This window comes from Syngnathoides biaculeatus, chromosome 16 (genome assembly GCF_019802595.1).
Source record: "Syngnathoides biaculeatus isolate LvHL_M chromosome 16, ASM1980259v1, whole genome shotgun sequence".
In the NCBI taxonomy this organism is placed as follows: domain Eukaryota; kingdom Metazoa; phylum Chordata; class Actinopteri; order Syngnathiformes; family Syngnathidae; genus Syngnathoides; species Syngnathoides biaculeatus.
The window spans coordinates 11,100,079-11,228,645 of record NC_084655.1 but is presented as its reverse complement, the minus strand read 5'-3'; the positions used below and the strand labels follow the sequence as shown (position 1 = coordinate 11,228,645).

The 128,567-nt window shown below is 41.1% G+C and overlaps 7 protein-coding genes and 1 non-coding gene across 17 annotated transcripts; 7 read left to right on the top strand and 1 right to left on the bottom strand.

The window, feature by feature from the left end:
* Positions 1-18,223: 18,223 nt before the first annotated feature.
* LOC133514063 (microtubule-associated serine/threonine-protein kinase 1-like) lies at positions 18,224-50,399 on the top strand. Of its 2 annotated transcripts, XM_061845334.1 has the most exons (26): positions 18,224-18,270; positions 28,420-28,514; positions 29,680-29,755; positions 30,876-30,948; positions 32,733-32,893; positions 33,000-33,075; positions 33,850-34,059; positions 35,027-35,128; positions 38,484-38,616; positions 38,838-38,905; positions 39,206-39,282; positions 39,413-39,621; positions 39,787-39,925; positions 40,111-40,243; positions 40,649-40,814; positions 40,892-40,993; positions 42,327-42,449; positions 42,546-42,655; positions 42,783-42,943; positions 43,045-43,304; positions 43,945-44,127; positions 44,211-44,440; positions 45,130-45,252; positions 45,338-45,471; positions 45,570-45,757; positions 46,276-50,399. In XM_061845334.1, exons 5-26 carry the CDS (start codon positions 32,784-32,786, stop codon positions 47,901-47,903), a joined length of 4,665 nt encoding a protein of 1,554 aa, XP_061701318.1. In that variant the 5' UTR covers positions 18,224-18,270; positions 28,420-28,514; positions 29,680-29,755; positions 30,876-30,948; positions 32,733-32,783; the 3' UTR covers positions 47,904-50,399. The 2 variants fall into 2 exon arrangements, with proteins under 2 accessions (XP_061701318.1, XP_061701319.1); XM_061845335.1 differs by lacking the exons at positions 18,224-18,270; positions 28,420-28,514; positions 29,680-29,755; ... (4 more) ...; positions 35,027-35,128; positions 38,484-38,616 and adding an exon at positions 38,712-38,787 and having other exon boundaries at positions 38,886-38,905; positions 42,324-42,449.
* A 126-nt stretch (positions 50,400-50,525) lies between these two features.
* Positions 50,526-58,142, top strand: LOC133514896 (cysteine protease atg4da-like). Of its 2 annotated transcripts, XM_061846973.1 has the most exons (12): positions 50,526-50,662; positions 51,331-51,577; positions 51,668-51,751; positions 51,848-52,021; positions 54,290-54,388; positions 54,482-54,590; positions 54,697-54,761; positions 54,867-55,015; positions 55,814-55,892; positions 55,986-56,062; positions 56,338-56,457; positions 56,557-58,142. In XM_061846973.1, exons 2-12 carry the CDS (start codon positions 51,382-51,384, stop codon positions 56,737-56,739), a joined length of 1,335 nt encoding a protein of 444 aa, XP_061702957.1. In that variant the 5' UTR covers positions 50,526-50,662; positions 51,331-51,381; the 3' UTR covers positions 56,740-58,142. The 2 variants fall into 2 exon arrangements, with proteins under 2 accessions (XP_061702957.1, XP_061702956.1); XM_061846972.1 differs by having other exon boundaries at positions 54,290-54,590.
* A 1,476-nt stretch (positions 58,143-59,618) lies between these two features.
* smarca4a (SWI/SNF related, matrix associated, actin dependent regulator of chromatin, subfamily a, member 4a) lies at positions 59,619-80,091 on the top strand. 5 transcript variants are annotated; one of them, XM_061845987.1, is made up of 34 exons: positions 59,619-59,822; positions 61,209-61,472; positions 61,761-61,893; positions 64,878-65,330; positions 66,585-66,683; positions 67,078-67,333; positions 67,469-67,595; positions 67,705-67,878; positions 68,196-68,369; positions 68,480-68,647; positions 68,739-68,789; positions 70,139-70,269; positions 70,489-70,552; positions 70,642-70,748; positions 71,092-71,239; positions 71,327-71,490; positions 71,961-72,027; positions 72,118-72,228; positions 72,314-72,556; positions 72,771-72,884; positions 73,009-73,116; positions 73,216-73,302; positions 73,403-73,449; positions 73,548-73,714; positions 74,019-74,182; positions 74,859-75,125; positions 75,581-75,658; positions 75,741-75,959; positions 76,040-76,302; positions 76,836-76,944; positions 77,027-77,128; positions 77,720-77,852; positions 77,937-78,076; positions 79,287-80,091. In XM_061845987.1, the coding sequence occupies exons 2-34, from the start codon at positions 61,251-61,253 to the stop codon at positions 79,317-79,319; spliced, it is 4,923 nt and encodes a 1,640-aa protein (XP_061701971.1). In that variant the 5' UTR covers positions 59,619-59,822; positions 61,209-61,250; the 3' UTR covers positions 79,320-80,091. The 5 variants fall into 5 exon arrangements, with proteins under 5 accessions (XP_061701971.1, XP_061701974.1, XP_061701973.1 ...); XM_061845990.1 differs by having other exon boundaries at positions 59,620-59,822; positions 74,859-75,086; XM_061845989.1 differs by having other exon boundaries at positions 59,620-59,822; positions 76,839-76,944.
* Positions 80,092-84,263: 4,172 nt separating this feature from the next.
* ldlra (low density lipoprotein receptor a) lies at positions 84,264-98,379 on the top strand. The gene is made up of 19 exons (XM_061846834.1): positions 84,264-84,669; positions 84,749-84,817; positions 88,516-88,644; positions 88,726-88,848; positions 90,213-90,599; positions 90,783-90,905; positions 90,982-91,104; positions 91,216-91,335; positions 91,425-91,550; positions 91,655-91,826; positions 93,760-93,987; positions 94,083-94,201; positions 94,297-94,436; positions 94,567-94,708; positions 94,891-95,034; positions 95,139-95,378; positions 95,476-95,556; positions 95,638-95,801; positions 96,561-98,379. Exons 1-19 carry the CDS (start codon positions 84,615-84,617, stop codon positions 96,615-96,617), a joined length of 2,742 nt encoding a protein of 913 aa, XP_061702818.1. The 5' UTR covers positions 84,264-84,614; the 3' UTR covers positions 96,618-98,379.
* Positions 98,380-101,889: 3,510 nt separating this feature from the next.
* kri1 (KRI1 homolog) lies at positions 101,890-111,615 on the top strand. 3 transcript variants are annotated; one of them, XM_061847065.1, is made up of 18 exons: positions 101,890-102,083; positions 102,213-102,289; positions 102,387-102,489; positions 102,739-102,838; positions 103,123-103,180; positions 103,254-103,303; positions 103,424-103,532; positions 103,790-103,867; positions 104,735-104,847; positions 105,009-105,237; positions 105,508-105,678; positions 106,486-106,510; positions 107,427-107,515; positions 108,314-108,464; positions 108,534-108,664; positions 109,654-109,718; positions 110,586-110,681; positions 110,754-111,615. In XM_061847065.1, exons 1-18 carry the CDS (start codon positions 101,996-101,998, stop codon positions 111,205-111,207), a joined length of 2,187 nt encoding a protein of 728 aa, XP_061703049.1. In that variant the 5' UTR covers positions 101,890-101,995; the 3' UTR covers positions 111,208-111,615. The 3 variants fall into 3 exon arrangements, with proteins under 3 accessions (XP_061703049.1, XP_061703048.1, XP_061703047.1); XM_061847064.1 differs by having other exon boundaries at positions 106,486-106,561; positions 110,757-111,615; XM_061847063.1 differs by having other exon boundaries at positions 106,486-106,561.
* Positions 109,485-109,584, top strand: LOC133515160 (Z30 small nucleolar RNA). The gene has a single exon (XR_009798976.1). It is a non-coding gene; the product is annotated as a Z30 small nucleolar RNA (small nucleolar RNA).
* Positions 111,616-112,676: 1,061 nt separating the features above from the next.
* spc24 (SPC24 component of NDC80 kinetochore complex) lies at positions 112,677-116,600 on the top strand. 2 transcript variants are annotated; one of them, XM_061846174.1, is made up of 6 exons: positions 112,677-112,790; positions 114,020-114,189; positions 115,768-115,912; positions 116,029-116,133; positions 116,288-116,364; positions 116,464-116,600. In XM_061846174.1, exons 2-6 carry the CDS (start codon positions 114,030-114,032, stop codon positions 116,568-116,570), a joined length of 594 nt encoding a protein of 197 aa, XP_061702158.1. In that variant the 5' UTR covers positions 112,677-112,790; positions 114,020-114,029; the 3' UTR covers positions 116,571-116,600. The 2 variants fall into 2 exon arrangements, with proteins under 2 accessions (XP_061702158.1, XP_061702159.1); XM_061846175.1 differs by lacking the exon at positions 112,677-112,790 and adding an exon at positions 112,799-112,855.
* A 2,976-nt stretch (positions 116,601-119,576) lies between these two features.
* On the bottom strand, positions 119,577-123,697 carry s1pr5a (sphingosine-1-phosphate receptor 5a). The gene is made up of 2 exons (XM_061847080.1): positions 123,432-123,697; positions 119,577-122,816 (listed from the first exon to the last, which is right to left on the bottom strand). The coding sequence occupies exon 2, from the start codon at positions 122,551-122,553 to the stop codon at positions 121,348-121,350; it is 1,206 nt and encodes a 401-aa protein (XP_061703064.1). The 5' UTR covers positions 122,554-122,816; positions 123,432-123,697; the 3' UTR covers positions 119,577-121,347.
* Between the last annotated feature and the right edge of the window lie 4,870 nt (positions 123,698-128,567).

Sequence of the window (128,567 nt, the reverse complement as noted above, 5' to 3'; positions counted from 1 at the left end):
GTTGCAAAATCCTTCCGGCTAGCGTCAGAGTTCACGTAAACCTATTGAACAGGATGGGATTATTTTTACCACCTGAGCCCAAATACAGCGTTAGATGCCTGGGGTTGCGCTCTGGTGATCAGCAAAGCTGTGAGCTTGCCAACAATGCAGTGCAGTCTAAAGGTGTGATTCCCCTGAAAAGATACTCCATTATCCTTTCCATTTTAAGAACACACAATTCAAACATCCTTAATGTGTTATTCCTCAAATGTGACATGAATGGAAATATGTGGAAATCATACCACCTTTTTCCACCGCACGTGTGTATGGGTTTTAATCTCACCTCCACTTGGACCCGGTGTGCCATTGTAATCCCTGGTGCAGCTCTCTTTCCTGCAGTGCCCTCCTAAAGCTTTTGGCCACAGAGGAGCAGATGGAGAGCGTCTTGTGGCCTAAATACGCCGCCTATAAAACCAAAGATTGGGAAACTGATGACATGCCTTGGACCTGATTGAATTTAGCAACAAAACTGAGTCAGGGCGAACAAGAAAAGCTCAGCTAGAGCAGCTGTGGAATAAAAATCTGAGTGCAAAGGAGTGGAGCATCTCCAGAAATTTTTCACAAGAGGTTTTTACAAATATACATGTATCAAAATTGCTGATATACAGCAATTAACTGGCAAGTGATGCTAATGTATAAAAGATGTTGACAATTGTATTATCAATCTTGAATCCATTCCATATTTATGATACTAATACAACCTGAAGCTTGCATTGGTCAAAGACGTGCAACTACAGTATAGTTGTGTTAAATGTTTGTTTAACTCACAAGTTATTCATCACAATAAAAATAATTTGGTACTTTTTGGTCGTACAGCACATATACCTGGTTCTGCAAGTACCACTATGATGGCTAACATTAAAATACGGTAGCATATTACGCCCAAGAATGCCAAATACAGGTTGCATTCCTGAAAATGATTTGCGACGTTCTTGTAAGCCACACTGTTATGCATAATTTGAGCATTTACATTGTTATTTACAGGAATGAAATTATCAAAATAATGTGCCCAAAAAAATTGCATGAAAAATTGTACCCAAATAAAGTTTTTAAATCAATCGTTTCGATGATTATATGCAAATGTTTTTAATTATAAAGTTTAATGGCACTGAACTGTACATAACAAATGTACTGTTTTGAATTTCTTTGATTTTATAAGTAGAAGCAACTGTAACATTATGGCCAATTTTAACATTAATTTCCCTGATTCCTTTGCATGCCACCATGGGAAGACCTGAGTACCACTCGTGGCACACTTTGACAACCACTGATCAAGAGTGCACCACACACTCAAATCCGAACAGGAAGCTCATTCTTAATATACGATTCTTTCCTCATCATATTCAATGATCGTTCATGTTTTAAATCTAAAGACTGATTAAACATACTATATTTGAATTTGCATGAAATATAATTGCTTTCACCATGATTATGCACCGACGATTCTGTTCCCTGACGTAGACTAACATGAAAATGATCAGTCCAATCCTGTTACTGGCTAATGAGATTAGACAACGCTGAACAGTCTCAGGGGAGAAGTGCTTTACAGTTTATCTCATAGGTGTCACTGGATGAAATGGAATCAGAAAGGAGGGATCACTCTGGCCAAGCAGACTGTTTCATAACTGCGCAGGGTCAGCATCACAGAGGACTTTATTTGAGGGGGGTGAGAGCAGAGGGTTGGGTGGGGGGCAGACAAACAGTTCACCATCTGGTAATTAGAGGAGAAATAACGCTATCCTTTGTGTGGGAGCTATTCAGGGAACAGAGAGAGGGAGGACAAAGCAGGCCATCACTGCTCCCTGTGTATCCCCGCTGTCGTTCTCATTTAACAGCGTTGGATCAGGGCCGGTCTTGGACCCTACGGGTGGTCCTCAGCAAGCAAACACTACCGTCCATTTCCATTGATTCTGTTGACTCACTCACTGACTCGCAGACATTTCATATCCACCATTTGGAAGTTCTCTGATACGTTCCACTGACCTATTCTCCACAGTGGCAATCACGTGGAATTTTAAAAAGGGTGGAAGTGGAGGACATATCTGGACCTCTGTGCTATTCTGGAGAAAAATGTGTTGTGGGACTGCAACATCCCTTTATCCAATTTTGTTGCTCTTTCACGGCATATTACGTGCTGCTGTGGAGCTTGATGGACAAATGACAGATCAACTGCCCTGGTTCTGTATTCGACTCTATCCTCAGACATTTCTGTGTGGCAGATGCCCCCTGTGCTTGTTTACTTTTTTCTTTGGGTACTCCTGTTTCCTCACACATTCCAAAAACACATGTTTAATCCCTAGGTTCTCTCTACTGTATATGCGCCCTGTGATGACACCCGACCAGTTCAGTGTGTTCCCTGCCTCTGACTCAAAGTTAGCTGACATACCGGTAGGTTCCAGCCCACCCATGACCATGAACAGGAAATGCAGTCGAAAACAGACAGAAGGATGGATGAGTTGGAAAAAAAAGCAATACTTGAAAGTGTTGACTAAATTGAGAACTGGTCTCGTTAACAAATCAATAATCAACTGAACAGCCAGACTTAACCCACCTCATCCAGACTCATTATGATGATTATGATTATAATGGTGAGTGTGGTAAGGAAGTGAAGAAACGGGTCCAAGCAGGTTGGAACAGCTGGCGGAAGGTGTCTGGTGTGTTATGTGACAGAAGAGTCTCTGCTAGGATGAAGGGCAAAGTTTATAAAACAGTGCTGAGGCTGGCCATGATGTACGGATTATTGATGGTGGCACCGAAGAGACAACAGGAAGCAGAACTGGAGGTGGCAGAAATGAAGATGTTGAGGTTCTCACTCGGAGTGAGCAGGTTGGATAGGATAAGAAATGAGCTTATTAGAGGGACAGCCAAAGCTGGATGTTTTGGAGACAAGATTCGAGAGAGCAGACTTCGATGGTATGGACATGTTCGGAGGCGAGAGAGTGAGTATACTGGCAGAAGGATGCTAAAGATGGAGCTGCCAGGGAAAAGAGCGAGAGGAAGACCAAAGAGAAGGTTGATGAATGTTGTGAGGGAGGACATGAAGACTGTGGAAGTTAGAAAGGAAGATACACGAGATAGGCTGAGATGGATAAAGATGACACAATGTGGCGACCCCTAACGGGACAAGCCGAAAGGAAAAGAAGAAGATCCAGACTCATTATAGATACCAATTAGATTGGTGACAGGCAGCTCAGGAGCCATCATCAACATCAAGATATCAGAAAAGTATCAGTCATTTTTTTTTTTAAATATAGGTTATTGTATTTGTTGTATTGTATTCTTTGTTTTGTTTTTGGTTGAAATTATTACTAGTCAACACTGAAATCAAAATTAAATTGTTTTCATTGTGAAGACTGTCGATCTACTTATAATAATATCAATAACATCAATAACAATGACCCACATACTTCATAGAAAACGATACAGTAAACGTTTTGGAAAAAACAGTTTCTGGTATGACCTGAAGGAGGCTGTATACAAGAGAGCCTCACTATCTCACATGAGGAGTATTTCTTTAGGGACTAGTGGGGAGATATTTATTGTCAAGTCATGAGGTACATTTTGATATACTTCTGCCTACTCAGATTTATTTATTTATTTAATTTATTTTATGGATGTATTTATTTGTTTGTTTGCTGCATTGAAGTCCATTTTAGTGTACTTAAACAGCAAGCATCAACATACGTACACATCAAATATTAAGATCATATTGAATAGCAAGCGATAATCGATGGCTGGCGATGGTTGATTTTTCTCCAGTAAATTGTTCAAGTTCTCCTCCCAGTGGTTATATTGCACTATTGCATGCAAATAACCAGTAGAACGCTGCAAAACTGTAACAAATGATTTCAGAGCAGTTGCAATAACATTTTGTTTTGAACACTACTTGTTGCAAAGAATTATGGTATGTTTTTATGTTGTCCATCTGCTGTTCCTGCTGTCGTTCTCAAGGTGTGTAAAGTCTTGGTCAAAGAGAAGAACAGCAAAATGACCTCAGTATGAGGGTACTGGGATGTTGAAATTGTAATTTTGCGGGCACAGTGTGCATAACATCACTCAGATTTGATACAAAAGTTGATGGTTAAATGCAAAAAAAAAAAAAACGCCATCGGTTTGTGTGATGACAAGCGACCTCATGTTCCTAATAATGAGCAACGAAAGGAACGTCTGCCTCTCAATTTTCTTCACTTTCTCAACGACTCCTGTCCCTCTCCAAATCTCCTCTGGGTTGCATTCTTCATCAGGGGGATGCTAGCTGGTTCCATAATAGAAGCAAAAAGCAGTAGCTCCCCGCGCTTCTCTGTGAAGCATCTAAACAAACGGGAAGGAAAAGTCAGTGCCGATATTCTCTGACAAAACATCTTGGGGGGGAGTATTCACAGCTTCTACAACAGGCTGGTTACTTTCAGCAACAACTCTCCAACAAACTACAACAAAGCTCAATCTGTGTGACCGTCTTAATACTGTATTTCAGTATACTGTACTGTATATTGTATGAAGTCAAATAAACAAGTATGTGCCACTTATCATAAGCAAATATGGTGTCTAGCTTAAAGCTAGTATCTTCAACCATCATGGCGCACCTCTGCTTACCTTTTGATTGTGATGTAGTATTTCACTCACCCATATCCAGCCTGCAAATGAATGGTGCTTGTGGGAAGCCACCGGCAGTGTTTCCAACTAAGTTTCAGGGAATGTTGCTTTAGGCCGGTCTATTTGCTGCTAAAACTGATTACTAGACATTTTCAAATATTATGATGCCATTGCACAATTACTGTCTAGAAAAACAATGTATCAACTCCGTCGGTCAGGGGGGATGACTACTATGTGAATAACCCTTGCTGTTACGTAACAGTGGTAGTGCACCAAGGCTCACTATCAAACCCTGGATATTTCATTTTGACGATGGTAGGCTCTCCGGAGACCCGACAATTTGTTTAAAGAACTTTGAAAAAAATCATTGTCCATATTCAGTCTCCTGGTCGTCTAACACATACATCTGTGTATGGTATTGCTGTCTTTCTGATTGGAGTTTCACCACACTTTTACATCTTAAGGCGCCTCCATCGGAGATTATAGTATCTTCTGCTCAACTAAGACATCAACGTGAACAGGGTTAGCACGACAGAATGATTTTGAAAGCACCTTAAGAACCTTTGCAAAATACAGCCCTCGGTCAGAGGTCAGTGCAGGTAACACAAAGCAACAGCTGTTAGTCACGTTGGCAGCGTCGTTGTGTGTTTTTGCAGGATTCTTTGCTTCATTGTAATAGGCTTAGTTGGGTCTATCTTTGTGTTTTGAAGGTTTACTGGTCGTTCTTGCCAAGTCTGCTTTGAGGCTGCATCCAATTACCATTCATACAAAAGACTAAAACACTAGTACACACATACGCACACACAGACACACACACATTTATCCCCCTCAGGCTCCCAGGCTCCTCTTCACTCGGAACATTTTGGCTTTTGTTCTGTGTGTCTCTTTATTGACTGTTTTCTCCCCCTGCTGCTTTGGCAAAGAAAAAATGAGTAAGACAACAAAAGCTGTCATTTTTATTTTGTATCCTCTCTGCTGCGTATCAATCTGTTCCTTCGCAAATCGACTGATGCCATTCATAGGAGGGAACAAAATACATTCATGCTTGAAAGACCCTGCTTAAAAACACTTTTAAAAACAAAGAAGCGTCAAAGCCTATTCAGGTAAAAAAAAAATAATAATAATAATGAAAAGTTGTGCGTTGTTTGCTTAAATTATTTTGATCGCCATTCAAATTCATCTGTTGACATAAAATAACTGACCTTTACTCCCCATGCGTTGTGACGTTGGCAAAACAAAAATATCACCTACATGCAGAAAAATGGATGCCGCTGTTTTCAATTGACATTTACCTTTGCCTTCAACATCACTATTATTTGGGGACCCACACGACAACAACACCAATCGAGGTGCTTATGTATTGGATGACTAAGCAACGGCTGAGAAAGTTCATTAGCTCGCTAGCTTGTTATCTAGCGGATGTGAAAACCATTTATCCTTCCATAAAGTGTCTCTGTTCTGAGAGCTATGTATTTATTGTAGGTAGAAGCAGCTAGTGGGGCTCACAGAGTGGCGTTGGGGCTGTCCAATAGGTTTTTGCCAGCTCTGTGTGCCACCCATGGGTCACTGCAACGGAGAAACCGTAGCCCAAATAAAAAAATAACACTTCAGGAAGATACATTTTTCGGTTTGTAGGCATAGCTTAGCTGCAAGATATTATAGCAGAAATGGGCCAAACGTTTATTACAAAGTAACTCTGAGTCACACCAAATAGTTACAGACGGCGATTGGCATGTATATAGTTGGGGAGGGCCCACTAGATACAGTCGATTTATAAGCCAGGTTCCATCATCTGGCCCCTTTTTTAGCCCCGCCCCAAAAATAGAGATGGTGAAGAACTGTCAGTCCATGGTAGACGAGCTCGGGTCCACAGAAGTTGGTGGCATTTCTGGGTGTTGTTGATAAATGTTTTTTCTCTGCATAGTAGAGTTTTAAATTGCATTTATGGGTGTAGCGCAGAACTGTATTTACTGACTTTGGTTTTCTGAAGTGTTTCTGAGCTCATGTAATGATATCCTTTACACACTAATGTCAGTTTTTGATGCAGTGCTGCCCGAGGGATCCGAAGGTCATGGACTTTTAATGTGGGTTTATGTCCTTGCCGCTTACATGTCGTGATTCCTCCTGATTCTCTGAACCATCCGATGATATTAGGCACCGTAGATGATGAAATCCCTAAATTCCTTGCAATTGTACAATGAGGAATGTTGTCCTTAAACTGATCAACAATTTTCTCACGCACTTGTACACAAAGAGGTGAACTTCACTCCATCCTTGCTTGTGAATGACTGTGCAATTCAGGGAAGCTCTTTTTATACCCACTCATGGTACCCACTTGTTCTCAACCAGCCTGTTCTCCTGTTGGATGTTCCAAACAAGTGTTTGATGAGCATTCCTCAACTTTCTCAGTCTTTTTGCCACATGTCCAGGCTTTTTGGAACGTGTTGCAGCCATAAAATTCCATGATAAGGATTATTTGCTATAAACAATACAGTTGATCAGTTTGTACATGAAATACCATGTCTTTGTAGTGTATTTGATTAAATACTGGTCGAACACGATTTTGAGATCACCGTATTCCATTTTTTTTTGTTGTTTAACACAATGTCCCAATTTCATTGTAATGTGGGTTGTCTATAAAAACACGTAAACGAGTTTACGTTCCCTTTAATATCAGCCTCACTTAACCTTAAATGCTCAGGTGTGTGTCAGTGAGTTGTGTCGATCAATCTGTGTGCATTTGTGTGTTTGCGCTCTGCTCAGAGTGCATTGCAATCCTCTTATGATGTCCCTTCTCCATGTAGGGAGGCAGGCAGGCTGTCATGCAGTTTACTGAGCAGGATTTAGGGACATCCTGCTGGGTCCGGCCTAAGGGCTGCCAGCAGGAGAGGCGCCCCCTGATTCGGAACGAGATGCTGCGGAAATCAGCATTACGCACAATATCCTCTGTGTGCTGTCCTACTCTCAAACAAAGAGGGAAAGAGGCACTACAAAAGCGTGACATAAGATCACTTGATGCAGCAGGAGATGCAAACTAATAAATACAAATGATTTCTCCGACATCCTCCCAGTGAAATTATGATGTCAGATATTGATTAGTACAGGAAACATCCCAAAGAATGACACTACGTTTTTTTTCTAGCAACACAGTTCTGTTGTAATACAATCGTCAACCACAAGAGGGTCACAGTGGCTTATCAGTGAATGGGTGCACACGCCCACACACACTATTCAACTTTCTTGCAATGACATCAGGCCTCTTGTTTGCAAATTGTGTTTCCTGGTCATGGGAAACGAGGCAAACACTCACACACGCACGCACACACACACACACACACACACACACACACACACACCCACAGCTCATGTTGTCGAGAGATCATTCAGAGAGCTTATCTGCGTTGGTGAATGTGCAGTGTCAACTTGCTGACTGGAGTGGTGATGAGTCTGCAAAACCATTATAAACAAAATAAAACTAACACTTCATAGGCTTTGAAAGGAAAATAAATTTGCAGAGTTAGCTAGAAATCTGAATCGTATTTGAGGATAGTATTACAAAAAATGGCAAATGGAATGGAAATCACATCGTAGACACCATAGTTTCCTTGGAGTGAAACCAAAAATGAGGTAACTGATGAATCCATGATAAATGAGCGCTATATGCAATGATAATGACATTTGTCATGATATTTATTTCAGTGATATTGACTGGTTGTGATTGGCTGGTGACCAGTCCAGGGTGTACCCGGCCTCTCGCCCAATGTGATATGGGATGAGCTCCAGCTCAGCGGCGACCTAAAATAGTACAAGCGCTATGAAAAATGGATGTACGGGTGTTGAATGGACTTGGTGTGTGGCAATAATAAGAAAAGTATCAACAAAAGTGAGCAGTTGTCACCCTCGGAACTCCAAAGGATTACCCCATCGCTATGTAAGAGGATATGACAGCGCCATCGTCTCTTATGTGTTTATAAAATGCTTAGCACAAGCAATAAATTTCTCATCTATTATGAAGCCATTGTGAAACTCACTTAAAAGCAACCTCTTGGGGCCAACGTCCACCTGCACTTGGCTTTATACACCTCTGGTGCCGCAGCTCTAATCTGGGGCCTCATTTTTCCACTATTTGTGTCCACTGGAGTGTGGCCCGAGCAGGCGTTTTGTTGGTTTTGATGGAGCTGAGCGGCAACAAGGGTTTGTGTGGTGCTGCGTGGTGGGTCGACAGTACAGTGAAGGTGTGTGCGTTGGGGTTTACACAGGCCGCAAAACAAAGCCGCAACATCAACCCAGAGATGGTTTGGCTCCTGCGCTGCCAACCAGATGGCCTTCATAGCTCCATTTAATCTGACACACAACAGCCTGCTCACTGGAGCTTTTTTCCTGACTACGTCAAATTGATGGTTCATTTAATCACACTTAATCAAACCTTTCACAAAGGCCGAGTTAGCTTTTTTTTTTTTTGAGTCACCCATGTTTTTAATCATACATTTATTGTATATGTACAGTACAATATCATCTTGGATCGACTCTTCTGGAAGGGACTTCTGCAAAAGTCTGCATGATGAGTCCTTGAGCATTTGTATAAAGACCTCGTTATTGTATCGTGATTGTGGTAGAGGTACACATGCCTGACTTTTGTGTGGGCATCGTTGGATTGATTCCCGCTCAGTGATTGTGTTGATATGTGCCCTGCGACAGACTGGCGACCAGTTCAGGGTGTGCAGTATTCTTCCTTTTGCCCAATGCTAGCTCGATAGGCTTCAGCACTCACATGACTCTTATGAGGACAAGCGGCTTGGAAAATGGATGGATGGTCTTTGTCCGCAACATTGATTAATTTGGGTTGGTTTTGTATTTGACCTATGAAAATAAAGGATTTTTAATTTTTTTTTTACATTGGTGGAAAGTTTGTAGCACATTACAATTTTCTTCAATGAGCCTTTATGTCAGTTTCCAGTGGGGTTATTTCACAGTTGGGCGCGGCCTCCCTGGCGTAGTTCCGCACCTGTGGTTCATGTTCGAACACCCTCCATTGTTGCTTAAGTGAAACAATTCTGCAAGGAAGAGTGGGCCGAAATTTCACCTCGGAGATGTTAAATACTTTTAGTATCTATCTATCTATCTATCTATCTATCTATCTATCTATCTATCTATCTATCTATCTATCTATCTCTATCTATCTATCTATCTATCTATCTATCTATCTATCTATCTATCTATCTATCTATCTATCTATCTATCTATCTATCTATCTATCTATCTATCTATCTATCTATCGATCGATCGATCGATCCTTTTTGTCACTGTCTATGGTGCTGAACTTCGTTCCTTGAACCAGTTTATGCGAAGCGTGGTGTGGCCCAAATGTGAAGCAAAACGGGGACATGTGACCATACATCATCGCGCACGTTGCGCGTAGCTCCAATGACGTGAGGAGCGCGTGGAGGAGGGGGAGGAAGAAGAGGAGGGGCAACAGGGAATCCCAGAAAGGAGTCACACAAATATCGCGTTGCTGCTGCCGCAGCTTCCCCAGTTTTATTGAAAGTGAAAATGAACGACTGGGTGGGACATTGTTTTTTTGTTAAATGGAGAATAGAGTTACGGGCTTTGGGATGAGTAAGCGGCACCCGGCTGGGCTTCTACGGGACGTCACATAAGCATTTGGCCGAGCTGCGCTCTGGAAGTCGCAATTCTCGCGTGGAAAGAAGCTCGCGTTTCTTGTGGATGCTGTCGTGTTGTGACACAGCAGGACAAGGCAGGACCGGGTTAGCGCTCCTAAGCACTGTACCCAGACGGACAAGCAAACCTCTGGCGGCTCGTCAAGGATGCTCGGACAGCAACTGCACGACTGTCAACAGTGAGGTTTCTCTCAATGGCTTCTCCTTTTCCGTGCCATTAATTTAGAGCAGACACAATGGGGGCGCTTGACATTTGTGTCATTTCGTGCTCCTCCTCGACGTGACAGCGGACCCTTTCAGCTCAGGACTTGCCTCTGTTGCAGTCCCGTTCGGTCCAAACGCAGAACAGAGCGAGCTGATAGTTTTATTGTCATTGCACTTTAGTAAGACATGGATGACTCGGGCATAATACGACGCCGGAGGCTGCAGGTGAGCTCATACTGGACATCGCCTCTCTCTGCCATGTGACCCCCCCTCCTCTCAAATGTATTGGCTACAGTATATCCCATTTCTCAGCATCGTTTTTATATTTAAATAATGCAGTTCTAGTGACTTGGTAGCCTACTGTTGTTTCCGTGTGCTTGAGTCGGATCTCAACTTTTATCTACAGCCACAGTTTATTCTGTATGAGAATTCATTTTTCCCTTTTCTACAGTCCATTTTATCAGATATAAAAACAACAGTAACTAAAACATCATAAAGTAATTTGAATCCTAATCAATATCTGAGCCTTATGTCAATAAAAATGATAAATAATATGGATAAAAATATATAAAAATGTGTATATTGTATGAGCGATATAATTATAATTCTTACAATGCATTTTCTTTACGTTATACTGTAACAACCGCAATTGAGAAAAATATAACATTTAAGAATATTAAGAAATGTTTTATTCTCATGTGATGTATAATTGTAAATAATATATAATCATACACAATCACCGTAAATGATTGGGTGCATTAAAAGCAACCGGAAAAATACAGAACCCAAAAGTAAAATCCCACATTGGACAATCCTCACAACTATGGAATGAAACAAAAGAAAAAAGTAAATTAAAATATACATTTTTGGGTGTATTTTTAAATGATGTATGCGACATCATTCATTTCATATTAATAGACCACAGAGGACCCATTTGGTTTAACTGATGGTCCCAATGGTGGAGGGGCGGGGGCAAATGGGGGTGTTTAAGGTACTTCATCCCACCATTGTTGCTGTGGTGTTCACCTCCTTTCCTTCAGTAGCATCATTTATGTGCTCAGAAGAGCTCATGTAGGCCAAATCGCGGTTTTGACAAAATGCAGCTAATGACTTGAGCCCCGTGCGAGCTAATTCAAACCGCTGTGCCCATCCAATATGAAACGTCCTGCTTCATTATGGCTCTGCACCCCCACCCCGACCCCCAACCCCAATCTCTGCATGATTCAGTCAAGTGGACTGAGCAGAGATGAGCAGCCTTACGGGCGGATTCCGGCCTCTTGCGCGCATGCGATGTGTGCATCTCTGTGGACATTTCTTTCTTTTTATATATTTTAGCCACGTGCCAACTACAGTTTACCATTGCTAGCAAAAGGCTTGAAATTATACTTTGAAACTGGTTTGTGGCAGATTGACCCCTGTTACAACAGCAAAAGGGATGGAAAGAGGAGAAAGGTATCAGGGAAGGATTAATAGTGAAGTGTGCTGACGGTTTCATGTGTCATTAGCCCTCCGACTCAGCACCTCACGATATTGCCGTGATGTATGAACAGAGCTGAGGGGAAATTTCTCATCGTTGCTTGGTGACTCGATGATTGTCTGGTTAATTTCTGCATGTTCAGTATGCAAAAAGAGAGTGTAGTGTTGGGTTTTAGGTCTTCTGCGGCCTGTGTAGACACGGTGTGTGTCAGACTGTGTTGAGATCTGATTGGCTGCCTTGTTATTGGGCGACACATCCCACCCCATACATTTAGTGGTGAGGGGTCACACCCATGATGCATCGCCTTCAAATAACTAACAGATTTAGGATCTTGCCTCAATCTGCCCGGCGCACTAATTGACATTGCAGTGAGACTTAATTAAATTTGAAACGCGTGTGGGAGGGTAAAAACTGGAGATGTGCTGTCAGTTTCCATTAACGCATTTCTGGGGGTGGTAGCCTCTAAGAATTACACTGTGGGTGTTTTATGACCTTTTTTTCCCGCATCACTTATTTTAATGCAGTAAGTAGTCGGACAGATGCAGCAGAAAGGGTCACAGAAAACTCACAAAACAGATTCCATAAAATTTTGTGGCGGAATGGACCTTTCCAACTGGTGATCTTCAGCTGCGCCCCCCTTAGCTACAGTTGCCATGCCCCACAATCTTCCAAAATGGCGAGTGAACATAACAGGTTTGAACTGGATCTTCTATCGCGTATTCCAGATAATATTGGGGTATGTTTTTTGCCAAATGCGTCGGACTTTTCCAAGAGAGTTCTACGAGAGGTCTCAACCATTTGACGCAAGGATATGAACACAGAATTAAGATTTTGGACGGAGCAAGACGCAATGTCAGAGTAACAGCGAAACGTTGGCGATCGATGCAAAAATGTTTAACACCTCACAAACTTCATATTGAAATCCAACAGGATAAGATAGTGGAATTGTACTGCGCGTGTAAAGCAGGGTGAGTACTTTTTACTTGGAAAGATCACGAGTAATATCACTGTAGTCTTTATAAGTGAGTGGGTGTATTCATTTGACTTGGCCTGTAATAGAACCCAGTGCTCTGTCTTAAAGGTCTAATGTGATACAAATGGGCAAATGGACATTTCTCTTGCATGACATTGCACATTTATGTATCACGAATCTGACTCGTCGGCATAAAACATTACACACTTCATTCAGCAGGTTAGTGATCCACTAACAAAGTGAAAGTTGTTCTCCTGCAATGTATAAAGTGTTGATAATAATTCAATCAAACTCAGAGAAGATACTTCTCCCTCACTTACCTTCGAACATACAGCCTTGCGTTTGCTATTGTCCACACTAAGTTATACGCGCGCTCTTTCGTGAGCCTTAATTCATCATAGACACTTCCTCAACTGTGTTTTAGGCTTTGGAAAATGAATCAACCGGGGACCCTGTAACCTAGCAGGATATCTTTAATCAGAATTGCAGATTCCCCAAGCGCATACGAGGACCATTTTCTTTGTAACATTAACTTTTCCAAGCGCACACGACCGATAACAAGCATTGCTTGTGGGACATGACGACAAGAGGGGCAGGTCTAGCCAAGGGTTAAGACAATGCGGCTATCTGATTGGCTATTATTGTACGAGTAATTGACAGGTCGGAAAGGTCCATGGCACACAGGCGAATGAAAAACTCCTTTTGTTGTAGGAGTTGTATCCATCCAAATGGATGGATACATGGACGGAATGTACTACTACAAATGACAGCAAAACTTGAACCACATTTATGTTATTAAATTAAAACCGCTGTGACAGTGTTAATAAATAACATAGCCGTTAAAGTCAGTTTATTTGATATGACTCACGCACCGTACTATATCTCTGTGTATAGTAGAAGCGATGTTGTGAGCTTAAACCGTCCTTTTGATTGTAACTCATGTTGAGCCCCTGCCTACTTAATTTCATTTAGAGAGGTTTGTGTTCTACATTATAAAAGGGAGCGGTGATGTCGAGTTCTCGCTTCTCACAGTGTTTATCTTGCAAATTTCTGTAGAAAGCAATATTGCTATGATAGAAACAATGCTGACAACATAACTGCTGACCAAGACATTCAATGTAAAGTAAAAGGGTAGGATCAAGTATGATCTCATCTAAGGTGACATAAAGGAGAAATCTGTCTTCCTCATCCTTCTCCCTGATGCCAGGGACCCTTTCTTATGGACCACACCCATCTTTTCTTCCCCCCATTACAACTGTCTGTAGGCAGAGCGCTAATAAAGTGTGTGACATATCACCGTCTATTCTCCCACAGTGTGTGCAGTGTGTTTATGAAAATGACTGTCACATTATGTAAATTTTTTGCTCGGGGTTTTCGAATGACACATCAAGACTGCCGACTCACATTTTGACAACGTGCCCTAACAGTGGCAACAATTGTGCGAGCGCCAGGGTTTACTGACAAATGAGGTCGTTCGTCGTCGACGTCAACATGCTTTGACAGAAACGGGCCATCTGCAGGTGACGTACTTCAGATCCCGCATGCAAAACATCATGTTGTAAAACTACATTTACAAGCAATGAGCACGCAGACATTTGCAAAGCAGCAACCATGGACGGGGGGAAAAATAGGTCACACAAAATAACATTTGGATTTCTTGGCTTAAATGAAAGTTTCCTAAATTTAGACTGGGACCCGAAACTGGTCAGGGTTCTGGACTGGTTGCCTTATTGAAGGCTTTGAAAAAAACAAATGTGGTCTTCTGACAAAATGACCAAAAGTGATCTTTGGTTTGGATCAGCAAATGAGTTGCCTCTTTCTGACTGACCTTTTTGCAAATTGAAGTTGATTTGAAGTTGATTTTAGAAGTAAAATTAAGGACGGGCTTGTAAAGGGAATCCAAGATGACAGTACCAGGCCTTGCAGTGTGGAAATGATGGAGAATTAATTGAATAGAATTTTTAGAAGGCTAATTAAGGCCATGTTTGCATGAAGATTTGATTTTCAAGCGCAGATCCCTTTTAGCCTCACTCCCTGGTTTTGACTTAATTATGAAACTATGTCTGCTTGAAGTGTGACAGTCAACGAACTAGTGAAAGCAATCCGACGAGAAAAGGGAGGACTTATGATTGGTTTTCCAAGGCTCAGGTGGCGCAAGCATCTATTGGAAAAGCACTTTTATCATGCCTCATTTCTTCATTTCATTTCCCATCACAGCCAATTAGTGGGTTAGTGAATGTAATTGTTCAGTCACAACAACAGATGGTAAAGAAGAACAAAAAAAGAACATCATTGAGAGTCATGCTGATCTTTGCTTGCTGTGCTTGCTTTGACATTTTCATCTGATGTGGTTTTGCAATGATTATGCCAATCCGCGGGTACAGAGTGGCACAATAATCATAAGTGTGCCCCGTCTGGCAGCAGGCTTTTTATTTCTCTTGCCAAAAAGACTCTGAAAGACGTTCTACAAAGGTGACCACAATGAGTGTGGGCTGACCTAATTTCCCCGTCAAGTTCCTGAAGTGGAAACCCACAGCCAGTAGACAGCTGTACATTTGTTTATTGTGCCAACTTGTTATTGCCGAGACATGCCCAAGGAATCAAGAGTCCCTCAGAGGTTTGACTTTCAGCAGCTAAATATTTATTGTCAGCTCCCTTTTTTGCACATTCCATAACAGTGGTGGCAAACTCATTTTGGTTGGGGGCCACAATGTAGTTATGGTTTCCCTCAGAGGGTCGTTATGACTGTGAAACGACGAAAATCTTGAATTGCCTCATCACCTTTCCACATGAAAATTATGGACTAATTTTGGAACCAGAAAATGATTTTTCAGCTGTTGTGGATGTTTGGTAACACAAAATGCTTGCAATATCTCAACGTTTTCATTTGTAATATGCCGATTTGAAATTTTGGTACAGATTTGAACAAAAATCATGGAAGTTGACATGGATGATTTGCGTTTGCAGGCCACATAAAGTCATGTGGCGGGCCAACTCTGGTCGGGGCTTGAGTTTGACACTGTGAGTAAAAATGTTGACGAGGTCCTGCGTGTTTTATCATGATTTCTTTTCTTATAATACATAATAATCCATAGCAATGCCTATTTGAGTGACCGTTTGAAATCCTCTGATTTGTTGATCAGTGTTCGTGATCCCTTGAAATACGAGATTAATTTGTTCTGTGACCACACAAGCAACTTTTAACCACTGGTGTCATAAATTGTCTCCCCCACCATAAAAAGTGTCATGTGGTTTTAATAAGAACAATGACACTATAATATTAAAAAAAATACAGTAATTCCATAATTACAGTTTAAAAGTTTAAAATACAGTTTAAGACACATTTTTTGCTTCAATTGGTCCTGCTCCTTCAGGTGTGTGCAGACATACATGGGGAGTTTCATTATTTACTTGTCTTAAGCCACAGTAATACCTGATGTTCTTTGCTGATGCGACAGAATATAAGACTGAATATTGTTATATTATCTGGCATGTGCTGCTCCACCATTTGTGTTCAAATATCTATTGCTTAAATGTTAATAGTGCTAGTGCCGGGACACCGATGCTATTCGCTAGCCTGTGTATGTATGGCATTTTAGCATTTTTTTTCTAAACTGACTTTTCCAAGTAAACACTACACAATCTCTTGGTTGAATGTTTAGTTTGACAGTTAACTTCTAGTGTTAAAAAAAAAAAACACTCAACAACGTTAAACCTCCTTTTTGAAGGATTGTTTACTATCTGCCAAGCTGCTTATCGTCGAGTTGAGTTGCCTTCAATATGTGTGACACTATGTTCATTGTCGCAAAGTCTGTGTCTCTTGGAAGTCGTGTTCTCTTTGGCTTTGTTGGTTCAGGGTCAATTAGCCTGATCAATGAAAGCCAAAGCGAAGAGGGATCAGTGTCTCTAATATTCAGTCGACCTTGTGAAGAGGGATTTGTTAACATGTTCTGTGAAGCCTCAGGGATGTCCTTGCTTAAGGAAAGTAAACTCATGGTTGTGCTTTCATCAAATTGAGGAACCTTTTATTTATTGTAATCAGCTTTTTGCCTCAGCCGGTCTTTGTTAGTTATCATTAAGCCAAAAATTACACAGTCTGCAGTCACCAGGTAATCCATACCCGGCTAACACCACCTTAACAACATTACTCTCCACGTGATAGGAGAAGGTGAGAGACAATGCGTTAATGACACTTAACACTTATACACTGTATGCTGTGCATTGATTCCAATCTGAAACCCTCATGCATACATAGAAAACACACATTGAGAGTCAGAGTACATTCAAGGCTAAGAGAAAAAGACCTCAAGCACTGTATCTCACAATTTCGCCCTCTCCCCAAGCACTCAACCCTTGTTTACTTGTTTGCGCTTTCCCTTGGTCTTTGTTCCGAGCCAGGTTTTGTTGGCATGACGCTGCTCTTATTGTTTACTTACAGTGTTCCCTGTCCATATGGACACAGGAGGGGGAGGATGGAGAAAGGGGGGAAACGTGGCTCATATTTATGACTATACATAAAAAAAAAAAACAAATGTTGGCGTACACGTGATGTTGACTTGTGTGATCATCGACCTTGTAAGGAGAGAGAAAACATTTCATAAACATTCTCATTATGGATACAAAACTGAATATTCATATCTTAGAAACAAATTTGAAAGGGAATAAAAGGCCAGTAGATTTTCTTCAAAAGGTTTTCCCCCCATTATTTGAAAGCAAACATAATCACAAAAAACATTTTGAAATTGTATAATATAAATATATGTATACAGGAAATAACCTGACCTGGTAACAAAAAAAATGTATTTTTTTCTGTTATTGTTTTAAACAAAAGCAACATATTTTTGGGTATGAGTTTAAATAAATGTGACCAATTATGTTTCTTCCTTTCAGTTTTCTACCATGCATGTGATCATTAAATCATCCCCATTTTTTTAGGGTTTCATACAATTGTTTTTTAAATTCACTTATCCAAAGTTTGTATACAAATACATATCAGCCAACCAAAACATTGTTCAATGAAATGCATTTACCACTGAAGCAATTTTTGATACGTTGAACAATGTGTCGTCGTTTCTCCTCAAAAACAGCCTCTCGTAATTTTAGTAAAGAAGTAAATCATTTCTCCTATTCTGGTGTTCTCTAGTATTGATGTTGTCTTATCGTTTGCCGCTGAAAAATGTGAGCAGTGTTTGTACAGAAACTACCTGCACACATATTGTGGCTTTTTCTCTACCTGATCTCTTTTTATTGTCTTTGTGCTTTTTTTCCCCCCAGAAGGATTTGCCCCTGCCTCGCAAGAGCAGCAGGTGAGTGTTCTCATCATTTCTCACTTTGGATTGCTCTCGTTTCCTCCATCTTGGTGTTTCCTCGAGGAAGCTTAGTGGTGTTTGTGCGGGTGTGGAATTACACCGGGGAGTGTGTATGCTGTCCGTGGTGCTGAAAGCCACTACTGTACATCCTTTTTCATTTGCTCAGTCTCACACCTTATATCTCCTTTCTGCTCTGACAATAAGCAGTTTTGGTTCAAATCAATTGTCCAAATATATTTTGACACTTTGTAAGTGGAGGTCAATGATAGTGGTTTAAATAGTTGATGTCTATGCTCACGATGAAATAGTGAGCGCGTAGTCCGTATTTCCCTCAAAGTCATTTGGGCTAGGCTGTGGCTTCCCCACATACAGAACCAAGTGAGCCATATAGAAATTGAATTCACTCAAAGGGCTCTACAGTACTGTGTATTCGTAGACGCCGCGCTGCGATGCAGAATAAAAACTGCCACATCTTGATTTTCCTAAAAGCACAAGGCCAATGTGTGCCAATTTGCCAGACCTCTTCTGCGTCGAGCTGGATGTGCCGGCACAGCAAAGGTGTGCCCACTGAGCTGTACTTGGTGGTGGACAGTCCGTATAAACGTAGGCCCACTGGGACCACAGATGAGTTTTGACAAAGGTGATCTAATGCCATTTTGGTTCATTTGATTTAGTGAAAGGCGGCAGGGTGGCTCAGCTGGAAAGTGTTGGATTCTCAGGTCTGAGGTCCTGGGTTCAATCCCGGACCTGCCTGTGTGGAGTTTGCATGTTCTCCCCGTGCCTTCATGGGTTTTCTCCGGGCACTCCAATTTCCTCCCACATCCCAAAAACATGCAACATTAATTGGACACTCTAAATTGCCCCTAGGTGTGATTGTGAGTGCGGCTGTTTCTCTCAATGTGTCCTGCGATTGGCTGCCAACCAGTTGAGGGTGTACCCCGCCTCCTGCCCATTGAAAGCTGGGATAGGTTCCAGCAGTCCCACGATCCCCGTGAGGATAAGAAAATGGATGGATGCATGGATGATTTAATGAACGATTGTTGGTGGTTGATATTGATACGTGAGGTATAGTTTTAATCTATTTCTGAGCCTCATCGTGTATAACCTTTCTCTTCGGTTTCAGCCCGCAGCCTCCACTTGGTCTTCTCTTGTCCCTTCTGGTCATCTCCTCTCCTCTTCCCAAGAGTCTCAAACCCGAATTGAGCTCTCTGTCATCCATCGAATGCATGCCTTTCTCTTTCCGACACTAATGAAAATTTTCCTTCACCACCTGAGGAATCTTTCACTTAAATCCAGGTTGGGCTTCGAACGTCATTCTATCTCCCCTGCATGTTCGGATATGAACACCCTCCAATACATTATAGATGAGTTCATTGGCTTCACTTTCAGTCTCCCTCTAGCATCCATTCATGGGTACACCCTGCAGACCCATTCAGAGAATGTAGACTTGTTACCAGCTTCTACAAAATCCTTAAATCTGTTCAACATGTTACCTAATAGTCCTCATAAGCTCAGATCTCCATTTGCTCTCTTCTTCATTCATTCATAGTTTCCACTGCCTAAGGTCAAATCTTTTACCTCATCTTTAAGTGCACACGCTAAGAGCAGAAGAAAAGACAAGCATCATGCTGCAATTTTTGCAACCATATTTTAGAAAAATGACCCACAATCCCTCGTTTCCTATGTCGGCTTGGGTTTCCGCAAACACGCATGCACGCACACCCCAGTGCACTTTAAGATAAGGTCGGAGCTCTGCGGTGCACTGGGGAGACCTGCCGCTTTCTGACAGCCCGCGTCACCGTCAGCAGCGCCGACATGTTCCGACGTGCTAAAAGGAGTAAGAGCCAAAGACAGGAAGCTGATGCCGCTCTCCTTAGGTAGGCTATCAACAGTGACCTTTTATAGCACCCTTTTAAAGTGGCCTTAAAAGCCATAATTAAGTGGCCGTTTACGGAAACACTGTAAATAGCAGTCGAGATTATCGGGTACTCCTGTAAAAAGTGATGCAGACAATGAATTGTCAATCAGATTCTTTTCATTGCATGCCTGCTGAGATTCATTTGATGAGCAGAATTGCTTGCTTTAATAATAACAAGTAAGATACAAGGTGATAATGAGTTCCCCCCGTGGGAGAAATTGGAGATTGAGCAGTTGCTTTGTTGTGGCCTCCAAGCTGCAGAGTTTTGTGTGATTTGTGCTACTGACTGTATTTAAGGGGCCCGTATGTTTACACGGTTTGCCGGTTGATCACAATGTAACAGGTAGAAATTTTTTAATGTCGCGTAAGACATGCATTTCAACAAAACACTGTACACACCATCCTTTTTGTGAACTGTGCATGTATGAAAATAGACACATGCATACTAAAATGAGCATGATATTAGACATTTAAAAACAACACCACATCATGAAGCAAATGATTGCTGATTTTTTTTAAATTGTATTCTGGCACCCGTACACTATGAAATATATCTTTGCCCAAATAAAAAAAAAAAAGAAAATGAGGGCCATAGATTTCATACTGACTTAAGTATCTTTACAAACTGAAATAACATATAGTAATTATTTGGAATTTATATACAATATCATAACTTACCTTTTTCTTATATGTTGTAAAACAAAAAATGATAGATTCCGCAATAATAATAAAGTTTGGTTCTATCCTACACAATTCCAAATATTTATCTTCTTAAAGACTGATGCATTTTTATAAAACAAGTAGATGCTTACACAACTTATGCATTTTAATGCATCATACTTTATTTTACAAAACATCTAATCTAAATCCCTTCATCTTTATAGCGATGTGTATCGACTTGTATTGTTTTATGATAACTGACATTTCAGGCTGGCTTCATTAAATAAACATTTAACAAGATCACACGAGTGATTTATTTCAGTTCTATTAAGACGTGGTAGCTACAGTAAAGTCCTCCAGCAAAAATCAATACACCGTGCACCTATCATTCTGCCTCTTAAATTCAATACTCTGAAAACTATTTCCAGTACTGTATCAGTATCTCAACAAGTTGAAAATATGATCGCATAATAAAACACTTCATTTTTTTCATTAGGGAGAGGCACTATTGGAAATTGGATGTCATGTTGAGCGTTTTTGATTTGCACCTTAGTGATGAGGGAATAAAGCAGCTCCTATTACAGAACACCAGTATAATCCCACACCTGAGCGCCAACACAAAGTACTTTTAATATCCGACCAACTCTATTCACGGACCTCGAGAGGGCTTCTTTTAAATACGGATTTTATAGTCTGCTGAGAGCTAATAATCTGAACACGAGTAGATGTTGGGAAAAGAGTTAACAGTTCAACAGCCCTGCACTTGCTCTGTAGTGCAGTTCTCGCATATGACTAAGATATGCACGCAAAATGGAAGATGAGAATGAAAGAGAAGTCTCAGGAAGATGAATGCACATGCAGAGTGGGAAAAGTGGGGGGTTATGCAAGAGGTGAAGGATAGAAAGGCTGAGATAGAGTGAAGGGCCCTTGGGTGATATCTGTGTCGGCTCTCCCATTAGGACTCAGCTCGCTGAGGTTGCATGAACATACAAGACACGCATCCATGCTGGCTTTTACGCGCTCACTCACTCTTTCATCCTTTATTATTTGCTCCTGCTACTTTTGTTTTGGCCTTAAACCCTTCTTTTTTTGAATCTACATTTGTGCAAAGCACAACCAGGAGCGAAAAGGTCCTGTGATGATTAATGCACATGTTAAACACAAAATAGTAAAGTAGATTTACTTTATAGACTGTACAGCACTGCACATTTATATGACAGCTCCAAATGTATCTCCTTTCCCCTATTTTGTGTCTTCTTTGGGGTCGTGAGTTAGTTAGAGATCTCTCCCACCTGATTTCAAAGCAGAACTTTGAAATTTTAAAGTCATTTATTATTAAAATAGTAATATACGTGTGTTATTCATTCCCATAGCATATCCATATTGAGTCAGATATTGGGGTATGGAAAAGGAGTGCCTCCGAAAATGCACATTTATGTCCCCGCTCTTTCACCCTTGAGGTTTTGCCAATCTCCTTGAACATTCTCATCTCAAAAGGTCTTGTCTTAGGTGACTTCAGCGAATTACTTAATATCGCCTCCATTTTTTTAATTGGCTCAACTACCAAAATCCTAAACTGAGAACTGGTTACATAAAATGACTCTCTCATATCTGGATAGCACTGATTGACAATTCTCCCAGTTTCGAGGTGCTAGAATGTAACGCCCCTACCTTGGTCCTATCTCATGCATTGGAGAGGAGCTACTACAGTACATGTGAACCCTTGGATGTGTCATGAGCCAGGCTGGACCACGGCCAAGAGGGGCGTGGCCATTGCCCTGGCCGGTGACACCTGATACCGCTCACAGCTGTTTCACATTGGGACTGTAACTAGATGGTGTATTTGAGTTGGAGTTTTGGTCACTGGCATTCGCAGCTTCGTTGTGCCCTGAGTTAGTGAGTTGCATTCACTGACAGTAGGAATCTCCACCACTGAAAATAGTGTAATGTTGAGCTATCCTCGTCACAGTTTTTCTGTGCCACTTTAGTTTTGTCCTGTCTTGGTTTATCTTCCATAGTTAAGTCTTAGTTCATAGTTTGTCTCCTAGTCATCAGACCTCGCTTAACATTTTTGGGTCCTGCCTTTGCTTAGCATTTCTGTACCTCTGCCTTCTCGGACTGCTTACACCGTGTATGACCAGCTTTTAATAAAATTACGCCTAACATAATGTCCTCGTCTTGGAGTCCTGCATTTGGGTCCAGCCCCGCACCGGAGGTTCATAACAAAATGAGAGTCAATATATACAGTGTGTATATACGTTTTTTGTCTGTCGATCATTAATTCATTTAGGGTTGATGGTGGGGAATATTTGTGTGTGCAGCCATGTCTTCTGAAGCCAGACAGCTTCCTTGTAATGACGGAATAACACTTCACTCATCCACTTATGGGCAAACCATTGTCAGGCATCTACCCGGAGACCTCTGGAGAATCTCTTTTGCAAAGTGCTGCTTTTCCCTCAAGAGGATCGCAGAATTCCTTGCAAACAAGTTGCATCCTCTATCGGGGGCTCCTCGATTTCTGTGCACTCTTCTCATCTTTTTTTTCTCTCATAATAATTGAACCAGCATTCCATTTGATCCTTTCTCTTGCACGTTTCTCTCTCTCTCTCTCTCTCTCTCTCTCTTCTCTCTCTCTCTCTCTCTCTCTCTCTCTCCTCTCTCTCTCTCTCTCTCTCTCTCTCTCTTTCTCTGAACTTGTCTCATAGGACAGAACGCCTTTGAGGAAACATGTTTTCCGACAGCACAAAATGTTCCATGTTTGATAGATAGAGCCCCTGTCACCTGCCATGTTTGGCTCCAGATTGAGCAAAAGATTTGAGTGGTTTACAATCCATACAATATATTAAAAGTGATTTATCAGTGGCTGAGCCAAGACAGGGGCGGTAGGGCTCACCGCTCATCACATTACCTTTAAGAATATCCATTATCTATCTATCTATCTATCTATCTATCTATCTATCTATCTATATCTATCTATCTATCTATCTATCTATCTATCTATCTATCTATCTATCTATCTATCTATCTATCTATCTATCTATCTATCTATCTATCTATCTATCTATCTATCTATCTATCTATCTCTATCTATCTATCTATCTATCTATCTATCTATCTATCTATCTATCTATCTATCTATCTATCTATCTATCTATCTATCTGTAGATAAGCAGGATAAATATGATCTGAAATAATCTACCGCGGGGTGCAATAATCTTTTCCTAAAGAAATCAAATTGATTTTAAACAGGTCCTTGTGTTCTGAGTGAAATTGGAATCCTTTCACTGATGTTCAGATTCTCTGACTGAGCCAAGTGGGAGTGATAGAGGTCACTGTAAAGGTCATTGTGACTGACCTTTCTCCTGGTCATCTTGTCAGCAGCTCGGTCGATGATTTTGACATTCAAAACGGAGATCAGAGCAGAGATCAGATGGAGTTTCAGGAGGACGGTTCCGCTTCCAAGCTTTGACACTCCAGTCCTTTTTCTGCTCCATATTCCCCAACGCATATACAGTCCAGTACTGCAATGGAATAGAATATTAAACACGATGGACTTTTGCTGCTACTACCACACATTTCCAATTGTTATATTGACATTCACAAGACAATACATTCAATACATAGTCTTGTGAGATCCACTACAACAGCAATTTTGTTAAGCTTCACACTGTCAGAACATTTTTATTGTTGCACCCGTTTTCTTATCGTTGTACTAATTAAAAACAACAAAAAAAGTTAAAATCAGAGGTCAAATCACATTGAGTGAAATATCCATTTATCTTTTTCCTTTTAATTGTTATTTTTTTTGTTGGTTGCCCTTATTAGGATTGCTGTTGCTATGGTGACTTTGGGAGAGAGACAGCATACACCCAGGAGTGGTCGCCAGTTGGTCACAGTGCACATATAGACAATACCTCTTTACACTCACAACTATGGGCAATTTAGTCTTAGCTTTTTTTTGCATGCATACGTTAAGAACAAAACAAGTAAAGTAACAACAACTAAAAACAATTTTAAATTAAAAAAAAATTAGATCACTGGGTGATCTAACTTTTGTGAATTTTCCACAAACATTGCTTGATGTAGGATTTTTTTTTTTTTTTCGGTGAGGTTTGTTCCCCTCATTCAGCAAGGTGTATATTCCTTCATATGATAGCAAGCAGGTCACAAGCTGTCCTAGTGGACGGCACATCTGTAGTTGAGAAGTCCTGGGTTTAAATTTGGCCCAGGTTTTTTGCATGTTTTACATATTCATACTATGCTTTTTGTGACTTAGTCCCATATCAAAATAATGCACATGAGGTTATTGAAGCCTCTTATTTGTTTTCTACGCTCATGTTGTGAAGGTGACTGTGACTAATTGTTTGTTTTGCCCTGTGATTAGCTGGTGTGCCCCATGCCGACCTAAAAGCCCAGACGGGATAGGCTTAGCTCACCCGTGACGCTAATGAGAATAAGCGGTATATTAAATGGATATATGATAGCAAGCATCATGTGCGGTCTGGTGTAAATATGTTGTTTGTATTGAATCCATATTAATTTAGTGGTCATGTTTTACTGCCCACCCCTCCCCTTTTGCTGCAAGGAATCATGCAGAGGATGAAGGCAGGCGCCTTCATCCTGGCTTTCTAAGAGCACAGGCGGCTTTCTTTTCCCCACAAACCCAGCGCGCAATTATGGAGGGAGTTCTTCCGTGTATTCTGTTTTGTTTGTGCAGTGCGGATATACAGGACTTCCCACCATGTGTACGTGTGAGGGAAAAATCTAGGTCACGTTTACCTTGCACTTGAGCACCAACGGGAGTGCTCGCCGTCGCCTCTGATTATTTTCCTTGTTTTACTTAAAATTGCCCTCTACTTCTTTTTCTGAATTCAAAGCCCCTCCATTTCCCCCCGGAGCTATACTGTACTTCCCCTAATGCCACTGGACTATGAATGATTATCCCCAACCTTTATATACTGCACTTTCTATTTCTTCACCATCACGCATCTTTCGTGCTTGCCTGTGTTGTCCAGCCTCATTTCACTAAGTGCCTCGCTCCCTCCCGTCCTTACTTCAACTTGAATGACCACCAAAGGACTCAGAGCATCACTTTGAAATCCGCATCAGGAACAGTAACCAACAGTAACGGGCAGTTTGTTTTGCTCTATTGACTTGCCTGAGGTAAATACAGTGGCTAGATGCTGCTTTGTGTCCGTATGTGTCCACAGGTGTCCAATCATGTTTTCAATGAATTTATCACAGTATTGAGAATCCATTACAAATAGTCCAGCTGCTTTCTTTTGTTATTTTCTCTTTTTTTTCCTACTCTACAGAAGCACTAACTAATGAAACTCTTTGGTGCTATATACAGTCTGGTGCATCACTGCCTTGATAGGTTGACTCAGCTTCACTTTAATATCCTTCCATCCATTCTCTTTTGCCGCTTATCCTCACAAGGGTCAGGTGCTGGAGCCTATATCAGCTGTCAATAGGCAGGAGGCAGGGTACACCCTGAACTGGTTGTCAGCCAATCGCAGGGCATATAGAGACAAACAGCCCCACTCACAACCATACCTCGGGGCAATTTAGAGTGTCCAATTAATGTTGCATGTTTTTGGGATGTGGGAGGAAACCTGAAAATTACAGTGTGTGTGTGTGTGTGTGTTTTCTTTCGGCTTGTCCCTTTCGGAGTCGCCACAGCGTGTCATCTCAGATGAACGCACATATGTTTGGCACAATTTTTACGCCGGATGCCCTTCCTGAGTAAAGAGTACAATATACTGTAACTGAACCAGTTCAGAAATCACAAATGGCAGATACAGAGAGTAGAACTTTGATAGGACAGACTCCCAGGGGCTCATCCAATATAGTCGATTGTCTGTTACATTTAAGCACCCAAATTTATTATTTGTAAATTTATAGTTTTTCCATGGCCTAAAACATCCAGTACAGTACAAAGTTATTGGAAATAATGAAAGTTTTGTATTGTAGGCAAACTTACCATGCCAGTGTGCTTGCTAATGGTGACATTGTTGACCCACAGTACTCATCATAGGCAAGTCGCTTTCATGACTTGTCGGGAATTCGTGTGCTTCGTAGTTGAAAATCTGCTGCCAAGTGTGAATGGCTTGACACACAAAATATAAAATCTGCTACTGTACCAAAAAGACTTGTTTTGTACTGCTCAGAGTTAACGCTGCAGCCACACTGCGCTCGCTACCAGGACTCTCTGTACAATAGACAATAGAGAGAACCATCAACACATGCCTGCCACATCAATGTCCCACATTTAATATGGCCGCCACATAGGCATGGGTGCCACATTTTCTGGTATTGGGTCGAGCATTTTGTATATCAGAAATGCGTCATTCCCGTTCTCTGACAGCGAGAGCGGCGAATTCTGGAACTAAAAGATTTTGTCAACGGCAGTTTAAGAGACAAACTTTTAAACATTTAAGTGACTTTCATGTTCAAGAGCCTGGGAAGTTAATTCATATAATTGTTTCCAAATGCATAATACTCGTTCGAATTAGCTGAAAACACGTGCAAAGACTGAACCTTAATTCAGTAAATAGTGTTATATAGCGTAAATAGTAACGCTCATCATTCCACCATGTTGCAGACATATTGTCATGGCTCAAACACGTTGGAATGAAAGATAGGTAATAAATTAAGTCTCAATCATTTTTTTTACCGGGTCATAGGTTCACATATTCTGCAGATACACCCAAAACTTTTGAGAGCACAGAGAATGCCTTTATTTTTCAAAAGTTTTTTAAAGCCTCATTTTCCTGTGGATACGTGTATTTGTTGATATTTTTTTTCATTTATTATTAAAATTTGGCAGGGTTGTTAACAACACTCTTCTCTGTGGTCTCTCAAACTTACAGGATATAATTATTTGCATTTTTTTTCCAGGAACTTTATGTTCAAACTACAGTTTTAGAATACATGGTCAATACCCGTCAAGGTTTTTACTGATCTGAGGAATCAGTGTATCTTGCATTGGTTGATTGATTGATGTCAAGGTAGTATTTTACAATAGAAATAAAGTATAACCAGAGTCATACAGTAAATATGACTGGTGAGAATATGTTGGGAGGGGGCTTGAAATAGATTTGGTGTGGTTCTTTTGCAACCATACAATTAATAAATTGAAAGAAATTTCAGACACTCGAACCAGGGCTTAAATATAGATGTTTTGTTTATGACATAATAATACACCAAAAGGAAGAATACATATTGTATCTCTATTGTGGCCCATCAATGCAAAGTAAAATTTTTATAGATTTTATGGATTTTCTTTACCCCAAATCACATGATTATGTGAGTATAAAGTTTTTGAATATCATCAAACTCACAAAACCCGTCACAGTTTGTCCCTCCCATTCCTTCTTTTAAAAATGTTGTTTCTTGCTTCAGGGATGGCACACAGAGATAAATGACTCAGCTACACTTTCACTCGTATCTCTTCCAAATTATGCGCTGCTGGGTGCAGATACGAATTAGGATACATAGACACGCAACAATGTGAAGGTATGCTAACACACTGGATGTACACAGTAAATTTCTCTCTTTATCTGTAGCTGTCGAACAAGCAACAGGAAAAGTCTCATCTTGACCACCACCTCCCCCACTCTGCCTCGCCCACACTCCCCCCTCCCTCTCCCTGGACACCTTGGTAAGTACAATAGCATGAGCATGCCACATTTTAGGTAGGGTCAATATTAATATTTCTTTTGTCTCTGTTTTTTTTTTTTTTAATAATTTCCAACAGCTTGCACTACAAGCTCTATCATTTTATTTAACAAAGTTCCAATCCCATGTGGCGGCACGGTAGTCAATTATTTAGCACATCTGCCTCACACTATCTTTAAGTTCTCTAACCAATCAGCCAAAAGCAAAAGTCATTACAAAATGTTGACAAGACGTGCTAATGTATTTTCACAAATAAGTAAGTAGTAAAAAGTGGAGTCACACACTTTCAAACAACAATTAGTTATACAGTGGTGTACATGGGTCTTACAGTACATATTGTTTTGCAATTCCAGGCCACCGCACTTATGCCATCATTCGGTTTGTTGTCTTAGAATTGTTGTAATCACTTTAGTCTGTTTTTTTAAGAGCACAATCACAAAAGACAAAAAGTGGAAAACTGTCCTTCCTTTGCTATCTCTGACACGATATGTACAGAAGAATAGATTTTATTGCATGCTGCAAAGGTAAATATTCTCTTTAAAAAAAAAAAAACAGCAATGTCTCACTAACAGAGGTATGTGTCCTAAGTTGCTAAGATGCTGTATAAAGGTAACTAAAACAATAAAGCTTAGTGGCACTCTAAAATAATTCACTATGCCGTACAGTTTAGTGGCACCTTATTGTCTTAATTTGATTATATCTTCACATAACCACAAAATATGTATGCGTCCTACTATTTAGAGTGCATTAACTGACAAAAAAGAACAGGTCGTGAATTTAATGCTGCATCATCAAAACACAAACCAAATCCAAATTGTTTTGGATGTTAAAATGCACATGATTTTTTTCTACTGTGATCAACAATAAAGGTTCGATGTCTCCAAGAAAGAAAGTAATTCAACTTCATCTTTTTTCAGTAGGATTTAGTTGGATTAAATAGGAAATCGATAATAGCCTGTGTTTCCCTTACTTACTGAACATTCTTCTTAGTTTTGCTCCACTTCGTCTGAAAAGTTCTCATTCACTGGCATCAAGATACAAAGTATAAGCCTACTTTAGAGATATACTAATCTATGTCTGCAGGGTATACAATACATACTCATCTTTCCTATCTGTCTTGTGTTTCATCGCCCTGGTTGTCCCTGCAGGAAGCAGTCCACTGGACAGCCCGAGAAACTTCTCCCCGAGCACCCCTGCTCACTTCTCCTTTGCCTCCTCCAGAAGGTCACTATATACTGTATATACTCATGTACACAAGTGTAACGCTGAGTGGGGACAGAGGGCAGGCAACAGCAACAACAAGTGCGCAGGGGATGGATGATCCAGGAGGTGTTGTTGTGTGAGGTCTCACACGTGCTGGGAAGCAGGCAGCCTCTCGCTGTATTCGTAGTTTATGGCAGCCGAGCTAGCTGACTCATGCGTGATCGGGCCAAGGCATCACATTCACAGTCATGCTGTGTTTACTGACTCTGCACTGTGCCGGTGCAAGTGGACAGGTGGTTTGGTTTAAGTGTGGAATTTTTTTTTTTTTATGTACATTTTTACCACTTCAGAGTCTGTACACACACCACCACACACAACCAGGAGTGGCGTTAAAAGTGTGTTTGTTTTCCAGCAGCCATTCGGGATGACAAATCTGTTCCGCCACCATGGCCTCCGTCTTTCTTTCTGATGGATTTACATTTAACACAAAGAACATATTCCGTTTCGGTGCGAAAGAACATTTCGATACACAAAGCAAACCAACCTCTTTGTGATGAATGATTGAGTGTAGATAATTTTGGGGTGTATAATATTCACTCTGATAAGATTCCCTACCCCAACATCTTACTGTAAATACACAAGAAAAGCAAGCATAGCACATGAATGACAATTAAAGCCGCCGCCGATTTAACATAACAAAGACTCAGAAGAGTGTTTGGGCGTATACAATAGATGACGCTCTTGACAGGCTCATGAATAGCAGCAGGGGGTGTTGGATGATTCGTTGCGGTGAGACGTGACGGCGTGTGAGCGAAGCAGTTGACTCAACTTGGCTCAGCCGCTCTGAGGCTTTGATCCATTCTCGGGATGAGATGAATGTTGTAATTTCACAGAACACGGAACGTGTACATTTATATGTATGTACAGTTAGAGACTTTTATGGTTTGTGATATGTTATTTACCCCAGTAAACCCCACTGTTTTTAAATCTTCAACAACTAGACGGAGTGTTAAAAAGCTGCGCAGTGAATGAAGGACCGTGTCAAACAGTGTAGTTTAAGATGGATCTTAGCTCACAAGTGAAATTATCTGCTTGAGCGTGCGTAGCGGCTTTAAGTGTTTCGCATTTGTGTTTTCAACAGAGCTGATGGACGGCGTTGGTCTTTAGCGTCTTTGCCCTCGTCTGGTTACGGCACAAACACTCCAAGCTCAACGGTAGGTAACTGACTGAAAGGAGTCATCCTCCTTTACCAGCAAAAGAGGCGCAATGACTAACTCAATACTTTAAAAGACCGCCGGCCATTTTCACCCTGCTCATTTTGTTCAAGGTTAACACTAAGAGCTGGGTTAATAATAGGTTCAGCTGTTCTAGTAGGCTTTTGCTGACCTTCTTGTAGCCACATTTTACAGGATTAAATACACGTCATCGTGTATGACTGGGCCATGACTTAGGTTGTCAAAACGAATGCCTTATCTTACAAAAACAAAACGCATGTTTGAAATCTCTCAAACATTTAATGGAAAATGTGTTATGATTGCGATGAAGCCAAGGTTGAACATTTCGGCCATATGTCCAAAAGGTATATTTGGCGCTAACACAAGACTGCTCTTTGCCAAAGAGCACCAGACCTACAGTGCAGCGTGGTGGCGACACCATCATGTTTTGGCACTGTTGACCTTCAGATGGAACTGGGGCCCTCAGGGGAATTATGAGCAATTACGCATATGTCAGGAAAAGCCTCCATCCATTTTCTTAGCTGCTTATCCTCACAAGGGCCAGCTCTCAAGCAGGGAGCAGGGTACACCCTGAACTGGTTTCCAGCCAATCACAGGGCACATCAAGACAAACTTGTAATCAGACCTAGGGGCAATTTAGAGCATCCGATGAATGCATGTTTTTGGGATGTGGGAGGAAAGCGGAGTGCCCAGAGTAAACCCACACAGGGATGGGGAGAACATGGAAACTCCTCACAGGCGTGGCCAGGATTTGAACCCCGGTCCTCAGAACTGTGAGGCTAACTCTTTCCAGCTCCTCCACCGTGCTATGATGGAAGATGTTTTCATATACTGTAATAATGTTGATGTCATTTTTTTTCTATAACAAAAAAATGGCATTTAAACAAGTGCATGTATTGGCTTCATAGCCACCAAAACCCAATAATTCTAATTTAAAGCAGCACTAGTAAAATTTATACACCTCCAAAGTAACCATCTGCTCATTTTTAATATTAATACATTACTCCCTGAGAAACTTAGGCACTTGTTGAAAATCTCACAATGTTGTCTCAAGTGGATCAGCACTTTTACTAAGACTATTTAGCTCTACTGTAGTTACGATACTAGGCCTCACTGTGTTTTGGTACATGTCTTATTGCATAAGTTTGCATCTCAGACTCAGGAAGCCGCTCGACATCTGACTGTGATTGGAGGAAAAAGGGGGTGGGGGGTTATTAGCGCCAGACTGGTGGAGCAAGTGGGACGTGATAAGTCTCGTATGGCTCTTGTCCTGGACAACTGTACTTAACAAATCCAGGTGCAATGAAGTACTATATAGCGTTGCATTTTGCATAATGTGCAGATAAGTTATATTTTTCCAGAAAATGTTTTCTCTTTAGATAACATTAGTGCACATCCCTTATAATTTTGGTAATCTGATTGCTTAAACTACGAGCAGTTACTCCTGTGACCCTGAACAGGATGAGTAGTATAGAAATAGTTGGATAGATACACATATGATCATACCAGTAAATCATTGAGCTGGCAAGTGCAAGGGGTCAAAGTGTCACTGTTTTACTTGAAGTGTGTGCATGTATTCAAACAGTCTTTTGTTATGTTTGTTGTCAAACATCCTCTTGGTTGTTTTTTCTTTTTTTCTTGAGCGACTCAATTCTTGTTTCCCTTCCTCTTTGACATTCAACATTTGCCTCCACTTCCGTTCCCCATCACCATGTGCTTCCTGTTCCTCCTCCGCCCTGGGCTCTCCCCTCCTCTTCCCCCAGTCGTCCAGCTCTTCTCAGGAGCGGCTGCACCAGCTGCCCTTCCAGCCCACCATGGATGAGCTCCACTTCTTATCCAAGCACTTTGGCAGCACGGAGAGCATCACAGACGATGACGGCGGACGCTCCTCTCCGCATATGCGACCGCGCTCCCGCAGTCTCAGGTCAGCAGCTCCTCACGTGACGAAAAACAAATTTGTCCAGGATTGCCCTTGCAGAATTTCTTTCTGTGCTGTTTAATTACTTTTTTTTCTTTATAACACTTTTCAGCCCAGGACGCTCCTCTTCCTGCTATGACAACGAGATAGTCATGATGAACCATGTGTACAAGGAGCGCTTTCCAAAGGTGAGACCTGCATTGAAAAGAGCGTGACAAAATACATGTGGAAGTCAAGCAGGACTACAGGCAAAAATCTCAAATAGACCCAAATACAGTTTAAAAAAAAAATTATTTACAAACATTAGGAGCACACAGGCCACAGGGAAAAGATAAAGTTTGAACAGAAATTAAAGTGCGATGTGTATACCGGTGACACGTGGGAAAACAGACAGGTCACAGCTGATTGGTGGAAAACATGAGGGGCGGGGAAGACAAAAGTGAAACTTGTAGTGAAACGATCAAAACAGGGAAATGAAAGGCAACCAAAAGCAATGTCCCTCATTTATTTTTTCATTAAAATGTAGAGTATGTCCCAATAATTTTGTCCACGTGGATTTATATTTCATTTAAATCCACAGTGAGACATTATTTACCTGTATAGATAACAGGGTTGTGTTAAACTCCCAAATCAGGTCATGTTTTCTCGAGTGCAACCACTGCCAAAAACTTTTGCCTCATTCTTCACCTCATTTGCTTTTAATGTCTTGGCAGGATGAAGCTGATATCAACAAGAAAAAAGCTGAAAGCCCCACCCCCCGCAATCGCCCAAACAAATGAAAAAAAAGAGTCTCTTGCGCAATTGTAGTTAAAGTTTTGAGACAAATCAATTACAATTGTATGGAGTAAACACTCCAAACGGAAATCACTTTACTACCCTTGAGAGTGAGCCAATTTGTGTTTGGCGACTCAGTGCTCCCCTCCCCATTCTTGTGATCAACCCCCGACCTTTCTTTCCACTAGGCCACTGCTCAGATGGAAGGGAGGCTTGCAGAGTTCATCCAAGCTTACTCTCCGGAAAACGTTCTCCCGCTGGCCGACGGCGTTCTCAGCTTCATCCACCACCAGATCGCCGAGCTCTCCAGGGACTGCCTGACCAAATCCTGTGAGGGACTCATCACTTCTGTATACTTCTTCGAGCTGCAGGAAAACCTGGAGAAGCTCCTCCATGACGTAGGTGGAATTAAAGAATGACATAGAAGGTGTCTGACTGATCCAATTACCTACTTGTTTCACAATTTGGATGAGAAATGCAAACAACGTGCAGGCTTAAATGCGTACATTCACACGTATAAACAACATAACGTGCATGGTGTGGGTATATTGGATCAACACAGTACTGTACCCCAAGAAAATCAATAACAACACAGGAGAACAGGCAAAGTCAGGCATGAACAGGCCAAAGCCGAGATGTTAACCCACACCCTCAGAATTGTGAGGCAGATGTGCAAACAACTCATTCCCCGTGCTATTGTTAAGTGCATTATTTGGGATAAATCTGTTTGCGTTTTCGCTTTTGAGCTGTAAATGAGAAACGTGAATCTCCAGCAGACCGCCCTCCATAGTTAGTCTGTCTTTGAAAAGCTTCTGAATGTACACGTGCATGTAGTATTTCTGGTTTGTAAGAATACAAAATGTAAAAACGGAGCGTAAATCCAATTTTGAGGGCATCTACTGTTGGTCTTTCTTCCAAATCTGCCGTTCTCTCGATGATTTGGCTCTTTTAAGAAATTTCAATTCATTCTCTTTTATGAAGGTTTGTCTCTCTGTGATCCAGCGGGACTCAGTCCAAAACCAGCTGGGATAACTGGTTTTAACTGGGCATTAAAGGTTTGAATCCTGCAGGATGGCAAACTTTAAAGACAAGTTGTTAGAGAGATGCGAGTCTGGTACCCTCGAGAAAGTCACTAAAATTTTTAATGTGCTGCATCATTCATCCAGAACTGCATTTCTCCCTTGCCTCCATATCCATTTTATACGTTTCTGTGCAATGGAGTTGTGAGTGCATAATGCGTGCAATAAAAATGTTAAAATTGTCTCCTGAGAACCTGACGTATTCTCTCTGTGAATGTATCTTGAAGTTTTCTCACACATTCATATCTTGGTTTCGTCCATTTTTGTCTGTCGTTTGAACTGGCAGGCCTTTGAGCGTTCAGAGAGCTCGGAGGTGGCTTTCGTCACCGAGCTTGTGAAGAAGCTTCTCATCATCATTTCCCGACCGGCCAGGCTCTTGGAGTGCCTGGTAAGATAACTCACACTTGTATGTTTCTATGTGTATGCAATGAGTTTGTCTCCGCAAGAATGATGTTATAGCTATTGAATATATAGAATTGTCTCAATGGCTGAGGAAAGTTGGGAAATCGTCGGGAAAATGCGAAGGGAAAGGTTTCAGAGCAAAAACATAAAAAAAAAAAAAAAAAAAAAAAACTTTAGAAGTGTGTATGTATGGATGAATATTGTCATCTAATTGCCTGATCCCCAACCTTGGAACGAATAAACACTTTTCCCGAACTACCTTTGCTTCTCCGGAGTCCTGCATTTGGGTCCTCCTCTGTCACGACCCATAAACCGGGGTAATCACTGCCGATGAGGCGCAGGTGTGCGCCTCCTAATCAGAGCAGCTGTGCGGGGCCAGGGCTGGACTGGCCAGACCATGACACATGTATTAGCAGACCAAGGTCAAACGTTTTTTTGTATTTATGTTTTACCATGTTTTTAATCCTTGTTCACCCTTTCCATTCATTCTTCTTCTACTGCTTATCTGAGGTCGGGTCACCAGGGCATGCCCAGACTTTCTTCTCCCCAACTACTTCATCCAGCTTTTCCGGGTGGATCCCGAGGTGTTCCCAGACCAACAAAGAGACGTAGTCTCTCCAGCATGTCCTGGGTCGCCCTCGGGGTCCCTTTCCGGTGGGACATGCCCGGAACACCTCCCATGGAGGCGTCCAGATCAGATGCCCCAGCCACCTCATCTGGCTCCTCTCAATGCGGAGGAGCAGGGGCTCTAATCTGAGCCCCTCCCGGATGACTGATCTTCTCAGCCTATCTCTGGCCTGGACACCCTGCGGAGGAAACTCATTTCGGCCATTTCTATCTGGGATCTTGTTCTTTTGGTCAGGACCCACACCTCATAACCATAGGTGGGGGTAGGAATGTAGATCGATCAGTAAATTGAGAACTTCGCCTTTTGCCTAAGCAACTTCTTCACCAAAACGGACCGATAAAAAGCCCGCATTACTGCAGACGCTGCGCCAATCTGTCTGTTGCTCTCCGGTTCCAGTCCTCCCACGCTCATGTACAACATCCCAAGAGGTTGGAATTCCTTCACTTGGCGAAGGATCTCATTCCCCACCAGGAGAGTGCACTCCACCCTTTTCCGACTGAAGACCATGGTCTCAGATTTGGAGGTGTTAATTCTCATCTCAGCCGCTTCATACTCTGCTGCGACCCCCATAACCAACCCCTTCTATGTCTTGACTGCACCTAGAAATTCTGTCCATAAAAGTTATGAACAGAATCGGTGACAAAGGGCAGCCTTGGTGGAGTCCAACTCTCAGCGGAATAGAGTTCGACTTATTGCTGGCAATGCAGACCAAACTCTGACACCGGTCGTATAGGAACCAAACAGCCAATATCAGTGGACCTTGAGGACCCTACCAAGTGTGCAGAGCTGGTCCACTGCTCCACAGCCAGGATTAAAACCAAATTGCTCCTCCTGAATATAAGATTCGACTTCCCAATGGATCCTGCTCTCCAGCACCTCTGAATAGACCTTACCAGGAAGCCTGAGGAGTGTGATCCCCCAATATTTGCATTTAGATTAAAATTTGCTTTGGCATAGTGTGACGAACGCTTGGCAGCTGCCCTCCGCTACTCACTCCCTTCCCGTCTGAGTCAGACAAAGCGTGAGCGCGGTGCCATTTAGAGATGGGAGATGCATTTTTGAGCGTGTCTGGGGATTCTGGTGCAAAGTCTATCAATCTCCCAATCTGGATGAGTCATACAGATTTTCACTGACAGGCAACACCATGCAAAGGAGTTATTCATCTCTTACTTTCCCCCATTTTATGGATGCCTCTGCTTTTGGATTATATAAAATTCAATATTGCGTTGCCCATTAGGGGATTGTTGTAAATAACTATCAGCAGCCAATGTTGTTTCTCTGCTTCATGTACATTGTAGAGTTTACAACCATACAATGCAGTACGTACTCTCATCAAGCATCTTATTTTGTAATACAGTCCAATGTAGTATGGAAATGAGCAATATTTGATGGAACTAATGAATCACTTCCTCCCAAAAAATCTATTATGCAGAAATTGCATTTTATTATCAGAGGAATATAATTCATCCATCTATCCATTTTCTTTGCTGCTTATCCTCACGAGGGTCGCAGGGAGTGCTGGAGCCTATCCCAGCTGTCAACGGGCAGGAGGCGGGGTACACCCTGTTCTGGTTGCCAGCCAATCACAGGGCACATAGAGACAAACAGGCACACTCACAATCACACCTAGGGGCAATTTAGAGTGTCCAATAAATGTTGCATGTTTTTTGCGGATTTGGGAGTAAACCGTAGTGCACAGAAAAAACCCACACAAGCACGGGGAGAACATACAAACTCCACACAGGCGGGGTCAGGATCGAACCCGAGTCCTCAGAACTGTGAGGCCAACGCTTTATCAGGTGATCCACCGACTTGACATGACTTTTAAAGGCAAACTAACAGGTCTTTGAGGGTCAGAATTCTAGCTGATAGACAGGTGTTCAAATACTTATTTGCAGCTGTATCAGACAAATAAATCATTAAAAAAAATCATACATTGTGATTTCTGGATTTTTCTTTTTAGATTATCTCTCTCACAGTGGACATGCACCTATGAGGACAATTTCAGACCTCCATGATTTCTAAGTGGGAGAACTTTCAATGCACCAGCGTGTTCAAATACTTATTTTCTTCACCATATATATAATTAATATAGTGTTTCAGACTTTATGCACAAGGTACCACCTAAAAAAAATACTCCAAGTACTGCCCAAGTCACGCTATTCTGATCAACATTAAAATAAAGTGGAATCGTAGGTCTAACTGATATTATTCCTTAAAGGTATATTTAATATCGTTTTTAAAAAAACACAGCAATATTATGAACAGTTTGAAAATTACCACTGCACTTGAATATATGTACTAAATAATTATTCAATTTAAATTTATTCCATATGAATGTAAAAAAAAATGCATCCACATAAATGTTTTCAAAAACAGTTTTTATATAGGGGATGCAAATATACTGAATTTAAAAGGCGCCCACTGAATTTAAAAGGTGCCCTTACTGTTTTAATAGATTTGAGAGAAATACAATTAGTCCACGATGTACCTGTTCTTCTAACATAAACTATATCCTTGCCTGTGACTGAGCATATATTTAACGTATCTTGAACGTATATTTCTGAGCTCTTGTGTAATCTTTTATTTTGCAGTATAAAACCCTGCAAAGCATAAACTCACCTTAACTGAGGTGCCATCAATCCATCCATGTGATTTTGTTTTGATGTAATGGCCCAATGGGCAATTCATGGAGGTACATTTTACTCCCCAGGAATTCAACCCTGAGGAGTTCTACCATCTGCTGGAGGCAGCAGAGGATGTTGCCAAGGAGGGTCACCTGATGAAAACTGACATCCCTCGTTATATTGTCAGCCAGCTGGGACTCACCAGGGACCCGATTGAAGGTCAGGGGGGCAAGACACAAACGACACTAATGGCAAAAGTATTGGGTCACCTAAACATTACACCTCCAGCTTTGTTGATCTTCCAGGCTAAATCAATGACCATCAACATAGAGTTGTTTTTCCTCTGCGTGGCCCAATACTATTGTGAATCCAAGTACGAGGCCACATATTGTACGTATTTCACAACAATTTATTCTGTTTTCATGGATGTACTTTATCAGAGATGGTCAACCTTGATAATTATGACAATGAAGGACCTCAAACACCAGAAACAGATGACTCAGCAGAGGTGAGCTATTTTGTTGTATTTCTACATCTAGTGACAACATTTAAGTGAATGTACTTTTTTTACACGTAGTTCTTGTGTGAAGACTACTCTTTATAGACAATAAATATAACAACTCGCATTTAATTCTATAAAGGACAATACTGTATACTCAAGCTCCAGTATTTCTTCCCAACCTTGGTCATGTCTTTCATATTCATATGAAATCTGTATTTACATCATTTTATTCGAAGGATGACCAAGGATGATATTTGATAGTTACATTGCTAGGCAGATATTGGATTAATATTTTGTTATTCAAAGGGTAAGATTAGAGCGATGAAGCCACCAGGTGAAGCTGACTTCCAGACCATCAAGCTCATTAGCCATGGAGCTTATGGGTAAGCAGAGCTGCCACTTCACTAATGACGACGCACTACATTAGACAAGTAATGGGAAGTAACTGAAAATAAACTTCCATATGAATTGCTGTGTTGGTGTTTTTTTTTTTTTTCTTTTCCGTTTGATCAGCGCTGTGTATCTGGTCCGACACCTGGAGACACGTCAGCGTTTTGCCATGAAGAAAATTAACAAACAAAACCTGATCCTACGGAACCAGATCCAACAGGCCTTTGTCGAGAGAGACATCCTCACATTTGCCGAGAACCCTTTCGTGGTCTCCATGTTCTGCTCCTTTGAGACCCGTCGGCACTTGTGCATGCTCATGGAGTATGTGGAAGGTGAGAATCTGTATGCATTTAAGTTTAGGGAGCGTACAGTATTATTATTATTTTTTTAAAACCTCCTGAATCATTTAAATCTAGAGCCACATTAAAATGAAAAATACCAAAACCCTCATTTTGTCATCATTGGACAACCTCACAAGTTCTAAATTTCACCATCAGGAGGAGATTGTGCAACACTGCTGAAGAATATTGGGGCTCTGCCAGTGGAAATGGCCCGGATGTACTTTGCCGAAACAGTCCTTGCGCTTGAATACTTACACAACTACGGCATTGTTCACCGTGATCTCAAACCTGACAAGTCAGTCTTTCCTAAAATATTCACTAACTGTTAAAAAAATAATAATTATGGTGCAGTGTTTACTTGGTTTGTCATTGAAAGTAATGTTCTAAATGAATCACATACCACTTTACCATTTTTTTTATTCAATTTTGAATTTAGTGTCATTTATCTAAACAAGCTTGTTGTTCTTTGTTTCTACTTAGCCTTCTAATAACATCTATGGGCCACATCAAACTTACAGACTTTGGCCTGTCTAAGATGGGTCTCATGAGTCTGACCACCAACCTTTATGAGGGACATATTGAGAAAGACACGCGTGAGTTCTTGGATAAGCAGGTAGGTGAGCACTTGCAGAGTCTTACAGAATTGAAATGTGAACCCTGTTTTTTTTTTTTTCAGGCTCACCAGTGCTGTTTATTTATCACTCCCAGTTAAAGTTTAGTGTACAATTGATACCTAAAACAAAAGCGGACTAAATGTATATTTGTTGTGGGGAAAATGACTTCTAATGGAGTTTAGTTGTGGACCTTCTCTGCCTCTTCTTTTCTTGTACTTCTTCTATTATGCCGCTTGTTTTCAAATAATGATTACAAATTAATTTGCATGCATCTATCTGTGCTCATGTCAAGATTAATAGTGTGCACGTGGCGTTTTCAAAATTGGATTTTCAGCTCTTTCTTGATGCTCCCACAGGGACATGTTTAGTCGAACAAAAGATCTCAGACCTGCTTTTCCCCGTAGGTGTGTGGAACCCCAGAGTATATTGCTCCCGAGGTAATTCTTCGTCAAGGTTACGGAAAGCCGGTGGACTGGTGGGCCATGGGAATCATCTTGTATGAGTTTTTGGTGGGCTGTGTGCCTTTCTTTGGAGACACTCCAGAGGAGCTGTTTGGCCAGGTCATAACAGGTGAGACACCAAAACAGCATTTTACACAAAAATACATTTTAAATCGTCTCTTTTGCGATCTTATGTGTCCTCCGTAGATGACATTGTGTGGCCTGAAGGAGATGAGGCACTCCCTGTTGATGCCCAACACCTCATCTCCTCTCTTTTACAGACAAATCCACTTGTTCGACTGGGAACAGGTCAGCAATTTAGACACTTTCACGTTTTTGCATACTTTTAAACTTTCAAACCACTTACAGTGCTGAGCGCATCTCTGAGTTCTGAGTTCGGATATCGGCCCACCCTTGGCTCGAATGAACACAAGCCGTATAGAAATTTGAAGGCTAATAAACATCCATCCATCCATTTTCTTAGCTGCTTATCCTCACAAGGTTGTGGGGGTGCTGGAGTCTATCCCATCTGTCAGCGGATAGGAGAAGGGGTACACCCTGAACTGGCTGCCAGCCAATCGTAGGGCACAAGGAGACGAACTACATTCGCGCTCACAATCACACCTAGGGGCAATTTAGAGTGTCCAATGAATGCATGTTTTGGGGATGTGGGAGGAAACCGGAGTCCCCGGGGAAAACCCACACAGGCACGGGGGGGGGACATGCAAACTACATACAGGCGGGGCCGGATTGAACCCTGGTTCTCAGAACTGTGAGGCCAACGCGTTATAGCTGCATCACCGTGCCGCCGGCTCATAAAAAGGAAAAAAAAAGATTTAATGCTTCTAAGAGAGATCAACTCTTCAACCCTTTGTGACATGCTCATAAAAATTTAGCCATTACAAGTCTTGTTAAGCTTTATTTCAAATTTTACTCACCATTTATCATGATGGTGCCTTATCAAATAGCAGTTTAATAAATGGGAATGGCTCATGGTAAATCAGGCACAATTAACAAATATTTCAGTGAGAACTTTCTTCAAATTATTCTAAGGAGGATTTAGGAAGAATTCTGAACATTAACAATAATAATGAGAATAATATGTATTATACCACTGTAGAATCACAGATGTTGCATTACATGAGTATTTTGCCCTTCCCCGACACACTTAAATGTAATTATTCTTGATCTAGTGCTGTTTGTAAATGAAGCTCAATTTTCCTTCAACTTTCAAGTGCTTTTGTGTGAATGATTTTCAGTAAATATAGAAAATCAATTGCCAAGAAAGGCAAGCAAAAAAAAGAAGAAAAAGACTCAGTTTCAAATTTATTAGGGTATTGAATTGGTCACCTCTGTACTTTGTTTTTCATTAAATGCCCTAAGAATAAAATGACCTGTACGAGCGAGGATATTTAGAGATCACTCTCAACTTTAGCTGATCCCAGATACCTATTTTGAGATCATTTCTATTGAATATCATATAAATGTAAACGTTATTATTGAATCGATGGCTGAACTTCACCAGTTCCATTTGCCAATGTATCTTTTCTGTCTTTCCAGCTGGAGTTATTATTCACTGTCCTTCAATCCCTGTTTTTCATATGTACGCCCACCCCATCCCTCCCCAATCTTTGCCCAGTAGGGGGTGCTTTTGAAGTTAAGCAGCACTCCTTCTTCACAGAGGTGAACTGGAACAGCTTGCTGAGACAAAAGGCCGAGTTCATCCCTCACCTGGAGTCAGAGGAGGACACCAGTTATTTTGACAGTAAGACTCCTGCTGTGTATTCAGCGTATCGCCCAAAATTAGCACACTTTGCTTTCTGACGATTATAATAATTATTGCCTAATCTCCCGACGATAGCCCGGTCTGAGCGCTACCATCACGTGCATTCATATGATGAGGATGATACCAATGATGACGAACCTGTGGAGTTACATCGCTTTTCTTCGTGTTCACCCCGCTTTAGCAAGGTCAGACCTGCGTGGAGTATGGGTTCAAATCCTTCTTTAGCTGTGACTGATGGACTCCCATATATGCAACTTTCATCTTTTTACGTGAGAATTCATATATTATAACTAACATGAACTGTAAATGTAGGTGTACAGCAGTATGGAACATCTGTCGCAGCTGGAGCAGAAATCCCCAAGTGTAACTTTAAGGGAGCACAAAGTTCCTAAAGAGGATCGGATGGGTAAGAGAGAAAGCCTGGGGAGTTTTACACTCAGGGACAAGAGCTGGAGGACTGGATCACCTGAAATGTGAGTCTTAATTTTTTAAAGCAAACAAGTTGTCTTAAAAATCTTTTTTGTAAAAAAAAACAAAACAATCAATTCTATTCCTTTTTTTTTGTTTTTTGAAGGAAGCGTTTGTCCTGCTCAGAGTCGTCCTTCACCGAGAGCGACTACAGTCCTCCATCCGGAGCCCGGAGGCGGTTCTCTGCCCTCATGGACACGCACCGTTTGGCCTCACCTTTGGAGTTCGATTCGGAGCAGTCCCTAACGAGGGGCCAACCACACGTCAAGGCCAGGGGCACCTCCCTGGAAGGAGCTATGAGTGCCATTTCTTCACAAGGCGATCTCAGGACTTTCCTTAAAGAAAGCAACGGGTTCACAACTGGCAGTAAGAACAACAGACCACAATTAAATAACTCTAAATCTTTATGTAATGCTCTAATGCACACCCAGGCAAAGTATGGCCTGTGGGCCGCATCAGGCCAATCCATAGATTATGACTGGCCCTCACAGCTTTTACAGTATGAAGTCAAAATAAAACACAAAGTATGCTCAGCTTTTGTTTGATGTGCTTGTGTGGTGGCAGTGACTGACTTCTCTGAATCTTCCAGCAAACATTTTTTTCCCAAAAATGGGAATGCTGTCAATGACAACCCCAGTCCTCATGTCAGGAACATTGTTATTTTCTTAGACCTATGTTATTCTATACAAATTATGAACACTGTATGCATGTTTTTTTGTGAATGTTCGTTTAATAGTGTTATCACAGTAATGCAAGTGATAATAATAAGTAATACATTTTTTCAATGTGTACTTCCTAATTAGAACCAAATAGCTCCACATGCAGCTATTTATTTGAAGTATACAGTTTACTGCTTTAAAAGTATACAATTTACTGGATTAAAAATACATTTAATTTCTATTCAACACAACTGAGTTTAGCATGTCCTCAACAACCAGTGCAGTTTCTCACATGGCCTATTTGAAAAATGATTTGCCCTCCCCTGTGCCAATGTTATGTTTACCAGCCAGTGCAAGTGTTCTGGGGCTTCCAGAGCTCCAAGGCCCCAGAGGGGCCACCAGTGACTTAGTGCTGCGGAGAGTTCGGCATCAGCAGCTCTCGGCTGAGGGAGAAAAACGGAACTCTCGACCTGGCAATAAAGTGATCAAATCTGCTTCTGCTACTGCTTTATCTGTCATCATTCCCACAGGTAAGAAATTGTCAAAACACACCTTCAAAAATGAATCGATGAATCAAGTATATTTTGGGTGTTACGTCATTCCCCTCTTTCAGTGGAGCAACATGGTGCCTCCCCCCTGGCGAGCCCCATGTCTCCTCGCTCCCTTTCGTCCAATCCCTCCTCTCGGGATTCCTCTCCCAGTCGAGACTACTGTCCTGTGGTAAACGTCCTGCATTCCCCAATCACCATCCACCGCTCTGGGAAGAAGTATGGCTTTACTCTCCGAGCAATTCGAGTCTACATAGGAGACAGCGATGTCTACAGTGTACACCATATGATCTGGGTGAGTGAACATCAGTGAGACTAGTTGCTGATAGACTCAACCTAGGGCGTATTCTGCTTCTTGATAAATCAGCCAGGACAAACTTCCGCTCTGTCACCTGGAAAAGGGCACATTATAAATATACAAGTTGCTATATTTCATAAGTAGTCTTGCAAACCATATATATTCCGTAAACCCTTTCACCACGACATCATGCGTACTTCCGGGTGGTAACAGCTCCAGCAATTTCTGATTGGACTGCTCGTAAACAAACCCTTAAAATGTCAGTTGACCAATGGCCATTGAGAAAATAGGATGCATTGCTTCAATCTTTATTTTAGCCTTCAGTGGTGTGGATGTGTGAAGTGTTTGTGGAAAAGAAGATGTGTGAGGTAAATTGCCCCCAAGGGAAACAATTGCTGCTCATAATTTACTTCAAGTGTTATCGGCATGTCAAAAGTTGCAACCCCAGTCACAACAAAATTTTGTGTCATCCTTTTCAGATGTACTAATTGGTGGTTAATCACTTTTTGCCACCTAGAATTACTTTTGTGGCTTATATTTACACACAATTTGTAAAGGTCTATCCTGTTTGTCTCATCAGAGGCGAAGTACACCCTTAGAATGGTCGCCAGCCAATTGCAGACAAGTCATCTTTTTCGACAAAAGCGTTTGTTTCCTTTTACAAGTCAACTCATTTTCATTTTCAGCATGTGGAGGATGGAGGCCCCGCCCATGAGGCAGGACTTAGTGCAGGTGACCTCATCACTCATGTAAATGGAGAGTCAGTTCACGGTCTAGTCCATACAGAAGTGGTGGAGCTCATCCTGAAGGTTAGATGGCGTTACCTAACTATACGACTCCAATGAATAATTTACTCACTAATCTAAATTAACATGAGTGATGTTTAATCTTCAGAGTGGAAACAAGGTGACCGTTACAACGACTCCCTTTGAGAACACCTCTATAAAATTGGGACCTGCACGCAAGACCAGCTATAAATGCAAAATGGCACGACGCAGCAAAAGACCAGGAGCCAAAGAGGGGCAAGAGTGAGTTCATGCATCATGCAATTATGAGCATGCAATGATAAACACTTTAGTTTATCATCAGTCAACTCATTGCTGTATCGCATCTGGTTACATTGCAGTAAGAAGCGTAGCTCCCTGTTCAGAAAAATCACCAAGCAGTCCAATTTGCTCCACACCAGTCGGAGCCTCTCCTCTTTGAACCGGTCTCTATCATCTGGAGACAGTTTGCCCGGATCTCCTACCCACGGCTTCTGTGCCCGCTCCCCGACTCAGACATATCGTTCCACTCTGGAATCCCCATACATGGGTTAGTATGGGTAATCATGACCATGAGTTACCATCACTCATCTTTCTGTGTGGATGCAAGCAATGACTGTACAAGAATACATAAAAGAGGGCAAAAGACATTGCCATAATGCTAAATTGAGGTATATTCCACTAAAAGGTGCTAAAGTAGATTTGAAAAATAGGGTTTTGTGCGAAAGGATGCTCAAATTTCCCAGGGTCCCCTGTTAGGCATTTTAACTAAGTATCTGTTGATTGTGTTTCCCTAGTTAACGAATACTAAACCGCCAAAGGCAATTTAAAAAAAACTGTACATCAATTGAGTCTAAAAATACTAGAGGATGCCTACGATGCTTATACAGTATTAATATTTATGTTTCTTACCTTATGCAATCATTTTGAATGATTAATCATTACCATGATCCGTGTCTTTTAATACATTAATATCTTTATTAATAACATATGATCAATTGATAATATCCATCAATCCATCCATTTGTGGATCTAAACGGCCCCTAAGTTGTGATCTTCTTTCTCCAGGCACTTCCTCACAGAGCAGCTCCCCGGCATCCAGCACTCCCAACTCCCCAGCCGCATCGCACCACATGAGGCCCAGCTCTCTGCATGGCCTGTCGCCCAAACTTCACCGCCAGTACCGTTCTGCTCGCTGCAAATCTGCTGGCAACATCCCCTTATCGCCTTTAGCCCACACCCCCTCCCCTACCACATCTTCCCCGCCGCCTCTGAGCGGCCACACTATCGGCAGCTCCAACACCACGCAGACGTTCCCCGTCAAGCTACACTCGTCACCGCCGGTTGCCCGTCCTCGGCCCAAGAGTGCAGAGCCACCCAGATCCCCCCTCCTGCAGCGGGTTCAGTCGGCAGAGAAGCTTGGCGCGCCGATTCTGCCTTCTTCCTCATCATCATCCTCGTCGCCTTCTCCTCTGACGGGAGGGGTGTGCCTCCGCAAGCACAATTTGGAGGTGACTCATGGGGACTACAGGAGAGAGTCCTTCCACTGTGAGCACAGCCTGCAGAGTCTGCTTGAGATGGAGGGAGAGAATGGACCTGCTCCACCTTCTCCTTCGTCCTCGTCCTCTCCTTCTCCACCTTTATCGGGGGAAACCAATAGTCTGCAACATGTTCGAAGGCTGGGAAGGCAGGAATCACCGCTGAGCCGTGACACAATGGTACCGGTAACAGAGACAGATATTCAAACCATGGCATCAGATCTCATTGGGTCCAATGGTGAGACCAAACCAACAAAAAGTGCATCCTACGTTGACCCAAATAAAACATTATCCACTGCTCGGGTTCTACAGAGTTCATCTGCAATTGAGACAACCCCTCCTCCAGTAACAGCCGCGTCCACCACACAGACCAAACCGAAACATGGGGTCAAACCTTTAAATGCAAGCATTGCAACTTCTGAGGCTGTGTTCTCTAAGAGCAAACCTTGTGAGAAAATCTCCCCTCCGGGGACAACAAAGTGCCTCCCACCACACGAGAAGAAGCAGAAGGATGCGCACACAGAAAGTGTCTCTTCAACCAAAACTGCCGAAGACAAAACCAAATACATAGCGGGTACAGAGAAAGGTGGCTGTCGCAAAGGATCGAATACAGAGTTGACTAAACCTCGTAAAAGTACGGAGGCCATTGGGAAGGAATGTAATGGTGGTGATAAAAAAACAGAGACGACGAAGTTTATAGGTCCTGCACCCCCAGTTCCCACCTCAGAGCAGGTTCACAGTGCATCAAATGTACCAGTTGTTGGCAGTTTCAAAATGGAGAGGCTGTCAAAGAGCTACCGGGGAGTGAAAGAGGAAAGGGCACACTTGGAGGTGTTGGAAGAAAACCCCATGTCTCCTTCTTCCAATGCATCCTCACCGTGTTCGAGCAAGCCACGCGTCATGTCACCCGGGGACAAGGCCAGCTTTGTCACGCAGCTCACAAGCGTCGCCAAGACGGTACTTGGGCCTATGAAAGGGGGGTCACAAGATGGGTCCAGGGGCAAAGACACCTCTAAGTCAAGTGAGGAGAAACGAGGCAGCTCAGCGGGAAAAGCGGAGGCTTCCTGTGCAGCTGGGCGCCGTGGGGCTCAAACATCTGCCGGTAGCACTCTCCAATTGGATAAAGGAAACACTCGGAGCTCAAAGCATCATTCATGATGAAGAAGACCCTCCAATGCATTGCCTTTTACTGTAGAAGCATCCAAACATATCAAATAAATTAACACGTTTTTAACAAACATAAATGCCTGAACAGAAATAATCTGCATCCGAGACTTTGGACTAAATGGGGATACAAAATAAGATACATCAACTACTATTTAAAAATGTGTGCGCAGTGTAGCAAATTATAGGCCTGTGGATGTCTTTGTCACAACGTGGTTTAGATGTATTTAAAAAAAATGCATGCTGTACGCAAAAACTCAAAGAAATTTAGAAAGTAGATGAAAAATTACAACAAAATAAATAAATAAATACTGAGGACCTTAAGGTAGTAAACACTGTGAACAACTTTGCAACCATCTAAACATGCAAACCACATTCCATTTACTTAGTTTGGTTAAGTTTATTTCGCAAAATGATATAATTAAGTTGTGTATCATAAAACAACAGAGGGAAAAAATTGACTCAGGCACTCGAGTCTGGACCAAAATACTTGTTGTCAAAAGGAGCTGGCTGGTGTTCCAATTGGTTCAAGGGCTGTTATTCCAGGTGGATAAAATATGAGCTGAACTTGCACAGGGACGCTATGCAATGTGCTAATAATGCCACTTTAGGTGACTAGAATTACTACGTTTACATTGTGTTGTCAACCAGTAAAGGTTAAAAAACAAAAACAAAAAAAAGTAGTTGCAATAAGCAAAGCAAATGTATTTTGCTTTCAAAGTTGTCCCTTTTGCTGTGTGCAATTGCTCCTGTATGTGAATTCATTGTGTGTTGTAGCGTTATTGAGGACTAAACGGTCATAAACTCACACTTTAAAAGTTGGTTGAATATACATGTCTTTTCTACATATGCTGATACGATCCATTTTATATTTCATAATTTATTGTGGAAGAATGTTGTGGTGTTTTCATTTGTTTTGTTTACAGTTGAAGGACATTTGTGTTTGCTATCATGTCTATGAAAAAATAATGCATGTAAAACGTTCTGGACATTATTCATTTCACAAAAAAAAAAAAGACATTTTAGCAATCAATATATCAAAAGAGTCTCCTATGCAAGGAGTAAGGATAAATACTCAAACTGAATGTCCAACCAGCATTTCTGATCAGCATTAATACTGCAATTTGAAAAGTGAAAAAATGATAATGTGCTGTAAATGCATGCTTTGCCGCAATGCAGAGTGAAAATCAAGCATTACTGTGTGTCAGGTCGGAAAGGTCTTGGAGGAAAATGGAACGGTTCTGTCAAAAGGCCATTGTGCACCTTTGATTTTCATTATTTGGCCGCAGTCTGTCGACAGATGCTGTGAGCTGAGGGAAGGTGGGGGTGGGGGAGATTTGGAACATCCCAAACGTTCTGTAACACTTGAGGTACAATTTGAATCCTATTTAGAAATGCTGTATAACTGTGTAAGTCAAGTCAAGTCTGGACATGGACACTCAAAAGTAATTTCAGATTAAGTCCTCTAAATAATAACAGTACAGGTCACTTGGCAGATGGGACTCCAGTTACGGCTGTATGTGAATTAATTTTCATTTGATTGTTTTATATTGATGTGCTAGGAACTTTAGTGCAGGTTAGCGATAAATATATCAGGTTAAGAACGTAAGTCTGTCGTAAAAAGTAAATTTAGCACCCCGTGCCATTGATCGGAGTGTTTGTTTATCCATCCTGGCCTCTTGGATTTCAAACGTGCAATGTTACCTTTGCATTTAATTGTATCAAGATACGATAGGGCTTGAGTATGTTCATTTGTAAAGCGGCTTGTCCTTCCTCCCTGTGCATTTTCAATCTTCTGTTAGTGCGTTTCGCAAAACACCTCCTAAACCTACCTTACACTGCCATCTTGTGGATGACAAGCCACAAAGGCTCATAGGAATACAGTACAGTATAGGTTTAGTGAGAAATGTCTATTTGTGTGCATAATTCTGATGTCAGTGAACGTTTATATGATTTTAAAGACCACCCACATATTACCACTTTTTGTTTCATCCAAGATGCGGCCTAGGGCTTCAGCGTGGAATCACTTGTTTTTGCATTAAACAAAAATGTTTTGTGTGTAAAGAGTTGCACCTTATTATTTTTTTGTCAGATATTGTCTTGTGTTTACCAACTGTTATTGTAATATTATTGCTACTGCATTTCAATGTATTCATATAGTTAAATATACAGATTTACGTTCCAAATGTATGCACCCGCCAGTTGGAAACGGTTGCATTACATAACTCGCCGTACAAACACGCGCATACACGATTTAAAATGGGCGTAATTTCGTGTTTCGATTTCAGTAAACATAACGTTTGTGTTTGAGATGGAGATCGACACTCATGAAATTCCATTCTATGGAAGAAAAAAAAACACATTTGGCCCACCAGCCACTCGGTTCTTTGGGGTACAGTAATTCATGTTTTCATGTATGACAAAGAGGATGTGTGATATAAGTTCCTGTGCTGCAATTTGGGAGGAGGAATAAACAAAATAAAACAATAAAACCAGTGAAAATGACCATTCGTTTGTTTTCTTTCAGAGAAATCCAACATGGTCTCTGTAGAAGAGGTTTGGTGTCACTCGTCAGTCATTGGCTCACTGTCAGCCAATCACACCACAGCACGCCTCTTCCGTAACATAAACAAGGAAATAGAAGTTCATGGCTTCCATTACGGAGTATTGGCAGCAATATTGTTGGTCCGCTCAGAAATTCACAGACAGGTTTGACTCATAAATGTTTCCAGAAAGATAATACCTGAATGAAGGTAAACACAATATCATCTTTACAATCGATGTACTGTATTTTATTTCTCAATCTGAAGTGCGATTTTTAGTGCTGAGGAATGAAAACAAAGTTGGGAAACAAGAACCCTTAAGTACCTTTAAGTATTTCACTACCAGTCGCACGTTCCAAGTAGGTTGGGTATTTTTTTGGTAGTAATAGGAATCTTGCTGTTATATGTTGCCATTTCACTTTGTCACATAATAGAGATGGTATAACAGACTAATTATGTAAACATTATGTACTTAACGACATGGAGATATTGCACTTTTGTTATTTAATTTCCTTATGAGTATGCTAATGTTTGTGTATTCATAAGAGTGATAATGTAAACAGCTTTTTCTGTACTGACATGGACTTTACCATGTGACTGTAATTTAAACAATGGCCTTTAAAATCCTTGATGCTGTGGGTAGAATATTCAAAACCACCAGCAGCTCTTTTGGTGCAACAAGCATAAATATCAGAAATTCCTCGAGTCACAGGATGCAATCACATGGTTTCCCTCTCCCTTGACGACAAGAGCTATGTGTTAATTTTGCAGCAGTTAATTCAGATTGTCAGATTATGACTACTATAGTGTTGCAAAAAGATGTATTGGGTCAATTACAATAGTGCTTTGTTATGTTTGTTCTTCATCTGAATATGCAGCTGCTATGGCGATAAAGAGTGTTCCCTTGTGGCCAGTCTTGATCAAATCTGATGGTTATGAACTCCACTGCCTCGTCAACTTGCTGTGACAGCCAGTCTCCTGTAGATGAATATATGGACGACTGGCTCTTCCTCCCTTTTACCTCAGTTGCAACTTCTTGCCATGAAGATGAGAGCAGGAAAGACACGGAGGAAGGCGGCAAACTCAAATCCAAGCTAGTCTCAGTATGGAATAGTGTCAAATACGGTTAGTTTTACCTGTCAGACTTCATAACATGTTTGTTTGTTGCTGTGTGGTTATGTTTAGTCTCTTGAAGTCTTGTTTTTCAATTATTAGGCTGGTCCTTCAAGCAGAAATCAAATTTGAGCAAGACCGCTCCTGTGATTATGTTTGGAAAGTCATATCAGCTCACCGATCAAGGTGAGGTTGCTTCTGCAATTTCATGTGGACAATTTAGGCACGATGCCTCGTTGCTTTGTAAGATTATCTAGTTTGTGTTTTTAATTCTAATGTCAGGGGAGAACGAAGCTTTCCACCGCTCTTTTGCAACTCTTGTGTGGTTGACATACAGACGAGGTTTCCCTCAGTTGACGGGCTGCTCTCTGACCACTGATAGTGGCTGGGGATGTCTTCTCCGCACAGGACAGATGTTGTTAGCGCGAGGCCTGCTTTTACACCTGATGCCGCAAGGTGACACAACACGTACTCATTGCAATGTTACCTTCACATGTTTCACATTGAATCGGGGACAAGCCATAGAGAGATTCAAAAGGCTTCAAGAGACTTCATAGAAGAGCTTGCATTCTATTTAGTTGCTTACAAGACCTTAGCTACATTTCTAAAAAGAAGTCAAATTGTGTACAATTGTTAGCTAAACCATGGGTCTTAAACTCATTTTTGTGGTGGGCCTTATTTGACTTACGGTTCACCTCGGGAGGGCCGTTATGACTGTGAGACCATAAAAATCTTTAACCTCCTCATCAAATTTACATATGAAATTTAGGAGCTCGTTTTGGAATCAGAAATCGAGAGTAATGGGTTTTTCAACTACTGTTGTTTGGTAACACAAAAATGCTTGTAATCTCTCAGCGTTATCATTTATGATATGACAATTTGAAATTTTGGTACAGTTTTTAACAAAAATCATGAAAGTTAATACCTATTATTTGCCTTCGCGGACCACATAAAATCATGCGGTGGGCCGGACCTGGCCCCCGGGCCTTGAGTTTGACACCTGTGTTCTCAACTTTCTCAGCATAACATGACATTGACAATCCACAATGATGGCTGTAAAGAATACTGAATGAGGTTTTCTGGCCATACTAACTAAATGCCTTGGAAAAAACGTGTATTAAGTGTAATATTAATATTTCATGTAAACTCACAGCTAGACTATATTTTAAATGTAAAGGTTACATTTTGTCAAAATAAGCAATATCAAATCATCATCAATGAAAACAATGAGTACTTTAATTTTGTTGGATTTTTAAAGTGGAACGACATCTTTCAATCAGCACTGAAGTCCTACAAGTTTTAATTCCACCACAAATGTTAATTAAACTGTTGCCTGTATGGTTACTAAAGTTTTTATGATTGTGAACCTGAAACTTCTATCAATGCATCCACTTTCTATACTGTACTCACTTTATGTCCACTGCTCATGATTGAACATTGTATGTTAATATAAGTATGTAAGAAAAGTTCCAGGATTGGTTTTACAGGAAATATATTTAAGTCCAAAGTACACATTTTCCCCTGCAAAGTAATCCTCATGGAGTATAACGCAGTTCCAGACTTTCTACCAAGCCTTCATTGACTCCTTAAAGGATTCCTCTAGGATAATCCACACCTCCTCTAATCCTAGTCTTTTAAAACAGATCCACATGATGACCCGCGTGAGCTTGCAAAAGTTGGAGAAACTCACACTTTGCTTGGTCAGGTGAGTAAAGAGGTTGCTCCAGCACAGCGATGATCCTCTTGGCCAGGAACGTTTGAATGCTCAGGGCATATTGAGCCGGTGTGTTGTCATGGTGAAACAGCCACGAGTTCTCCTGATACTCGCCTCTTTTTTCACACTCAACAAAACAAAAGCGGCAGGAGCTCTTTGTAGACGTGCTGCTCAATTGCCTGACCATGTGGCAAGAATTCGGAATCGACGATGCCCCTCATCGCAATGACTGCGATCAACATTACTTTGACTTTGATCTTGCTTTCTTCAGCCTTGGTGATGTGGGGCTCTTCCACTAAAGGTCGTGATGTTTGGTCTCCAGCTAAAACAGTGGATATATACATAAAAACACGGCGAGAAAAAAAAAGTTCATTGGCTGCACCGAATTGGGTCAGTTATATTTTCCAAGGAGATTACAGTATACTGAGGGGGAAAACTTGTACATGGTGTGAATTATAGCTTTTGTCATGCCAGTCCTGGTCCTTTTCTGGGACACCTACATATATACTGTATATATATGTGTGTCTGTGTGCATGTGGGTGCGCGTGTGTGTGTATATACAGTAATCCCTCCCTATTTCGCGGATCACCTATCGTGGATTCAGTCCATCGCAGATTTCCAGACCCCCCCCCAAAAAAGACGGATTGCTACGTACTAATCCGCCATCCCTGGTGTGACGACATAGAAAAATGAAGCAAAAAAATAAAAAGAAATGCCAGTATACATTAGTACAGTACTGTACTGTATATTATGGGGGAACGCAATGCGCCATTCGCAGCCCGATGACATGGACCAATGAACCAAAAAAAATTTAAATAAATAAGACGCCACCATACATTAGTACAGTACTATAGTGGGAAGCCGCATTGATAGGGTAGAAGGACCAATGATGCAAAAAAAAAAAAAAAAAAACCTACTTCGCGGCTTTTTACTTTTCGTAGGTGGGTTTGGTACCAATAAGATGAAAAACGAGGGATTACCGTATATAAATATTTTTTCATCTTTTCCAGGCATAACATGTCCTGTGAGCCATCACATGTTCAATGATGATATGGACCTTCGAGAGTTCCGTCCCGAAGCCAGACCAGTGTCTATACAGAATTCCAAAGGTCCTAATAAATGTTGTCGGAAGCTGAGTTTGGGTTCCCTCTTGGACAGATGGATGGAGTCCACACACAGAAAGGTTGTATCATGGTTTGCAGATCACCCTTCAGCTCCTTTTGGGATACATCAGCTAGTAGAGTTCGGGAAACGCTTCGGGAAGAAAGCAGGGGACTGGTACGGCCCCTCAATCGTGGCACATATTCTGCGGTTAGTAATTACTCAGTTTGTACCCTATCCACGGTTTATCAATCCTATCTAACATACAGTATATGGTGACATCACTCAGAAAATTCTCGATTCAATTTTGTTTTAGGAAAGCTGCAGAGGCATCAACTGACCTTTCCGATCTTGTCATCTATGTTGCACAAGATTGCACCAGTTAGTACTTTGGTTCTTTTCCAGAAATGGGTTTCTACAGATTGACCAACTTCTACTTTGAAAGTAGAACTTTCACCACGGTGGCATGTTTTTGTTCCTGACCAGTCTACATGGAAGATGTGAAAGAGTTGTGTGGACGATGTCTTTCTGGGGTCTCCACTTCATCTATCCAGCCCTGGAAGGCCATCATCCTCCTGGTGCCTGTACGACTTGGAGGACAAGAGCTCAATCCTGCCTATATCAGATGTATCAAGGTTGTCTGATTTAAATTTATTTAGGTCTTCGGGAACATAAATAGCAAGTACAGAATATGGGGGGGTCCTTGGTTTAGGTTTCCGTTCCCATGGGAGTGACATAATGCAAATTTGTAAGTCAAATTGCACCATAGTCAAACACTAACCTACACTACTGACAGATTAGTAATCTGTATATCATAATATAGTATAGTTACGGTAAATAGATGATTAAAAAAACACTTCTTGGGAATGAAATGGCAGCACTTGTGTTACGTGACCACATATTCCTACGTCACTACCCAAAGTACGGTAGTTTGTAACCTCAAAATGTCTTATGCCCGGAACGATATAAACCATGGAACACATTTAATTGTTTTTTTGTTTTTCTCAGTGGGTTCCCGTAGAGCAGTAATATTTATATACCGTTTAAAAAATGTTGAAGTAAATTGTCTCCTGGAAATTTGTTGTAACTGGTAAAACATAGTCTTGGTATACCTGCTGAAGCTACTTACCTCGCAACCTGACCCGAAAAAGCAGTAGATGATGGATGGATGGATGGATGGATGGATGGATGGATGGATGGATGGATGGATGGATGGTAAAACATAGCAAGTGTGAATATATTCGTGCTGAATGGTAATGATCCCAAATGGTAAAGAGCCTAAATGTATTTTTGACTTTTTGATGAGAAGACAATACAGCACGAGATTGCAATGCAAGTGCCGATTCAACTGTAGTTTCTGTCCGGAGTATTGAGTAGTTACTTAATGAATGTATTTATAAGCAACAGAACTTTTTCCCACTTTTTCATCTTAGAAACTCTTGAAGTTAAAATGCTGCATTGGTATCATCGGGGGAAAACCAAAGCACTCACTCTACTTTGTTGGTTTCCAGGGTATGTCCAGTTTCATGTATTGTCTTTCCAATATTTAGTTGAGTCGTATGTAAATTTTATACTTTTTCCTACTCTGGCTTTACTTTGTTGAAGATGAACATCTGTTGTACTTGGACCCCCATTACTGTCAGCCCACAGTGGATACAACAAAGGACAACTTTCCTTTAGAGGTATTCGTAAACAGTGTTCCACTTCATCTTTCTGCTTGTCTTTGGCCACCACCTTTAGTGCACTCAGTAGAGTGCAGACCTTTACCATGTCCAAACATGTTAACAAAACAGGATTTGGGTCATGGGATACAGGTTGTTTGACTAATATAATACCATGTAAAAATGACCCCTGTGAAAAATACCATAACAGGTGGTGGGCCAAGACTTTTTCGCAGTACTGTATGAAAAAAACAAACAGTTGATTTTTTTTTTAATTATTATTTTAATCCCTACAGTCATTTCACTGTAAATATCCGAGAAAAATGCTCTTCTCTCGCATGGATCCCAGCTGTACCATTGGATTTTATGCAAAAGGCCAAAACGACTTTGAAATGCTACGCAGAGTCGTCGATGAGGTCGGTGGATATGTGGAAAATTTCACATCTGACTAAATAATGTTGTGGCATTTATATTATCATGAAGCGGGGGATTTTTATTGCTCTCTTCACCCTCAGGCTGTCTCAACATCTGCAGAGACATACCCCATGTTTATATTTGTGGAAGGTCATAGTCGAGGGGAGGAGGAGGAGGAGGAGGAAAGCAAAAGACGCACCAGCAACATCACTTATGTCCAGAGGAAGAGGGATTTGCAGAGGACTAACACTAGTAACAGCATGGACGAGTTTGTTCTACTGTGAGCAAACATTAGATGTAGTTTGCTGCGGTGTTCAGTGATCATCAAATAGACAATCTCACACACTGATTTAAATATCCGGTGTGCTCGTCTACACATGCTACAGTTTGCATGCCTACCACACTTCACATTGAACTATAGTACTATTTTGTGAAAATATTGACATTTGGCAGCACGGTGGAGCAACTGGATAGAGTGTTGGCCTCACAGTTCTAAGGTCTGGAGTTCAAATGGAGTTTGCATGTTCTCCCTGTGCCTGCGTGGGTTTCCGGTTTCCACCTACATCCCAGAAACATTCAACAATAATCGGGCACTCTAAATTTCCCCTAGGTTTTATTGTGAGCGCGACTGTTGTTTGTCTCCACGTGCCCTGCAATTGGCTGGCAACCAGTTCAGGGTGTACCTCACTTCTTGACTGTTGATAGCTGGGATAAGCTCCAGCACTGCTGCGACACTCGTGTGGATAGGTGGCTTAGAAAACAGATGGATGGATATTGTCATTTCCAAATTTATACTTGATGCAAGTGTAATTCAATAAAAGAATAGCAACAAAAAATGTTCAATGCAGCTTACTGGTAAGTGTCTGTATTTTTTTTAGATTAGTAGCACACAAAAAGGTCAATCTCACTGGGGATACGCTTGTAGTGCAGGCCGGCATTACACTACTCGTGATCTTTCGGGGCTATCTGGGCGGGCACCGTGTTGGCGACCTCGGCAGTAGAAAAATGGGTGGATGGCTTTTGAACTGAGTGGTCATTGGACCAATGGCATGACACATCGGTTTTTTGTCTATTTTTAATATTTCACAGACTTATTGCTCATATGGAAATTATTTTGCTCGTATTGTATTTTTCAAAACATTAAATGAGTACTGTTTTAGCAACAAAAAAAAATCTGGAAGTGTTCCTGCAACAAATGCTGTCTTTTCACTGCCTCTTTGACAGCATGTGACTAAAGATGAGATGGTCCAGTCTCATGGATACGAAATGTTGCTAAAGATGTAGTTGATGAAGTGTCCTCAGTTGTTTTAAATGACCTCAGAAACGAACATGTACATTTGGTGTTCTGCATATATGTTTATGAACAAATGATTTTAAAAGAATCTGGTTTTTGTTGCACACATAAGAATGATTAAGAATATACTTGAACATCGCTGTCTCCTTGCATATACAGTATTTACTTCTTTTCATTTCTGATTTTTGTGAAGGAAGATTGAGCAAGTTTGAAAAATAGCAGTCAATAAGTGTTGCCGTGGTCCTTGTTCATATTGGAATCTGTTTTGTGTGTGTGGGCGTGGTGGGGGGTTGCAAATGGAAGACCCATTGTTCATGGAAAACTCATTCTTGGTAAGGAGATCTTGAGAAGAATCACTTTGTTCTTTGTGGTGATGACAGTCTGTGACAAATAATGCCAAATAAACTAATGGAAAACATTTTACCTGTATGTTTTTTTTCTTCGTATACACATACACATCCAATCAATAGTCAGTAGGTCAGTAGGAGAACAGAGAAAAACTATATTTTGGCCTTTGACAAAAATAGATTTGACATAAGTGAATTAGAGCATAGATGGGAACATTTGTTAATGTGCAGTAATTCACACTTCTCTCCGCAGTTCACTCTACAGAGTTTGAAAAAAATCATTTAATAATAGGGACTGGAAAGTATGGATCTCTCTTCTCAAATGGACACGATAAAAAAAAAAAGTTAGAAAAATGAATAAGCAAAAGTAACGAAGTACTTCCCACCATGGTAAAGTGTTATTTTGTTTTGTTTTATTGCCTTCATTACCTCTTCTTCTTCTTCATTACGTAGCGGATTTTTATGTCAAATCTGACGACAAAGTGAATTATAATAAGCAGATGATTTCTTCAATGGCAAAGAACTAACACATGCGTTTTAGTGGGTTTTATCCACTGATGTAAAAAAAAAAAAAAAAAAAAAGACTGGATGGGTCATTGGCCACCAAAACTGAAGTCGTCATCCGCCATCTTGATACTCCCAAAACAACCATGCCGACCTGTGCAGTAACAGCGATTAACTGCGTTAATCACCAGTTTCGTGGCTGTGAAAAAACATCCCACAGGAAAGTTAGAAAGATTTACTTTGACACTGTTAAAGTTTCTTTGTAAAGGGGCTTTTTTTTATTTTCTTATTAGCTTAATTCACTTGAACAAAGTTTTGTTTACGGTTGTTGTTGTTGTTGTTGACTGTTCACTCTCTGCTTCACCTTTATACTTCGACAGTTTTTCCCAAAAAAGCGATGTAAATATTTTCTCAAACTTCATCAGTGGATAAGCAAGAAAACACATTTTCTGTGAACTTTTTCATGAATTTCATAATACAGAACCCTGCATATTGAATATAATTTTCAAACGGGAGGAAACAAGTTGAAATTGTCTGTCTGATATAGGACATCACAGAGACAACAAATGAACAATGCGTTTAGCATATATTTTCCCACTGCGAGTCCTTATTTCCCAAAATATGTCGAACTGATTGACTTCAAATTTAATGTTTTTAATGACAAAAAAATATTGTTTTTTTGCGATGTTATGATGATAGTGATTCACAGCATATTTTGGGAAAAGTTCACGTCACGGAAATCGGGTCTTTCCTTTGCACTTAGCCTTTTTTGTCTTACGAAGTCGAATTAAAAATCCTTCATGATACTACATGCCAAACTTTGAGGAAAAACCCCGCCATAATCCAACCTGTAAACCATATCCTCCACAATATAACTGGCTTCATCCAATCGACATACCGCTCGATGTGTATGCGCTATCCAGTCTTTTTTTTTTTTTTTTTTTTCGATCAGTGTGGTTTTATCCGAGGATGATGCTGAAGCTACCATCCCCCCATTCCGGCTTCCATTCGGGCATGCGTCGCCGCACTCGCGGGGCCTCCAGGCAGTGAGAGGCGGTGGAAAGGGGGCGCTGTCGAGCCGTCCAGGCAGTTACGCTTTACTCAGGGAGGAGGAGGGGTGAGGAAAATCGACTGGGTTGGTCGCTCTTTGTTTTCTGGCAGGGAAGAAAACCAAGAGACTCGGTGACCGGCAAGATTTTAAACACCGCTGTTCACTGTTCGTGTAAGTCAAATTCGATGTTGTTGGCGGATTGAGGGATTGGCATTTGTGAACGACAACACCGTTCCAGGATGGCTTGGTGCTTGTACGTTGGGTAATGTTTCGGAGAAGACGGACAGCACAACAGTTAACCGGCGGTGGCGCGACTGCGAGCAATGAATGAAAATGATATTTGGAAATGTGTTGCGAGCGCAGTAGAGTCGAGGGTACGGGAGGCGCATTGGATCAATCGACGAAAGCGACGAAGGATGCGCCGCACTTCGGATCGCCGCCGCTTTTAAACAAACAACTCGTCCGAATGGAGTTGTTTGTCTAATTGGCCTCCAGAGCATGGCCGGCTAAGCTAACTCGGCTAACCCCGCTAGCAGTTTAGCTCCCGTCATAAGATAACTTTTGTTCGCTCACTATTTTGTTTTGTTTTTACCTCGCATACCTAAGTGTGGACGGCGTTTTTAGAAAGCACGATTCTATGTGACGTTAACGGCGATATTATTTAAATAGTTAACGACAAGTATAGCGTTATAGAGTAACAGTTATAACAACCGACACAAAGTAACGTTGACAATGAAACAAGCTAGGCCCAGCTGACGTTAGCTTGGCTAAAAATATTAATAATAGTTTGATCACTTTCTACTCTTTTACGAATGTTTACCTATAGACACTCTTCTACTGGGTAGTTAAAAGTGTCTATATTGATCATGTCTAACTTTATGAGAAGTATACTCTTGAGTTGCAATGAAACCGATTGATGCCTGTACTGCTCTCGTAGATGTATCAAATAATTACAACGTTTTCTTTAAATATGCAAATGTATAATTAATTTTGGAGTATGAGGTGTACGCAATGTATACATTATTCCAGTGTTTATTTTTTATGATTTGGTTGCCTCCGTGGCACAGCTGAAAGAGTTGCCCTCGCATTTCTGAGGTCCCGGGTTCAATCCCGGACCCGCCTGTATGGAGTTTGCATGTTCTCCCCGTGCCTGCGTGGGTTTCCTCCGGGCACTCCGGTTTCCTCCCACATCCCAAAAACATGCAACATTAATTGGACACTAAATTTCCCCGAGGTGTGATTGTGAGTATGGCTGTTTGTCTCAATGTGCCCTGCGATTGGCTGACAACCAGTTCAGGGTGTACCCTGCCGCCTGTCTGTTGACAGCTGGGATAGGCTCCAGCACTCCCCGCGACCCTTGTGAGAATAAGCGGCTAAGAAAATGGATGGATGGTTGCCTCCTGACCAACAGTGTCTGCAGGTGACACTTTAGTTTACCATTTGACATATGTGTGTATACATGTGTATACAAAAGTTCATATTGGAGATATGTCTCCTTATAGTTTCTATTAACTTTGTTAAAATTATTGGTAATGTAATTTTTTTTTTTTTAAATAGGGGTACTTCTTGCAGTCTCACATCCCCACTCTCCCCTGAGAGATGTCCACTCCTGACCCCCCCATGGGAGGGACACCCCGACCCGGTCCTTCCCCTGGCCCAGGTCTATCTCCAGGTGGTATGATGGGCCCAAGTCCAGGTCCTTCACCTGGCTCTGCCCATAGTATGATGGGGCCCAGTCCAGGACCTCCTGGATCTGGACACTCACACCCTCCACAGGGACCCTCAGGATATCCTCAGGAAAACATGCACCAGATGCACAAAGTACATAAAACTTTTTCCATTTTAACTTATTTTATTTAATTAGAATATTCCGTCTGTGTTGAAAAATGGTGACTTGGAAAGCATAGTATGCTAAAAAAAAACAACTTTGCTCCTTCGCTATCATCTGTTATTGGTCACCCATTTGTAATCATGATTGTTGAATAAATTGAGTTGCAGTTTAAACCAAGTTTATAATATTTGTAGTAGCTTTTTTTATTGCTTTAGAATCCAGTTCAAAATATAATATTCAAATTCAATTGGTTTAATAATTGTGTACCTTTAATTCAGCCAATGGATGCCATGCATGAGAAGGGCATGCCTGATGACCCTCGCTACAATCAAATGAAAGTCATGGGCATGAGACCAGGTGGACACAGTGGGATGGGGCCACCTCCTAGCCCCATGGACCAGCATTCACAAGGTATTGCATCACAAGGCCACAAAAGTGTCCATGGATTCAGATGACTTTTGACCACCTTCACTATGATGGATTTTCAGAGCTCAGGAATTTAGACTGAATTGTCATGACTATAATACAGTTTGGCGCCACAGTGGATCAGCTTGGCGCCACGGTGGATCAGCTGGTAAAGTGTTGGCCTCCCAGTTTTGAGGTCCCGGGGTCAATCCCGGACCTGCCTGTGTGGAGTTTACATATTCTACCCCATGCCTGTGTGGGTTTCCTCTGGGCACTCTGGTTTCCTCCCACATCACAAAAACATGCAACATGAATTGGACACTCTAAATTGCCCCTAGGTGCGATTGTGAGTGCAACTGTTTGTGTCTATGTGCCCTGCGATTGGCTGGCAACCAGTTCAGGGTGTACCCCGCCTCCTGCCTGTTGACAGCAGGGATAGGCTCCTGCACTCCCCACGACCCTCGTGAGGATAAGTGGCAAAGAAAATGGATGGGTGGATAATACAGTTTGGAGGGACTTTCTCACTTTATGATCTAGCTGAGTTAAGTAACAGGGGGTTAAAAAAATAAGTGTTGCAGGATTTTATTTATTTGGAAAAAACTAACGGGAAGCAGTTTGGAGTCTTTTAGCAGTGATTAAAATTGGTTACATTCAAGAGATGGGGGGAAAAAAAACACTGTTATTCAGCTTTCTTGACAGAAAATCCTTTAAGGAAAACAAACTTGGTTCATTGTTTGCAACTTGATAGATTCTTGTTCTCACAAAGGAAATCCTGTTATCCTGTAGTCTTAATTATACAGTTTATGTAACTGTAACAAGTGAGCGGCATCTAGGCTTGTAAATGTTATCTTGCTGGAACTAAAGTCAGAGATTCGTTACTCACACCTTTTAGCAAATTGCCATGTCATGATGACAATAAATCTCTGGATGGCTAATGCACTAAACAAAATGTAAGTACTGTAATCCGAACCGCTACATTAGTGAGGATGATCTGATTTTTGGTTGTTAAAACACGTGGACATTGCACATAAAATCCTCTCCAAAATTATTGAAACCTTAAGGTCAATCCTTTGTTTTTGTTGGATACTGAAGACATTTGGGTTTCAGATCAAAAGATGAACATCAGACAAAAGTTCAGAATTCCAGCTTTTGTTTTTAATGCCATTTAGATCTAGATGTTTTAAACAACCCAGGATAAAGCACCTTTTGTTTGAAGCCACCCACTTTCAAGTCAGCAAAAGTATTGGAATAGACTATTTTAAATTACCCAAGTGAATGTTTAATATTTGGTGCCATAACCCTTTGTTCCAACAACTGCAAAAACCTGCGACCCATTGATTTCACCAGACTGTTGCATTCTTCATTTGAAATGCTTTTTTAGGCCTTTACTGCAGCCTCTTTCAGTTCTTGTTTCTCCTCTTCAGGAGCTATCTACCGGGTTAAGGTATTGTGATCAACTTGGCCATTCCATTTTCCCCCCTGAAATCCTTTGTTGTTTCGAACTGTGTTTTGGGTTATTGTCTTATTGGATGATGAAGCTTCTTCCAATTAGTTTGGTTGAGTTTTTCTGTAAATCTCCTGGCAAAATGGCTTTGTAGATTTAATAATTTATTTTGCTGCTAACATCATGAGTTACATAATCAATTAAGACTAATGAGCTCGTTCCAGAAGCAGCCATGGAAGCTTAAGCCATTACATTGCCTCTACCATGGATCACAGATAAGTTTGTGTGTTTTGGATCATAAGCAGATCGATTCTTTCAACATACTTTGGCCTTTCCATCACTTTGGTTAATCCTTGTCTCATCAGTCCATAGAACTTTGTTGAAAAACTTTTGTGGCTCACCTCTGTACTTTGCAAAATCTGCCCTTTCGATTCTTTTTCCTAATGAGTGGTTTGCGTCTTTTGGCATGCCGTGTATATTTCTTCTCTTGAAGTCGTCTTTGAACAATGGATTGTGATAATTTCACCCCTGCCATGTGGAGATTGGCAGTGATGTCGCTGACTCTTGTCTTTGGGTGTTTGTTCACAACTCTCACAATGTTACTGTCAACTGCTGTTGATATGCTTGGCCGACCTGTTCGACGTCTGTTGCTCAGTACGCCAGTAGTTCCTTTTTCCAAACAATTCAAATTGTTGTATTGGCTATGCCTCATGTTTCTGCAATTGGGCTGATCAATCTTACCTCACTTCTCATCTTCAAAATGGTTTGCTTTTCTCCCATAGACGAATTCTGAATTTTTGTCTCTCATTTTTTAATATGGAACCAAAATGTTTTCTGTTTACAACAAAAACAAAGGACTTGACCTTGCCATTCCAATACATTTCGAGGGGACTATATAATATTAGGACTTGCACCCCCTGTTTCTAATTTGACCAAATTGTGAATTTACATTTGGTCGAAAGGGAGATAAAATGGTGAAGCATTTCATTTTATTTTCCCTGAGCAAATGCACATATTCATAATAGACAAGCCAGTCATCCAAGCATAGTTAACACAAAGGCGAGTGAGGGAGAGAGAGACACTAAGAACACAACTAGCCGGTTTTTCCTCTTGTGTTGTAAATTTGGCAGCATGAGCAGGCATCTTACATAAAGACAATGAGAAGTGCAACTTTCATTTTCATACAACAAAAATGATTGTTGAAGAAGAGTAAGGGTGACGAACTAAAGTAACTGGAAAACATTGTTCCATCTACAGGATCATAAATGTGTGAATATACTTTGATAGGCATATATAAGATAAAAAAAAGTTCTTGAGACCGAAGTCTTACAAACTTCTGTCTTGAAATATTATTTAGCCAAACAAAGGAAATGCATCACTTTTTAGTCCTGCCCACTTCTTCATTTATACAATTTTAACAATTCCGTTAAACCTTTTCATTCGGCCGGGTGTTCTGTCTTGTTATCCAGCTCCTGAACATATTCAATTCCGTTTCTAAAAAAAAAAGGTGCTTAAATTAATTAATCCCTGCATTCTTGCTCGGCAGGTTATCCCTCTCCGTTGGGAGGCTCGGAGCATGCACCAAGCCCAGTCCCAGCTAATGGTCCTCCGTCTGGTTCCATGATGCCTGGTGGTCCATCTGGTCCAGGGGGTGGTCCAATGGAAGGTACCGGTGACCCGAATCAGGGAATAGGACAACCCAACCGTGGGGGTCCTCCTGGTCCAGGTGGACCAAGTGGCGGTGTAGGTGGACCTGGTGGGTCAGCAGGACCCACGCCTTTCAACCAGAACCAGTTGCATCAGCTCAGGGCTCAGATTATGGCCTACAAAATGCTCGCACGCAGTCAGCCCTTACCAGACCACTTGCAGATGGCCGTGCAAGGAAAGAGGCCCATGCCTGGGATGCAGCAACAGCCCATGCCCAACATGCCCCCTTCTGCAGGACCTGTGGGTGGACCAGGGTCAGGACCAGCTCAGGCCAATTACAATAGACCTCATGGTGAGCAAAGGAAGGATGCTTAGAAACATTTGTTTTTTTTTTATCTCGATGAGCTAAGCTTTCCCAGTTTTAACATTTTAAATGTTTGAGTAGTCTGGCAGAGGAAATTTGCGCTACCACAAGGTCTCCAGTTACCCTTGTTAAAACTAGACTTCACACCGATCTCATAGGTAGTGGCTGATAATTATCATTTTCTGCTGATCAGCTTTAATGTCATAATTTGCCAATATCTTTGATCGACTCCACAAACGACACTCGCTGCACGGTGCCATCATGTATGTAATAGTCAAATCCAAAAGCTAGTTAATTTTTACCTTGTCACCTGTCTTTTGATCTACTACTGTAAATATTTGGGCACCATTGAAGTTATTTAAAAAAAAAAAAAAAAAAATTCCGGTGGCGTGAGACAGACAACGAGTAATAACCAGATCAGACGACAAGACAGATTTGCACTTTCATGACTGCACTATGTCAGACGACTGCTATATTACAATCCCATCACATCCCATTTTTTTCCGATCACTAGGCCTCATCCTGTCAAAGCAAACGTGACCAAATACACTCGTTAACACGGCAAAGATAACAATGGATCGTGCCTTGTGTTTATAAGAACAGAGGGGGGAGGGGGACGTGTTGGTCACCACTGCTCGGGAGAGAATGTTCGTTTAAGGCTTACTTGAGGTATGTTCACAGTTTTAATATGATACGTCTTGCAAGCGGGCAACGAAATGTTATGTAGCCTAGCAAGTCAGTGCTGGCACTAATTGTTGTAAGGGAACATGCAGGTGTATTGTCAAATCATGCTGTAATGTTTTGAATTGTGTGAAATTGAATTACATTAATTTAATTACAGTAAGTTAACAACCGTTAATTCTGTTGTGTTGTAATGTTGGTTTGACCTCACTCATTAGAACATATGACCTAACTACAGCGGTGATTTCCTACCTTTATGGAGCCAAGGCACATGTTTTACAATTGAAAAATCTCACGTCAGACCAGCAAACAAAAATGTTGCAAAAAGTGGATACATTAATTACTGTACGTACTTGCCTGCCATCTCATAGAGACCATTCATTGGTTCTGTCTGTCATTATGCTTTACTGGCATAAATTGATGAAGAAAGATGCACTATTTATTGTTATTATAATTTGGGATCGGTAATGGGTTATCGTTTTTTTTTTTCCCCCAAACTCAGTTGATCACCCCCAAAAATCCTGATTATGTAAAGTCTATCTAAAACAGATGTGCTTTCAGGCATGGTTGGTCCAAACATGCCACCCCCTGGACCGGCAGGAGTTCCCCTAGGCATGCAAGGCCAGCCTGCCAATGGACCTCCTAAATCATGGCCTGAAGGTATGTATAGGTTCATCTCATCACTGTCCTGCACATGATGTATGTATAATGTGGACACAAAAATATTGCTAGTTTGTAATGACTGGCACACATGCAAGTTTTTGATGAAATTATCCATTTTGGGGGTGTTTTTTTTTGTGTTATTCAATTAGTCTTCTGCATGTACCACAGCCAAGCTTATGCAGTTCCGTACACTGATAAAGTGTTCAGTGCTTTGTGGAAGTGCTCCAAGTGAAGATGGAATCAGTGCTTTAATTGTGGGCTCAGTTTTTTTCCATTTGTGGAGGAAAAAAAGTTTATCGCACTGATTAGTAAAAGCACCCTGTACTTACTTCAGGCAGTAGTGTTTTAACATTGCCTTTGATAAAAATCCAATCTGATCCCTCTCTCGCAGGACCAATGGTGAATGCTGCAGCACCATCCAATCCTCCTCAGAAGCTGATTCCTCCTCAGTCAACAGGCAGACCTTCTCCTGCTCCTCCCTCTGTGCCACCTGCTGCCTCACCAGTAATGCCCCCTCAGACACAGTCTCCGGGTCAGCCTGCACAGCCACCTCCCATGATGCTTCACCAGAAACAGAATCGTATAACCCCTATCCAAAAACCCAGAGGGCTGGACCCAGTGGAGATCCTCCAGGAAAGGGAGTTCAGGTAAGAAGAATTAGTTATTTTCAAACTGTTTATTTGAATTATTATTTCAGATTCACTATTCTGTTTGCATTTCGAAATGTAATAATTGCTCTTAGTATAATTTTCAAAACGGCGTCCATTCTCCGTGTCTTGCAGGCTACAAGCCCGTATTGCTCACCGTATTCAGGAACTGGAGAATCTACCTGGCTCCCTTGCAGGTGACCTACGTACCAAAGCGACCATAGAGCTCAAAGCCCTGAGGCTGCTTAACTTCCAGAGACAGGTACAAACTACTTTTGTTACACCATATGTGACTGCTAACTTACTTAATCTTCCATTTGTTTTGCATTTAACAGTTTTTGCTTTTTTTATTTATTTTTGTAATCTTTCAGCTACGCCAAGAGGTGGTGGTCTGCATGCGTCGGGACACCGCTCTAGAAACTGCTCTTAATGCCAAGGCCTACAAACGAAGCAAGCGTCAGTCTCTACGTGAGGCCCGTATCACAGAGAAGCTTGAAAAACAACAGAAGATTGAACAAGAACGCAAACGAAGACAGAAACACCAGGTATGCAGTGTGAGGTGGCCTAAGCAGCTGTTAGAAACTAGCTTTTTTTATTTATTATTATTATTTTTTTTTCTTTTTTTCATTTATAGTCTGAGGATTTTTCTGTGTATGTAGGATTTGCTTAATGGAACCACATGATCCAGAATCATGAAAATTATTACTGATTTAATGACTCTCTTCAGGAAGTATTCATCACTGATGTCAGGTCTCTTTGTGCCTTGTTCTGAAATATTTTAATGAATTGGAGACTTGACAGATTAAAACTTTAAAGGTTTAGGGTGAAAATATTAGCTTCTGGTTTTGTTTATCCTTCATAGGAATACCTCAACAGCATACTGCAGCACGCCAAGGACTTTAAGGAGTACCATCGCTCCATCACTGCCAAGATTCAGAAGGCCACCAAAGCAATCGCTACCTACCATGCAAACACTGAGCGTGAGCAGAAGAAAGAAAATGAGCGCATTGAAAAAGAGAGAATGCGGAGGCTGATGGTGAGATGTTGCTCAAATCTTTCTTGCACCTATAAGTACACATTTATCAAATTTCATAAATGAGTGCATCCAGTAGGACCATCACAGTGTATGTTTTTCTTTTATTCCAGGCCGAAGACGAGGAGGGCTATCGTAAACTTATTGACCAGAAAAAGGATAAGCGTCTGGCCTACCTCTTACAGCAGACAGATGAATATGTGGCCAACCTCACTGAGCTGGTGCGAGCCCACAAAGCTGCACAAGCTCTCAAAGAGAAGAAAAAGAAGAAGAAAAAGAAGGTAACTATATATTTAGCATAAATTACAGCAAGTCTTCAATTTTTGGGTTTTTCAAGTCTTAGTCATTGTCTTGTGTCTTTAATCGTTTCAGAAGCCAGAGGCCGCCGAGGGTGGTACTGCTGCTCTTGGACCTGATGGAGAGGTGAGATTGGATGTTTAAGATTAAAATATGTCATTGAAATGCCAATAAGCCCTGGTTTATGTGTTCTTACTTTGAAACGGGATGACCTAGAGAAAGCCTATGACAGAGTACCAAGAGAGGAACTGTGGTACTGCATTCACAAGTCTGGTGTTGTATGTATAATATGTTAGACTAGTACAGGACATTTATGAGGGTAGCAGAACAGCGGTGAGATGTGCCGTTGGTGTGTCAGAAGAATTTAAGGTGGAGGTGGGACTGCATCAGGGTTCCGCCCTGAGCTCCTTCCTGTTTGTGGTAGTAATGGATCGGATGACAGACGAGGTTAGACTGGATTCCCCTTGCACCATGATGTTCGCAGATGATATTGTGATCTGCATTGAAAGCATGGAACAGGCGGAGGAACAGTTAGAAAGATGGAGGTACACGCTTGAAAGGAGAGGAATGAAGATTAGCCGAAGTAAAACAGAATATATGTTTATATGTGTAGTATATGTTGTGTGGAGGAGGAATAGTGAAGCTCCAGGGAGAAGAGATAGCGAAGGTGGACGAATTCAAATACTTGGGGTCAACAATACAGAGCAATGGAAAGTATGGTAAGGAAGTGAAGAAACTGGTCCAAGCGGGGTGGAGCAGTTGGCGGAAGGTGTCTGGTTTGTGAAAGAAGAGTATCTGGCAGGATGAAGGGCAAAGTTTATAAAACTGGTGAGGTCTGCCACGATGTACGGATTAGAGGCGGTGGCACTGAAGAAACAACAGGTAGCAGAAATGAAGATGTTGAGGTTCTCGCTTGGAGTGAGCAGGTTGGATAGGATTAGGAATGAACTCATTAGAGGGACAGCCAAAGTTGGATGTTTTGGAGACAAGGTTCGAGAGAGCAGACTTCGATGGTTTGGACATGTTCAGAGGCGAGAGAGGGAGTACACAGGTCGAAGGGTGCTGAGGATGGAGCTGCCAGGGAAAAGAGCGAGAGGAAGACCAAAGAAAAGGTTGATGGATGTTGTAAGGGAGGACATGAGGACAGTGGGTGTTAGTGACGAGGATGCACGAGATACGCTTAGATGGAAAAAGATGACATGCTGTGGCGACCCCTAACGGGACAAGCCAAGAGAAAAAGGAGACTTTGAAATGGGATGTGCTTAGATTTGTGTCATTCCCTTTTCTTCCGTGTGCCTCCTTGATGTCAAGGAGTGCACGGTTCAACAAACTAAATAATTAGACAGACAATAGACAATTCATATTCGCTTGTGCCTAAGGGCGTGTGTTATAATATCATGTAATAAGATTGATTGAGTTTAATTCATAATCTACATTTGTAGAATTAATTTGACAATTTATTTCTGGTCTCCCAGCCTTTGGATGAGACCAGTCAAATGAGTGACCTCCCAGTGAAGGTCATCCATGTGGACAGCGGAAAAATCCTGACTGGGGTTGATGCACCTAAGGCGGGTCAGCTGGAAACTTGGCTTGAAATGAACCCAGGGTCGGTACAATGCCTCATGTGTCTCTCACTTATACTATACTTTATATACACTTATATTGTACTTTATAATATACACCATTGTAGTCTACATGTGTATAATGCTTTGCTCCATAAACACTCATCTATTTACCGTATGGATGAATATCCTGTTTTCAACCATCGAGTCTCCTTGGGCAGAATTAAAAACTTACATTTTTTTAATAATTTGGCTTTTTAAAGCTATGAAGTGGCGCCACGTTCAGACAGTGAAGACAGTGGCTCAGAAGAGGAGGAGGAAGATGAGGTATGCTGATCAAGTTTAATCTTCATAACCAGAGAAGAAAGGTGAATTTTATGGTTTTCCCTGACCTTTTCACTCCATTGTTTGTGAAGGACGAGGATGAGAAACCTCATGCTTCAGCTCAGAACGAAGAGAAAAAGAAGATCCCTGACCCAGACAGTGAAGACGTTTCTGAAGTGGATGTCCGGCACATCATTGAGTAAGACACCATCATTATCCTTGGAATTTTCCACCATACTGAAGACCATAACATTTGTCGCAGTCCATCTTTATCTTTCTGTGGTGGATGCCCAACTAGAGATAATTATTGGAGTCCAAAACTAAATCAAATGCTTTTGAAAAGCCCAAGAGCATTTCCTGTTTTTGTATTACTGTACTTTTATAAAGGCCACAATTGCCTACGCTGTAATTTTTCCCACTCATACTACCCATGGAAGTATGTCTTTTTTGTTACTTTCAAATATTGATTTTTAAGCACGGTTTTGTTTTTGAGGCTTTTTTTTTTCTAACCGTGTGACTCACATTCTTTTTATTTGCCACAGGCATGCCAAACAGGATGTGGATGATGAGTATGGAAGTGCATCTTTCAACCGAGGCCTGCAGTCTTACTACGCCGTTGCTCATGCAGTCACCGAGAAAGTGGACAGACAGTCTACACTGTTGGTCAATGGCCAGCTCAAACAATACCAGGTACACAAGTTGGGGGGGGGGATAGCTAATTTTTCACTTAAAGTTAGCAGAGTAGAAAAATGATCCTAATTTTCCCTTTCAATCTAGATCAAAGGGCTAGAGTGGCTGGTATCACTTTACAACAACAACTTAAACGGCATCCTGGCTGATGAGATGGGTCTGGGGAAAACTATCCAGACCATTGCCCTGATCACCTACCTCATGGAATACAAGCGCATCAATGGGCCCTTCCTCATCATTGTACCGCTCTCGTAAGTCTAGAAATTGTCATTTTTGATCATTGCAACAATATGTGTTGGTTCACGCAGGCAGAGTTGTTGGTACCCTTGCATTAAAGAATGAGAGGAAAAACGTTTAAAACATTTTTCTCAAGTCCTATAAGGTGGTGATTACAGTTTCAACCAAAAAATTCTTCTTTTTTTTTGATTGGCTAACTTCTCCTTAAAGAGCACTGTTATTTTTGTCAAGGCTGGGCTTATAGCTTCTTTTTATTGAATAACTTTGTCAGACCACAAAAAAAGCCTGGATCTCATGTTATTATAGTTTTTTTTGTTTTTTTTTTTTAGTGTGATTTATTTATTTCAGTGACTTGAGTTTTTTTGTTTTTTCAATTTCAATTTTGCTTTTTATGTGACAGCTTGGCTTTGCATGTTTTTTTTTAAATCTATTTTTACACACTAATCCAATCCAAACCAATCTTTATCCAAATTTCCCATCATAGAACTCTTTCAAACTGGGTGTATGAGTTTGATAAGTGGGCACCATCTGTTGTGAAGGTCTCCTACAAGGTCAGTTTTTCAGGTTTTATCAAGCTCCATTGTGAACATCACCTCTTCAGTAGTTAATAATAATTTGGGGTGATTGTGTTCAATTTTCAGGGCTCCCCAGCTGCCCGCCGTGCATTTGTTCCCATCTTGCGTAGTGGCAAGTTCAATGTGCTACTCACCACATATGAGTACATCATTAAAGACAAGCAGGTGTTAGCAAAGGTACGTACGTATCCACATTCGAGCCAAAACTGTGAACTTGGAATCCGTGCTTCACTTATTACACTTCTATAATTTCCGCCAAAAGCTTCGCTGGAAGTATATGATTGTGGACGAGGGCCATCGTATGAAGAACCATCACTGTAAGCTGACCCAGGTGTTGAACACTCACTACCTGGCCCCACGTCGGCTGCTGCTCACGGGCACTCCTCTGCAGAACAAGCTCCCCGAGCTCTGGGCCCTGCTCAACTTCCTCCTGCCCACCATTTTCAAAAGTTGCAGCACATTTGAACAATGGTTCAATGCCCCGTTCGCCATGACTGGAGAGAAAGTGAGCATCAGTCATAAGATTGTAGTTTTCCAAAAATTGGTCCCGTTTAAGATCACTGCAAGTTTACATACTCAATATGGTGTAAACACAAGTGTGTCAACATAGGTTTAATACAGTATTACTTTACTTTACACATAAATCCCCACTGAATCATTATATAGTTCTTTTGAATGTTGTTTCATCCTCCCTTCCTTATATTTCCCCCTCCCTGCAGGTTGACCTCAATGAAGAAGAGACCATTCTCATTATTCGGCGTCTACATAAGGTGCTGCGGCCCTTCTTACTACGCCGGCTCAAAAAGGAGGTTGAGGCGCAACTTCCTGAGAAGGTTTGGAATTTCCCACGTGATAGCCTGTCAGATGAGTGAATAAAAAATACCACACTGATTGATTATCTTTATTATCATAAAAGGATCGCTCTGTGCCTCACTGTCCTTTTCTGTCTTCTTCTAGGTGGAGTATGTGATCAAATGTGACATGTCAGCCCTTCAAAGAGTTTTGTATAGACACATGCAAGCAAAGGGCGTCTTGCTCACAGATGGGTCTGAAAAAGATAAGAAGGTAAAAAAAAGAGAGTTTAGGAGTTTTAAATATATTGGTAGAGCATTAATATATGACAATGTTTGGGGAGAAAAAGTTAATTTCATTGTTTTCCACTAGGGTAAAGGTGGCACAAAGACACTGATGAACACAATCATGCAGCTGAGAAAGATTTGTAATCACCCCTACATGTTCCAACACATTGAGGTACATATACATATTTTTTGTTGAATGGGATATTAAGAATAATTTACGTTAATACATGTGATGAGCAAAGAATTCAGAAAGTTTGCATATGTTTTTACAGGAGTCTTTCTCTGAGCATCTGGGTTATTCTGGCGGAATCGTGACTGGGTATGGATAGCATAAACTCTGTTTATACGGCATGCCTGCATTGTGTGGCCTGAGAAATGTCCTTGCTCATTCTTCATTCTAATCTTCTGTCTGTCCAGTCCTGATTTGTACCGCTCCTCTGGGAAATTTGAGCTGCTGGATCGTATCCTGCCGAAGCTGAGGGCCACCAACCACAAAGTGCTCCTCTTCTGTCAGATGACCTCACTCATGACCATCATGGAAGACTACTTTGCTTATCGCAACTTTAAATACCTACGTCTAGATGGTGAGAAACTCCCCCCCACCCCAAACAGTTCACAAATGCATATATGGTAATTCTGTTGACAATGAAAGTGCACATATTGATCATCACTTTTTATATTCAGATGGAAATCTGATTGTCATAGCCTAAAATTTTTCTCATAGAGAGAGAACCAACACGAGCACAGAGAGCATGCAGCTCCTCACAGGTTCTGAACCAAATCCAGAATCTTTCAACTGTGCTAGCCCACATTTCCTATTATGAAATGAAAAAAAAAAAACCCACGTCATAAACAGTATATCAATACATTTGAATTCCCTTCTCACAGGAACTACAAAGGCGGAGGACCGCGGGATGCTGTTGAAAACTTTCAATGACCCAGCCTCTGAGTACTTTGTGTTTTTGCTCAGCACCCGAGCTGGAGGCTTGGGTCTCAACCTGCAGTCTGCTGACACCGTTGTGATCTTTGACAGCGACTGGAATCCCCATCAGGTAATGTAGTATCAGATTAGGTGAGTTGAACGATCTTGACGTTTGAATGAAGAATTATTATTATTCTGAAGTTGCTCTACAAAATACATGGTGCTGTGTCCTGTTTTTTTATTTTTTTAATATTTGTCATATTACATAGGCAGCGGGACAACTACCTGAAACACACCACCAAGCCACCATGTGGCCATAAAAAAAACAAAAACTAAATAACAAAATGAAGGTTTTGGAGTGGTCAAGTCAAAGTCCAGACTTAAATCTGAAGTCTGGAGTTAAATATAAAAGACATGCAGTTATATTACCTTAAACAAGCAGTTCATGCAAAAAAAAAAAAAATCCTCTAATATGACAAAACAAAACAATTCTGCAAAGAAATGTGGTCCAAAATTTCACCACAACAATGCGAAAGACTCTTCTACGGTTGTCGCAGACCATTAAGTTCAGTTATTGCTGCCAAAGGTCGTCATAAGTCATTAGATTGAGAGGGGAACTATGTTTTTCCTCATTGGGCCAGATAGGTTTGGATTTTTTTTTTTTTTGCCCCTAAGAAATATTTTTATATTTACTTGGGTGTGTGTGTGAGATTAAAATGAATTTGATGAACTGCCACATTTAAGTGCTATAAATATTTAGGAGGAAGGAGGCTTATACTTTTTCTAATTTTCCATTTATCTTACAGGATCTGCAAGCTCAGGACAGGGCCCACCGTATCGGTCAGCAGAATGAGGTTCGAGTCCTTCGGCTCTGCACTGTCAACAGTGTGGAGGAAAAGATTCTGGCAGCAGCCAAATACAAGCTGAACGTGGACCAGAAGGTCATCCAGGCGGGCATGTTTGACCAGAAGTCATCAGGCTGTGAGCGCCGGGCCTTCTTACAGGCCATTCTGGAGCACGAGGAACAGGATGAGGTCGGGGCTCGTGGAGGCTGCCGCACTGGGGGGGCGTGGGTGGGTGTGATCTGAACATTCCCACATTGCCCACCCACCCACATCTGCCTGTGCGCTGTTCCCACATCTTCATTCTCTGATTTTTCTTCCCCCTATTTCTCATCTTTCTTTCCTCAGGAATTCGTCAATCCAGAACCTTCCTTTCCTCTTTTAGATTTATGCATCCATGCATCTCATTGATGGTTAATATAATACTTGATCTTCTACACTTTTTCCTCCTCTTTCTGCTGTCCCTGCTTATTTTTTTCTCGTCTTATTTGGTGGTTAATTTTAACATTAATCGCTGCAAAGCTCTTACATGCAGTTGTCCGTGCTTACGCAGTATAACACCAGGCACTGAAGGATTTCTGCTCTGCTTTGCTGAAGTTACTCTCTTTTTGAAAGCAACAGCTCTCAGGTAGCCGAATAGCCTGCCCGTTGCTTTGTCTCAATCCCACTTTTGAATCTCTCTGCAGGAGGAAGACGAAGTGCCTGATGATGAGACAGTCAATCAGATGATTGCCAGAAGTGAAGAAGAGTTTGAACAATTCATGGTTAATCTCAACCCACTTTCAATCATGAGGTGCCATTTAATAATCCGAATCCACTAACCTGCGGTAACATTGTCATTTTCAGCGAATGGATCTCGACAGACGCCGCGAGGATGCCCGCAACCCTAAGAGAAAACCTCGTCTGATGGAGGAGGATGACCTGCCCGGCTGGATTTTGAAAGATGACGCTGAGGTTGAGAGGCTTACATGCGAAGAGGAGGAGGAGAAGATGTTTGGCAGAGGATCCCGCCAGCGTAAGGAGGTGGACTACAGTGACTCACTCACTGAGAAACAGTGGTTGAAGGTCTGTCACAATGTGCAGCTAGTTCAAAATACAGATGTACTTCTGTTATTGGTAAACTTTATAATATGTCTGTTCGATAGGCCATTGAAGAGGGTAATTTGGAAGACATCGAGGAGGAAGTGCGGCACAAAAAGACAACCAGAAAACGCAAGCGAGACCGCGACCATGATTGTGGTCCCGCCACACCCAGCTCCAGCAGTGGGCGAGGACGCGATAAGGACGAGGAGGTGAAGAAAGCAAAGAAGCGTGGTCGGCCACCTGCTGAGAAACTCTCTCCCAACCCTCCCTCCCTCACCAAGAAAATGAAAAAGATAGTCGATGCTGTCATCAAATACAAGGACGGGTGAGCTAAATTGTTGGTTTGGCAAACAGTTATTATGAGAACAATTTTTTGTCTTGAGTTTTCTACATTTACACTTCATTCCCGGCAGACTCATTTAAGGTCACAGTGGATTAAATGGGATGTTTGTGAGTCAACACTGGGTACGGGATAGGCTGTGATTGCTGTGGATGTCCAGTCTAATATTTAAACGGCCACAACATTCACCACAGCAGTTTAAGTGCAGATGAGAAACTCAAGTCGTCCATATTACAATGGGGTGCACGACTAAGGCTGGGTAACCCTTGCAAAAAATGATTGACAATTCATTTTTTTCATAATATTGGATTTCGACTATAATCATTCCCCTGCAGCCCATCACTGATATGTAATAGACTGAATTCCTAATGCCTAAATATAGAGTTTAAAAAAAATGGGCTAAATCCCACATGGCACTACTTTTGGGCAACCAATGCTGCCATGTCCACCTGGAACATAGTGTACATGTAACTTTAGTTCTCTGCGTTATTTGGGTTACATCTGTGTTATCGCCTCAGTAGTAATGGACGACAACTGAGTGAGGTCTTCATCCAGCTGCCTTCCCGCAAGGAGCTGCCAGAGTACTATGAACTTATCCGCAAACCAGTAGACTTCAGAAAGATCAAGGTATGTATGACATTTTTACTTTTAAAAAAATATCTATTTTTTTCCATGCCAATCCATACCTGACATCCGTTCCATCTATCAGGAGAGGATCCGCAGTCATAAATACCGCAGCCTGAATGACCTTGAGAAGGATGTGATGCTGCTATGTCAGAATGCTCAGACTTTCAACCTCGAAGGATCCCTGGTTGGTGTCAACTTCCAATTGTTTTTTACAAATGCGAGGTGCCTTGACTTGTGAGTCCCTTAACGTACGAGCTCTCCAAGTTACGAGCCATCTCTTCGCAGAATTAGTTGTTTATAGATGCCTAAATTTGATCATTACTTAAATTTTTTTTTTTTTGGGGGGGGGAGGAGGGGATTTAGAATTATAAAAAAAGTCCTCCTGCACAATAACTTACTTGCATGTAAACTTTGCGTTTATTTGGTTTAAAAATTGTAATAAAATTGAAACATTAAACAATAACATATTTGTGCAAATAAAGTTTACACAAGTTGGAGAAAAAAGTGCAGCTGTTGTCTATACAACAGGCAATCTTTCCCCTCCCCTCCCAATCTGACCAGGAAGCGAATCAATTCTGTGATTTTGCTGAATCGATAGACTTGTAGGAGAAAGTATAGCAATCCACTGACTCAATATTTTTACCCACGCCTAATGTACCAGTAAATTAAGTTACAAGATTGGTCAAAGACATCAAACTCTCAAGTCAAGGTATCCTTGTATATTTTCCAATCCACATCCCTGGGCTAACTTTTTCCGCTTTCTGTAAACCGCCAGATCTACGAAGACTCTATTGTGCTCCAATCTGTCTTCACCAGTGTGAGACAGAAGATCGAGAAGGAGGAGGACAGTGAAGGAGAGGAGAGCGAAGAAGATGAGGAAGAGCTTGACGAAGGTTCTGAGTCTGAATGTGAGTCCCAGAAATTGCAGTTAGATTGTACCAAATCATGCTTCCAAATGTTCAGAGGTAATGACGAGATGTGATCCCTCCCAGCCCGTTCTGTGAAGGTAAAGATTAAACTGAGCCGGAAAGAAAAGGGAGAGCGTGGCGGAAAAGGACAGCGAAGGAGGGGCCGAGGCGTCCGGCCTAAACCTGTAGTGAGCGATGACGACAGTGAGGACGAACAGGAAGAGGTGAGACCTCTTCATCTTACTACTCCAAAGGTTGCCCTTTCACCTCACTTAACCAGTGCTTAGAAAAATGGTGCACTCAATAAGTATTTTAAAATTTACAGTTGTTTGGATGTTTACATACACTCATTATGGGCTTGCATTTAATTGACTTTAATTATTTTATTAAATGATTAACACTGTACATTTGCATAAAGTGTACATGAATGAACAATTGGAAATTTTTTAAAAATGTTCTTTAATCAGCGGCATGATCGCACAACTTGTTTGACCTTTGACCTCACAGTTCTGGAGTTCATATTCTGATCTAGCCTGTGTGGAGTTTGCGTGTTCTCCCTGTGCATGGGTGGGTTTTTTCCAGGCACTCCCAATTTCCTCCCACATCCCAAAAACATGCAACATTAATTGGAAACTCTAAATTGCCCAGAGGTGTGGCTGTGAGTGCAACTGTTGTCCTGGCAACTAGTTCAGGGTGTACCCCACCTCATGCCTGAAATTGCATTGATGGATGTTCTTACATCCACACTAAACTCGAAAATGCATACATGTGTGTATATATAAGCATTATTAACTCTTTATGAGGGATCACGATTGAATGAAACTGGATAGACCAGTACTCAAAACATTAGGGAGGTACAAGGAATTTAGTGAACATCAAATCCAACAATTGTGCACACTAAGTACTAGTTATCAACATCTATCACTGTAAACGTTCGCTTCAAATGAAGGGAAATTGGTTAGAATGTTCAGGTCTAACACAGAAACCACCAAGGATCAAGACTGCCATGAAATTAAACAACAGTCTTGCTTACAACTGTGAAAGCAATTTCATACCTTCAAGAAAAATATGCTGCTGTCTACAAAGAACAATTCCTTCTGGGTAAATAAAAGCCTAGGGTAATACTATGCTATTTGGCCATATTTGTCAAGAATTTTGTTTTTCGAAGGAGTCACGGTAAATCTTTAAAAGTAGGACTACATTTTTAATCATTCAAATTCTCCTTAAATCGTCGAGATGACTGAAACGTACACATAGTTTGGATGGCTTGACCTTGTTTTGAGTTGTGAGGTATAGTCGTGCTTGAACAGGAAAGGGGCTTCTTCACATGTTCCCACAGTATACAGTATTGTCGTGAAGCATTTGTGCTGTTGTAAATGTTTTTAAAAGCATTTTATGAGGCTTATCAGTCGAGTAAACATTTGTTTGTTTCAGGAGCATTCGGCCAGTGGCAGCGAAGAGGACTGAATCTGAACCACTCCTAAATGGACCAACAGCCCACTGTGCTACTTGACTGGAACTTCGCTATTTTTCTTTAGCTACAGCAGGGAGACATTCAGTGGGAACACGTAGTTTTACCTAGATATGTTTTTTAGTGAGACTGATGCAATCTCATTAAAGTGTATCAAGATTGAAAAGCAAAAACGTAAATATGAATTTATGATATGAACTATCCACTTCCATATTTAAACATGTTTTCTTATGATACGTAGTGTCTGTCTGCCTTTTTTCCCTCCCTCTCCTCAAACGGACGGTATTGACTCAATGACTGATTTTGGGCCATATAGATAGTTTTTTTGTTTGTTTGTTTTTTTTTTTTTTTTGTTTTGTTTTTTTAGTTGCGTTAGTGACAGCTGGGATAGGCTCCAGCACTCCCCGTGACCCTCGTGAGGATAAGCGGCAAAGAAAATGGGTGGATGGATGGTTGCCTCCTGACGAACAGTGTCTGCAGGTGACACTTTAGTTTACCATTTGAGATGTGTGTGTATAGTTTTGTCACTCTTTTGAGAAGTGAACCAAGACGCACTGTTTCCTGAAATCCCTTTTTTGAATGCATGTTGTACGTATGTGGAAATGCACCTGGATGTGTCTTTATTATCTCTGTAATTTAAGACTACAAGCGGGATCATGGTAGGGCCCACCTGCAGCCCCTCCCTCTCAGGTTGTGTATGTAAACAGGGAGGGAGGGATGGGGACCATTTTCTCGGGTCTATGTCACTGGATTCCAAAAACTACAATAAATGCATCTCATAATAAAGTTCCAGGCTGGTTTGTATTATTTTTTTCCCCCTTTTTCTGACCACTAGATGTCTTACTAATCACATTTAGCATGCATGCACATTTCAGAATGTGGCTTTTGTTTGACTCAAGATAGCTCTTGGACATAACTTCAAACTATGTAAATGTCTTAGTACTGCTGTTACCATTGCGTTTTTCAATTGCAGCATTTGAACATGATTTTTGTCTTATTAAATCCTTTTGCCATTTCAACCATCTCCATCATTTAGCAGTCTATTTTTAAAAAAGTATACTGTAATTACACTGTTTTAAATCATGCATACATTTTACCGTGAGAGAATAATTGAGATGTTTTTGAGCAATGATAATTTTTTTTATATAAATCTACTGTTCCAAATTATTTACTGCAGTTTCTAGACGTTGTAGGTATTGGAAAACTAAAAATAGTCATCTGTTGAATTTTCCGCATTAGGAGGTCATTTGCTGACATCAAAAGGTACTGCAATAAAAGACCACCCTAACAGGTCCAAAGCATGTTTTTTACACGGGATCCCTTTTTTGACAGCAGCTTCACAAAAAAATCAATTGAAAGTTTTTTGTTTTTTTTATGTATTGAATTTATGGTAGCAATCTCATGCTGTCAACCTGTGCAATCCTGCTGCTTCATTGGCTGTTATGGGCATAGAAGGAAACAAAGTCATGGTCTGGCCCCTATCCTCAACTGACCTCAACCCTATTGAGAATGTTTGGAGCGCCCTCAAACAAAAGATTGTTGAGGGTGGGAGGCAATTCACATCGAAACAGCTGCTATGGGATCCTATTCTGACATCCTCAAAAATTTAAGCTAACAAAGATGGTGGATTTCTGCAACTCCTTTCAAATAGTGGTTCTTATGTGAAAAACTAACTTGACCCAGTAAGATTTTTGTTTTGACTACCTTAACATTTTAATAAATATGGCCTCTTGGTGCTTCAAATTGTACTAATGACTATTTTCAAATGTCTTCAAACTATATGCATCATCATGGGGAGTTTTTTTTTTTAAACATTCCATTCATGCTTTAACAGTTGATGATTTGGAACTGATGACTGTCATTTGTGAAACTATTTACGAAAATCCAAGAACAATACAGTATTTGGTTGTGCTTTTTGAATTAAGTAGCATGGTGATCATTTTCAACTCACATAACTCAAATTTTATTATTGAGGGCAAATAAAATGCAGCCAGAACAAAATGCAGTACATAAGCTTGCACTTAAAACATAAAACTAAATAATAAAAATGTTATTTCCCATTTAAAATATACAGTGGACCGCTGTGAATAACAAAAGAATGTATGTTCCTAACTGCCATGATTGTTTTTAAATAAAAAAAAAAAGCCCGCCTCCAACAAAAAACAAACTTCAAATAAGCAGGGGATCAAGGGAAAAATATTGTAAATAGGCATGGGCTCCACAAATAATGGGGGTTTTCCCCCCATCCCAAAAATAGTTTTTTGTTTTTAATGGTTGCATCTAATATAGTAAATCTATTCAAACAAATTGAGTGAGGTGACAATGAGGTCGCATGAAATATTTCCAACATTAGGCAGCTGGTTGGTTGTACTTCTGTCATCTTCCTTCACCACCAGTGGCAGATTGCAGGTAAAGACACATCATGTTCCAGGAACGAAAGGCTCTTACGGGATGATTTGTCCAACAATCTTCAGCAGAAGTCGTTCTATGAGTTATTTGTACAGCTGTAGTTTTCATTACATCAGCGGTGAACTTTGACATTGATTCTTTGCCTTGCAGCTTCTTTGTTGACATTTCCCGCTAGAACGCTTATCTTTTTCAAGTTCAAGGCGATGAGCCCAAACTATAAAAGCAGGTTACTCACTTAAGGCGGTTAAACCAATCTACGACTGCACTCCCAATACATCAGCGAGCTGCGACATGACGCTACCTTTTGCGAATAAGTAAATATTAAGATCAACGGTTGATAACCGTTAAAGAAAATGTCTTATTTAATTTCACATTTACAAATATAACCCTGTACGGTAGAACGAAAGTATTTCCACCTCAAAATATATATATTTTTTCCCTTTTCTAGCCAAGAGGTAAGTGGCGGGTCAACAAAACAGTGGCTGCTGTTTGATCCCAACTGTGAGTTGTGAGCTTTTCCAACGTTGTTTTCAAAGTTGAACAACAGCAACTGTCATTTGTCCCAAGCCTCTTGCACATGAAATTTACTGTTTAATACTTAATAACATGTCAGCGCTTGACCATGCATTTGACTTAGATCGGGATTCAACTTCTGAAAACAGTCTCTGATTTCATATTGACATCCTTCTTTGACAAGATAATATCAAACCACAAAAAGTATTCAGTGAAGCAACAAAAATCAGGGAAGAAAAACGGTCTAAACTGCTTCAACGGGATCTTGATTCAACCTTTAGGTTGAGGACGGAGGCAGGTAGCGCATTTTCTGACGTGTTTAAGCAGGCTGTATGAAAGTGGCTTCGTAACCTGAGAGCAAAAAATACCGGAAGAACCAGAAAACGTTGATATGAGATGAGGAAGAGATAAAGAGTGGAGCCAAGGGTTTCCCACAGTGGGGTGTGTTAAATTCTTGCCTTTCTCAGAAAATGTGTTGTGAGGAGAAGATCTGCATCCTCTTTTTTTGCATCACGCTTTTGTTCTTCTTCCCTGGTCAGATGTGGGTTCAAGCAATGTTGATACACTTTCATGAAGTGAAAAATATTCTGTTAAATAGTCTTGATCTAGAAACCTCAAATTCCCTATCATCATTGTATTGTGAGTAGATCAGAAAAAAAAAAAAAAAAAAGGACACTGTGCATTGATTACTGTTGCTGTAGCATAGATGGACACCAAGGCTTGTATCCCATTATCTCTCTCTCAATATATTGTATCTTCCTTTGAGAATGTCAAAATGTTTATTGTTACCACTCAGGTCATGTTGCGCTTCTGTAATGCATGTTATTATCATATAACTGGCATTATTATTTCAGTATGGCGGTTAGTAGACAGTAGTAATAATCAGTGTTCTTATCAAATAGATAAAAGCCAGTACAGTTGTGTCTGGTTGCACCCCCCCCCCCCAAAAAAAAATGTGTGTTATGTTCATTAAAGATGCTAAATTAGTGACAATAGATGAGAATGTGAGTAGAACTGAATATGGATGGAAAATGGATGTATAGTGTAACAAAACTATTGAAAACCCAATCTCTGCCATCCAGATTTTACATTTCTAAAGCCGTCAATGGCAGCGAATGTATTTTTAACGAATGAGTCAAAATAATTCTTTTGATTTGAGGTGACTGTTCTGAAGTTTTGTCTGCTGGGTGCACTTTATCTCTCTTCCTGTACTCTTTTTGTCCTTTAAGCCTCCGGAAGTTATTGACTTTCAAGCTGTCATTAGACAACTAGAAGAAGAAATTATGAACCCTTTTCTCATTTAACCCAAACCCAAACTCTGCCTCTGCTGTATTTGAGAGGTGACATTGTGTTTTGGATTCGCCATACTTTTCCCAACTTAACTTTTAACCTTTCTGGTCAATAGTAACATGAACCTTCTCTTTTTGCACGGCAGTAGTAGATGTGGTGAATCTATGTGGTCACATCGATGCTCCTGCTCGTAAACCTTGACAGTGGTACGTTCGTGAGCTGCTAAATGTTGTTAAGAGGGGAGGCTCTTCACTAAGGAATTTTGCAAATATCCAGCTGTCTTTTGTGGTCTTCCACATTGAGCACTCCACTGCATTCCTACTTTCAAAAACAATTGGATTCTGCATTTGCACTCATGGCTCCGATGGATTGTAACTGTAACTGTAACTGTAACTTTTCTTCATTGAAAAACGTTTCTCTTTCTCTGTTTGCATCAAACCTGGTCAATTCCCCCCCCCCCCCCAGAACCTTATACCCCAACGTGATTGGTAGGTTCATCAGCTCCCCACCTAACACTGTAAATTACAATTTTAATTACATTTTTCATGCTACCCCTCCACCTTTTTTCTTTGTGGCCTACGTTAAATGTTATTTTTTGATATACGTGTTGTGGGTTGCATTAATGATTTTTCTTTTAAATGGGCGGGGGGGGGGGGGGGGTTGGGGTCAAATGGCCTCTGGCTGTAATTTGGGCACTACGGATTGGGTGTTGCGGAAGTATTTTTAAAATGTCAACTTGTGCAAAATATGACTGAGCAATATTTGTTTTAAATGTTTTATACTACAATAGAGGCCCCTGTTCACCACCCATGTCAAGGATGTGTTGCGCAAGGGTCCAAACTCAACGTTCTGGGGAGAAAAAAACCCTCCAATGTTTCACGTGCCACGTGCACATGTCAGCCTTCTCGGAATGGGTTAAATGGAATCATAGTAAAAATTCATCTCCAAGCCAGGGAGCTCCGCCTCCAGATTGTTGAGTCTGCTGTGGCTCGCAAGTCACCCCATTTCAAATCCCGCCTTCCTAACCACAGCCCCCCCTGGACCCCACCAGTCCCACCCACCCGGTGAACCACATTGAAATGGATCTCGTGCTGTTGCCTGCCAAACATAGCAGAGTGAAGGATCATCTCTTGGGTCAGACCCATCACCTTACTCTATATTAATATATTATAATAATAGTGTCTCATAACGTAGACTTTTGTGCATCCTATAGTGTGCGTGGAAGCCATGGAGCCACTCGTTGCGTTGTTGGCATTTCTAATCTACTCTCAAGTTCAGACAAGTAAGTCCAAATTCATTGTTCTTATAGTTTCTCTTCTTTGAAACTCGAATATCCCCTCTATAACATGATTCATAATGTAAAAAAAAATATGATATTGTTTGGGTTGAAATTGCCTACTCTTCTCTATGGGATGCAAAATGTTGAGGTGGGGGCTTGAGGGGTTAGCTTGGTCTACCAGAATGTAGGTCAAATCTTCTCAACTCTTTCTCATCCACATGATGAAAGTATTCCCAGCCCCCCACGTTCCCTTGATTTATTATCATCGACGCATAAAAATCATTTTCTTTTCAGACACCTCTCAATCGGCCCATTTTATTGTCCATTTACCACACAATAAGATCGCGCAGCCAATCAGTTTGTATGAATGGATCAGGGCAGCTGGTCATTCGTAAAGTGCAACCGGACCCCACGTTATGCAACATTATGATGCTTTGATTGCTTTTGCTCCAACCATTTTTTTTTTACCTTAAAACTGCGCATAACAATGGAATCCCCACGTCTACACTCCAATACAAATCCCGTTTGAGTTTTGGTCACACATTGTCAGACTGGTTTCCAGCCAGTATGCTGGTTTGGAGAAAAAGTGAGTTGTAAACAGAGTCAAAATAGCAGCCTTTTCAAAGAAACTCTCCAAAGAAACTAAAATTAGATATGGCTTTGTTCCTTTTATTTCATAGCCACAGCTGAGCCCGTACGTGTTAGTCTTAATCTGTAAAAGTTCCTAGGTGTTATTAATACTTTTTCCACAAGTGATCAAATATTAAATAAACACAGCAAATATTCGAGATAGGACAGGCCAGCAAAATTTGGCAGAACATTCATTTTCACAATATTTGTTTATTCCAGGTCAATAAGGCCATGTTGTCCTTAAGGCCTGACCTTTAAGCTCAATAGATAAATAATGTGCAATCGTGTTAGGAAGTAAAAAAAAAAGTAAAAATACTTTGTTGCTCTCTATTTTTTTCAGATATCTGTCATTTTTACTTTTTATGTTTCCCCATACATTTAAACACAATACTTTTGAAAATGTTATCACAATAGGCGTTTTGTTTGTTTTTCCTTGTAACCACGTACTGTAAAAAAGAGGTAAATAGAAAGATGTTAAATCAACAGCATTTGGGATCTTCATTTTGTTACTGATTGCGATCTTAAGTGTTTGTAATGCAGATAAGAAACCAGGGTTAGCAGTGAATCAGAATCAGCTTCAATGGCCAAGTATGTAACAACACACAAGGAATTTGTCTCCGGTGATGTGATGCGACCAATTTGGAGAAGCAAGCGATTTGCCACCCACGGCCTTATGTATTTATTTGATTTTTACAGCTACAGTACATGATAACGATTCATGATAAACATGTTACAATTTGCACCTAAAAAAAAAAACAGCACTTCTGGGTGCTTGTTTTTTTTCTTTCTCTCTCTATTTTGCCAAGTTATGAAAAATGGTATTGTATATAATGAACAGTAAAAATGATTTTTCTTTTTAGTTTGAGCTAAATCACTGCATCTAGGTGTAGCGGAGTCATTTTTACACACGTATCAGTACTACTTACATGGTGTGAGTAATTTTGCCACCTCTGATGTGCGATGGCTTTGAGACTAACAAAAAATCTTGAACTCTTGGACATTTATCAATAATGGATTGTTTGTTTTCCATTTTACCTCCTCAATGATAGTATTCTATCATGTGAACCCAACACAAGCATGGCTTCCAGACATAAAATTTCTTCACAGATAATAGACTTTATGCTTAAGTGCCGAGTTGGGGCAAACCTCGCACAGAACTCAGTGACAGAGTTTTCCACAAGTGCAAAAACTTGGCCAAAGCCACCAGATGTTTATCTTTTGATTTACAGCTCTGAAGCATATACATAGCGAGAAAGAGTCACGTTCTTTCCAGTCGTGTTTCCATTTAATGTGGCACGAACCTAAACATGTTTAAATAGTTGACTATATAGTAATAGTAACGTGAATGTGTTCATTTCCTCCCTTTATGCATAGTAATAATATTGCTGTTTAGGTTTTAAATAAGTGTTGCGGCGTTTGCTGTAAGCGTCTTCCTTTGGCCCGTGTGAGAAACAGGCAGCTTTTTTGGATTTCAAGCCCTAAAGGCTTCCAATGTCACGGTATATGCATACCATGTACCATTCCACTTCAGTGGCTCCCTTATAGATGGAGGTCAGTGGGGCAACCTTTTTCTTCATCAGACGACTCGTTTGGCACAGATGATCTCATGCTACGACATTCTTTTGTGGTTTTGATCTGCTAAATCGGGTGATTGTGGAACCCATGTTTGCACAGAGACACGTCATTTGACTTGGTGGTGTTCAAACTAATATTGACTGACTGTGCCACTCTGGCAGCTCTAGCTCAAAATGGAGACAGCTTCTACTGCTTTGTGACTGGTCTCAGAGTTGCTTTACTCTGTATTCAACACAATATTTTTTCCCAATAAGCTAACTATTCATCGATCCTTTTTCTCTACCTTTTGTCCTCATAAGGGTCTTGAGTTAGCTGGATACTATCCAAGCTAACTTTAAGCAAAAAGGAGGAAACTCACAGAACTGGTTGAAAGTCAATTACAGGCCACAAATAGAGTGTAAAAACGACCATTCACATCCATAGTCTCAACTATGGGAAATTTAGAGTGTCAATTAACCTACCATGTACAGTGAAGAAAATAAGTATTTGAACACCCTGCTAGATTGCAAGTTCTCCCACTTAAAAATCATGGAGGGGTCTGAAATTTTCATCGGAGGTGCATGTCCACTGTGTGAGAGATAATCTAAAAAGAGAAATCCTGAAATTAAAATGTTTGATTTTTTTAACAATTTATTTGTGTGATACACCTGCAAATAAGTATTTGAACACCTGAGAAAACCAATGTTAATATTTGGTACAGTAGCCTTTGTTTGCAATTGCAGAGGTCACATTTCCTGTAGTTGTTCACCAGGTTTGCACACAATGCAAGAGGGATTTTGGCCCACTCCTCCACACAGATCTTCTCTAGATCAGCCGGTTTTAGGGCTGTCACTGAGAAACATGGAGTTTCAGCTCCCTCCAAAGATTTTTTTATTGGGTTTAGGTCTGGAGAGTGGCTAGGCCACGGCAGAACCTTGATATGCTTCTTACGGAGCCACTCATTGGTTTTCCTGGCTGCGTGCTTTGGGTCATTGTCATGTTGAAAGACTCAGCCACGACCCATCTTCAATGCTCTGACTGAGGGAAAGAAGTTGTTCCCCAAAATCTGACAATACATGGCCGCGGTTATCCTCTCCTTAATACAGTGCAGTCGTCCTGTCCCATGTGCAGAAAAACACCCCCAAAGCATGATGCTACCACCCTCATGCTTCACAGTAGGGATGGTGTTCTTGGGATGGAACTCATCATTCGTCTTCCTCCAAACACGGTTAGTGGAATTATGACCAAAAAGTTCCATTTTGGTCTCATCTGACCACAAAACTTTCACCCATGACTCATCTGTATCATCCAAATGGTCATTGGCAAACTTAAGACGGGTCTTGACATGTGCTGGTTTAAGCAGGGGAACCTGGTTCGCTGTATATCTTTTTAATGTGTGAGGAGACCGGAGTACACGGAAATAAGCTTGTTTTTTTTTTCTTTTTTTTTGCACAAACAATTGACGTGTCATCGATGAATTAGCTCAAAATTATCATTTGGAAGCTCTCTCTGTGCAGCAGGCGCAGAGACAATATGCGGAAGCAAGCAGTTTGCATGTGGAAATGGAAGATGCATCACAGTCAGGTGGGTGTGTGACGGCACAGATGACTGTGGAGATGGCACAGACGAGCTTCCTAATACTTGCTGTAAGTATGAGAATATATGTGCACCCTACAAATCCTCAGTGTCAAGTTTCTATTTACTATTGGTTTTTGTGTCTCGTTCAGTGAGCAAAACATGCAGTCCATCGGACTTTAGTTGTGGCGACCACCTTCACCAGTGTATACCAAACACTTGGCGCTGTGATGGGAAAGCAGAATGTGAGAATGGAGCAGATGAAGAGAACTGTGGTAAGGAATATACAAAATACAGACATACAATCTTCCTAGTAGAGTAGAAGCTCCTTTAGTTACAAGGGGGAAATGTGACAGTTGTGTCTGCGATCTGGCTACCACATCAATGGACCTGAGTTCAAATCTATGTTCAGGGAACTACTCCTCTACTCAGAAGTGGACAGATTACGGCAATCCTTCTGAGCCATGCAAAGATGGAAGCACCCCTGTGCAGTAGACTTCAAAGAGGGCTGAAGTACTAGTACAGTTGGGTCTAGAGGACACATGAGGGGCTCATCTCAACCCTATGTAACACTTTTGGATGAATTAGAGCGAGCACTGAGAGCCAGGGCTTCTCATCCAAGATCAGTGTCTAATCTTACAAATGCGTTTTTGGAAAAATGGTCCAAGTGTCCCATAAATACACTCCTAAATGAGGTTGGGCATTACGAATCGAGAACTGATTGTAACCGGGACCAACATTCTGGTTCGTTTGTTCAAATTTAAAAATTTTGGTTCACACTTTTGATGCCGACAGACCGCTAACCTTGAAGAAGAAAGCTGTGAAAACCAATGAATCAGCATGCTCACAAAGATGTGGTTGAGTCCAATAGCGGCAGCGTAAAATGTTTGTCTTAACTTTGTTAAAATTGGGCGAGTGAAACAATAAAATACGTGCATGCCAACATTGAGGCAGCTAACAACTTTCAGTAAACGGTGGGTTGCACTCTTGCACTGATACTTTTTAGTGTTTATGTTAGTCTTCAATAGAAGGTGGATATATTTATTTGCTAGTGACATATACGCTGCAGAAATTTGAAGGGTATGAGCTCAGGCCCCTCAACAGAAAAACATCTGGAGCTCAGGAATGCACAATCGATTTCAATTCATATTTCACGTGTACTGAGGTACCTCTGAGACAATATTGCATCCCTGAAAGAAATACTTTTTAGGCAAAATATTTACCCTTTAAATTCATCTCTGCATCCAGGCAAGTGAACAAATACTTTTGGCAATATGGTGGAAAATATAAAAAAAGGACAGTGGCTAAGGAAATGACTAATCGCACCTATCATCCAATGTAGATCTTGGGGAGTAATAAGGTGGAAAAAAACTGGGCCAGCAGTGACAGGGAGGATCATGGACCAGGTTAATCATGACAGCAACAGATTCAGAGAAGCTAGGAGGTCCAAATCCATGGCCTTATTGAAGAAAATTGTTTGAAGTTGTTAGCTACAAGACCCATGTGGGGCAAATGAAATGAAAGTACTTTTGCTACGTTTGGTTCTGCCTATTTAATCTATCCATACCTATGTGTCTTATTGGCTTGATGTTGATCTCTTTTGATCTCTGGCTTCTTCTCTCTGTACCCTCTCACTTAGGACAAAAAAACTGCACAGCCACTGAGTTCCGTTGCACAAATGGGCAGTGTGTGTCTCCTTCATTTGTGTGCGATGAAGATGCAGACTGCGATGATGGCAGCGACGAGGCCTCCTGCCCATCAGTTACGTGTAGTGCTGTTGCGTTTCAGTGCAATAACACTGTTTGCATTCCACGTCTGTGGGCCTGCGACGGAGATGCTGACTGCGCAGACGGTTCAGACGAGTGGACCCAGAACTGTGGTACGGCAACACCACCCAACACCCCTTCGGCAGCTCATCGCTGCTCACCTCTGGAATTCCACTGTGCTAGTGGGGAGTGCATTCATGGAAACTGGAGGTGTGATGGAGAAGCTGACTGCCTCGATCGATCCGATGAAGCCGACTGCGGTATGTGTGATCCCTTTCTCAGTGTATTTATTCGATTGCAAATGGACTGTTCTGGTCATGCAACAAGGCTTAGTTAGCTAAAGCCTCTGGCTAACCCGTGGTTAGTCCGTCCCAACTAAGCCTTGTTGGATGAACTGATAGCATCCATAGCATCTAAATGTCTTTCTGATTGCATCCTTCTAGTACGTCCAACCTGCCGTCCTGATGAGTTTCAATGTGATGACGGCACTTGCATTCATGGAAGCCACCAATGTAACATTCGGTATGACTGCAGGGACATGAGCGATGAAAGAGGCTGTGTCAATGGTATGAACCTGCTGACAAGCTGGAGCTATGTACTTTGACTACCCATTTCTTGATATTGTTTTATTTGTCTGTGCAGTCACTCAATGTGACGGAGAGACCAGATTTAAGTGTCGCAGTGGGGAATGTATTAGCATGGATAAAGTGTGTGACAACAACCGTGATTGCCGAGATTGGTCAGATGAGCCTGTGAGGGAATGTGGTGAGTTTATATCTACATACATTTATAGCTGTCATAATATTTTGCCCTGGCAGTGTCTACCTGTTATGTCCTGAGGGGAAAAAAACAATCGCAAAGCTTTTCTCTCTTCAGGTCTCAATGAATGTCTCCTCGACAATGGTGGCTGCTCTCATGTCTGCATCAACCTGATAATTGGTTTTGAGTGCCGCTGTCCCATGGGATATTATTTTGTTAACAAAAATCATTGTGAAGGTAAAAAGGAAAGCCCCCCCCCCACACTGTCTAATGTCTAACACCTCAACAAACTACAAGAATTTTATGTTTTCCTCATCTTTCATCAGATGTTGACGAATGTATCATCCCAGAAACCTGCAGTCAGATCTGCGTTAACCAACCAGGCAGCTACAAATGCGAGTGTGGAGAAGGTTACCAAGTTGACCCATCAACCAAAGACTGCAAGGCCATTGGTAAAAATCAGCTCTCCGTGTTCTTTCTCTGAATATTGAGTATACCATAACTAGAGAGTATTTTCAGGTTATGAGTAACCAAAGTGTCCATTATAATGTTTTAGGTACAAGTCCCTATCTTTTTTTCACCAATCGTCATGAAGTCAGAAAAATGGCCTTAGTCAAAACTGAGTACACTCAGGTCATCACCCAACTAAAGAGCGCTGTGGCTCTGGACATGAACATGGCCACAAAAGACATCTACTGGTCAGACATCTCCCAGAAAAAGATCTACAGGTGAGAGAGAGTTTATTGTTTTGTGGCATAATTGACCTGTTGTTTAGGAGAAAGGTTAAAGTAGTCCTAATTGTTCGACCTATGGCCACCATGCACACAATATGGGTCCCTTCTGCCATGGGCTTACCACTTGTGGTACGACCCATAGGCGTCAGCTCCGTTATTAGTTGGATGGTACCTGAAGGCAGGGATCATTTTTTGTGCGACCGGGACGCTTGAGGTGGCACGGTGGCTCAGCTGGAATGCGTTGACCTCACAGTTCTGAGGTCCCGGGTTCGATCCCAGACCTGCCTGTGTGGAGTTTGCATGTTCTCCCCCTGCCTGTATGGTTTTTCTCCAGACACTTCGGCTTCCTCCCACATCCCAAAAACATGCAACATTAATTGGACACTCTAAATTGCACCGAGGTGTGATTCTGAGTGCGGCTGTTTGTCTCAATGTGCCCAAACATATTGTGGAGGGTCTGCTAGCAGAGTCACCAGTAGTCAGAGGCAGTTTCAAAGTCCCACGTCTTGCAGAATCACATGCCAGGAGAGGAGGGAGACATTGAGTCCAAGTGGGCTATGTTCTGTTTCTCTATTATTAACTTTGTCGAATGGAGCTGTGCCCATAAGGTGCTTGGTCTTTGTTGTGGCAGAAATCCCGAGACCTGTTGGTAGACATTGAAGGTGAGGTACACTCTCAAGCTTTAGAAGGTGTCCCATCGGGCCTTTTTCTGCACAGGGGATTCAGGAAAGAACTGATGGATATTGGCAGGTCAAGCCAAATTCTGGCCAATAAATTACATCAACTTCCCACAGCAACAAATAGCAGAGTAAAAATATCTCGGTTCAGGTTGGGCATAGAGAATTGAGAACCGAATGGAAATGGGACTTATATTGGGAGTCTCCCAGAATCATTCAAATTAAAAATTTTCAGTTCCCAGTTTTGATGGCTACAGTCCGCCGAAAGAAGGGAGTAGCGAAAATCAATGAAAAACATGCACTAAGATTGCTTCTTCCCAACAGCGACGGTAAACAAGTGTGTGTTAACTGTTCAAATTCACGACCAGTAAGATTTTAACGTGCAAAGGAGGCTTCCGCGATTTGTGGAAGTCTGACGCGCTCCCTTCTGGTACGCGGCTCTGCCTACACCTCATGGTGTAAAAGTGACGTTACATCACAATCATTTGGAACAAAATTCACATGAATGTTGTCTCATCATAACACAAACACATCCCTTTTGCCCCATTGGTGTGTAGTTAAATAAATCATTTTATAGTATTTGGCTCCATTAATTACTCTATATCTTGCCTTACCTTCGTTTTCAAATGTCATTGTCGTGTGAATTTTCTCTTCATTTCATTTTCAAATGGTGACTTCTGGTCTGTACCCTTCAACATAAAAGGATATAAACTTAAAACTGGAAGTCAAATTAAAACTTGTACGTATGATGATGGTGATAAAACATCCATCCATCATCTGAGCTGCTTATCCTGACGAGGGTCATGGGAGTGCTGGAGTCTTTCCCAGCTATCTTTGGCCAGGAGGCAGGCTACACTTTCAACTAGTTGAAAGTAGTTAGTTCAACTAGGCACATAGAGACAAACAACAGCTATGCTTGCTATGCTGCGCGCTGCTCAGAAAATGGGTGTTCATAATTTGGATAACCTATCTTTAAACTATGCACACTTTTTGACCCTGGCTCATAAAAGAATTGGAATTGGGAATCATTTGGCACCAGAATCTATATGAGGAACCGGAATCGTGACCGTAATCACTCAGATTAAAACAATGCCCAACCATAATCATAGTACTTGTAAAACAAATCAAAACAATGCTGTTGATGCACACAGAGTATGTTAGCTATCTCTTAGATTAAAATCTCTGTATATATTGCCGTGATTGATAAAACAGTTTTCAATATAAAAACTTTTTTTTTTTAATTTTTCCAGAGTTCAAATGGATTCAGCACAGAACTCCACTCATCACACTATAATGATTTCTGATGACATTGTGGCACCTGAGGGTATTGCCTTTGACTGGATCCATAACAAGCTGTATTGGACTGACAGCATTCGCAAGACCATCTCTGTGGTAACTGCTGATGGCGATCGTCGTAAGACTCTCTTCTCCCAGGGCTTATCTAAACCCCGAGCAATCGTGGTTGACCCCTACAACAAGTAAGCCGCCCTCCTATACCGCCTTGACTTTCGTCAGTAGATTTTCATTTCAGTGTTGTGATTGCAATAATTTATACACATATTTGTCTGACCAGCTTCATTTTTTGGACTGACTGGGGGAATCCTCCTAAAATTGAAAAAAGTGGTCTGAATGGAGGTGACCGCACAGCTTTGGTCACTGACAACATTATGTGGCCCAATGGAATCACACTTGGTATACTCTAACCTTCTAGTCTCTCTGTATTTCCTCCTCTCTATTTGAAGCATGACTGAAAGACCTCTTTCCGCTCAACCACCCCCTTCCCCTAGACCTGTTAAACCAGCGGCTCTACTGGGTGGACTCAAAGTTACACACACTCTCCAGTATCGGCGTCCAGGGTGGGGACCGACACACCCTCATTATTGATGAAAACCACCTGAACCACCCGTTGGGACTTACATTGTTTGAGGTACTTATTTACAGCCAGATACAAACTGTTTGCAAAAAATCAACAACAACAAAAACTGTGTTAAGCAATGACCTGCCTTGTTGTGCGCATAGTCTTTCCATAAATATCTTATCTTCTTTGTGCACTTAAGGAAAGAGTATTCTGGACAGACGTCGGTAACAATGCCATCCTCAGTGCTAATAGGTTGACTGGCGCAGACATCACAGCAGTGGTACAGCACCTGTCATCTCCAGAAGATGTTATTGTGTACCATAACCTTAAACAGCCTACTGGTATGTGGAAACCTTTGAACGATTGATTAGTTGATTGAACCCTATGGATGGGTGGGATTTCATCATCAAATTTTGCACATGAGATCAGACTCTTTTTTTTTTTTTTAAAAAAAAAAGCATTGACAGTCTCCTCTAAAATATGGATCTCATTTTAATCATTTCACCACTCCCTATTTTTGCAGGGAGAGACTGGTGTGGCGTGTCCAATGGTGGCTGTGAATTTATGTGCCTCGGAGCACCACAAGTGGGCAGCCATCCCCCTAAATATACCTGCGTCTGTGCTGATAACATGATGCTCGCAAGTGATATGAGGAGATGTGTACCGGGTATGTCAATTGCCAAAGATCTGACCTAAATTCACTGCACGTTTGCTTAATATATTCCACCCACTCCCTGCCTCCTATTAATATTATTATTTCTATTCCATAAGTGGTGTCAACTCCTGAAGCTCCCGTGCATCCTCAGATTGTGACAACCAACCCACCTGCGCCAGCCACAAACCCACCCAAGTTCCGAACCTCCATTGCTCCCATCACAACCACAAGACCTATGGTCAAGCCAGTGCCAAGCACCACGAGGCCTCTGGTCAGAACCTCCGCACCTGAACTTAGCCATACTTCAGGATGGCCTGCAATACCCAAAACCTCTCAGACCATCATTCAAACTCCAGGTGTAAATGAAAAGAAAAGCTAACTGGTGGATGCAGGATCAGTGGTAGGAAATGGATGAATGGTTATTTGACTTATGATGTCATTTTTTTTCTTCAGACATTCACCATGTGTATGGTACAGAGATACCTAGGACATCTTCCAGTTCACCAACTGGCTTGTACATTGTCTTACCTGTGGGTGAGTAACTTTTGGTCATGGAAACCAACATTGAAAAGTTAATCCACTGTACCAAACTTCACGCTGGTTATCTTTATGTAGTAATCGTTTGTATCCTGGCTTTTGGTGGTGTGCTGCTATGGAAGAACTACAAGCTAAAGAACACAAACAGGATCCACTTTGATAACCCCGTCTATCAAAAAACCACAGAGGACCAAGTGCACATTTGGAGGAACCATAGCGCTGACGGCTATTCCTACCCAAAAGTAGGTCAACAGGGCTGTTTTAGCCACTTGACAGAAATATTTAAGTCTTCATTGCAGGTTTATGTGAACGGTTGTCATTTTTGAAACAGTTTAAAGATTGTCATTGTGTGAACATGATGCATTTTCATCGTCAAAAGAAGGTTCTCTGAAGTTGAAGTGCTACCAAGTATTGTTGCTTCCAATTAAGATATGACTACCACAAAGCACTTGCTGGCCAACCACTGGTCCAGCAGGTTGTCATCAGGCTTTTGGAACTTTTGTGCATAAACTACAAGTGACTAAAAATAAGCACACATGCTAATGTTACCCTGGTACTAATTTTAGCTCTTGATGGTGTTGTATTCTACTCCACAGTCTCTACTTAGCTATAGTTGTCAGTTATCTTGCAAATCAAAACGTGACTCCTGACTCTGGCCATCATGCAGCCACATGGCGAGAATTTAAATACAAGAGATCCTCTTTCTCATTCCTCATTGTTCTTTGATATCTGGCACAAGTCCCACTTCTATCGCGGCATGGTTTCTGCAGCCTGCCTATGATGGATGCAAAATAATGAGCCGAGCCAGTACTGTGCAACGGAAAGACAACTTTCAAAAGCCAACTGTACAGAAAAGCATTCGCTATCAGTCTATATCTATTTGTATTGAGACAAGTTTATGAATTCATCCACCCATTTTCCAAGCCGGTTATCCGCACAAGGGTCGCTTTGTTTATTGCTTGCCAATTATGTCTGATATGCTTTTTCATTTTTCTTATCAGAGATCGGTTGTGAGTCTGGATGAAGAGGCAGACAACCCCACGTTTACTGAAACCTAACTTGGGATGGAATTCAAAGGCATTATCAGACGACTATATCCGTGTACAGCACCAAAACCTCTGGGAATTCAGGTTCTATTCATTTTGGTCACTTCAGTGTTTTTTTTTTTCTTTTTTCCCTAATTAGAGAGTTCATATTTCAATTGAACTAAATGTTTCTAACTGGGCTCTCCCAGTGCCCTAACTCGATTGTTATTGAGTTCGTGTGGCCGACGCTGCTGATATATTGTCATACATTATTATACTATTGTGTCAGCATTTGTCATGCAAAAGTAATTGTAATTTTTCTATTTTTGGCTAGACTCCTAGACCCCCCCCCCCCCCCAAAAGAAAGAGTCTGAGACTATTAGCTTACCATCCCTTTATGTAGCTTAGCCACCTTGGTTAGGCTAGAAGCTCCATATAAGATTTCTAGGTATAAAATTGCAGTGATTTTCTTGAACGTGAAATGTTTATAATGCAGTATATGCGTCGAAACAACTGACTGCAAATTGAAATAGTTTTCAAATGGCAATTTGAGACGATTACACACCTTGAGATAGATTATTGTCCCGAACACAGCCCGTTTATGAACTCCATGACAGGCTAAAAGATGTGACGTTATCTTAAGTTTAAATATAGATTAAGGCCTCACGCTTCATGCCACAAAATTAATGCAAATTTTGCACTTAGTGATCCAAGTTGCTGCTGTACTTGAAGTGTACCAAAATCGCCGATCTTTAAGTGTATTGTTTTTTTGCTTGATAGACTGCTTTATATGCAGAGTAATCCTCTCCCAGAATATTTTTTTCTTGAATCAGAAACAAGATTCTAGACTTTGAAACAGTTTTTATTGAGTTTTTCCCGGTGAGTGCTCATTGTTGAAGAAATGTGAGAACGCTAGTTCTGCCTGCTTTTCCCCAAAAATCTGAGTATTATTTTTTGATGTGTAATTAGTAAGCAATCACCTCAGTATTGATGAAAAATAATCACTTTCTGGAGAGTAAGGACTTCAACTAATCCTGCATACTAGTTTGTGCCTTCAATGGTACGCTATTTACACCTCCTGTAGCAACTTTCCCGTTTATCCAAGCTTTGGACCCGCACTGGCCAATAGAGAGCAGCACGGTGTTTGGGCACTGGCCGGGAATTGAACCTGCCCCTTCTGCATGACTGGCAGGGTAAAGTCGTCAGCCACATGTTGCTCCTTTCTTCTAATCTTTTTACTGGAGAGACTAACTTAAATTTCTCCCCGATGTGAAGCGGACCAATGCATTCTTCAGAATAGCTTTAATGCAACCATGTGAGACCAATGGGGCTGAGCACATTGCACTGTACTGCAACACAAGTATAGTATTTTTATAGCCTCCCTTCGGAGGAGAACTTATCAGAGTGCTCCTGACAAAAGAAACACGTGTGCCTCATCACGATAGTTTTTTAGCTCCTGTGCTCTCTCTTGTGAGCAAATGCTGCATTTTATTGTTGCTCAAAAGTCCGCTTTTGTGTTATTGCTGAAAAGGATTTGTATAAAATCACTGCATATTTACAGTGACTTGTTACACCCAACACAGATGCTGTTGTGATGGCCACTCTTTGGTGGAAGGTAGAGAATCGTAAATGCTCGTGATGATCTACATGCACAGAGCTTTTTATTTTTCTTTAATTTTATTTTTTTTACATTGAGCCACTAGCATTGCAGGATGTGTGTGTAAATAGGGTGATCGAAAATGTAAATATTTGTTCTGTTTTCGGGAAATATAAATAAATAGTTTTATTTATTATAGATGTTCTACGAGTCCTTTGTTTGTCTTTAGCATGTGTATTGTATGAAGGTTTCGGCCCTTTGTACCTACCATATTGATTAGATTTACTTTGCTAAATAAATATACAGTGTTACCCGTTGACTCTCGGTTTGTACGAGAACCATTAGACACTGTCTTACTACAGTATTTGCTAATTGCATAGAATATGCTCCAACCAAAACTGTAAAAGTTATTTCTAGTTCAATAACTTGATGGAGGGACTGAAACCAGCAGCATACGCAGTTGCGACCACAGTATTAAGCATGCAATAAAATGTGATTTTAAAACATCGCTGAATAAATTAATTGCAATTACATCAATGAAATTTCATTTCTTTGACTGCTCATTTCATTTTATTGATACAGTACAGTAATTACAGTACCGTGGTTCTGAAACAATGCTAATGCTATGCATCCAGTGGGCAAGTAGAATTGAGTTTTTGCTCAAGAATGCAAGCTAGCAATGTTAGCTTCTAGGTTGACTAGACAAGCACAAATCTAGCGCTAAAATAAAAAATAAAAACTGATACTGGTCTGAGTGACACACCATTATGGCTGAAAACATTCCAAAATAGGTCTCATTTGTTTTATCATTGTCATTGAAACTAGTTGATGATTTCATTTCTACTGAGTTATGCAGCTCAGTTTTGTTTCCGCTTCTGCTGTAGCTAAAACTATTTTAATAAGGTTCTATGTGTGTTAACAGACAGAAATCTTGAAATTTACTACTATTTACAACATCTCTGTGGAAGAGATAAATGCGTTAATTGCAAGGTAGACAAAATCTGTTTGCTATGCTTGATATGGGAATCGTTCATGTAGAAGGAGGGACAGGATAAAAATAGACATTGTAGGGCTTGCTCCTAACCCTAACCCTAACCCTAACCCTAGTTTTTAAAAAATATTTAGAAATACATTCTACAACAGGTAAGGTGCAGTTTGTCTCAGAACAAAAAAATTATGTTTTTGTATGTCTTGCATGGATTATTTCAAAAGTCATGGTGGAACCAGAAAATATTTTCCAATTCTGTAATGACCTGCCTGTATTTCCAATTAAAAAGTACATTTTACATTTGGTCAGTATTGAGTGGGATCTGTTTTCAGGAATCTCCTTGAAAATTCACAACATGGAAAGCTTATTTGAAAGGCATATTTGTTGGTTTTATGTGTTTATTTGTCTTGGTCTTCGACATTTCACGTGGAGCGCTAGATGGAGCCTTCTGCTACGTGTGAGACAGTTTTGATACACAGCATGTGCAGCAACACATTCCACAGTTCAACAGTTGTGGTGTGCCAACAATGTCTGAAAACGTGATGCATTTTTTTTTAACGCTGTCTTGTCAGGGAGGGCTAGCAGAATGTCTTTAGAAAGAATAACTTTTTCTTAGAAAGTCTAGCCGTCACGCTGCAAGGCAGAACGCAAGGGCTTTGAGGGGGAGGGGGGTTCTTGAAAATACTCCCAGATTGTGAGATCACAAATTAAGTAAAATAACAGTGCAAGGTTTGGGTTTTTTTGTTCCAACTGCACAATCTGCTGATAACCAAGCAGTGTTTTTAATACCCTAATATCTTCATTCATCCATGTTATTTCAGTCACAGGGCATTAAATCGATCGCAAGTCTGCTTCAAACATGCGACAGATGTAGAAGTGCCAACTGGACCCTCTGCGTGCTCTGGCGCGGTCTACGGCTTGGTGGCCAGGGAACCCTTCCGTTTGCCCCATGGACCTGCCTCTTCCTCTGCCCTCCACCCTTTGCACACTGCAGCGGCCATCACTCATCTTAAACCGCATACTGTATTTAACATTAAACTGCTGTCTAACAGACTTTTAGGTTACTTGCACGCTAAAAAAGGTCCTTTTTGGCATTTTGAAGTAGCTACCTCAGCCACAACAAGAACAATCATTTCAATAAGAACGGCAGCTCACACCTCAGTGAGTCCTCTCTACTGTGTGATCATGTGCAAAGTTCAAGGCCGGGCATTAATGGAAGCATGGAGCTGATAACCTGAGTGAGGTTTGAGGTTAGGGGGAGACTGTGACACTTTTCGACGACAACAAGCCCACCATGCCCGTAGGTTTCCTTCAGTGTTACAGGCAATTTTAAAGTCTTGAAATTTCGACATTAGCCGTACCGCAGCTTGACTAAACTCCAACTAAAACAGACTCTCAGTGTGAAGCTAAAATGTATTTTTCTTGCTGTGACAGCAGAGATCTGTTCCTTTTCAAACAAATGTTTCATCTGATCACTCAACATTATTAATAATTTATTGGGCTGCACAAGACCATGTGCCACTGCCCTATTATTCCAGTACTATGGCAATAAAGAAATAACTTAATTGAGACTGCACCATGCTGTCCTATATATAATTACAGTATTGCATTTTTTTTAAAATTACATGTCACTTACATGAATTGTGGATCAATGTTTTAACGTTCAAGTATGAAGACAACTCAAAACTAAACACCTTTTCATGGCAGAGGTGACTTAATGGCAGGGAAAGGATACATTTGTAAAGCAATAGTGTCATCTTGTCGCAAGTTATAGACATTGCGAGAATAAATGACACATCCATATATGGAACGGGTGGTATTTGCACAAGTCCCTAGTCTTGAGAACATTAAAATTGAGATAAAATAAAATTATGGGTGCAGTCTTTTTTTTCCAATTTGCACACCTTATTCAAGTAATTACCAATTTATTAAAAGAAAAGCACATGTCTGTATTCTGTAGGCAAATTCACAGAAATAAATAGTAATGGTTATGGTTTTGAATCTAAGCTCAGAAGCTCCAGTGTGGAGTTTGCATGTTCTCCAGTTTTTGTGTGTGTGATTTTACAGATACTCCAGATTCCTTACACTTAAAAAAAAATGCATGTTATCTTACATAAAGTGTCATTTTCCCATAAGTGTCTGCTCGTGTGAATGGTTGGTTATGTGCCCTGGAGCTGACTTTTGACCAATTTAGGGTGGACCCCAGCCCGCCCTTTGCTCATTCAGTTGGGATTGGGGTCTAGTTCACCCGCAACGCTAATGGGGACGGGAAAAGGAATTGGGTGGAAATTTTGTTGCTGAGCTTTATCAGGGACAGAGTTTATTTTCTTCGTATGTTTTGTCATTTATTTTGTGTTTAGACTTTGCTTAATCACAGGTCATTCACCTACAGTCATCTGTGGACGATCAATATTTTGCGAAATAGCGCCAAGATAACACTTGTATCTTATGCCAGGATGGCATTTTAGTAATAGTTCATTTATATACTGTAGAATCTTTAAACACATGTCTACTAAGTATTTTGACAACGGGAGTAGAACACAGTATGTACTGTAAAAAACTGTACAATACTAAATGGTATGATAACAGACAAATTTTCCCATACCGTGTTGTTTTTTTGCGAGAGCAATACTGTACAACAATTAAATGTACAGTAAATAATTTCATTGTTGAAAAGAGCACTGGAGAGTGTGAGCGCCCCCTCTACAGGACAACTACGATACGTACACCGGAAAACACGTGCTTCCACTCTACGCATGCGCTAGTGTACTGCGATGCTAATTTTTGTAGCTTCGAGATTGTAAACACGTTTTAAAACTACACCGTATGATGTCTGGGAAAACAGATTTTAAAATCAACACCCAATTCGCAAAGAAGTATGATAAATACCGACAGAAGGAAGAGCTGCAGAGGCGTAAGTGTGTTAATGTTAGCTAACGCAGACTAAAACATACGTGTCCCGTGCTAACGTGGAAGCAAGTATTATTGTATTGTATTGGTGGGAGTTACGTTATCTTTGACTTTTATTTTGTGTGTTGTGCAGTCAAGGATCGATATGGAGACCGCGATATTGACGATGAATCGGAATCATCTGAGTCCAGTTCGGATGACAGCGAAGTGGTGAGCGTCGCTGTCCATATGTCAACAAGACTTTAAAGATCATTTTAAAATGTAAAAACATTCTAATCAATTCCTTGTGTTGTGTTCGACCATCTAGGAGTTGGATCCAGAGGTTGAACGGGACTTTTACAGGACATTGTCACTACTAAAGAAGAAAGATCCGAAGATCTATCAGAAAGATGCGAAATTCTACTCAGAAGGTGTTTCAACAGCAGGCACACCTTTTTTTTTGTTGAATGCGAGTGAGATTCTTCTACTTCGTCAATAGTTGTGTATACTATGAACGCAGTCAAGCATGACAAACAATAGTTCTATTGTTCCTCAAAATCAAGTGCAGCTCGTTGCTGTCAACTTCCGATAGCCAGTTAATGGCTGATACATGACCCAGGCCTATTATCAATTCTCTTTTCCCTTGGCTAAACGATATATATATATTTTTTTTTTGTCAGGTGCAGACAACACTGATGTGAAGCCATCAACCTCAAAGTCAAGAGAGAAGCCCATGTATCTGAAGGACTATGAGCGTAAAGTCATACTCGAGAAGGAAGGGTGAGTGACCTCCTAAATGTGATATTCATCATTTGATCTGAAACCCAAAATGTCTTCACGATACAACATAGACAAAGGAATAGACCTTGCTGTGCCAATAATTATGGGGAGGACTGTATTTGTGCAACTAACTGTTATATAAAAAAAAATTTGACAGATGAAAGTGTTACAGTAACTGTGAATGTGTTGGATGAGCTTTTAAGGGTTTTACAATGTGAGTGATGCATATAGTAGTGCCCTTTTGTCCCCCCTTCTTTGATGGCAACATGCATTTGAATCCTCAGAAAATATGATGATGAGGATAGTGACAGTGATGATGAAGAGGCAGCAAAAAGACGAGAAGTAGGTGTTTTCACGAGCTAAGATTGCTGCCAAGTACTTTGGGTGTGTTTTTAATTTTTGTTTTCCTTTCTAGAGAGCATCTTCCCCCAGCTACCTGCAGGAGCAGAAGCAATTGAAAGAAAGGTACTAACACTTTTTGATGTTACACTTGTCGAAATCTGTGTTTTAAAAAGAAACTCTCATGTGATAAATGCTAAAAGCACGACAGCTAACATGAACCCTGTTCGCATTGATTTCTTTCAGTTTCCGGAAGTTCATCCAAGACAGCGATGATGAAAATGATGGCAGCGAAGGCAGTGGGGAAGGAGTGTCCCAGTTGCTAACTAGGAGGATCAAAACACAGGAAGAACAGGTTAGAAATTAGATTATACCTGAAGCGGTACTTTTATGCCTGTCTCGGGGTGTCCGGGACATATCGTAAAACTCGGGTTGCCAGTACCCAAAAGTCAAGCGGCCACCGAGACATTTAAGTATAAGCAAGAAAACACAGCATGCAGTGACACCAGAGCAGACAGACTTAAAAAAACAAAACTCTCATGACCCCTGTTGTGACACTATCTACATTTGAACACAATTTCCATGAACATTTCTACGTTCGTGAATTTGTAGGACAAAGAGGAGGCAGACTATGTTGAATGGCTCAAAGGGCAGGTGGATCTTGATGGACCGGAGGAGGTGAAGGACATGGTGAGTAAATTCATTTTGATGATTCAGAAAAATAATGTCCAGATGTGCACAGCTATATAGATTTATATATGAAATAAAACATTAAAAAAAGCAAAAGAAGCGATAAACATCTAATGAGTTCTCAGGGTTGATCTCATCCAAGAAAAAAAAAATTAAAGGTTAAAACGTTTTTAGTTTTTTTTTTCCTCACAAATTTTTGCAAAAATATTGGAATCCACGGATGATCACATTTGAACATACTGTCATTAAAAACAAAAACAAAACATCAACATCTGCTCTCCGGGAGATAAACTGGGTACTCTCATGTGAAGACAAAGAAGAGAACCCCCACCCCACCAAAAAAACAAAACTCACCTACATATTAATGCTTTTTCTATACACACCTGCTGAAAGGTTTTGGACCTAAAACTCAGCTTGCATGTGAACAAACAATGGGGGGAAAAACAGATTTGTAATTGGAATTTATTTTGTTAATTTGTGTGGTTGGGATGCTAGTTCACCTCTGTTCCTGATGAGGTCAAACTCTATAGGAAATGGAGTCATTGTTTTCATTTTCCATTCAAAATAAAGTATTGTGAATGTATTCATTCATGATTACTTTTTTTCGTCCATTCTGTGATCTCACAAAAAACTAAGAAGAAATGGATGAACATCAAACAAAACCTCTTAAAATAAACGCTAGCCTGAGGAAGGGCATCCGGCGTAAAAGTGTGCCAAACAAATATGCATTCATCTGAGACGACACGCTGTGGCGAACCCTAACGGGACAAGCCGAAAGGAAAAAAGAAGTTAATGTGCATTAATGCCCTGCCCTTGTTTTTTTTTTTTTAAACTGTTGTGATCATGAACGTGTTTATGTTGTGACAGAAATACCTACGAGACTACTGGAATGACCCGAAACTGGATGAGGACGAATGTTTCCTTCGAGACTATGTTCTAAACAAACGCTACAAAGATGATGATGATGACAATGATGAGAGGTACCGAGTATTTTTTTTCTGGCTCACTTGTCTGATTTCAGTGTAGGCAGCATTGCCGCAATTCCCGCTTGGTGACGGTATGAATGTTTGTGAGAATGGTAATCTGTCTTTATGGCTTCCCATTGAACTGTGAAGTGAAACTAAATACTTATTGTTTGAAGGATCCCAACATATGAGGAGTTGGTGCAGGACGATGTGGAGGATTCCGAAGAGGAAGGCGAGACCTTCTTGCAGCGGCAGCAGGCCTTTGAGAGAAGCTACAACTTCCGTTTTGAGGAGCCCGATGCTCATCAAATCAAGACATACCCTCGTAGCATTGCCACTTCTGTGCGCTCCAAAGACGATCGCAGAAAAAGAAAAAGGGAGGAAGTGAAAGAAAGGAAGGCGATGGTATGTAAAAAGCGTCATCGTCAACATTTCTTTTAAGGTTGGACGAAACTGTGAAACTTCTGAGATCAAGAAGATACACAAAATACCTGCATCGCTCTTGAAGATGTGGGGTTCAGCAATAAATATTCTGAATTAAAGTATTCTATGTTTTGTGACTTCAAACGATGACACATCTTTGAATTTTGGGTGTGTTAATGGTGGGACATATTGCGATCATCTTAAGTTGTCAAAATGTCAGCATCCTTTTCCGTCCCTCCTCAACTTTCATAGGAGAAACAGAATAAACGGGAGCAGCTGAAGCAACTGAAGAACTTAAAGCGAAATGAAATCATGGAGAAGTTGAAGCAGCTTCAGGAGCTTACTGGCAATGACGAGCTCGCTTTTAGTCAAGCTGATCTAGAAGGAGATTTCGATCCACAACATCATGACCAGCTCATGCAGGTCGGTGCACATTCACGCAAAAAGGCACATACATTTTGGATCATTTTCTGAGTCTTTCCACTTGTTTACCCTATTCACAGTCATCTTGTATTTTTTTTATATTATAAAAAAAAAATGTCACAAATGTGCACCATTCTTTGGAAGAGGGACTTGTTGTTCTTTTTTTTTTTTAATAAGACAGGTATGCCAAAACCGTTTTTCTAACAAATTTAATATTGCATTGTTGCACAAATGAGTTCACAACTGAAAATGTAGCAAAGTTACAGAAGCAGTTAAGCCACAGACTAATTATCAATATTCTAAATATTGATTAAAAAAAATAAAGCTTAGTTTTAAAAGGGGTCTACTACAACTACTACTATTATTTATGGTTAGCACTTTACGTGGGAGGTGTACTATATTAGCAAAATCTCAGTATTGTTTGATGAATCCCTTTCTGATTGTGTAGATGAAGACAGATTATTATCATTGCAAAGACTGTTATGCATCTTGGTTGTCTTTTAATTGCTCATTGAATGCTAAAATTTCTATAGGACAAGTACTGGTGCACTTCAAGACCGAGCTGAAAAGAACGTTATTCAGAAGGATGATCTTTATTTTTGGTGGGGGCGGGGATTAGGGATGAGTCAGCCCCCCATGCATGTGCATCGCATTTGTCTAATTGGAGATCATAATAACATCATAAGCAGCTGCGTGTGTCCTACGAGAAAGTGTTTGGTCTAAATGTCACTTTATTACAATATTCATCTTTAGCTTGGATATTTTATCGCTGCATTCTAAGTTTATGAACTTGCTCTCCATTTGCAGAAATTTTTTGGGGACAAATACTACGGTGAGCAAGAAGAGGAGAAGCCTCAGTTTGAGGATGATGATGACCATGAGGGTAAACTGTTCATTTCTATTAGGTTTTTTAAATCATTCCTCTCTAATTCATTCAAACACTTTTGTAGCAATTTATTTAGTTACTAAAGTCAGCCCCACACAGACATACCTGAACACCACACACGCCCAAAAAATGGTCGCATTACGCAGTGAGTTGTGTTCTACATCTAGTTCTCATTAGTTGGTGACCATCTACAACTAATTTGACAACTTCAAAACTTTTTTTTTTCATTTTTTTTTTTTTTTAAATTAATGTTAGTAAACTTTATGGCAGATCAAAATATCACATGACTACAATGACGTTTGCAGATACTATGTGATATTCAACTCATTGCTCCCATGGTGTTCCTGTTGTTATATAAACGTCTTGACTTTAAAAAAAAAACAAAACGTTATTTCATATGTTACTATGAATTAAAAGAAACGTAGCGTTTTTATGCCACAAAAATGGATGCACAAAAGTTGGTGGTCAATGACAGGGATGTCATTGCTAGCAGCCTTTCAAATATCTCCGGCTGAATCCTGGAGAAATTGGCAAAAGATGTATAATCATGATGAAACCTAGTGACAAGGTTGTAAAAATGCGCCTTTATCGTTGTGAAACTTATTTGGGGCTCAAGCCTAACACCGGCTGTAGCAATCTGCTTTTTCCTCGACAATATTTGTGATTCAGTAGCACATAAGTGGCACATCAAAAACATGTTCCCGGATAACAATGCTAGCAGTTGCAATATTTTTGGTGGTAGGTGTACCAGAGTCAATTGCCAACTAATTTTGTTTTGTGATTGTCAGTCACATTATTGCCCTGCCCCTTTGCTTCATGTGTCTTTATATTAAGATGTTTTTGTGTTTTTTGGATGAAACAGAGCACTGGAACTGGGACACATGGACGGGAGAAGAGCAAGAACAAACGTATGATGCCGGAGAGCTGCACTGCGATGACCAGGATTTCAATGTAAGTGAATCCTTTGTAACTTGCTCCCTCACGTCACCTCCGCACGGTCACGTTTGTCTGCCATCTGCATTATGCCTCACTCACAAACCACCTTGTGTTTTGGACATGTGTAGGTCAATTTAGTAGCTCGCAGTGGTGGTTGCATGGTTGCTGTGAAAGGAAGAAAGTTTGAGTGGCTTCTCATATAGCATGGCTGACTTGCACTCAGGATTGCAGGAAAAAAATGTGCATCAGTGAGTGTAGAGTAGGTGTGAAATGGATTTGCATTGCATTTTTTTTCTACACTAGGGACAGGGGTTGTAGTTGTGACGTATGTAACTGTTGCACACAAACTTTCTCAATTGATTACTTTGCTGGGATCATTTTTCCCACTTTGACTAATGTAACTGCCCCCGCATACCACTCCATGTAGAAATGTTCGTGTGGAGGTAGTGTAATGTGTACAAGAAAAGCAGGCCTATTATTGCTGACATGTTAAGGTATGTTAGCTAACTTAATAAAGGCTGCCCGTACGACCAGGAATGTTCATATATATATATATATATAATATACACACACAGTAGGAGTTTTCACTTGACTACTCACTACTACAGTGCTGATTCCACTAGTACGGTTTACTATAGCTAAGACAATGCCAGAATCTCAATTAACATAATGAAGAATGGTGACCACTGAAGAGCACCCACAGAAGCACATTTGGTGGGTGGTGGGTGAGGTTTTAGTGAGAAGTCCACTAGCGGAACATTTTTGATGAGCTTGACAGATATTCCTGAGACATCGTCACATGTATTGAAACAGATGGATGCAGACTATGACCCCAGCCAGCACACAGTTTCTAAAAAGGAGAGGAAGAAAATGAAGAAGGCGGATCTACCTCAAATGGGCAAGAAGAAAAAGAAGTCTCACTTTGCAGAAGTGGTCACGAAAAAAAAGCCTGTCTTTGATCCGCGTAAGTGTCAGACCTTCCACATACTCTGCTTGAATGGTGCGTTCATCTGATGAATATATTTTGTTTCAGAGGAGAAGAGTTTTGAGCAGTACCTTGACGAGTACTACAAACTGGACTATGAGGATATCATTGATGACCTCCCATGCAGGTTTCGTTACAGGCAGGTCTTGGCCAATGACTTTGGTCTGACCACTGATGAGGTACTTATCAGTCTACTAGAAATGCAGTCGGGTGCTGACCTCACAATCCTAAGTGGCCCAATTGAGGGATTGCATCTAAAACCAGATGTCATCACTCACAAACTGTCCCAAAAGACATGTGATGTTGACAAATGTGCCTTTTATGTATTTCTTTTTTTTAAGTATAATTGGGCTATTATTCACCACCCTTCACAGCTGTTCATTTTCAACCACAGTCCTTGATTTACCACTCATTTTAACATCGAATTCCACATGTTAATCAGACTTTAGAATATAGTGAGAAAAATATGAATCAACAAAGTTGTCTCTTGATTGCCTGAGAGTCGGTCCCGCTTTTGAGGAGTCTACATAGGCCCGGTACATTGAAGGTTGAATGTGGCCACATCTCTATAATCAGTCTGTACCCACTTATGCTTGTTTGTTGTTGTTGTTTTTTTTTTTTTTTTTTTTTTTTTTTTTCCCCCATGCAGGATTTGTGCCTGATTTGCTGAGAATTTAAACTGCCATTGTTGGGAATGCAAACAAAATGTCACAACTTCAATATATGACCCATTCCCCACTCCAAATCAAGATTTAGCTGTATTATGCAAAGTGACAATGGGCAAAACTTTGTAGGGGAAATGCCAACTTTTTTTTTATTTTTTTATTTTTTTTGTTTTAATTCCTGCATGTCCTTAAATGACAGGTTAATTGGAACTGTGAAGTAGGTTTGCCCCCCCCCCCCCCCCACTCAAGTTGAAGGCACATTTGATGTCCATACAGCAACTGTTATCTTTTGTACATACTTAGTGAATATGAACTTTACAGTTGGAAAGATGTGCTGCAATGATGAGCCAATTAGATGACCTGGTATTGCCTCCTTCAGGAGAGAGTTCTCTGACCAGGGAATGATTTTAAACTTTAATCTTCTCTCTGAGCAGACCACACGGCATCTAACTAAATCACAAAGGCTTCAGTCAGACTTGATGATGGGCTCTTTAATTCCACAGATCTTGTCTGCGGATGATAAGGATCTAAATCGATGGTGCTCTCTGAAGAAGACCTGCATGTTCAGGTACTGTGTTAATAGTGGCGGGTTATGTATTTCTATTTGGGTCTTCCGTGAACCTGACTTAATCAGCTATCACATCACTATTATAGAAAACCTCAATGCTATTTAAAGAAAATGTAATATAGCTGTATGCAACTGCCATGTACCGTATTTTCCGCACTATAAGGCGCACCTTAAATGAATGGCCTATTTTAAGACTTTCTCCCCAGATATAAGTCGCATAGAATAGACGCTACAGTAGAGGCTGGGGTTACGTGACGCATCCATTAGATGGAGTTGCACTAAAGGCTCAATATTGATCCATATATAAGGCGCACCGGATTATAAACTGCACTGTCAGCTTTTGAGAAAATTAAAGGCTTTTAGGTGTGCCGTATAGTGCAGAAAATATGGTATATAATCTGGAGCTCTTCATCAATATTGACAAACATGATTAAAATACATCAAACCCATTGGTCATACTGATTATTTTATAGATTCATTTATTTATTTATTTTCAGATCGCTATAAATGTTTTTTACAAGTCAAGGTTGGCTGTAATAGGTTTTGGCTTGACCAGGCAGTTTTGCTAGTATCTGACTTCATGAAGGGCTAGCTTGCTGGAGTTTGCAATCAGGTCGATCCAATAACAATCCCTTATTAATGTAAAACTTCCACATGCACAATTCACGCGACCAAACCCAGAAAAAGGAACGGCAGACTTCCTGTTACACTAACGAGCAGGACTACAGTTAATGATTACTTAGAAGATACCTTCATCAAACAATTCATGTACTTCCTGGCTGGTCTTTACAGGCAAAATTTAAATGCGCGTTTGAGAAATATCTTTGCACTTATGTTGATTGCCTTTCTTTTGTTTTGATTTTTCAGATCCGACCACATAGAGATGAACGATTTAAAGAACTACAAATTAAAATCACAGAATGAAAAGAAGAAAAGAGAAATACTGTCATCTGTCTATTCTGAGTGAGTTGAGCACTGTCCTTTTCCCGTCCACGTGGCTGAAACATTTCTTAGTCTTTTTCTGATTTGAACCAGCAGAAAATATAAAGTGGCGCCTGCCAAGACTAAGATGGGGAAGAAGCGACGTGATCGTGTGAAAAATGCCAAGAGGCACAACAGAGAAGCTGAGGATGGTGACAGCTCCTCTGTGATGGAGACATCGGACAAGCCTGCACAAGCTCTTCGAGAGTTTGGGTCTGATGATGAACCAGAGGAGTTTCTCAAGAAAAAGATGAAACAAGAAGAGGACTGCCAGACATTTCCTGCTGATGAAGCGGTTCAGGTTGAAGACAACGTTAAGACAAAAAGATTGAAGAAGCTCAAGCACCCGGGTGGACATCGCAAAACAGGAACAGTCGGATTGGAAATTGGAGGCCAAGAGTTTAGCAGAGAGAGACTGAAGGCGTATGGGTTGAATCCCAAGAGACTGTTCTTCAAACAGCTCGCAAGGCAAAAACGGAAGGAGAAACTGAAAAAAATCACTGCTTAACAGAGTTTAGACTGAAACATTATGTTTTTATGGTCCAAATGTGTCAATATTGAACTTAGCGCCATTTAATTTTATACAGTGAACCAACAGGGAAATGTGATATTTACAATGCAGAGATTGTTTTATCTTTTGAAAATGTTTTCAATTGGAAAATAAATCTCTTTGGGGAAGATAATTTGGAGCATTTTGCTAAGCAATTTCATTTTGATGGATGAGCAACTGAGTGGGAATAGTTTGTCATTAAAAACATAACTTCCAAATGTTTGAAAGTGCCATGTTCATCTGTTCAATTGCATGCCAGTATAGAAAATAATGGAAGCCATCACACCTGTAAAGAAGACGACAGGCTCTGTGTACCAGAGATGTGTGTTTTGGTCTGAAAGGTGCAAATAAAGACATTGTGCTGAAGCTGCCAAGAACTGCACTGACATGGGCTGAAAGGCCACTCACTGAGAATGAAGCCATTACTCGTAAAGAAATGTAAAAGACAAAGAGTTTGCAAAAACACACTAAGACAAAGATCTTAACTTCTGGGGAGATGTCCTGTGGCCTCATGAAACTAATATGGAGTAATTTGGCCAGTGACGTTACAGCTGGAGTTTCCTTGGGGGAACAAAAACTGTCAAAAATTCTCCCACTCTTGTGGCATTTAAATTATTTTGGTGGACCAGAAACAAGAGCGGTTTTGTCTAATTTGACTTCAGACTGCGAGACAAATGAGATGTGTTTTTAGCCCAGTCTTCCTTGGCAAATTATTTGAATTCAGCAAAAACGGGGTTTTTGAGCATGCACAACCCTTTTAGGGTCGTACCACTCCGTTTTGATCTGAATCAAGTCCGGATTTTGCTAGTCAACTGCAAAACTTTCATTTAGTTTTTCAAACCATCCAGAAGTCAACTTGCTAATGTGCTTAGGCTCATTGTCCAGTGCCAGAAGCCAAGTGAAAGTTTATTCTAAGTAATTTTTGTGTGAATTGAAATGCATTATTTTTTTCTAATTCTGGTTTATTCGGATGAACGTGCACCAGGTTTGGTATTTAAAAATCATTAGTCATAGTTATCTCTTTCAGACCTATATGTTGATCTGTAATCTTTGATTTTTGAGGACAATTAGGATAAGCGGTACAGAAAATGGATGGATGGATGGATCATTTTAAGCATTTTACTAGTCACTGGGATATTTTATCCACTCTTCTCGGTCCAGCTGCTGCATTTGATGCTTATGCTTATGTAGAAAAAAAGATATATTTCGGTTGAATGAATGATCTTCTGTACTGTTACATGGGAAATGTCACAATTGAGTGTTGTTTTTTTTTTTTATTAATTTGCTACAAAATAAGTCATCATGAGGACACCAGACGAGAAAACATATGTAATCTGGTTGTATTTCTAATTTTTAGGCGTGTGTAAATTAATGGGATTTTTGTTGGGGGATAAAATATAACCTGCCTTCCCACGCCTGTGCAACAGAGGGCGATAAGAACACCAGTCCGTTCAAGTCACCCACTCTTGCACAGCAAAGAAGACACTAAATCTCCCGGGCCCCGTAGTCCATATTTGAATCAAGAAAAGAAACACACCCCGGTAGGTTCTAAAGTACAAACTTTGCTCATCTTTCCTGTACACAAAAAGCTATATTGTTTTACTCGGTAAATGTTCACCCAGTAATGTTGCTTTAGTGTTTGTGTGTCGTAACCGTGTCCCATCATGGCGATGAAAACAAATGTTTTAAAATGTGCCGCCTCCGCCCGGTATTTCGTCTGTTTTGGAAGTTGTAGCAATGGGCGTTTGTGTGCCTCAACTGCCGTCATTTGTAGAGGCTAATTTGAAAAGCATTTCACTGCCTTGAGTGTCACACTGGCAGGTCACTTGAGTATGCGTGAGTTGGAACCGAGAGCAACTCTTCACAATCAAATAAGAGCTGCTCTCGGTTAAACCGTTCCCCTTCAAAGAACAAATCTTTTTAACAGACGTACTGAATCCATTTATGAAGTTATCTGTTATTTAAAACTTGGTCAAGTCAAGAGAAGTCAATTTTGGCTAAAGAGTTGTGGGTACAGATATGTTTTCAAATGCAAAGAGTAAATATTGTTAGAAAATTGAATACACCTCTAAGTACAGATACTTGAAAAACTTACTCAAGTACAGTTAGTAAAATATTTGTACTTAGTTACTTCTCACCACTAATAACTTGTAGACTTTACCTGATCAGGAGTTGCGGATCACTGATCGAGTTAAAAAAAAAAAAAAAACAAACATAAACAAACAGAACTCTCAACAATCACCGATCTCATCACAAGATGGCGCAGTGTGTCTATTTAAACGGTTTGTTCATTTATTTTACATTCTTCTTTACTGCATGTGAGTATCTTAAAGTATTCTTTCTGTAGTACAGTAATTGAATTGACAAGTTAAAGCCCAGCAAACATAAAAGACAGAATGCGAGGAAAAAAATGCACCATTTTATTGCAGCAGGCTGGCCAAATTTGTCTTGTAGTCTGGTTATGACATTGTGTTGTCTGTCCCACACTGCCATATCTTTTTTTTAATAACTTTATTCAAATATGACAGAGTACTACATCAAAAGACATGCAAAAAGGGTCAAAAGAAACTAGGTTTTGAATTAAAATATACTGTGCACAATGGCGACAAGGCGTAAATGTCTTGCGGAGCCAATAAATGACATCATTGAATGGCTCGGCGAATTATGACAGTAAAGCCAATCCAGTATAAAATGATAATAATGGGCCGATACCGATCAGGCCAATTAGATCTGTTTAAAGTCTAATAATTTGTGTTTTCTCTCTGTTCAGTATCATCAAGATGTCAGGGGATCAAGCTGAAGACTTTCAGGAGACTTTGGATACCCTGGTGGGCATCAGCAGGGCTCAACTTGATCATCTGAATCTCGTGGAGGACAAACAAAAGGCCTTTTTTGATCAAATGATGGAGACCAGGCAGACTGTGACGCACATTTTAAAAGGCATGGATACATACGTCATGACTTGTGTAACGACTCTATTATATTTTCAAGCCTGCGTCTAATTGACCTTGAATTCCAAGTTCCGACTTGGTCCTTCATACAACCCACCCTCAGTGTTCAGCTACCAAATATCTGCTGTTATGTAGTCACCGTGCAAGTTTATTCTCGAGACAATACTGTGGACAATTCTTATCTCATCATTACAATATTCAGTGATGAAAATCCTCCGGATTTTCCCGGAATTCTGGATTTTTTAATTTTCATCAAAATTGCTCCAGAAAATTGAGGAAAAATTGCCTAAAATTAATCCGGATATTAGTTGACAACATTGAACGAACATGCGTTTGAGTTTGTTGTTTTGCTTTCACGAGTGTAGCCGTGTTGAGGCACTAGTAACAGAAATGCCCCTCCCCTTGTCGCTTATTTTGTGTGGTCTTGACATTAATTTATGTGTTTATTTCATAAACGTTAATTAAACAAGCCTACTCCAAAACAACCGGTATTTATCCGGAAACAGGAAATGCAAGATAACCGTACTGAGCAAGTACGAAAGCGCATGTTCAGAACTGCTTCACATAATGCGAGGGCATTTATGTCGAAAGTCATTAACATCATGAGCCATGTCAAAGGAAATTCAGTTACACCAGGGGTGCTCATTGCGTCGATCGTGAGGAGGCAGTGTGACGGTGTAAAAAAAAACAAAAAAAAAAAAAACAGACTATCATCCACCTCGTCGCTTGATTCAGGTGTGGCCAATACCTCGAGCGCATGCACATAGAGGCCCGTTGTAGCAAGCCGGCCTCCTATTTACGGCAATCCCGTGGTGCGTGCCCCCCACAACAATACGTCACGATTGCTGACAGGAATGTTTGTTCCAATGTATCGCGAGCTTGTTGCCACGAACGCCGATTATGTTGAACTAAACTTTCAGCATTTTCAAAACATTGCGCGGAGAGACCGTTCGTGTTTATTCCTAGATAGGCCAGTGCATTTTACTTTTCTTCAGATAAAGTTTGTCAGATTTATTGGTGAAAAATTTTAAAGACCGTTTTATATCATGTTCTACGAATATCAGTTGAAACTGGAAATTATCATTTCTGAGTTTGAAATTTTACTTTTCTATTTTAGTTATGTATTTCTTTATTTAATTTTTAATTCACAGTTATATTAACCCAGTAAGTTATTTTAAGGGCATCCCTAATCACACCTGCAACTTTATCTGCGAGCATGACTGACCACACCCGTACATTTTTCAAATGTGAGTGACTGTGTGTAAGGAAGTAAGTTTCTTTCGGCTTGTCCCGTTTCTTTTTGGGTCAGGACTTAGAAATGTTACTTCCATTTTTGTCTGAATTTGGTCCACAGATATCGCCATAATGCACCACAGCCATCCATTTTTTCAAAAATTTCTAACCCTAACCCTAACCCTCTTTTTCTTTATCTTTTTCTTTTCTTTTCTTTTTTTTTTTTTTCTTTTCTTTTTTTGTGTGCCCCCAGACCCCCTAGTAGTGCTCATATTTGTATTTTCAGGAATTTTCAACAAAGTCCACTTTCATCTCTAAATACTGCAACTCTCAGATTTGATTCAGGAAGAGGAGAGTATGGGCCAGATGCTTGCTGACAAGGAAGAGGAGAGGAAGCTGCGGGTGAAAGAAATGCAGAGCCTGGATGAGGAACTGAGCCAGGTCACTGCCAAGAGTCACATGATGGATGCAGAATTAGAGTATCCTTTACACGCGGCCAATTTTTACTACATAAGAAGATTTAGAGGCTCCCATCTCTGGCTATAAAAGCTGCGACGGAACATTTCTTTGTTGGCGTCCTTAACCACTTCCTCAGGGCTCTGCAGAGGGAGTTGGAACAACTGAGGAGCTCGGACAACGAGCTCGCAGCTCTTGAGAATGAGATTGAGGACGACACCTCTGAGGTCATCCCGTCCGCGATGTGAGTGTCCATGTCTGTGCTTGTGGAGCCTGTCATCACTTCAATTACCATTTACGTTCTCCAGAATGCTTTTTTTTCCCTTTCGTCCATTAGTTTTTACTTTGGAACTTAAGGAATCCGTTTCAATAGATTTTTTTAATTCTTTGCTCAACAGACACGTTGCAAAGCTGTACTCCCTAGTAACCAAGATCAAGTGGGACTATGATACAGAGCCTCACATCCTTAAAGGAGGTACTGAATGTCTTGTGGGGGGATTTTTTTGGAAGGGAGGGGAGGGGAGTGAAGTGTGGGTCTGAGGCTGTTGTTATAACCACGTTTCTCTGCTTGCAGTGCATTATGGGTCAGATGTAGCATCTCCAATCCACATCAACACTTCTGTGACATCTCGTAGGGACATAGCTGACAAGTTATGGAACTTTGTGAGCAGTGATTGGTAAATAAATGCATTTCTGCAACTTTTCAGATCAGTGAGGAATGTTTGTCTTTCGCAATCAACACCACTACCAGAAAAAAAAAATTTTTTTAAAGGTGAAATCCAGTGCCTTGCATGTACACTGTATCCAGTAGGTCATGTAATATGTACCCTATTTTGACAATGTGATGTTAAATCCTCTCTCATTTAATAGTGTTTTCAGAAGATTTTTATCGACAATTACGAATTTTTAGGGGGCGCTGCCATTTTCGCCAGTCACATGACCTTCGTGCGCGGATGTGACTTGTACCGTGCCGCAACAAAGGCTCGATTACATGGGACACCATTTATGCCTAGCTCTGATTTTTCAAATTTATCCTCATCTGATGAAGAAATTGCAATATCGGTTGATCGGGAAGATGGAGGAATACGAGTTAGCATGCCGGAGTCTCGTTCCTTATCGGAATTAACCAGGACCCGGCGTGGCGGCTACGGTTTGGCGTGCTGCGCGATTGAGCTTTCCACCAGCAGCCCGGTCCCAAGCCCGCCCGGGAAGGAGGACGTGCGCATGTGGGTTTCAAGTGGGAGGTGTCAGAAAAGTTACCACAGGGATAGCTGGCTTGTTACGGCCGAGCGTTCATAGCAATGTCGGTTTTTGATCCTTCGACGTCTGCTCTTCCTCCACAATGCGGAGGAAAAAGGTGTGAGTGACACGTGTTATGCGGGGGACAGACACCCCCAAGCCGGCTTCCTCCATCTTCCCGATCAACCGATACTGCTATTTCTTCATCAGACGAGGATAGACCCGAGAGATCAGCGCTGGGCATAAATGGTGTCCCATGTAAACGAGCCTTGGTTGCTGCACGGTACAGGTCACATCCACGCACGTAGGTCATGTGACTCGCGGAAATGGCAGCCCCCTGAAAATTTGTAATTGTAGATAAGTCTTTTCAAAACACTGTTAAATGAGAGAGGATTTAACATCACATTGTCAAAATAGGGTACATATTACATGACCGATTGGATACATTGTTCACGCAAAGCACTGGATTTCCCATTTAAAACCCTCTGTTGACCCATGTTGCATTTTTGCACATGGTACATTAGGGCCCCTTTTCCAGTTTACCGACTTAGAATTTGCCATTATTGACCATTGTTGTACAATTTCAGATAACCTGGAACCCTGCTTGGTTAACAAAGGGTTTTAAAAACTTCATCATGCAAGGCCAATGTGAGCCATTAGGTGTCGCTCTGTCTGTGGAATGTGCAAGATGTTTTGTTCATTATTATTGTGTTTGTCATTGCTTACTTTCTGTTGTACAGACCTTATTCTGCAATTAAATCTTTTAAAAGAAATAAATATTGTTGTAATGTATTCATATTCTATTCTCCAGCCTGGAGACTGCTGTTTAAAACATTTATTTTTCAGTTTTATTGCTCTCCCACTTGAAGAAAAGATATCAATGCTATTCTAGAATTAATTGGGAAAGTTTTTGATTAGATTGAATTATAGCAAAGTTAGTAATTTAATTATGATTTTAATAATTCATGTACTTCAATCAGTAATTTATAGTTGTTTGCTATTAACTGGATCAATTCACTGACTAATCCAAAGCATTTGTGAGGAAAGATGATCATTTTAATAGTGAAAATCTGAGACCCATTTTTTTTACTAGTTTGACAAGTGCAGGCTATGAAATGGCGTCCACCTTCAAACTTCGCATTCATCCAAAGCACGGGTGTCAAACTCAAGGCCCGGGGGCCAGATCCGGCCCACCACATGATGTTATGTGGCCCACAAAGTCAAATCTAGACTTTCCATTTCCATGACTCTTGTAAAAATCTGTACCAAAATTTCAAATTGGCAAATATAATAAATGATCAAGTAGAGATATTACAAGGAGTTTTATGTTACCAAACATGAATAGTTGAAAAACACGTTACCCATGATTTCTGATTCGGATTCTGGTTCATAAATTGATTATGTAAAACATGATGAGACGATTGAACATTTTTATTGTTTCACAGTCAAAACGGCCCTCTGAAGGAAACCCGAACTACAACGTGGCCCATGAGAAAAAGGAGTTTGACACCCCTGATCCAAAGAATTCCATACAAAGTGAGCTGGTGGCCCATTTTTAGGAATAAGGGTGATGTGCAGAGCTGTCGGAACTACTGTTTACAGGAATAAAGTGGATGAGCCACACAATGAAGTTAGGGGGAAAATGTAGCCTCTGAAAAACGAAATCCCCGTGGACTGTGATTTCTGCAAATGACATAGTAATCTGGAGTGAAAGCAGGAAGCAGGTGGAGGAATGAAGACTAGCAAAAGTTAAACAAAATACTGTACGAGTGACCAGGATGGCGAGGGAAGCATGAGGCTGCGGGGAGGAGGAAGAGTGAGGGTGGAGGACTTTAAATACTTGGTGTTAACAGGGTTAGGGTTAGTGCTGCGGGGAAGTGTTGAAACAGGTGGAGGAAGGTGCCCAGTGTGTTATGCGACAGAAGCGTTAAAGGGCAAAGTTTATAAAACAGTGGTGAGCCCGGCCATGATGTACGGATTAGAGATGGTGGCACTGAAGAGACAACAGGAAGCAGGGCTGGAGGCAGAGGAAATGAAGATGTTGAGGTTCTCTGTTGAAATGAGCAGGTTGGATAAAGTTAGAAATGAGCTCATCGGAGGGTTGGCCAAGCCTAGATGTTTTGGAGACAAAGTCACAGAGGGCAGACTTTGATGGTTTGGACACATCCACAGGAGATAGAATCAGTATATTGGTAGAAGGGTGCTAAGGATGGAGCTGTCATGCAAAAGAATGAGAGGAAGACCAAAGAAAAGATGATGTGGTGAGGGAAGACTTTAGAAGAATTTACATTAATGTTAGTCCATAATGTGCCACTACAGTATGCTTAGATGGAGGGTCTGCTATATTTAGAGAATATTTTAGTTCATTTTTGAAAATATTTGTTTCATATTTTTGCTTCAGATTTAATTGATTGTAATACTCTTTTGCAGTAGGTTTTCAGGACAATGTAAAGAGTTGTTTTTTTAATCAACTGAAATTTTAAACATTGAAACCATCACTTGACACTTTCACTTGAGCAACATGTGCAAATATCAATACAAATAGTTTATTCAGTGCAGACAAAAATGGACATAACTTAATAATTTTACATTACAAACAGTTCTGATAAACTCACGAGATGCTACATATTTACAAAATACACACTGAAAGAACAAAATGTTTTCTATTTCTGCTTATGAACACATGTGATGAAGAAAATGCTGACTTTCTTTCTGTTGCACCGGTGAAATGTGTCTGAATGTTAACAGTGCGGCCTGGAGGTTGCTATTGTGTTGGACATTATGTGCTTTTGCAGGGGGGAAGACCATTGAAATCATGCAAACTTTGTCCACTAACAAAGTTCTCAAAGCTTCTCTCAAGCCACAGGATGCTGTTGTGCCATTTGAGTCCATTAACTAAAACTATGTGTACTTTAATTCCTTTCAGCCACACAGCATCCATCGCGATACATTAAAAGGACCCCCAAAGATGAAACCCAACCATATGACGTCTTTTGTGTGTCTCGGGACTGCTGAGTCTCTGATGTTGGCTGTGCTTAGGGGGGTGGGTGGGTGGGGGGGGGGGGCCTCTACCCTGCATTTCTCCTGAACAAAACTCAGATGGCAGAAATTACATGGTTTTTGGCTACAGAGGTTGGGTGTGGATGCTCCGTGCTAGCGACAACATATCATTATCTGCTACACAGGGAGCGGAGATATGGGTAAATCTCATGCGCTGGCTTTAGTTACACTCTTTTAGATGGACAGCGTAATGGGCTGTAATTTATGCGAAACATCTGCACAAAGTTGAACGCTTCCATTTTCGCTTTTTGCGCCAAAAGTAAACAGTGGTGAGATCAAATGGCATCCGCCCAGAACTTGATGAACGCTGGCCTTGTGAGGGCTAAAGGAGCTTTCTGAAGCATTAAAGTTGCTTACAATGGGATTACATTTCCACTGTCAAGGGTTTTGGGGAGACAAAAACAAACAAAAAAAAAAAGATCTGTCCTGGTCACATTTTCCCCTCTGTTTGGGTATGGGGCCAAAAGGAGAGCTACGCACTGAAGGCTGTTTATTGTTCATGTAACAAAAGGATTGGAAAAGGACAAACATAACATGTTGTTATAAAAGAGCAGGAAATGTGAGGTCTCCTCTATTGCCGTCATATTTGCTGCGCCTGCTTTTTAATACAATGGCAAGTTACGATGTTTTGTGCTGGTAGGACGTCACACTGTTAACACGACTAATACCGCAATCGGCTTTTGACCTACACGCACCCACAAGCCATACTGTGATGAGCTGAGCTGTGCAATCATTTGAATCCTGTTTTTGTAAAGACGTTTGTTTCTATGTGCCCTGCGATTGGCCGGCGACCAGTTGAGGGCGTACCTGGCCTCTCACCCAAAGACAGCTGGGATCAGCTCCAGCAGAAATTGAATGGATAGTTGGATGAATTGACCATCACCTGTGGAGGCACGGACGTCGCAGCTACATACAGTAAGAGATTACTTACAAAACTAGGTACGCTAAGGTAAGTTTAACCAATTGTTACCTCACTATCACATTCATAGACGAGTAATACCAGAAAGGCGGAGTGCAACACCATTCTTGCTGTAACTCCTGACATACGCATTCGTCCACTCCCATCACAACAGGCGCTTCGGTTTGAAAACGTGCATCCTGCCTCAGTCAGTGGTCATACAGTATTTCTTCTCATGCCTGCTCTCACGCCAACTGAGCGTCAGGTCTTGGACAGTTTAGGGAAGATAGCTTTTATTGTAGAAGGTGTAAAATTTCCAGAAGAGACGGTGGTCTCCAGTCCCTCCAGTCTGTGAGAAGCAGCGTCCGTCTTGCTGGTGCTGCACTCCAGGAAGGGCACCCCGATCTTCTTCACTTGTCCGTCTTTGGTTAAAAGACATCGGCTGCAGAGCAGCCGGAGGATGGCCCTCCGCATGTCCTTGCTGGTCAGGGTGTAGATGATGGGATTGAGAAGGGAGTTGAACATGGCGATGCCCAGGAAATAGTCGGCCTTGAAGAGCACGTGACAGCTTTTGGTCGGGCAGAAGAAGTCCAGCAGCAGGAGGATGAAGAGGGGCAGCCAGCAAACAATGAAGACTCCCAGCACGATGGTGACGGTCTTTAGCAGGGCCATGTACTTCTGGGACTTGCGGCACAGGCCTTTCCTCAGCGGGCCGGAGCCGAGACGCTGGGTGTTGGACTTCACGATGCGAAAGATGCGCACGTAGAGTACCACGATGGACATGAGGATGGCGATGAAGACGGTGACGCAGAAGAGGATGTAGCTTTTGGCGTAGAGCGGCAGGACAGTGGAGCACTGGTCCAGCCGGCCCATGCAGTTCCAGCCGAGAACGGGCAGGACGCCCAGCAGCACGGACAGCACCCAGCTCGCCCCGATCAGCGCGAACATTCGGCCCTGCTTGTCGCCCTGGTAAGGCTTCATCCTCACCATGGTAACGTGGCGCTCGATAGCGATGGCCAGGAGGCTGATGACGGACGCCGCCAGCATGATGAACACCCCCCCTTCCCTTAGGAACCACAACACAGGGGTCATGTTTAATGTGTTGGCACCAGATGTCATGAGGTTCACCATGTAGGTGAAACCTGCCAACAAGTCGGAGAGAGTCAGGTTGCCCAATAGATAGTACATGGGCAGATGGAACTTTTTGTTCTTCCAGATGGCCACAAGCACCACGGCGTTTTCCACAACGATAAGCAGGCACACCAGCAGAAAGGCAATGGCCTCCGGCTTGAGTCCTTCCTTGTATTTGTTCTCCTTCAGCTTGCCCGTGAAGTTGTAGTGCTCGAGGATGACCGCATTGCTCTGGTACTCCCGAAACATCCGAAGCAGGTTTCCTGTCGAGGGCGACATGCCCATCTCGGATGGAGCTGCCGCAGCGTAAGCGGCGTGGAGAGAATCTGTCGCCATGTTGCCGCTCTCTTGCTTTACTTCAAGGCTTTTTTTGGATAAAGTTTCAAAAATTAAATCCTCAGATGTGAGGTCTTTGAGTCCTGTGATGGTACATTGTTGTCCTCCATGTATAGAAAATAAAAACAAGTGTCCAGTGGTGGCATGCAAGTGTTCCCTTTGATGCAGTCCAATGGGATTTCCTGTGGTTTGGGAATCTTTTTGCCCGAATCACATTTTTTTGCAGTGCCGAGACTTCACACAAGGTGGCGATGTGAGCCAAGCTACACAGGTCAAGAGAAGAGAAAAAGAAATAATTTAGCATAGCATTCCACAATTAAAAAAAAAAAAAAGCCAGGAAAAGGTGTCGTGCTTTATATTTAAAATATTTCTCTAACTCCATTTTAGCAATCTCATACCAAGTACAATAAATAATAATCATGACGGGGATAGCCATCAAAATTTGAAAATGACAGCTAACCACTGTAATAAATTCACATTGCTGGTTAAAAAAAAAAAAAAAAAAAAAAAGCATCCGAGTTGCGGGTAAAAAAAAAAAAAAAAAAAAAGGACCAGTCTGAATTTTGAACAAATCAATGTTTTAAACAGGCGAAAATATTTCAATTTCAAAAGATATGCTCCGTTTCAAAAGTTTTTATGATAACCGTCCTAAACATAAAATTTATGAAAATGAATTGGAATAGAGACTGATATTTATTTTTTTTTCTTTTTGGGGTGGGGGTCGGGGGCTACGAATGACGAAAAATGTCATAATTAAAATACCAAACGGGAACGACGCGGGCGAGTTTGCGTCAAGCGAGTGCGGCCACGCGTAACAAAACCGACAATGACATCCTGACCAAGTCACATAAAACCGAGCTTTTCAAGTTTGTCCATACCTGTAAAAATAAAAAAGGAGAGCGGGAAAGTGCGAAAAGTCCAGCGGCTTAATGACAAGTTGCAATCCGGGGAAGACGTTGACGAGGTCCTCGCACGACAGCGATGTGAGTGGGAATGACGCGGGCCCGGGGCAGCGGTCCACGCCGAGTGGGCTGTTCCACTCTCTGCGGTGCCCTTCAGTCATTCCTCTCTCTCCCCCGCCTCGACCCCCCGTGGGAGTTGTTTTCTCCTCTTTGGCCTACAGTGACGCCATCAGTTGAATCCGCATTTCGAGATGTGACGTTTTTTTTGTTTTTTTTTTTTTTTTTCCCATCTCAGGTGCCCTCGGTCGCATCGTTTTTGGCACTCCTTGCCAAACAAGGCAATTACGACAAAATGCCAGCTGGCCAAAGTAGAATTGTCATACAGCCTTTGTCTCTTCTCCCCCCCCCCTATTTACATTATCAAAAGTCAATGAATATTTGTTGTAATTTAGTGATCCCCCCACCTCCCAAAAGTTGTTTGATTAAAAAACGCATTGATTTTTATGTCATTAACTGGTTTATTTATTTTAAATAAATAAAACACGGGTAAAAGAAACAATTTCACCCAAAAATATGAACATTATAATTTATTTCATCCCATGCTTGATTGCTTCAATTAAATCAAATAATTAATAACTTCAATTACAATTGTAATCAAATCAGCTAATTTACACAGACATTTTATCCCTCTTTGTTTTCTTTTGAACTTAATCTATAAATGATCTGCTCCATCTGTGTGACGTTTTATGCTTCCAATGTGTTTAAAAAGGTGATTAAAGGCCACAGGAGTGGTGAAACTGTACACTATTACTTTTTTTTCTCTTAAACACATCACAGGTTAGTTGAGAAAGTATCATCAGACATAAACAGGTGTCAACCTTACTTCAATTTTCTCAAATGAACTCCAGTAAAAAAAGCGCTTCACCATATTAAAAGATATTTCCTGTATTTCGGTGACTTTATTTTAGCTATTCGAGCAGAGCAAAATCGAGCAGACATATTGCATCTGATTATGCTGGTGTTGCTATTTTTCTGCCTAAGCGAAACCTATCGTTTCCTGTAATAGTGAACATTTCCCTGCACAACGACGAAGGTCACCGATGACGGCCGAAAGTCATCCAGCGGCTCGGACTGCGAAGGACGAGGAAGTTACGCAAGTAGGAGGCGACGAAGGCGAGCGAGGTCTGCAGCGTGGCTTCTCTAAACAGGAAGCTGCCTCATTGTGCCTCGAAAGGACAGGGATATCCTTGTGGAAAACACGCATGAGGTCATTAGTGGGATTTGACTCATACACAAATGGAAGGAGTGCATTGCTACATAATGACGTGGAGTACTTCAAGTACAGAACTGCACAGTTCCACATCTGGGCGGAGTTGGATTTCTTTTCTTTTTTGCCTCACACAATGTATTTTTGAACATATTTAGCAGTGCTGCTTTAAATAACACCTGCCCCTCCATATTGGTTTGTTCTAAGTTCTGGGAGTATGACCTCACCCCTGTTGTCCTGCCTTTTCTCAGCTACCGTAGACACACCCAAGTGATAAGCAGGTTGAAATGCTCTTCGTGAGGCCTGTTAGCAGGATGGCAGTTGCCCCCGCACCCCCCACCCCTGCTGTGTCACAGTGACAACCTCCCAGTGTGGGGCCTCTGATTAGTTAACACACAAAGACGAGGCGACGGGAATCGCTGTGATGACTTTTTTTGCTTCCCACAGGAGAGATCTGCTCCGTCACTGCCACTTTGGCCCTCAGGCCACAAACAAGCTCGGAGCCCAGAGTACACAGCAGGCACACCCAATCTGCCCGGGGGGTTGGGGTGGGTGGTGGGGCAGGGGTCTCTGTATTCACACTCCTGGCTCGGGGTGATTTCTTTCCTGTGACGTAAGTAAAATAGCAGAAAGGAAGCCGGTTGGTCCTGCTACTGGCCCGGTCTTGTGTCCACAATGTGGTCGAGTGGTTTTCACTTTATGGGGGAGTTAATGTTTTATCATTTCAGAACCCTTGAAAAGTGAAATTAGATTTTTGAAATTAAGTTGAGTGTTTGCGCAGCATGGCTCTGAAAGGGCTGAAATGTATGAAATTTTTGTTGTTGTTTCTCAGTGGTGGTAGTGGGGACCCATTTGGTGCAAAATCACACTTTAAAATGACTTTTCACCTCTGGTCACTAACTAAAAACACATCCTCCACTTCTACTCTATTTCAATTAAAAGCCTCCATTCACACTTACTTTAATGCAAACAGTCAGTTTAATGCAATTTGGAATTTTTGATGTCCATCATGCTTTCAATGGTAACGATGTGAATGTATACAATCAGTTTAGGCCGGAGAGGAAATAAACAGATGTTTAGATGTACTTTCACGCCAGGATGTTGTAATGAAAAAGTTTTTGTGTCTTATTTACTAACAGTTTGTTTTTTGTGAAAACAAATCATGGACAAATGTCGACATTGTAAAAATCACATGTTTGATGCTCGATCTCTACTTGCATGTATTTGTCTTGAGAATTTATTCTGGGCTGTCCGCTGGACGCTGTACCTTCACTTGAGAAAAGTGTGATTAAGCTCATTATGTTGAACGCAATACAACAGATTTTCATCAATACATTGAAGCTATTGCAATTTGGGGTGACATTTGTAGTGCTGCACTAGTGCCGGTGACCAAGAGGAGTAAGAAGAAGAAGAAAAAATACTCCAAGAAGGATCCCAGTGAGTTATATTTAAACTCTAACGAAGTGTGCAGTCTTGCAGAGGCTCCCAGAGATTTATGGGAATCCTGGAAATAGCGCCCATATGTCAGCTTTTGTCTGCCGCACTGTTTCATGTGCAGCTGCGTCGGTCAGTGACCTCAGTTTAAGCTCCGAATATGCGGAGAAAGGAAGTATATGGGAAAATGTTGGATTATGTTTTTACAGCCATTCCCCCGAGGTCTACAAATCCATACAGCAACAGATAACAGACTCGCAGTTGGACCGTGCCAAGCCATTGCCTCTTGTTTGATGAAAAAACAAATCCCCTTCCAATTGTGAAAGAGATGTTTACACGTCTGTTTTGTGGCGTGAATCCTGGTAGTATGTCAATTATATCGCTTGATTTATACGGCCCATTAATGTTTGTTGATTCAGTTTATGTTAGATTTATTTATTTATTTATTTTGAGTCTTATCCGTTGCATAGAATCCTCTGTAGGTTAAAAAGTATAGTATTCCTATTCCCCGAGGTCCAACAAATGGAAGTGTTAAAAATAATTTGCCACGTATATTTTCACAGGAGGCGTGGGTGCCTTGTTGCTAACATGAGTGTGGATTTTAGGACAGTAGTAAACACAAGAACTGACTTCTTTTTGGGAACATTTTCAGTAAATCTGCAATACATAACCAATATGAAGAACTAGGGTTACCACTATCTTATGCAGTGTCTGCAATTGAAAAATTAATTTATGTCATTATGAGGACACAGGCAGTCGTAATGGGTCATTAGTTCAGTGTCCCCCAATGCTTATAAAGCCAAGACACGAATCTTCATTAGAAAAATCTCACAGCACACCAGAATGACAAAAATGTCACAAAAAGTATGAACGCTCAATCACAAACTGACTTATCAAAGGGTTATTAACAAATTTTGCTCTGTTGTATGAACTGCAAAAAGTGGATGTACAGGTTTCGTGTAATAGGACGAAATAGGGGGGAAATAGCTACTCTGTTTTTTTAAAGTTAATGTACAAATTCTTCAAATATTCATCTATTAAAGCATACATATTTTCTGTCTCTGTCTGCCTAGTTAATAATCCTCTTTAAACTGAAACTTTTACCATTTTCAGCCAACATAGGGTTAGTCAATAGAAGAAAATCACAATAGAGCAAAAGGGATATTTGTTCTGTCGTCGCCCTATTTTAGACTTTATGCCTCTTTTTTTTTTTTTTTTTTTTTGGTCACATATCTAATTTTTCTTGTACAGTATCCAGGGAGATATACGTACATTGGAAGCATTCCTGCGTCTGATCATGAAAATTACAGACCTTAAGTACAGGCGGCAATGCACTGCAAAAACCTTTGGAACTGCTGTAAGATGCATGTAGTATAGGTGATATGGATATGTAACTATATTTACTAGTATGTAATGTGATTTATAATGTATACCACTGGGGTCTTTCCACCCCGTGACAAGAAGCACTCCTCACAAGCTAGCTTACAAGCTAGCTTGCAAGCTATCAGCCAGCAGGACAGGCAGTTGCTACATCTGCGATGTGGATGGAGGTGCTCAAGATTTTGGGAGCAGACCCCCAAATACGTCGCTGTGTGCCATTTTAGCCAGGGCCAAAATATCAGGAAAACATAAACAGTGAAAATGTTTAACGCTACATTGCTGCAATTCAATACTACATCTACTGTAGTTTGTAATCTGAATGTTTTCAGCAATTGTCTCTGAGCACGATTTCACTTTACAAGATCATTAAATAGTCTCGAGGTGACATGGAACCCAAATGTAGTTTTTAAAACCTGTTCTACTTGTCATTGTATTAAAGAATTAAAGAATGAATACACATCGTACGTAGGAAGAATAATTTGATTAACCAAACTAAGTGTTTGGTTTTCGTATATGTGTATTTGAAGTCAAACATGCCCACAAATGTTAAATTATGATGTCAGTCTCTTTCCATGCCACAGATCCCAGTGTGTGACCAAAACCACGGTCATATTTTCCTCTATAGTGGCTTTGTATTGATTCATGTTGGGGTTTTTCCCCAAATTTCTGCCTCATTTGAACATTTAACCATCAACCTTCCACCTTTGGCCCCCTCCTCCAACATCCTCTGATAAGGCCTGAATATCTAGTGATTGTTACAGTTTGTAGGCATGCAGGTGTCACGTTGAGGTCACTCGCTAGTTTGGGCTTGCATTCTTCTCCCACATTTAACCGTCGGATTGACATTTGAATTGTTAGGTTTTTATGAAAGCACGTTTTGTTCGTACAGCAGCACGTTGGGATGAGTTCGAAGGTGGAAAGAAAGAGTTCTGGAGGCTGTTCGGATGGGGGTAAAGACAGTGGGGGTGGGTTGTGTCTTGAGAAGCAGAAAGATTGGGGAGACTTTCGGCAAACACCCGTCTTTTCTTCAC

Coding starts and splice junctions, on each gene's coding strand:
- LOC133514063 (XM_061845334.1), top strand. CDS start 32,784: ATGGATGAGCTCCACTTCTTATCCAAGCACTTTGGCAGCACGGAGAGC. Junction 35,129..38,483: donor CCAGGCTCTTGGAGTGCCTG/GTAAGATAACTC, acceptor TTTACTCCCCAG/GAATTCAACCCTGAGGAGTT. Junction 42,944..43,044: donor AGGACTGGATCACCTGAAAT/GTGAGTCTTAAT, acceptor TGTTTTTTGAAG/GAAGCGTTTGTCCTGCTCAG.
- LOC133514896 (XM_061846972.1), top strand. CDS start 51,382: ATGGTTATGAACTCCACTGCCTCGTCAACTTGCTGTGACAGCCAGTCT. Junction 54,762..54,866: donor TGTTGCACAAGATTGCACCA/GTTAGTACTTTG, acceptor GTTCCTGACCAG/TCTACATGGAAGATGTGAAA. Junction 56,458..56,556: donor TACGCAGAGTCGTCGATGAG/GTCGGTGGATAT, acceptor CTTCACCCTCAG/GCTGTCTCAACATCTGCAGA.
- smarca4a (XM_061845987.1), top strand. CDS start 61,251: ATGTCCACTCCTGACCCCCCCATGGGAGGGACACCCCGACCCGGTCCT. Junction 72,028..72,117: donor TTGTGAAGGTCTCCTACAAG/GTCAGTTTTTCA, acceptor TTCAATTTTCAG/GGCTCCCCAGCTGCCCGCCG. Junction 75,960..76,039: donor CTGAGAAACAGTGGTTGAAG/GTCTGTCACAAT, acceptor TCTGTTCGATAG/GCCATTGAAGAGGGTAATTT.
- ldlra (XM_061846834.1), top strand. CDS start 84,615: ATGGATCTCGTGCTGTTGCCTGCCAAACATAGCAGAGTGAAGGATCAT. Junction 91,105..91,215: donor TGAGCCTGTGAGGGAATGTG/GTGAGTTTATAT, acceptor TTCTCTCTTCAG/GTCTCAATGAATGTCTCCTC. Junction 93,988..94,082: donor GTGGTTGACCCCTACAACAA/GTAAGCCGCCCT, acceptor TTGTCTGACCAG/CTTCATTTTTTGGACTGACT.
- kri1 (XM_061847063.1), top strand. CDS start 101,996: ATGATGTCTGGGAAAACAGATTTTAAAATCAACACCCAATTCGCAAAG. Junction 103,181..103,253: donor AGGCAGCAAAAAGACGAGAA/GTAGGTGTTTTC, acceptor TTTCCTTTCTAG/AGAGCATCTTCCCCCAGCTA. Junction 105,238..105,507: donor TGAAAGAAAGGAAGGCGATG/GTATGTAAAAAG, acceptor CAACTTTCATAG/GAGAAACAGAATAAACGGGA.
- spc24 (XM_061846174.1), top strand. CDS start 114,030: ATGTCAGGGGATCAAGCTGAAGACTTTCAGGAGACTTTGGATACCCTG. Junction 115,913..116,028: donor ATGATGGATGCAGAATTAGA/GTATCCTTTACA, acceptor CCACTTCCTCAG/GGCTCTGCAGAGGGAGTTGG. Junction 116,365..116,463: donor GCCTCACATCCTTAAAGGAG/GTACTGAATGTC, acceptor CTCTGCTTGCAG/TGCATTATGGGTCAGATGTA.
- s1pr5a (XM_061847080.1), bottom strand. CDS start 122,553: ATGGCGACAGATTCTCTCCACGCCGCTTACGCTGCGGCAGCTCCATCC.